Raw genomic sequence first — 105,199 nt, 5'->3', positions numbered from 1 at the left:
AACCGGACAGAAGTTGCGAAATTGTCATTTGTGCAGGAATGAAGCGTTTACCATAATGTCCAGTACTGGACAGGTATAGTGACCATGCACGGACACAGCCAATTTTCTCAGAGGGGGTCCTATCCCCTGCCCCCACCCCCATCCGCCCTGGAAATTTTGCAAATTGGCACTTCATTTTTTGCATTCTTGGACAGTTTTATGGACTAACCTGTTAAATTTGCGAAAATGATAAAATCAAGCTTTCTTGAAGTAAAGTTCTTAGTTTCTTTTAGATAAATAATATGAATTATGTCGGGGTCGTATGAAGCAGCAGCCGCATATACTTTACATGCAGTCCTGATGTTGCCTTTTTCGAAAAACATTTTCTTTCCTTCTTGTCTTCTTTCCTTTTTTAAAGATTTTCCAGAGGGGGTCCGGACCCCCGGTCCCCACCCCCCATCTGGATCCGCGCATGGTGACATATCATGCTTTCTGTTTATGCAGGTAAACTTGTATTTGGTTAAATTTCAACAGAGCACAATTGTCTGAACAGTGTACAAACTCATTACTGTTTTTTCAGGCAAGGGTGGAAAAAAAGTGGTAGACAATGAAAGCAGTAACATTTTTATTAAAAAAAAAAAACAATGAGACAAACATTTCCAACATCTTTGGACGGTTCAAAAATCCCATGTTAAACATACGACAAGTCGAAAGATTTCCTGCGGACAGAAGTTATACCAGGCTAAAAAGAAACTTATGAGTGCTTGTTTTTTTTTTTACCATACCATTACGCTTTACATAGGAAAAATAACTCCATTCTACATGCTACATACAAGTAGACCTATGAAATATATATTTCTTAATTCTGAAAGTTATTGTTTTGAGCAAAAGTAACTATATGTCCCTTTCATGTATGACATAACTTTTAGCTCAACTGGCCACATTCCTTGACTATTGAAATACTTTACTAGAGCTATCACAAATGTGATTCATGCCTTCACCTGGACTTAATTGACATATAGAGCAAAACAAAACAACTCAAGACCATAATCCAAGAAATTAAACAAAGAGGAATCTAAAAAAATCCCTTATGCACAACTAGGTATCAATATTGATCACTGCTGAAAGTTTGAATAAATTATATGAAATAATGAATGAGGAATTCAGGTCACAAGACTTTCTCTATATATATATCATACCGAGTGCCAGCTTTATTGCAATAACGGCGTTCCATAAATCCGATAAGCAAATCACCCAGTCTCAATGTGCTTTACTATTTGTTGCATTCCAATATACCTTCAGGCCGCAGGTAATAAAGCCCGAAACGCGTGAAAATGTTCCGAATGTAAATCGGGTGAAGTAAGCGCTCTATGTAGATTATGTGATGCGTCTAGATTGATTAAACTGGGCGAGTCTACTTACTTATTACTTGAGGATGAAAAAAAACGTGTTTTTTAAATGTTGCTCTTAAACAAGGGTGGCGGTTGAACTACTAAAAGTACAACAACAGTTGATTCACAACAAATCGTACGGTATGTTTTATAATCAGTAGAAGCTAGTCGTATTTACGCTTATGAGACCTGTTTCACCCATAAGTAAAGAATTGACAGGTCCATCATGAAATATTTTCCTCATCGTGCAAATACTTGTCCTATTCAATATGATCGCGGCCTCATCAAATATATATCATTAATAAATATCAATTTAATGGCATTATTTTAAGCTATTTGTAACATGCATACATATAAAGCAAAAGAAGAGAGAGAAAAAAGACACAAAATGTTGCGTTAGATACATAGTAATTTGTCCAGTAACTTTAACAAATACATATTATATAACTATTGATAAGGCTTTAGGATCCAGCCAGGAAGTTTCCCCACCCTACGATCAATGGATTGGTTTCTGTCCACATATACATTTGCAAAGTAGTGGCATCGGAGCGTATATACACATAGTAAATAAAGTCAAGTGTTGTGGTCCAAACGTTTCGTATTTTGTATAAATTTTTAACAGCTGTAGATCTAAATACTTTTTGATTATTTCAAACGTCTAACAAATCACTAAGATTAACATTAAAAAGTCTGTTTCCGAACTAAACATGCTTAGGTACTTGTGGCGCTTTAAACATCTCTTTCATTTTTGATTTGAATATATTTAATGAATTTGAATCGCGAACAGTAATAATAAGTATATTCCATAATTCGGTAGCAGAAATGATTTATTGTATGTCTCTGCACGTCGATTTACTGTTGAGAATAATGTGTCAATGGATTAATATTTATTTTATGTTGATTATTATGCTATTAGATTTATATTGATATGTGTGTGTGTGTTTTTCTTAATACCTAGGCATAGAGATAGTTAGTGAACATGAAATATAGAAAACTTTTCACCAAGTATCCGATTTCCGTCTTTTCTTAATGCGGCGATTTCGCCGGCTAAAATGCTAAAGTTTGACGCCGTTTAAACGTCAAACATGGAAAAAATGACTCAAGATGTTCTTTCTGTTTCAAGCTTGGCCACTTGAAAATGGTATGATGTTAAAATCATTAGATTTAAACGAAATGTAAGAAACTTATAGCCAAGTACTTGATTTCCGCTTTTTCATTAAAAAAATGTGACGATTGTGACGGCCAAAAACGGTTAATTTTGATAGACATTGATATTATAAATACATGTATAGCGTTATTTTCATACTTTTTTTCTACTTACCCCAAGCATAGATGTTCAGAAAAGATAGTATACCAGAATATTTAGATTTAAACAACAAATTAGAAACTTATAGCTATGTAAATGATTTCCGGGATTTCCAAAAGGGGCCATAATTCTTGCAAAAAGCAATGCAGAGTTACGGTACTTGCTGTGCAGTGTCAGCTTTTAATGGCGACTAAATGCTCAAGTTTTAAAGCAATAGCTTTGCACCGCAAAGGAGAAAAATTGACTTAAACGCAACACTTAACCAAGAATTTCTGATATTTTCTAAGTACAAAAGGGGCCATAATTCTTGCAAAAAGCAGGATGGAGTTACGTTTCTCCCTGTACAGAGTCAGCTTTTGATGCTGAACAAATGTTGTAAGTTTCAAAGCAATAGCGTTCATAGTTTAGGAGAAAAGCTGACCTAAACACAAAACTTAACCAAGAAATCTGAGTTTCTAATTCCAAAAGGGGCCATTATTCTTGCAAAAACAGGATGGAGTTATGTTTCTTGCTGTACAGAGTCAGCTTTTGATGATGAACAAGTGTTGCAAGTTTCAAAGCAATAGCTTGAATAGTTTAGGAGAAAAGTTGACCTAAACATAAAACTTAACCAAGAAATCTGATATTTTCTAAGTCCAAAAGGGGCCATAGTTCTTGCAAAAAGCAGAATGGAGTTATGTTTCTTGCTGTACAAAGTCAGCTAATGATGGTGAACAAGTGCTGCAAGTTTGAAAGAAATACTAGTACCTTTGATAGTTTAGGAGAAAAGTTGACCTAAATACAAAACTTAACCAGGCAACGCTGATGCCGACGCCGATCAAGTGATAACAATAACTCATCTTTTTTTTTTTCAAAAAATCAGATGAGCTAAAAAAGGATTATAATATATTGTTAGTTCCTGCAGTTGCTTAGCAGTACTCCCACAAACGCTCCCGGTTCTCCATCGAACTTCCTACTACATTGTATGTCTGATATTGTCTCAACTCTGTAACTCATGATAACTAGTTACTTGAAATTTCAAGATACTAACCCAAAATTTCGAGTTAGTAGGTCGAAATTTCTAGTTCGTAAGTCGAAATTTCGGGACAGTAAGTCGAAATTTCGAGTTAACACTAATGCTCTTCCGTAGAAACGCGGAAGACTCCTAAACAGAAAGTTCTCTAAGCAGACTTGAACTGAACTGCTTCCCCGTTTCGTTAGGGATTCACTAGCCGGGAATAACTTATATTTATGCCGTCCCATAATATTTGGAGGTTGGGTGAAGATCGAAGTTTTGTGCACATTTTTTAGAATTTTTTTTTTGGATGATTGTAGTCGGAGGGGTTAACACAACACAATTTGTCACAATGTGACTTTTGAGCTTTCAATGGTGGAAAAATACTCGAGGTGCTCTTCCAGCACCGACAGGCACCTGGTTAGAATCATTAACATTAAATAATCCAGCTTGATGGTTTCTTCACATATAACAAGTTCTACATCTCACAATTCAAACCCAGAGATAAGGGCAAGGGATTCAATTTACCTTCACAGCTCTGCCGTGGAAGCCTCATTTCTATGTACTAGTTTCTGCCATTATTATAACCTTATGCTGGACACGATTTCAACTTCAACTTCAATGAAGTACTCTCCAACGCCTCTGTGGACATCGACTGGAGATGATGGGTTAAAAAACTGCACATGGCAGTGAGAAACGCATCTTCAACGTGTGCGTTGTTCAAATGACTTATGCAAAACATATATACACTGTACAGTCTATTCTTCATCTTAGCAGAGAATCCGGGGAGTGACTGGACGGAAGACTTGAACGCGTCCAGGCTCGGCGCAGATACAACAGCGGTAGGTAGAGCATTCCAAAGTGGTATGGTGCGTGGGAAAAATGAATGTTGATAATTATACATTCACACGACAGTGAGGTTGCAAGAACTTGTGATCATTACTTTGTCTAGTGGTGCGAATAATTGCTTTAGTAGGTAAATATGAAGCAGGCACTGCAATAAGTGCGTGGACTACACTGTATAGAAGGATGACGTCAAAGCGCTGGCAACGTTGTTGTAATGATGACCAATGAAGGTTTGTGATGACTGAAGAGACGCTATCTGGTTTCAGGGGATTAATTGCTGGGTTACGTTGTACTTGTTCAATTTGTTTTATTTCGGTTTGTTGTTGGGGATTCCATATAGGAGATGAATATTCCAGTTTCGGTCGTACGAGGGTATGATAAGCTCTTTCTTTGACGACTGATGGACATGTTTTGAGGTTCCTTTTGATGAATTCAAGCGTTTGAGATTTATTCTGCCTTTGCGACCAGTGTAGATCATGATCAGCCTGCGCATCCGTGCAGCCTGATCATGACCTGCACTGTTCGCAATTCAGTAAGAACCTTTTTGGTATGCACCCCTTTTAATAGGTAATGGTACTGTCCAAATTGAAAGATGGACAAGTTCATTATAGAAATTTAGCAGGGAAAGGGTTAACAATCTGCAGCTGCAAACACAAACACAACAGTCATGGTCGCTTGTCTAAAGTGAAAACATTGTAAAAACATCTTAGGAAATCATTTGGTTGTTTTATGTACACCCAGAAAATAATGATATAAAACATCTATCCCTGTCTTTAGTATTCGGCAGTTAACAAATACAAAAGGCTATAAGTTCAATACTCATACGGACACACAAGGGAAAAACACAATATAACACATTCTGACCAGATAACAAATGACCATTTATATCTGTATCATCTCTTTGTTATTAAAATAAAGTTTGTTGCCTATCTCCGCTGAAGATGAAATGACTTCATATGCCTACATCTAGTAACATTGTTTACATACAAAAAGTTCTAGTGGTTAGCAATTTCTTTGGCTTAAAAATATAACTGATGCTTAATTTTATTCAATTCTGTGGAAAATTTATACAAGACCACCACAGATCTTTTTGTATAGTGATAACACAGCCACACTGACAGCTGTAATAAAACACTAGTTCTGTCTCCCGCATGTAGTGCGGGGAGACATATTTAGTGCTGTCCGTCAGTATGTCCACGCAATTCCTCCGACACCACTTGGCGGATTTACACCAAACTCATGATCATTACCAAGCCTAGTTGTGCATATCGTATGTTATTGGATGGATTTGCACCAAACCTCACAGGAATGAGCAGTGCAAAGCCTCATTGTGGATATTGACGACAGTTTCTGGTTCGGTGATTTCGGTGGAGATATGGCCCTTGATTTGTTGGGGTTTTTTTACCTTGTTCAGGGAGATATTACACCAAACTTCACAAAAGTTTGCCAAGCCCAGTTGTGCATATCGTCAACATGTCCAGGTTCAGTGTTTTTCAACAGAGTTATGGCCCTTGACTCATCAACTTTTATGATGTTTTAGCTACTTCTTATATAGTAGGACGATTTCCACCAAACCTTAGGTGATCAGTGCAGTTTTATTATGCATATCATCGGCATGTTCCGCTTCAGTGATTTTCAGCAGAGTTACGGCCCTTGATTTGTCATATTTTACAGTGTTTACACTACTTGCTGTATACAATTAGGCTGAATTTACCAAACCTCACAAGTGATTAGGGTGAAGCATAGTTGTGCATGTTATCGTCATGTTATGATTAAATGATTTCAGTGGAGTCATGACACTTGATTTGTCAAATTCTTTGATCTGTACTTTTTTCTCTTATACCACTGGTTGGAATTCCGCCAAACCTCACAGGAGTTATCACTGCTGAGTCTGTCATTAGCTAGTCATAGCTAATGTTGATTCGTTATGCCATACCTACAGTAAATAAAATTTGTATTGTGTGTATTATATTGCCAAACACAGTTCTGTATATCATTGGAATGTTATGGTTCAGTGATTTTCCCTGGAGCAATGGCTCTTAATTTGCGGCATTTTATGATTTTTGCATGGTAAATGGTGGGAGACATACGTTTTTCGTGAAAAAAAACACCTCTAGTCATCTCTGTTTTTGTAAATAATTTATTTTTCCTGTTGTGTTTTATAAATAGTACAATGGACACAACAGGTGTAATTATATATGAACATAATTGCATTAAAACAAATATATAGCCTCACATACAATCTTTTACAATTACATGCAATCTTTAGTAAAAGTAACAACAATATATGCACTATGATGCTGATGAAATTATCATTAAATGTTACTGTCTGAAGAACAGAACTAAAATTTCAGGACATACAAAAGCTGAAAATTGTAACCCTGGTAGCAGGTTGTACGAGTGTTTCACTGTCTCTATGTAAAAGCAATTAAAGCAATAATGTTTTAATAATATTCAATATCTAAAGTTTCTGGAAAGACTTTCTAGATCTTTTATTGTATGCTTATTAAACTCACTTGTTTGAGCTCTATGTAAATACTTGTAAAAATTTAACTGTTTCTCACCATAACCTACAAAGTATAAAGTGAAGTTAAAAAAACTTGTATTCTAAATAAAGAGGTATTAGAACTTTAATAAACATCAAAAAATAATATTTCGCTGCACATTTATTGAGTATTTGTCATTTATTATGTTAGTTTCAGCTAATTTACTTTTAATAGGTCAAATGAGAAGCTTAACCATCTTGTGACTGTCTCTGAAAAAAACATTACCACTGTCCAGTATTAACCTCCGTGTCAAGCTAGAACCCATTACCTCTGGAAATGCGCACCCCCTACCCACTTTTTCCATATGACACAATGGTAATTCATCCAAATATTATCAAATCAGTCAAAGCTAATTCAACTGAAAGAAACCTTAAATCTGGCCAGTAGGAGATGTATAGGGATGTAAGAATAAAAAATCTAAAGTGAGATGCAATTTCATTACCAGTCACAATCTCTTAATAAAGCCTGAATTGCAAATCTGACTTAATGGTTGTTTTATGAGGAATGAACTAAAAAATTTAACTCTGTGTAGGAAATGTTCAACCGAGAAGAAAAAGAGGGCACCTACATATGGGCCTGAAGTATATTGTAAACATGAATAAATATCAGGAGATGCATCTTAGACTAAAATAAGGAAATGTCTTTATCTTTTGAATTCAAACATCATCAGCTTGAAAAGTAACCTGAACAGGATTGTTTACTTCTCATGTTGATAATGTATAACTGCATTATCATAGTTTCAAATTCATGTATACAATCCCACTGGTGCAATAACATTTTTTCTATACGTTTTTACTTAGTTTAACTCTATGTTTTTTTACATGTAACGTTTTAAAATATTACACTAAATCTTGAAGATTACATCTAGTAACTTTTCTGTTTGCCTATCCGTTCACATTGTGTGAACTTATATATTTGAATACCAAGCTCAACCATCAAATTTTCAAGGATGAAAGCAAAAGAAGTCTATCAGCTCTTCGATTTATGTGCACTTTCACATATTTTCTTTTGACATCTAACAATGGTAAATTTCATTCACTGCATCTTTTAACAAAACTACTTCAAACAAATTATCTTAACATAATGGAATGGCTTTGTCTGAAATAAAACAAAAAAAAATCTTGAACAAAACAGTTCACAAACACACACTGACTCTTACCACATTTTCAATGTGAGAGTTAATGATAGGGAATAATATTTGAGCCGCACCATGAGAAAACCAACATAGCGGCTTTGCGACCAGCATGGATCTAGACCAGCCTGCACATCCGCGCAGTCTGGTCAGGATCCATGCTGTTTGCTAACAGTTTCTCTAATGGCAATAGGCTTTGAAAGCGAACAGCATGGATCCTGACCAGACTGCGTGGATGCGCAGGCTGGTCTGGATCCATGCTGGTCGCAAAGCCACTATGTTGGTTTTCTCATGGTGTGGCTCATTTTTTTTTTATACAGGCACACTTGTCAGAATCAATAGCACAAATATTTTAGCAGATTAACAACAATTTTAACAGAATAGTAAAAATGTGGGCATGGAACAATATGGCAGCATACAGAAATATTACTGGTTACACATTGTTTGAAGTTTCAGTTAATATTTTACAGCTGATATTGAAAACAAATTTTGCCACTTTAAAACATTAATCTAAATCTATTTTTGTGACAACAAACCTTCTTACAGCAATGACTATTTAAATGTTCACCTTATTACACAATCCTATACTAACTCTTAACTTTAGGCAAAGAGAATTTCTCTGAAAGCTTCATAGCAGCTGAGTAAGTTACAAGTCAAGTAAATACTGGGTAATAATGTACCAAGGATATCTGTTTCAGTGCAAGACCAAGATATTTGAATCTATATTGAAAACTTTTTTTTTTCACTTGTCTTTTCCATTGCTTCCAGGCAATTTCATCCTTTTGTAGTTATGTATTAGTGGGATACTTTTCTTTATGAAATTCTTTTGTTACATTCAACATTTCACTAAAAAAATATGTAATCAAATATTACTGGGTATATAAGAAATGCTTTTGACACTTGCTACTTGTTTTAACAACTCTACAACGCCAATCAAAGACTTCAGATTCAAAACTAGTTTATCTTTTGGTCACAAAAACACTTAAAAGGTTTTTCCTCCTTCATATGCAGTTTGTTAAATTAGAAAACTGTCTATGCCCTTCAGATCATAACCATTAAATCATAGTTATTAATTAAGCAATTTAATCCATATTTAACACAAATTTTTCATGACTAACTTGTTCTTACATAAACCAATTTGAGCATGACAGATCAGCAAAACAGCATGAATGTCACATTGCCCACATTATGCTTACACTATTTATTTATTGACATAAACAATACAAATGTTAGACAATGAGCGAACCAATTCAACATTAAGTGAATTATACATAATACCATTGATATAGCGACAGAAAGTTATAAACATTTTTAGATTGTTATTACAAAATAAGCCTATCACCATAGTATTTGTCTCTAGTATTACAACTTCTACTTTGTCTAGCATTTGGAAACTAGTTTTTCAACCATCATAATACAATGTATAATCCAATATTCTGCAATGAACATATTTTGTTTTTACCTTATAAAATATTTTGACTCTTAACATCTCTTATTCAACATAATCTATATAATCTACATTACCCAATCTTCAGCAGTTCAGAACCATTGAGAAGTAGGAACTGCAAAAACAGCAAAAACTTCCTACTTGCTATTGTAAAAAAGTATAAGGTCATTTGTTCCCCTTCCCACTCCAAAACAATGGCAGCTCTAAAATATTTAATCTTTTGAAGGAACAAGAACTTCTTGATGACATATGATCCAAGGTCTTTACAGTTTTACATAATCCAAAGAAACATACATAATACTAGTGTCATAATGAATTAATGACAAGCAAAACATAATGAAGTATTCTGGTAATGTACATACATGATGTATTTGAGTCCGGTCACTGAAGCAATGTCTTATGAGAAGGATGTACAAAAACACTGTTAACAATAGTTTTTCAATCAGGATATTTTAAAGAAAACAAGCTGTTTTATACACTATATTCACTAGAATAGCATATCAAGCATTTCAGTATTCTATTTCCCATTTAAAGCACATAAACAGTTAAAATCTTTCATCAAAACTACCATAACATGTCACCCTTTCTCAAGTCTTTGGAAAAACAAGTACTGTTACAAGAACAGTAAGTAAGTCGCCTTCAAGTTCGCTTTTTATCACAGTAACTACATGACAAGTCATCCGTAGTACACCAGTCTCTTACCAGTTTAACTGGCTAAACAGTTAACTTTCACCTGAACAGGAAATCCTACACAGGAAACTGGGCATATCAGTCCATCAAGAGCCATAAAAGCAGTTCATTATGCCCTGGTCAGGACTCTCTTCCAAGTTGAAAACAGGTGTACCAGTCCATCAAAAATATTAACAGGAAAACCAGTCTGTTGTCTCCTGTACAGGAAAGTGGAGATGCTGAAAACAGGCAAACCAGTCCATCAGAATCTTCAACAAGCAACAAGTCCATGTGTAGTCAGTTGTTCTCCTTTGCACAAGTCATGAGCTGGATAAAAGCTGCACACAGCTTCACAACAAGTATTCATAAATTCCATTAAATTCAAGAATAACACATTTTATTTTCTTATATAACTTAAAATATGATCACCGCTATTGCCAAAGTTCTGAAGGGAAATTGTTCACTTCACCCATTTCAGTCACTGAGTTACCATTCTGTGTGTAAGATAGTTTTAGACGCATCCTTATAGATTGCTGAAAAATAAATCAACTGGTTTAGTTGTCAAAAGAAAAATTATCCTCTAAAATTGAAAACACGTAAGCAACACCCATAACAGAGGTAAAATGAAAGCAAATTAGACTTGTACAAATGTTACAATTTTTTTTTAAAGAACTACTTTTTTTAAAAAAAGAATTTCACATGATCAACCTTAACCTGAAATAATTTATCGACTTTTTAAACCAACTCAGTCATATAAGCTAAAACTTGTCACAAAAGTGCAATCCTAAAATGGAATTTTCACTATTTTTTTTTACTGATACCTTACACAATGCAGCATTTGCACCTAGATATTAAAACTTAATGTTAAAGAATTAGCAGTGAATACCTTCTGTGGATTATTTATTTTGATGACTTGTGTTACAGTTCCGCTATTGAGAGGGGGTAAAATATTACCAGACGGAGACTGTAACTGAAGCTGGAATGACTGAAATGTAAAACAAAATATTTTTAATTCCACAATCATATATCTTTTTTATTACTATTGTAACAAGAGCTCGTCGAACACGAAATGCCCTTGATGCATTCAGTAATTGCACATGGAACAGAAATTATATGCTCACTGTAAACAAAAGTTCTACCATTCTGGTTTAATCTGACCTTGACCTTTAACCTATTAACCTAACGAGATTACAGAGTGATCTTGGCACCATCCACTGAGCCATTTTTGAATGTTTCAAATTTCAAGACTAGCTCAAGGTCAAAGTCAATGTCAAATTTCAATTCGGTACAAAACAATGTGTATGTGGTCCAAATTTGAAAGCTGTGGCATGCGGTCCAAATTTGAAGCCTGTAGCTTCAGAAATGTGAAAGTAGGTCACTATGTCAATCTCAAGAGCAAAGTTCATTTCGGTACACAAAACTATGCATGTGGTTCAATTTTGAAGGCTGTAGCTTGAGAAATGTTAAAGTAGGTCACTAGGTCAAAATCAAGGTCAAATTTTATTTCGGAACACAAAACTATGCAAGTGGTCCAAATTTGAAGCCTGTACCTTAAAAATGTGAAAGTAGGTCACTAGGTCAATCTCAAGATCAAAGTTCATTTCAGTACACAAAACTATGCTTGTGGTCCAAATTTGAAGGCTGTAGCTTGAGAAATGTGAAAGTAGGTCACTAGGTCAAAATCAAGGTCAAATTTTATTTTCGAACAAAAAACTATGCATGTGGTCCAAATTTGAAGCCTGTACCTTCAAAAATGTGAAAGTAGGTCACTAGGTCAATAACAAGGTCAAAGTTTTTTTTTCGGTGCACAAACCTATGCAAGTGGTCCAAATTTGAAGGCTGTAGCTACAGAAATGTGAAAGTAGGTCACTAGGTCAAGATCAAGGTCAACTCATGTCAAGGTTCATCTTGCCACTCAAAACTATACATGTGGTCCAAATTTGAATGATGTAAGTTATGGACATGAAGGTTCTAAGTTTTTCCCCTATATAAGTCTATATGAACCTTATGACCCCTGGGATGGGGCCATATCTGACCCTAGAGGGATAATTTGAACAAACTTGGCAGAGAACCACTAAATGATGCTACATTCCAAAATATCAAAGCCATAGTCTTTGTGGTTTGGACAAGAAGACTTTCAAAGTTTTTCCCTATATAAGTCTATGTAAACCATGTGACCCCCAGGGCGGAGCCATATTTGACCCTAGGGGAATAATTTGAATAATCTTAGTAGAGGACCACTAGATGATGTCATATACAAAATATCAAAGCCCTAGGCCCTGTGATTTGGACAAGAGCTTTTTCAAAGTTTTTTCCTATATAAGACTATATATATAAACCATGTGACCCCAGGGGTGGGGCCATATCTGACCCCAGGGAAATAATCTGAACAATCTTGGTAAAGGACCACTAGATTTTGCTACATACCAAATATCAAAGCCCTAGGCCCTATGGTTTTGGACAAGAAGATCAGAAACCGTTTTAACTGTTCCTGGCCAATGTGACCTTGACCTTTGACCTAATGACCTCAAAATCAATAGGGGTCATCTGCTGGTCATGGCCAACCTAACTATCAATTTTCCTGACACTAGGCCCAAGCATTCTAGAGTTATTGCCTGGAAACCATTTTACAGTTCCTGGTCACTGTGACCTTGACCTTTGACATATTGACTCAAAATCAATAGGGGTCATCTGCTGGTCATGACCAACCTCCCTATCAAATTTCCTGACCCTATGCCTAAGCGTTCTTGAGTTACCATCCGGAAACCGTTTTACTGTTCAGGGTCACTTTGACCTTGACCTTTAACATACTGACCTCAATTTCAATAAGGGTCATCTGCTGGTCATTACCAACCTCCCTATCAACTTTCATGATCCTAGGCCCAAGTGTTTTTGAGTTATCATCTGGAAACCGTTTTACTATTCAGGGTCACTGTGACCTTGACCTTTGACATACTGACCTCAAAATCAATAGGGGTAATCTGCTGGTGATGACCAACCTCCCTATCAACTTTCATGATCCTAGGCCCAAGCGTTCTTGAGTTATCATCCGGAAACGGATTGGTCTACATTCCTACCGACCGACCTACCGACCGACATCTGCAAAACAATATACTCCTCCTTCTTCGAAGGGGGGCATAATAAAATAACAAGATGTGTCATCTGAACACTGGTACACCTTACTAACTATAAACTAACAATGGATCCTAACTCCAATAATGGCATTTTTATATATGTGCATGAATAAGGACTTTATTAGACACTATTTCCAGGACAGACTGAACTAGCAAACAAGAGGACCATGATGGTCCTGAATCACTCACCTCTTCCCACATGACCCAGTTGATAAACATTCAGACCAACTTTCATACAGATCCCATGAAAAATATGGCCTCTAGAGAGGTCACAACGTTTTTTCATTATTTGACCTACTGACCTACTTTTTGAAGGCACGTGACCCACTTTCACACTTGACCTAGATATCATCAAGATGAAATTCTGACCAATTTTCATGAAGATCCATTCATAAATATGGCCTCTAGAGATGTCACAAGGTTTTTCTATTTTTAGACCTACTGACCTAGTTTTTGACCGCACATGACCCTGTTTCGAACTTGACCTAGATATCATCAAGATGAACATTCAGACCAACTTTCATACATATCCCATAAAAAATATGGCCTTAGAGAGGTCACAAGGTTTTTCTATTATTTGACCTACTGACCTTGTTTTTGAAGGCACGTGACCCATTTTCTAACATGACCTATATATCATCAAGATGAACATTCAGACCAACTTTCATGAAGAGCCCGTGAAAAATATAGCCTCTAGAGAGGTCACAAGGTTTTTCTATTATTTGACCTACTGACCTAGTTTTTGAAGGCACATGACCCTGTTTCGAACTTGACCTAGATATCATCAAGGTGAACATTCTGACCAATTTTCATGAAGAACTCATGAAATGTATGGCCTCTAGAGAGGTCACAAGGTTTTTCTATTTTTAGACCTACTGACCTAGTTTTTGATGGCACGTGACCCAGTTTCGAACTTGACCTTAATATCATCAAGATGAACAATCAGACAAACTTTCATACAGATCCCATGAAAAATATGGCCTTTAGAGAGGTCACAAGGTTTTTCTATTATCTGACCTACTGACCTAGTTTCTGATGGCATGTGACCCAGTTTCGAACTTGATCTAGATATCATCAAGGTGAACGTTCTGACCAATTTTCATGAAGATCTTGTGAAATATATGGCCTCTAGAGAGGTCACAAGGTTTTTCTATTTTTAGACCTACTGACCTAGTTTTTGACCGCACATGACCCTGTTTCGAACTTGACCTAGATATCATCAAGATGAACATTCAGACCAACTTTCATACAGATCCCATAAAAAATATGGCCTTTAGAGAGGTCACAAGGTTTTTCTATTATTTGACCTACTGACCTAGTTTTTGAAGGCACGTGACCCATTTTCTAACTTGACCTATATATCATCAAGATGAACATTCAGACCAACTTTCATGAAGAGCCCGTGAAAAATATAGCCTCTAGAGAGGTCACAAGGTTTTTCTATTATTTGACCTACTGACCTAGTTTTTGAAGGCACGTGACCCTGTTTCGAACTTGACCTAGATATCATCAAGGTGAACATTCTGACCAATTTTCATGAAGAACTCATGAAATGTATGGCCTCTAGAGAGGTCACAAGGTTTTTCTATTTTTAGACCTACTGACCTAGTTTTTGACGGCACGTGACCCAGTTTCGAACTTGACCTTAATATCATCAAGATGAACAATCAGACAAACTTTCATACAGATCCCATGAAAAATATGGCCTTTTGAGAGGTCACAAGCTTTTTCTATTATCTGACCTACTGACCTAGTTTCTGATGGCATGTGACCCAGTTTCAAACTTGATCTAGATATCATCAAGGTGAACGTTCTGACCAATTTTCATGAAGATCTTGTGAAATATATGGCCTCTAGAGAGGTCACAAGGTTTTTCTATTTTTAGAACTACTGACCTAGTTTTAGATAGCACGTGACCCAGTTTCGAACATGACCTAGATATCATCAAGGTGAACATTCTGACCAATTTTCATGAAGATCTTGTGAAATTTTTGGCCTCTAGAGAGGTCACAAGGTTTTTCTATTTTTAGACCTACTGACCTAGTTTTTGATGACATGTGACCCAGTTTCGAACTTGACCTAGATATCATCAAGATGAACATTCTGACCAACTTTCATAAAGATCCCACAAAAAATGTGACCTCTAGAGATGTCACAAGGAAAAGTTTACGCATGGACGCACACACGCACGGACGACGGACGCTGCGTGATCACAAAAGCTCACCTTGTCACTATGTGACAAGGTGAGCTAATAAGCTATTTATAGTAACGTAAAAGGGAAGTAACTAAACAAGAGGACCATGATGGTCCTGAATCGCTCACCTGTTCCCACATTACCCAGTTTTGAGTATGACGTCGTTTTTTCTATTATTTGACATAGTGACCTAGTTTTTGAGCTCATGTGACCCAGTTTTGAACTTGACCTAGATATTATCAAGATAAAAATTCTGACCAATTTTCATGAAGATCTATTGAAAAATATGGTCTCTAGAGAGGTCACAAGGTTTTTCTATTATTTGAACTACTGACCTAGTTTTCGAAGGTACGTGACCCAGTCTTGAAACTGACCTAGATATCATCAAGGTGAACATTCAGATCAATTTTCATGAAGATCCATTGAAAAATATGGCCTCTAGAGAGGTAAAAAGATTTTTCTAATTTTAGACCTACTGACCTAGTTTTTGACCGCAGCTGACCCAGTTTCAAACCTGCCCTAGATATCAAGATGAACATTCAGACAAACTTTCATACAGATCCCATGAACAGTATGGCCTCTAGAGAGGTCACAAGGTTTTTTTATTATCTGACCTACTGACCTAGTTTTTTAGGCACGTGACCCAGTTTCAAACTTGACCTAGATATCATCAAGGTGAACATTCTAACCAATTTTCATGAAGATCCATTCAAGGGTATGGCCTCTAGAGAGGTCACAAGGTTTTAATATTTTAAGACCTACTGACCTAGTTTTTGATCACAGTTGACCCAGTTTCAAACTTGACCTATATATCATCAAGATAAACATTCAGACCAACTTTCATACAGATCCCATGAAAAATATGGCCTCTAGAGAGGTCACGTTTTTTCATTATTTGACCTACTGACCTACTTTTATAAGACACGTGACCCACTTTCGAACTTAACCTAGATATCATCAAGATGAACATTCTGACCAATTTTTATGGAGATCCATTCACAAGAATGGCCTCTAGAGAGGTCACAAGGTTTTTCTATTTTTAGACCTACTGACCTAGTTTTTGACCGCACATGACCCTGTTTCGAACTTGATCTAGATATCATCAAGATGAACATTCAGACCAACTTTCATACAGATCCTCTGAAAAATATGGCTTCTATAGAGGTGACAAGGTTTTTCTATTATTTGACCTACTGACCTAGTTTTTGAGAGCACGTGACCCACTTTCGAACATAACCTAGATATCATCAAGATGAACATTCAGACCAACATTCATACAGATCCCATGAAAAATATGGCCTCTAGAGAGGTCACAAGGTTTTTCTATTATTTAACCTACTGACCTTGTTTTTGAAGGCACGTGACCCACTTTCGAACTTGACCTAGATATCATCAAGGTGAACATTCTGACCAATTTTCATGAAGATCTCATGAAATATATGGCCTCTAGAGAGTTCATGAGGTTTTTCTATTTTTAGACCTACTGACCTAGTTTTTGACCGCACGTGATCCTGTTTCGAACTTGACCTAGATATCATCAAGCTGAACATTCTGACTAATTTTTATGAAGATCCATTCACAAGTATGGCCTCTAGAGAGGTCACAAGGTTTTTCTATTTTTAGACCTAATGACCTAGTTTTTGACCGCACATGACCCAATTTAAAACTTGACCTAGATATCATCAAGATGAACATTCAGACCAACTTTCATACAGATCCCATGAAAAATATGGCCTTCAGAGAGGTCACAAGGTTTTTCTATTATTTGACCTACTGACCTAGTTTTTGAAGCCACGTGACCCAGTTTCAAATTTGACCTAGATATCATCAAGGTGAACATTCTGACCAACTTTCATGAAGATCTTGTGAAATATATGGCCTCTAGAGAGGTTACAAGGTTTTCTATTTTTAGATCTACTGACCTAGTTTTTGAAGGCACGTGACCCAGTTTCGAACTTGACCTAGATATCATCAAGGGGAACATTCTGACCAATTTTCATAAAGATCCCATGAAAACTGTGACCTCTAGAGTGGTCACAAGCAAAAGTTTACGCACGCAAGGACGGACGGACGCTGCGCGATCACAAAAGCTCACCTTGTCACTTTGTGACAGGTGAGCTAAAAATGATCACTTTTCATGTCAAACTTAACCCTTAGCCTGCTTGCAGCAATTGATTCTGCCTTTGCGACCAGTGCAGACCAAGATCAGCCTGCACGGATCATGGTCTGCATTGTTCGCCATTCAGTCAGTATCTTTTTGGTAAGCACACCTTCTAACAGTTAATAGTACTGTCCAAATTGAAAGATGGACAAGCTCATAATAGAAATTTAGCAGGATAAGAGTTTACTGCTAAGAAACAGCATACTGACTCCAAAGAGTTCTCTTCAATTTTGTTTCTTTTAAGGAAATTCAAACTTCTTTTCTGCAGCAGTAAAAGTGCATACACACCTTTGGAACTGCAGCTTGAAACACAAAGTCAGACATCTGTGTAGGTGACGTGTTAGATGCTTTCACGTTGATAATGCTAACTGTGGGGGAATCATTTTCCCTCTCACACCGGAACTCTATCAATAACCCATTTTTGTTATATGCTACAATAGGAGCTGAAACTGAAAGTATAAACATTTAAAGGTGAGTCATTTGTAGGTACAAGTATAATAAAAGAAAATAAGCCCAAAAAATGTTTGATTCTATTCTACGAATAGGGGAGAACAAATTATTGAATTAACAAAACATGTATTTAAATGCTTTTGCTATTATTTAAAGAATATAAAATGTATATGCATGGAAAATCAAATTATACTATATGTTTTATTATAAACTATATAATTCAAGCAGTAACAATTTTGTCACAAATGAAATTCCCAAATACTATTCAACAGGAGGGGGCCTACATGGCCGAGTGGTTAAAGTCGCTGACTTTAAAATTACTTTCCCTCCACTGATGTAGGTTCAAACCGCAATTGTGGCATAGAATTCTCCATGTGAGGAAGCTGGCAAGCTGGCTAACTGAAGGTCAGTGATTCTACCCTTGAGCCTACCCATTATGAAATAATGCTTGGAGGGGCACCTGAGGAGGGCGTCATCCTCCACCATGAAAAGTTGTCAAGTTGCCATATGACCTATAACTGTTTCGGTGTGACGTTAATCCCAACAAAAAACTATTTAGCAGTAAACTTTCCTGATTACCATTTGAGTTGCCATTCATCAGATTGTTGGATACAGGGGAGCCAAGCATATCACCCATCAGGTTATCTACCCCTGGTGCAGCATTTGTTATTCCTGAAAAAGAACCAAAGATGAAATATTCGGTACATGATTTCATTTTAAAAGATAATGTGAACAAATTGGCTTTATATTCTTCCCAGAGATTTCCCTCAGCTGATTTTTTTTCACTTGTATATAAAATGAAGAATAATTTATACAGATACATTTCATTTTAAAAATTCAAAACAAGACACAAATGTTGTCACTGTCTGCTATTCTAGACAATATACCATGTGTTATTTTCCTGAAATAAAGACATCTTCAAATTTTCCACAAAGAAAATGACTAAGTGAACATCCCAAAATTCAGATAAAAAAACCTTGAAGACTAACAACAAGAAACAATGCCAGTAAACCTAAATCAAGAGCTGTCAGAGGAAACAGCCTGCTAGACTATTTTTATACTTGACAGTGAAACTACAGTATCATTGCTGTGATTAAAACCCCAAATGGGAATGATTATATGGGACAGCAGTTTAAACACAAGTCAAATCTATTTAGCAATAACTGAGATAGCGTAAAAGTTCATCGAAACATTAACCAGAGTTATGGTCCTTTTATCATATGATGCTGATGGTGATGTGGAACAAACATTTAAGACTGAATCAAATCCATTTAGTAATAACAAGGATAAACAACAAGAGCTGTCAGTTGACAGCGTGCTCGACTATTCTCAGTGCTTGATAGTATAATATAAGCTATTAGTAAAACTTTAACATTACAACAAGCATATTCTAAGTCGAAAAGGGGCCATAATTCAGTCAAAATGCTTGATAGAGTTGTCTGCTCCACTTTACAGAATGGGGTTATGATGGTAAACAAGTATGCAAAATATGAAAGCAATATCTCAATGGACTTTGAAAATATTTTGGGTGGTATGCAAACTTTAACATTACAATAAGCATATTCTAAGTTGAAAAGGGGCCATAATTTAGTCAAAATGCTTGATAGAGTTGTCTGCTCCTGTTTACAGAATGGGGTCATGATGGTAAACAAGTATGCAAAATATGAAAGCAATATCTCAATGGACTTTGAAAATATTTGGGGTGGTACGGAAACTAACATCTGTGTGACGTTCATGCTAATGCTCACACTAACGCCGGGGCGAGTAGGATAGCTCCCCTATTCTTCGAATAGTCGAGCTAAAATTGTTTTCATCTTATATGTTTTATAAATACCAAATAAAATGTAGACCATCAATCAAATATATTTCACCACTTACCTGGAGCAGAAGATATTGTAGCTACATCATCTAGTAGTGAGAGTAAATCTACTGGTTCTTGTTTCATTGGCTGTACAGGAGGCTGGGTAGGTATAACGGGACTTGAACCAACATCTAACAAATCTAGTATATTCTGGCTCTGTAATTTACAAACAAAAAATATCTGCATCAGTAATGTGATACAAGTCCCATGCTAAAAGTTCACTTAAGTTGATCTTTGTGAATGTAGAAATGTCTGTAGGCTGAGAAATCGTTTTCACTTAAGGAAAGTATCTGTTTAACTACTTCTACAACAGGTCATGAGCATACATATATTGCCTATTTTGAAAAAAATTCTGAATGTAAGTTCAAAGTACCCAGATTTTGTGATAAAACACACAACAGAGGATGTTCATTGTGCACTGCAATCATCTGGAGTCAACAGAGAAGTATTGCAATCATTTGGTGTCAACAAGCAGGTATTGCAATCATTTGGTGTCAATAGGGGCATATAGCAATCATTTGGTGTCCTAGATTTATTCTATATTATCTGAATAAATGACCATTAACTATTCCTTCCACTTTATCTAACATCAACAACGTACCTCAGTTTGAGTAGAAGTTGGTGCTTTGATATTTTCTATGTTATTCCTTTCTACAGTTGCTGTGTTCAGCAAAGATTCCCCAGATTCTTCACCATCAATTGCATCTTTCGTTCTGTTAATTTCCATTAAAGGCATTTGTTCTAACAAAGCAGATCTGAAATTTTAAATTCATATCTTATCTTTATTTCACACATGACACTCCCTTGGCCTATCACAAATGTCAAACTTTACTGACATTGCCAATATAAATGGAGAAAAGGCTTCATTTTTTTACGTAAAATATATGGTTTCTTTGAAAACTATTAACAACTATTCCATCAGATTATAAAAACCTGAAAAACAAAGCACTAAATCTGATATATCTATTACAAATTTTCTGATAGTTCCCCGACTTACCTCATATGGTCATATTTTCTAAATATAGATGTGTATTCCACAGCTCTCTGTTGCAACTCTACCTGAGTACTGCTGCTATACCGAGATGTTATATCCAGTATTGAACTAGAAACAAAAAGACACCAAAATACAGTTTGTTAAATGACTAGTAAAAGCATAGACATACACACAAAATAAAATTTCAGTTAGCTAAACACTATTTGCAAAAACAAAATAACAATAGTTCACAGAGTAACTCTTGGCATACCAAGCCCCATTTCCCTTTATAAGATTTTCTTCTGAAAAATAAACACTCCATGAAATATTTTCTGAAAACTTAAGATGGAACTAGATGTGGGCTCACTGGACACTGAAGCCCTCACTACTGTCACTGTATGGCTATGTTTTACTTGCTGACAATGCAAGACTTAAGTAAAATATTACGCTAGGCTAGTGGCGTGAGTCATCAGTGGGTAGTGTATGGATCAAATACTAAGAAGTTAAGTCCTTCATAGAACTCCAGGTGCACAACTTCAAAAGATGAACAACTTAGTTTCAAGACTCTAAGTCAAAAACTTTTTCATATACAAGCAGCACTAACTTTAAGGCTCTTTATGCACACTTTTTACTGTCAATGGCCACAACTCTGGTCTAACTTTGAGAAATCCAAAACAAAACCGCAGGTGCATAACTTCACATGCTGAATAACAATCCAATTTGGGTGGACATATGGATAAGATTAAATCTAAGAGGCACAAAATGCTGACAATTTCACCAGGTACTAAAAGCAATATTGACAGGGTAAGGAAGTGTGTCACTTACTCCCTTGTGACTGAGAACCGTGTACTAAGTTTCATCAATGCAGTAATACAGTATTCCTTTGTGACTGAAGTGGAATTGTTGTTCTCTAAACCTTTCTGTAAGACTTTCACTACATCCTCTTCTTTTACCTGTAGAAAATAGAACACAATGTACAGTAATACCAAGAACTATCATAACAAATTGACTTTAAAACAAGAGCTGCTAAAGGGCAGCAATGCTCGACTATTCAAAAGCCTCATCACTAAAACAAAATAAAATTTATATAAGCTTAGACATAAACAAATACAAAGGGGCCAACAAATTTCAGTCATAGAACATTCCCCTCTTTGACGTTTAACGGGAACAACAGTATCAGGTCCTGTCTATCACACAGCATTATCAGGAAGTGTCTACTGAAAACTACTTACAGGCCCTAAGTCATCCTCTTCTGATGGAGGAAGTAACAACTGCTCCCCATATTCACCAACACACCATGATGCGACCTGACACAGAGGTTGCTGAGAGTTGTCCTCCTTCATCAGGAAGAACAGTTGACGAACAGTGTACGAGTGTAACTGGTTTGCGCTAGCTATCAGCTGTATCACTATCGACACAATGTCATTGTGAACATAATTACCAGCCTATAAATACATATATACAAAAGGAAATTATTCATAAATCAAACAACCTCATCATAAATTCAAAATAAATGGTCAATTTACTAAACACAATCATGGAATTATTACATAAACAAAGATTTTTTTGGCAATTAATGTTCATAAGCATGATGGAATTAGTAGAAGTCATTAAGTAATTAATGAAAACATGTATGTACAAGAAACATTCTACATGTATTATGTGAAAGTTTGGTTTTCAAAAATAATTTGCTAAATGATTAATATTGAATTTTATTAACTATTTTCTTTAACAGAGTAAATGAAGCTTAGCACAAACAATCTCCACTTATCACACAGGAGGTCAGCCATTTATAGTGACCCTAGTGGATCAATTTGGTTATAGAAAACTAGTTTTTTATAGAGATCAATGCCAGAAATTAACCATGAAAAAGTAATTGTACCTCAGTGTAAAGTAAATTCTGCAAAGTGAAATGTGGACTAAAGACTTTATACCATAATATGACCAAAATATATAAATTTCTCCAGCAGCTTTTTCTGTTAATTTCTGAAGCAGAATTCAAACACTTACAATTTTCAACACTTTCATAACTGTATCAACATGCCATCTTTTATTTGGGGAATGTCTGAAAACAACAAAAGAAACAATAAAATATCAGATCTTTTTCCATCAATCCGGGAACGCCACCAACACTGTTGGATTAGAAAAATATCATTAAACTGGAAAAATTGAAACTTTATACATAATCTATATATTTGTTGGATATTTCCAGATTGGCATTTTAATTATTGTTCAATAGGAACATTACTGTTGCTTATTTCATCTACATACACCCAAAAGCTTAGAGTAGCAAAATTATTAATTTACATTTATTGTGAAACAGAAAACCCCTAGAAGCCTGCAATTACTTGGGAACTTAGTCCAGAATTGGAAAAAAATTTTTTTGGAGAGATAGGGTGGGGATGGGGGCACATGCAGGATTCTTTTTACCAAAAGAAGCTTTATTGAGGAAAAGAAACAATGACCCTCATATACAGGATTTCATCAAATTTTTTTTGTATATATACTATTTAATATTGTTTGAATTCAAAGAGCAGATGACTTTCTATTGTTCAATAACAAGACAAAAGATAACAACTTCAAATTTTATCATTGGTTTAACAGTTGTTTAGAGGCTATGTAGAAATTCTTACTACAAGTAGATTTAACCACAGAATAAATCTACAGACTACAAATAGCTCACAACTGTTGATGAAGTAATATTCCCCCCAGTTTATCTTATTTTCTCCCAAAAAATGAAAATGGAATTCAAAACAGTAATCTTTATAATTTACCAATTTGAAGTGTAACAATGCTTGGAGAAAACATTCTTAATAATGTGAATAAAGTCTATAAAATCATGAAATAAATGCAACACATAAAATATCCAACACACAGCCACACTAATTCCAATTCTACCCTGACATACTTGTAAATGATGGTACTTAGGTTGGAGGACAATTATGAAACAGAGATTGTTTGAGAGAAAACATTGCTAAATATACTCATGGGTATAAAGAGCTAATTCTTCTGTTTTAAATCAGTTACCTTATTTGTCAGCTTACACCAGAGGCTATAAGTATGTAGGGTTCTACAAAAGATATCTTACTTTTCTGTTGCAGTGACAATATTGGAGCAGACATCAGACTTGAACTCGGGGTCGCAGTTTTCCAGGAATGACAACAACTCTTTCATCATACCTCTGATGTTGTTGTTGTTGACCAGAGCAAATGATAGTTCCATTGCACGTCTGTAACAAAATACATCATTAATTAAAGTACTTATTATAAACTTGATCATTATGATAAAATTCTCCGTTTCCTAAACCTATGATCGTCAATGTAAGTTTTTCTTAAAGACAACAGTTAACAACTTCCTCATTACTTGCCCTACAGTATTTCATGCTACATACCATTAATCAACAGGAGTATGATTAATTGCCAATATTTTACACTTAGATTACGCATGCAAAATTCATGACAAAGGCCTGTCCTGCATTAGTAGCTGGCAAAACATTTTTAAGCCGATCATTTACTTCAGTCTTGAAGTAATCAAAAGTTCAAAAGAATTGTCGGTATACTCATAAAGTAGACTGCAACATCATTACATTTCATTTGCAAAATATTTTCGTTAATCAGCCAAAATGGCAATGGCACGGAAGTGCAAATCTTTTAAGATAATGTTAATAAGAATTTGCTTTTTTGTCAAGATTAAATTTCAAATACTGATACAACTGCCGGATCCACTAAATTAGTCCATGAATAATAAAGATTTTACAACATGGTTCATTCTAAAATGCCACGTTTCCAATATTAAGAAAATTCAAATCTAAATTTACACAAAAAACTTGTAAAGAACATGAAATCATCATCATTTAACAAATTTCCGAATCTGGTATGCTAGCAATCATAAATAAACTGTTTTAACACTTACTTTCTAATTGAGATGTCTGTATCTTTTAAACAGTCTACTATTGTTGTTCTGTGACGCTGCACCGCATTGTAGTCAGCACTCACCACCCGTAACAATGTGTTTAAAGCAACATACCTATACAAAACATCCAATGAAATTAGACACCCGGTAAATCATTAACATCACTGGTGGACTCATTTTAAAATTTTCCACACAAACAAATGTGCTATTTCAGTATTTAGAACAAAACTTGCGGACCACTTTAAACCATTATCAAGTAAATAGAAAAAAACTTGAAATTCTAAAGCTGAATCTGAATTTCCACAATTCCTTTGTAAAATTTAAATTTAATTTTTTTCCCAATATTATGGCGTTCAATATCCATACAAATGATCCTGTTTTCCTGGTTAGTGAATCTGAATGGTAGCAGTTGTAAAAGTAATTCTAACAGTTAATGGTACAGTATAAGCAAACCTTTATCTTGCAAACAGTTATTTCTTACCTAATATTTTTATCATTATTCAGTAGAAATCTTCCTAATATATTCACAGCTAATACCTGTAAAATAATAACAGTGATTTAATCATTGAAGTTTTTTGCTTTTGTTTTTGTTGGGTTTAAAGTCACTATGACACAATTCAGACCATATAGCAATTTTTTTTCTAGAATTTAATGGTGGGGGAAAGCCCCAAATGCCCCTCCCTGCATTGTTTCTGGTAAAGACAGACACCTCACAAGGCACTTTCAATTTAACTATTACATTACTACTGATGAACAGTCTGGACAATATCAAAGATACCTAAACAAACAGAAATATTGCATTTTGCTATAAAATCACCAAACTGTACATACATTACACAGACAAACAAGGCAAATGAATTTTGAAACTGGTAACATTAGAAATAGTTAACTCTAGAATGACTGCTGAAGAAAAATGATTTCAAAATCTCAGTACTGGCTCACAGAACTTTGTTGTTGAGTGTTGTCATCCAAAATTACCATGCCTGTATATGTGCTTTTTCTAAGCTTGTCAAGTATAGAAAATTATAATTATTCATTTTAGAACTACACTTACCCGCAATCCCGATTCTGACTTGATACCCATAATAGTGAGAACAATTTCATACAGAATTGCATGACCCACATTTTTACTGGTATCTGTATTTGTAGCGACCTGAAATATAACATTTAACAAGACTTAAAAACTAGAGTCTTTTGATGTAAAGTAAACATGAAAGAGTATACTAAAGATGTCTCTTTCTAGCCTGTGTACAGTAACTCTGATATAAGACACAAGGCACAATCTAGATAGACCATAATAACTTGTCAATTTGGTCTTTCACCTTCATGACTTTGACCATAGCTAAAAATTGTATTATTATGCAAGATTATTTGAAAATCATTCAAAACGGTAAAAAGATATATCATTACCTTCCAAGGAATTGGGAAGATATAAATATCTAATTCTCACTATATGCCCAGTGACTATAAAATAAGTAATTTTACAACAATTACTCAGGCAGCAGTTATTGAATCAAAATTTTAACGGTGTTTCCAATCCAATAACAAAGTTGGAAACTTCTAATGTAATTCTCAATCCTTATCTACTTACCTGCGCTAAAATGTCATTCATAGTTTCACTTGCTTCAGCATCGTTTTTACCCAGAATTCTCAACAGCCTCAAAATCTTCACCTGAAATGCATTTACGTAGAACTTTCAGTTTCTGTAGGTCTAAATTAACACTAAAAGCCCAGTTTATAAAATAGCTTTTCTTCTAGATTCAGTGACTGAGAAGGACAGAAAATTGCCCTTTCAAACAGGATTTTAGACATAGCCAACCACATGTAAACAAGCAAAACAGTAATAATATCATGACAGAAAAAGAACTGAACTGGCTGCCTTTACTTACCATAACTATTTCTAGCTAAATTATAAAATATAGTAAAAGCCCTGCTAAGCATACAAGAAAGCTAAACTTCTTTATTTCTTCTAGGTACAAAAAAAGAACATCCAGTAATCATTAATGTAACAGTTGTGCTATTATGTTTAAAAACTAGTTACAAATATTGTTCATATTTTGAATGCGATTACCTGTAAGAAAGGATCACTGACACCGGAAACATCATGTTCTGGAGAATACCCAGCCATGATCAGATTCTTCAAGATACGAACCAACTGTGGCACAGTCTGAAACAAAGTCATCATGTCTGTCATAAAATTCAGGAAAGTTCCCTTTTGAAGTATTAAGGGTTTGAAAAGAATTCTGAAAATAATATCTTCTTACAATCATATTACTATTTTTACTATTTTTAATAGCTTATATTTAAATTTAAACATGTACAAAAGTGTAAAATATGTGTACATAAGTAACACATGAGATTTTTATATTCCTATTTGTCAATAAATAAACCCCAAAACTAATAACTGTAACAAAATTTACGTAACATTACACATCAAAATGTTCCTCTTTAATACAAATGTTCATTTCTAACATTTCAAGATTTACAATACTTTCCCTAAAATGATTTTCTTACCTTTCTAAAGTGTGTCAGGGTATCGGGACTTTTCTCACACATTTCTGTGATCAAACATACTGCAGTCAATAGTACACCTGTAATAACAAGAGATCACAGAGTGATCTTGGCGCCCACCAATGTGCCATTTTTGAGTGTTCCAAATTTCCTGACTTACTGACTTGCTCAAGGTCAAATTTCATTTCAGTACACAACACTGTGCATGTGGTCCGAATTCGAAAGCTGTAGCTTGAGAAATGTGAAAGTAGGTCACTAGGTCAATGTCAAGGTAAAAGTTTGTTTAGGTACACAATCTTATGCATGTAGTCTAAATTTGAAGCCTGTAGCTACAGAAATGTGAAAGTAGGTCACTAGGTCAATCTTAAGGTCAAAGTTCATTTCAGTACACAAAGCTATGCAAGTGGTCCAAATTTGAAGGCTGTAGCTTGAGAAATGTAAAAGTAGGTCACTAGGTCAAAATCAATGTCAAATTTTATTTCGGAATACAAAACTTTGCATGTGGTCAACATTTGAAGCCTGTACTTCAAAAATGTGTAAAGTAGGTCACTAGGTCAATGTGAAGGTCTAAGTTTTTTTGGTACACAAAATATGATGTGGTCCAAATTTGAAGGCTGTAGCTTGAGAAATGTGAAAAGTAGGTCACTAGGTCAAAATCAATATCAAATTTCATTTTGAAACACGGAACTATGCATATGGTCCAAATCTGACGCCTGTTCTTCAAAAATGTTGAAAGTAGGTCATAGGTCAAAATCAAGGTCAAAGTTTTTTCAGTGCACAAAACTATGCAGGTGGTCCAAATTTGAGGCTGTAGCTACAGAAATGTGAAGTAGGTCACTAGGTCAAAATCAGGTCAACTCATGTCAAGGTTCATCTTGCCACTCAAAAATATACATGTGGTCCAAATTTGAAGGCTGTAGCTACAGAAATGTGAAAGTAGGTCACTAGGTCAAAATCAAGGTCAACTCATGTCTAGGTTCATCTTGCCACTCAAAAATACATATGTGGTCCAAATTTGAAGGCTGTAGCTTGAAAATGTAAAAGTAGGTCACTAGGTCAAAATCAAGGTCAAATTTTATTTCGGAATACAAAACTTTGCATGTGGTCCAAATTTGAAGCCTGTACCTTCAAAAATGTGAAAGTAGGTCACTAGGTCAATGTGAAGGTCTAAGTTTTTTTTTGGTACACAAAACTATGCATGTGGTCCAAATTTGAAGGCTGTAGCTTGAGAAATGTGAAAAGTAGGTCACTAGGTCAAAATCAATATCAAATTTCATTTTGAAACACGGAACTATGCATATGGTCCAAATCTGACGCCTGTACCTTCAAAAATGTGAAAGTAGGTCACTAGGTCAAAATCAAGGTCAAAGTTTTTTCCAGTGCACAAAACTATGCAGGTGGTCCAAATTTGAAGGCTGTAGCTACAGAAATGTGAAAGTAGGTCACTAGGTCAAAATCAAGGTCAACTCATGTCAAGGTTCATCTTGCCACTCAAAAATATACATGTGGTCCAAATTTGAAGGCTGTAGCTACAGAAATGTGAAAGTAGGTCACTAGGTCAAAATCAAGGTCAACTCATGTCTAGGTTCATCTTGCCACTCAAAAATACATATGTGGTCCAAATTTGAATGTTGTAGTTATTGACAAGAACATTGTAAAAGCTTTTCCCTAAATAAGTCTATAATGAACCATGTGACCCCCGGGGCGGGGCCATTTTTGACCCTAGGGGGATAATTTGAACAAACTTGGTAGAGAACCACTAGATGATGCTACATTACCAGTATCAAAGCCTTAGGCTTTGTGGTTTGGACAAGAAGATTTTCCAAGTTTTTCCCTATATAAGTCTATGTAAACCATATGACCCCCAGGGTGGGGTCATATTTGACCCTAGTGGTATAATTTGAACAATCTTAGTTGAAGACCACTAGATGATGTCACATACAAAATATCAAAGCCCTAGATCCTGTGGTTTTGGACAAGAGGTTATTCAAAGTTTTTCCCTATATAAGTCTATATAAACCATGTGACCCCCAGGGCGGGGCCATATTTGACCCCAGAGAAATAATTTGAATCATCTTGGTAGAGGACCACTAGATGATGCTTCAAACCAAATATCAAAGCCCTAGGCTCTGTGGTTTTGGACAAGAAGGTTTTCAAAGTTTTTCCCTATATAAATCTATGTAAAATATAGAAATAAACAAAGGGCCATAACTCACTCATAAATTTTTGAACCAGTCTGATTTTCAGGGGGACACAACTAGGGTACCAATACATCATTCTGACAAAGTTTGGTCAAAATCCCCCCAGTAGTTTCTGAGGAGATGCGATAATGAGAAATTGTTAACGGACGGATGGACGGACCACGGACGCAGAGTGATTTTAATAGCCCACCATCTGATGATGGTGGGCTAATAATAGACATTAATTAATATTTTGCATCCCTGATGTTCGTAGATGTTTCTAGAAATATTTTAAGTGACATACTTATTTCAGAAGAGGTATTTTCTTCAAACTGACAACTAGAATTAGAAATCTACGCATATATCAGCACTATATATTCCAATCAGATCATTTGCTATTAACTCAGGATTGGTGAAAAACCTTGCCAGACCAGAGTTGTGAGTTTTGAGAGTACGTAACGTATGAAGTTCAAGCCATCATAAGACCCCCAGTGAATTACTGCCTTTCTTTCCTAAAGGGAGGAATATTCTCACCGTGATTTTTCTCATTCAGTAATGCCCGTGTAGATGGAATATACATCTCCATCAAGTCTGGTACCTTTGTGATTATTCTGTATGCACACAATATTGCCTGAAAAAATGGTCACCTTTTTATCAACATTGTTTTACAGAAATTATATCCAGCAAACTGTCTCAGATTCTCATTAAGTCTTTAAAAGTTTAAGCTATATACTGATAACTTAATGTATATTGATACCTGCACTACCTAATTCCTTGCAACTAAGATAAAACTTTCACATATATGAACAGACTGATTCTATATAAATGTTGTAGCAAAATATTAAACCTGACTGGAAATCAGAATTACAATGCTTTGACAGGTAGGTAAGTGCTCTATGTTCTGATTTAAACATGCTAGCTATTTCCAGCCGTACATGAATACTCGTGAGGACAAAATACATAAATACCTTCTTCTTGATGTAAGCATTAGACGATTTGATCATTTTCTCCACTTCCCCAGCCAGATCCCGACTCATTTCAGCTGAGCATATCGAACCAAGTGTACACAGGGCAAGACTTACAATATACTGTGTCTGATGACCCAAGTCACTGTAACAGCAAAATTAACCTCTTTTTATTCTAATAAGAACCAACTGTTTTGCTACTATTTGACTGAAAGTCACACTAACATAGTTCAGGTCTTATGTCAATTGCTTCGCTTAACAATACATTATAATTCAGTAAATGTGGAGGGAGACATATGTGCCCCTCAAGGCATTAAATCAGGCACAGGCTAGCACCTTGGTAGAAACACCATGTGTTCGCAAGCTTGCCGGACGGCTTCTTTATTGATGACATAAGCAGGACCCAACCTCCAGGAAAAGAATGAGGCCCAAACAAGTCAGCAAGCTACCACAACTACTTAGCACGGAACCCCTCCCCTACACCATCAACATTTTGAACATACACTTACCATTTATATGAAACTGAACAATATGGCAAAATTATTAAAATGGCTTCCATCTTGGTAATTATTAGTGAATGTAAAGAAGTAATTTTAGAGCCAAATAGCTGTTTAACTTAGTATTATCATCCATCTGTAAATAATTTCACTACTTTGTTACGTAAAACAAACAGATAAGCTTATCCTGTGCCATTTAAAAAAATTCCCTGACTAATTCAATAAGAAGAATAACAACATTTCCCTGATTTCTTCCAGACTGAATTTGCAAGCACATGTCCAACAGTAAAATATTAAAGAGTATGTCGATAACCAATGACATTAAGCAAAATGTACTATTATTTCTCTTGTAAATGACTTACTTTTTCAGGGAGTTGGTCACAAGAAGATGGATGTCCTGTCTTTCATCCAATAACAACATTGCTCCAAGATAACCTATTCTCTTGTCTGTGAATTTTGGTGATGCTATCAACTTCAAACATTCCAGCTGTGAAAAAAATGGCGTAAATTTCAAAACATAAAGCTTCCTATTAGAAAATAGAATCACTAATCATATGCCAATATTTATATTCATACACTGATTAGAATTTTGGTTTCCTGAAACACATCACGACTGAATAAAAGAACTTTTTATCTTCTAAGCACTCAAATCACAGAGTTCAAAGTAACTGTCTGAAATTCACACTTGCAAATATATGTCTATGACAATTAAAATTTGGTTCCAGTACATATTTTCAACACAGGTACTCAGTGTTAATCTTGTTATGTATTTATTTCCAATAGAGTTAGTATACTCAACAAAAGAGCACTACTCAAGTTTCATAATATACTGACAAGGGGACGTGGATTTCCCCCTGCTGTAATGATTTGAAGCCCTGGCTATTTTATTTTCTCTGTAGTAAGTAAAGTTCTAAATAACAGAAACCCCCTACAGAGTACTCTACTTTGCAAATTCCATTTTCTGCTTCAAAAATTAATGAAACCCCTAACTCCTATAATACTTTATTCAGTATTTAAGTTTTGTTAAGCCACTATAAACATCTTCAAGTGAATGCCTATTGGTCACAAGAGCATTGTAGCTCACGTTGCCAACTGATATGTGATTTTAACCAAATCTTACATTTAATCTTTTTTGTTTATCATATATCATGTGTACATCCACACTTCATTTATAAACTTTTGGGAAGAAGGACTTTTTATCATACGGGTATTTTTTCACAATAAATTTCAATGATTTTATGAAACAGGTATATCAAGTATCACAGGTAAAATTACAATCAGGACAATAAACACGAAATTTTACCTGTCCAAAATGTGCAGGGTATCCCAGCATATGAATGTAAAGCAGCTTGGCAACATTTCTACATCTGTAAGTGTTGTCTGTTTCTCTGAACGAATCTCTTATCTGAGCACATTCCTTCTGTACCACACCCCTTTCGTCTGCCTGAGTCCGCGCTGACCTGATTTCACGAATCAGGTCACGTAGCCGCTTCGGAGTCGGCATGATGGATGACTGAAAAGGAAACACATTTACTGTTTTCAAAATCTGTAACAAAGTGTTTATCTCATTTATTTGTTGTCCAAGTTTACTTTTCATTAAAGATGGTCAATCACATTTAAGCAACATTTTATGACATTTTTCACCTTTAATATAGTCAGTGTTAAGAAATATATTAAAGGAACGAAAATACGCATTTAGAAAGTTAGATCGGATCCTTACTAATAATGTATGATTCACAGATCTTTTAAGACTCTGAAATTACCTTATCTTTAATTTAATATGATTTTTTTTTCAACATAATTTTTAGTTTTACACTCCCATTTGACATTACTGAGATAATTTCAACAATAGCAACCAAAATGCAAAACTTATGACTGTGTTTATTTACCATAAATACCAATCTATAACAAGCACCTTGACAGGGCTCGCGCTGTCAGTCGCCATTATCGCCATTTGCGATTATTTAATTAAATGGCGGATTTTTTTCATTTTGGTGACAGGAACTGGCAATTATTTTATCTAATAGCTGCATAAATAATTATGCGAAGTGAGACAGTAACCCGCAGTTAGCTAGTGTAGAAAAATCGATAAAGCGGACTGTTTATGACCTTGTGACTCGTGTATTTCAAACATGTGTCAACTATGCCAATAACACTGCTTAAGGCCGTAGGATTCAGACGACAACTAAACCGATTATAACCGGAATGCAATCTTACTAATCTAGCATTTAAATCACAATGAACTGGCAGGCTACTTTTTTATAACATTTTTAAACACCAACGCAAATTTTCTTCAACTCTATATTCGGAAGATGACAATTAAACCAATTTGTACCGCTGTTTCCTGATGAAAACCTAAACTGACGTCTATAATTACACAAGGCTTGTGTATAATGCGCATCCCTATTTTGAGCCTAAAATCTTGTGAAGAAATATATTTGGTTATCCCACAAGGAAAAATAAACTGAAAAACATGTAGAAATGTAACTGCTGGTCAAATTTACTTCAGCCAGCTGAAGTCTTGAGGAAGTATTGTAAACTGTTGTGAGTTTACAATGCATTCTGTGCCAAACTGTGCATTATACATGTACATCGGTCTTTATGGTATTTCCAATCTGTATTGGTTGCACAGCACAAAAATACAACTGCTCATGCAAATCTTCAACAAATATAATACAACAGGTGTAATAACTCTACATGTATCTCGGTGGGGAAACCAGAATAGGAAGATCACAAAAGTGAAAACCTTACTTCCATTAACATTAGAAAATGTTACATTATTCTTAAATTAAGTACCAAAATAAAGAAAATTTCCAGTGCTAATTACCAGTACTCTAAAAATTTAATCATGAAACCCTTGAAAAATATTTCGCAGTCTTTTTTTTTGTTAATATGGAAAGTGTCATTAAATAAGTACATGTAGCATGTTTTTAAAATCTAAGCAATTTGGTACTATTTTAAAAAGTTTTTTAACAAGAGGACCATGATGGTCCTGAATCGCTCACCTCTTCCCACATGACTCAGTTTTGAGTACGACGTCATTATTTGACATAGTGACCTAGTTTTTGAGCTCATGTGACCCAGTTTTGAACTTGACCTAGATATTATCAAGATAAAAATTCTGACCAATTTTCATAACGTCCCCTTAATGCAAAAAGGTACCAAGTGCCTTCTTTATTCATATGCTCATGGTACCTTTTTGCATTAAGGGGACGATAAAGATCCATCGAAAAATATGGTCTCTACAGAGGTCACAAAGTTTTACTATTATTTGACCTATTGACCTAGTTTTCGAAGGTATGTGACCCTGTTTTGAACTTTACCTAGATATCATCAAGGTGAACATTCTCACTAATTTTCATGAGAGAGGTCACAAGGTTTTTCTATTTTTATACCTACTGGCCTAGTTTTTGACCGCATGTGACCCAGTTTCGAAACTGACCTAGATATCATCAAGGTGAACATTCAGACCAATTTTCATGAAGATCCATTGAAAAATATGGCCTCTAGAGAGGTCAAAAGATTTTAATAATTTTAGACCTACTGACCTAGTTTTTGACCGCAGTTGACCCAGTTTCAAACTTGATCTAGATATCATCAAGATGAACATTCAGACCAATTTTCATACAGATCCCATGAAAAGTATGGCCTCTAGAGAGGTCACAAGGTTTTTTTATTATTTGACCTACTGACCTAGTTTTTTAAGGCACATGACCCAGTTTCAAACTTGACCTAGATATCATCAAGGTGAACATTCTGACCAATTTTAATGGAGATCCATTCACAAGTATGGCCTCTAGAGAGGTCACAAGGTTATTCTATTTTTAGACCTGCTGACCTAGTTTTTGTCCGCACAAGACCCTGTTTCGAACTTGACCTAGATATCATCAAGATGAACATTCAGAACAATTTTCATACAGATCCCATGAAAAATATGGCCTTTAGAGAGGTCACAAGGTTTTTCTATTATTTGACCTACTGACCTAGTTTTTGACGGCACGTGATCCACTTTCGAACTTGACCTAGATATCATCAAGATAAACATTCAGACCAACTTTCATACAGATCCCATGAAAAATATGGCCTCTAGAGAGGTCACAAGGTTTTTCTATTATTTGACCTACTGACCTAGTTTTTGAAGACACGTGACCCAGTTTCGAACTTGACCTAGATATCATCAAGGTGAACATTCTGACCAATTTTCATGAAGATATCATGAAATATATGGGCTCTAGAGAGGTTACGTTTTTCTATTTTTAGACCTACTGACCTAGTTTTTGACCGCACGTGACCCAGTTTCGACCTTGACCTAGATATCATCAAGAAGAACATTCAGACCAACTTTCATACAGATCCCATGAAAAATATGGCCTTTAGAGAGGTCACAAGGTTTTTCTATTATTTGACCTACTGACCTAGTTTTTGAAGGCACGTGACCCAGTTTCAAACTTGACCTAGATATCATCAAGGTGAACATTCTGACCAATTTTCATGAAGATCTGGTGAAATATATGGCCTCTAGAGAGGTCACAAGGTTTTTCTACTTTTAGACCTACTGACCTAGTTTTTGACCGCACGTGACCCAGTTTTTAACTTGACCTAGATATCATCAAGATGAACATTCAGACCAACTTTCATACAGATCCCATGAAAAATATGGCCTTTAGAGAGGTCACAAGGTTTTTCTATTATTTGACCTTCTGACCTAGTTTTTGATGGCACGTGACCCAGTTTCGAACTTGACCTAGATATCATCAAGTTGAACGTTCTGACCAATTTTCATGAAGATCTTGTGAAATATATGGCCTCTAGAGAGGTCACAAGGTTTTTCTATTTTTGGACCTACTGACCTAGTTTTTGATGGCACGTGACCCAGTTTCGAACTTGATCTAGATATCATCAAGGTGAACATTCTGACCAATTTTCATGAAGATCTTGTGAAATATATGGCCTCTAGAGAGGTCACAAGGTTTTTCTATTTTTAGACCTACTGACCTAGTTTTTGAAGGCACGTGACCCAGTTTCGAATTTGACCTAGATATCATCAAGATGAACATTCTGACTAACTTTCATAAAGATCCAATGAAAAATGTGACCTCTAGAGTGGTCACAAGCAAAAGTTTACGGATGGACGCACGCACGGACGGACGACGGACACCGCGCGATCACAAAAGCTCACCTTGTCACTTTGTGACAGGTGAGCTAAAAATAGGAGTAAGAATTATGTGGAATGAATATTCTAGGTAGAATTTTTCCAATGGTCAAAAGAATATATTTTTAGTTATGCTTTAATAAACACGACATCCTATTAATTATTAATCAAAGGCACAGATCCCTCCCAATTAACCTACATTACTGCCCCATGTAATACTATTAAAGTTCTCCAGTCAAATTTAATCAGACTACAAGTACAGTCAGCAGTCAGGGGTGTAAATGTTTTAAGTTATGTAACCTATTTCAGTTACTTTTTCAAGCATTTTATAACCTGTATTAGTTATAAAATATAGTTAACTCAGGTAAGTTATTCAAAAAGTCTTTTTGCTGTTCTCACAAAGTGACCTTTAAAGTGAAATTAGTAGCAAACAGTGGTTAATCAAATTCTCTTTTAGTCAGAGCATGACCTGATAAGCATAATGGGATATTAAGAGTTTTATAGCTTTAAAACCCTTGCGTAAAACTTTATCAGCCTTGCATCAAATTTTTACTGCATATCTGGAAAGATAAAAGGTCAAGGATTCAGGAAATAAGTGCATTAGTCTCATTCAAAATGAGGTATTGGCACAGGAGGGCTTTGTAATATTTTATGATAACTGAAACAAGTTATGAAAGTTTAAGCAATAACTCAAATGGGTTATAAACTGCGATAACTTGAAACAGTTACACCCCTGACTGGTCAGTATCAGAAACAAATGTCCGAGAAATTTAAACATTTGTTTTAAAAAAATGTCCTTTTTCTGTAATTGACTGTTGTGGGAGATTTGCTTCTAATGTATTATGATATGAGACTATTAGAATGAATGAAATTATGGTAGAACAGGACTTTTTCTACGGTCTTTGGGGAAAAAGGCCCCTGGTCAAATTGGGAATTTTTAATATGGAAAGTTGTCAAAACTGGGAAAAAAATATCAATAAATCAAGCAAACTGTGAATTTTAAACATTAAATCATAAAAGTTTGAAATATTTTATTCAAGTTTTACTTCGACGTTTAAATGAATTACAATTTTACAGTTTCCCTAGTGAAATTTAGGAAATTTTTTCCGTTTTCTCCGTATTTCTTCTCTCTTTGAGTTGATCAAACATTGTACTTGTATAGACTTTCCATACATAAAGACCCACTTATTGTGATGGTTCAAAAAATATAAACCCAACATGACCCCATAGTTATGTTTTAAATGGTTTTTTGTCATTTGGCCTGATTTAAATTTTTGTAAGTTAATAAATTCGTGAAAGTTTTTGAAAAAATCAAAGGGTTAATTTAATCCAAAATTCCTACCCATGTAAGAAAAACAAGAGATCCATGAAGCCCAAGTTAAATCGCTCATCCTTACAAACAAGATTTTGGATAATCCAAATGACCAAAAATTCATCCAAGATATTTACATCTAAAATAATGGGCAAAACTGTGGACCTCTTAAGTGTTAACAACTTTTCCTTTGATCTGACCCGGTGACCTAGTTTTTAACCCCAATGACCCAATATCGAACTTGACCTAAAGATTTATAGAGTAACATTCTGACTCAAGTTTCATGAAGATTGGTCAAAATTGTGCCTCTAGAGTGTTAAAGCTTTTCTTTGATCTGACCAGTGGCCTAGTTTTTGAACCCCTGACCCAATTCTGAACTCATCCAAGATATTGAAACATTCTGGCCAAGTTTCATTAAGATATGGCCAAAAATGTGCATCTAGAGTGTTAACAAGCTTTTCTTTGATTTGAACAGTGTGACCTAGTTTTTGACCCCTCCCCATGAACCCCAGATTATAATGGGACTTTGAAGTTCATCATGTAGTAAATTTACAGTCAAAGTTGTCGATGAAAGACACAGTCCAAAAGCATTGGGTGGCCATCTACAAGGTTCACAAAAAGGGTATTTCGTTGATTGAACTGGGCCATCGGTAGACCTAAGTTTTAATGACCCAAGATGACCCAGATCATCAAATTCACCAAGAATTAATTCAGGGTAACAATCTGACTAGTTCATTAAAATGCGTCAAAAATATGACCCAAGCAGTTTTAACAAGTTTTTAATTCGGGATTTGACCTGCATCTGGTGGACCTAGTTTTTAACCCCGAGAATGATTCCACAATATCGAAGTCTTGGAGACCCAGAAAAAAGATTTTAAAGTAAAGGGGGGATAACAATCTGCCAAGTTTGGCAGTAAGATTGGGTTTAAATTGACCTCTAGAGTGTTAAATCTAAGCTTTTAATTTGATTTTGCACAATCCCAGTTAACCAAGGGGATATTTGGACCTCAGATGGACCCAATATCGAAGACACATCCAACGATTATTTTGAGAAAAGCGAAACATTCCAATTTCCAACAAAAGGGATATTTCCAATGTAAGATATGGGCTACCCAGATTGGTAGACCTCTAAAAAGTGTTAAACAATGCTTTTTTTGTATTTGACGCCTTAACCAATTTTCTAAGTCCCAAAACGGCACCCAATAATCGAAACTCGTCCAATATTTTATAATGAGGGTTAAACATTCTGCAAGTTTTAATAAATTGGTCAAAATTTTTAAGCTAAAAGTGTTAACAGTCAAGTATGGTTGACCATGATTGGAATGATTAGACACAGACACAATGGTTAAATCAACCAAAAGGTACTCACCTTACAAATTTCTAGCCCCAGGTGAGCCTAACAAGAGCTGTCAAGGACATGCTGCTATCGAACTATTTATACGAGCCATGGAAGTTCAAACTGCTGCATATTGGAGGAAAATTACCAAACTGTCCATGCTAACTAAATATGTGTTTGATGACTCCAATTTTTTGATAAAAAAGAATAATTACAACTATATGCCTCATGTCTGATGTCAAAAATAATCAACTTCAAAGTATAGAATAAGTAGAAGTAAAAAATAAAATGTATCAAAACACTTTATAAGTATATCCTAAGCAAAAAGGGGCATAATTCATTAAATATTGGTGCCAGAGTTATGCACCTTGTGCCATATGGTGTGGGTGATGATGTTGAACAACTATTTTAAGTTTGAATCAAATCCATTCAGTAATAACAGAGACAGAGTGAAAGTGCATCAAAACTTTAACCTAAAATTTTAAGTAAAAAGAGGGAATAATTAATGAAAAACTGGTGCCAGAGTTATGCACCTTGCACCATATGGTGTGGGTGATGATGCTGAACAACTATTTTAAGTTTGAATCAAATCCATTCAGTAATAACAGAGACAGAGTGAAAGTGCATCAAAACTTTAACCTAAAATTCTAAGTAAAAAGGGGAAATAATTCATGAAAGATTGGTCCCAGAGTTATGCACCTTATGTTGTATGATAAGGGTAATGATGTTGAACAATGTTTAAGTTTGAATCAGATCCATTCAGTAATAACAGAGATAGAGTGAAAGTGCATAAAACTTTAACCTGAAATTCTAAGTAAAAAGGGGAATAATTCATGAAAAATTGTGCCAGAGTTATGCATCTTGTGTCATATGATGTGGGTGATGATGCTGAACAACTATTATAAGTTTGAATCAAATTCATTCAGTAATAACAGAGGTAGAGTGAAAGTGCACCAAAACTTTAACCTGAAATTCTAAGTAAAAAGGGGGAATAATTCATGAAAAAATGGAGCCAGAGTTATGCACCTTGTGTCATATGATGTGGGTGATGATGTTGAACAACTATTTTAAGTTTGAATCAAGTCCATTCAGTAATAACAGAGATAGAGAGAAAGTGCATCAAAACTTTAACCTGAAAATCTAAGTGAAAAGGTGGGATAATTCATGAAATATTGGTGCCAGAGTTATGGCCCTTATGTCACATGATGTGGATGATGATGAGGAATAAGTATTTTAAGTTTGAATCAAATCCATCAAGTATTTACAGAGGTAAGTTGAAAAAAGAGAAAGTGCACCAAAACTTTAACCAAGGTGGGGACGCGGAAAGACGCCGACGCCGGGGCGAGTAGGATAGCTCTCCTTATACTTCGTAGAGTCGAGCTAAAAATTGATCAAAACATGCAGAACTACCTAAACAAGTTTTCACCACAATTACAACTTAATTGTCAAAACAAGAGGGCCATGAAGGCCCTGTATCGCTCACCTGACCTACTGACCTAAAGATCATCAAGATCAACATTCTGACCAAGTTTCATTAAGATTAGGTCAAAATTGTGACCTCTAGAGTGTTAACAGTCAAATTGTTGACGACGGACGGACACAGGGCGATCATAAAAACCTCACCTTGAGCACTTCGTGCTCAGGTCAGCAAAAAAATAGGATGAGTGGATTTAAAAAAATCTGGTTGCAAAAGTAAGTGACTTTCGATTTTTATGGTGAAAGAAATTTCTGTCAACATGTTTTTGGTAGTTTTATAAATTTATTTTATGAATAATAGAAGATTTCCAGATTATAAAAGCCTGATTAGCTTATCAGCTATGGTTGCTATTTTATTTAATAAAATTTAATGTATCTATGTAATTTGAAAGGTTTTTACTAACAATTTGTAACAAAACATAAAATATTCTGGCAGAATCATATATTTAATTTTTGCCAAGGTGCAGACAGCACACAGCAAGTTACAAAAACCTCAATAGATATTTAGTTTCAATAATATTGGATTTAAAACAAAATCAATACCGGTCAATTGGTCGATCAATAATTTATTTCCTCTGGGAATTTCTGTTTATTCAAAACTTTTAGCTTAATTGCTAACAATGAGACCAACTGTACCAGAATGGTAAACATTAAAAAAGCACTGATAATAAAAAGTTTTTAAAAGTATAGCTGGATGATGCAATACGTATTCAGTTTGCACCTTAATTTGGCAATTGCTAGGGTCCAGTACAGTATCTGACACATCTACATATACATGTACTGTAATACAGTTATAATAATGCTGGTAATACACTTTTAAAAGTATATCCCATAACTGCTTAATTCATTAAAAGTTATTATCCCATAACATGACCCAAACATTGAAATGGACATCTGTGTCAAATATTAAAGTAATTGGCCTACAAGTGCCCTGATCTAGCTATTAGTCAAACTGGTCCGATACTTAATTGCAATAACAATTTTGTTAAGTTTGATGAAGTGGATACAATGTTCAAGCAGAAGCGCAAGAGTAAAATGCATTTTGAATTCAAGCATACTAATAAGTGCTATGAGGCCTGCATCGTTATCGTTGTATATTGGTAAACATGGTTCAATTGGTGAATGTGAGAACTGCTATCAAAAGCACAAATTAAACCACATCATAAAGGTCCAGTCAGACAGCAATTTTATCATAATTAAACTACATGTGTAAAAATAATTAGTTTGTATAAGTGTTATTACAATATTTGAATATTTCATTTATGAAGATACTCTCACAAGGTTCGGCATATTGAATATGAATAGACACAGTAATCAAACCCTGTGACATTACAACTTATGACAATCTAAGAATTTTGTTATTGAAATTAAATTAAAAGACAAAAAATCATCAAGCCCCAAATACTCTAAACATCCATTATTAAATGTTCAATAACTCAGTATTGACTAATGACCGTTTGACCAATCGACCAGTATTGACCGTATGACCACTTCAGGGAGTATTGACCTGGGCGTTTTAAACCGGTTAAAACCGCTGGTTAAAACCGGGGGTGGTTTTAACCACCCAACATTGGACAGCAACGTTACAAAAAAAATAGTAATATTTAGTTTTTCTAATAATATGTGTGATTTCATTAGCTAACAAAACATACTATGCCAGAATTTTCATTGGATAATCAAAAATTTATTTCCACTGGGAACTTTTTCTTCAAATTGAAAATTTTTGCTTCAAATTGGCTAAAAATGGAGCCCAACTGGCACCAGGAATGGGGCTGATATTTGGCAGTGTGAAAAAAGCACTGCAGAAAAAGTTTTAGACCTAGACTGCATGGCATGTATGCTATAACTATCACAGCACACTATAAAATTTAGGAATTGGCTAGGGGTCCAGTAACCAGAACTCTAGACACAGAGTCTAGGTCAATATACATGTACTGTATTACCAGTGTATAACGTAATCGCTGGTAAAAACTAGAGCTACTTTTGAAAAAGTGCATATCTCCCACAACTGCCTAATCATCTGAATAGTTTTGTATCCGAGTCAACCATGCACCAATACATGTATCACTGGCATCTGTGTACAGAGTGATTTAAAGTAATTCAAGGGCCATAATTCTGAAGTGCCGGGGCTGATCTGGCTAGTTATCAAACTTGGCCGAGGACTTATTTGCAAACACATTTTGTTGAAGTTTGATGAAGTTCGGATGAGAACTGTTCAAGTTAGAGAGCGGACAAGAGTAAAAATGCCAATGTTCGGTAATTCAAGGGCTATAATTCTGAAGTGCTTGGGGCGCTTTGGCTCGTTATCGAACTTGGCTATTTGGTAAACACATTTGGTTAAAGTTTGGTGAAGATCGGATGAGAACTGTTCAAGTTAGAGCGCGGACAAGATTTATGACAGACACACACACACACACGCACACAGACAGCAGTTAATCAATATATCTCCCACACCACTATGTGGTGGGAGACATAATTATGATTAGTTGTCATAAGGTTGCCGTTATTACATTATTTTGTAAATATTTTATTTATGATGAACTCTCACTCAGGTTCGGGGCATATTGAATATGAAGTTTTAAGAGCGATTTCTAGAAGTCACCATTATTCATTTACTTAAGCTGTATAACAAATCTAAGAATTTATCCTGTTATTGAAAATGTAAATTTAAAAAGACGAGAAAAATATGAGAGCAAACTTCTGAAATCATCTCCCATTTTAAAAGATAAATATAGTCTGCTCCTTGTACATACCGTTCTCAGTATTCATATTGATTACCAGACCTCTGAACAGCCCCTGAATGGGTTGTATTAAAATTAGAGGTCTGGTAACCGGACCCTTAGCCACTGCCAATAATTTATTAAACTCAAGATCGTGTTTTTCTTGTGATTAAAGGATTATAAATACTACTGCTTCATTAGCTTAAGATACTTCAGCGCTCCCGGTTTATATGATGGATTTGGATGGGAGCGCTGAAGTGTACTTCGTAGGGAAATAGTACCAATAATCGTGCCAGAAATCTGACACGCTCGCGTTCGTACAAATTAAAAGAAATTGGCAGCAGCACTTTCTAATCAGTTAATATATAGTAAAATCTACCATTGTGCCATATTTCACGCATCAAAACCCATAACTGAAGGCAGAAATACCCGACAGTTTCGAACTGGTATGAAACATTTACTCTACACCACCATCTTGCTCCTTTGAAATACGAGACTGACCTTTTCACCTGCGCGAACTGCTAAGAGAGCACTAACAAGTGCCGCATCGTGTTAGAAGTTGCATCAGCATCCAGGTGACAAAAAGAATTGGGAAAATGGTTATTTTTTATTGAAACTGATCTGAATTATTATTTTCATAAATAAATCCTTAAGAAAACTGGTATGTATTAATTATTTTTTTGTTTACACAGTACTCTATATGTATATTTTTAGCGGTTCAAGCGGTGACGTCATGCGAGAATCTCGCTGTAGCTATTCAACAATGGCCGCCGAAATGATGCTGATCTAACAGTGACTTGTAAAAATCGGCGATTTCATTGTAAGATTTGCTTGCAAAATTTGATAAATGGTGTTAACTGATGTAGAAGTAATTACTTTATCAAAATACCTACACGTCTTTGTTCAGAATTTCAGCTGACTACGTTTGCGATGAAAAGTTGGACAACTTTTTATTTTGGTATGGTTTCATAGTAGGCCTGGTCCAAAACTCTAAAGCCGCAACTATGAAAAAACAAAATATGAAAAAGCGGCATTTATAGTTTTGGAAGCCAGGACTACTGCTTCATTTGCGATGGGTTATATATAAATTTATTTAAAACCACGAAAAAACGAGTGCAAATTTTTGAAATCATTACTCGATTTTGATTTTCTCTCATCTGCATGTAGCATTCCAAGTATTCATACTGAATACCAGATCTCTAGACAGGCCTACACTGGTTGTCTAGGGTCTGGTTACTGGACCTCTAGACACTGGGTCTGGGTCTAGAGGTCCGATTACCAGACCCCTAGCCACTGCCTACAATGATTCTGATGCATGTTTTTCAAACCATGTGTAACATTTCTATGACAAGATATTTGATTATATTATACTCAGTAATGGTTTGCTTCTTAGTATATCTATTCTGCCTGTGTAAAAACAAAACAGAAATATTTTCCTTACTGCAGGTGTGGGTGGGGTACTAGTTTGTGACGTGTCTGGTGTCCACTCCCCCTTGCAAAATTTATGCATTTATTAAACATGCAACAAAATTTCTATTTAAAATCATTTCCGTACTAATTTCTATTATTTCTGAATAAGCATGTACCATGGATGATCATTCTACAGCGTTATCTTTCAATGCAAACAGTCAAAATTTGACGGAAGTACAAAACTTGCGAAAAGGTACGGTACGACAGGTAAACAAATCTTTATGTTGAGGTTTGCAACCAAATTTCTCAACTATTCATAAAATTTTTAGTAAGCCACATTTACCAGCATATTCATGATTGCCCTGTGTTATTTAAACCACACTATATAGGCAATTTTTACGACGCCGGCTAGCCAAAATTCACAAAATATTGCTCATTTGTGTTTCAAGATGGCTGCTCATGGGTCGCTTTACTCCTATGCATCATTGAGAAAATAGTTCTAAATTTAATGATTTCAACTATTACTGTTCGTCTGTTTATCGCAGACAGTTTGAGTGAATTAAATGGACTTATACATAAGAGCAATTTTATTTTAGTATTGCATTCTCAACTGTAAACTACGGTAATGCGGACTAATACACTACTGAAACAGGTGGCTGAAACGTCATAACTTAACTTAGATGATATGTCGAATTCTGAAATGATGGGCCTAAAGCGGAAATATGTTTTTTTTCCATAGATATGCCTGAAAACACCGCTCAACATCGAAACATAACAGCGATACAGAATTAGCAAACTTGTAAATATAACATTAAAAGATCTATCAAAGTTCTTCTCACCAACTGCAGATCAACTGTTGAAAATCATTTGTAACATGAATTTAGTTACCGATCTTCCTCAACCAAACCTGCTTTAAAATATCATAATATGCACCCGGAATCTTGGCTAAAATCTAAAGATAACACCAATAAAACTTTTGACCCAGATCAAGATTAATCAATATTTAGAAAAGACCGTGTCACACAGATAGATGCTGGAGTTTTCATCGCAGTTAGAGAGATTGCATTTATTGTTCAAGAAATGCCAAAACTTAAATACAATTGTGAAGATCTTTGGACTTAGGCTGACTTAGTAGGCACCAAACCCCACGAGCTAGACATAGCCAGCTCGACAGAATTTGCACAATCTTTTGATAAAGTAAATAAACGACACTCAAATGTTTGGATGCCTGATGGGGACTTGAATCTATCCGAGATGTGATGGGATACTATGAGCCCATCCTCTGACTGTGAACATCCAACCTATTATAGAGAAATACTCGAGACGCTAAAAGACAAACCTACCTACAATAGACTGAAAAAAAAATATGCCAGTTTTATTTTTCACGACAAATCCAAATTTGGTCAATCTGGTTAACAGCTTACCTGCCATTAGTGTCCAAATGTCGGACAGTGCGATTTGGTAACAGGAGCTTTCAGACAGCAGCGGCGAAGTTATGGAATGCCCTCCCATCTGGCATAAGAGAGTGCAAGACCTTGCAAAGTTTCAAAAAAAGCGCTAAAGACGCATTATTTCATACAATTATTTGGGAACTAATCTCACTAATTACCAATCAATTCTGATCAAGAACTCTAGTGTGACAGAAAAATATGGATGGTGTTTTTTTCTGTGGGATGTATCATGAATGTTCTCCGGACCGTTTGGTTGGGGACTGACCCATGGGATTGATGCATTTCACAGGCACCATACTGGTTAATTCTGTCTGTTCAAAATGTAAGATAACTTCTGTTCTATTCTGCTCTAATCTGTGTCTTTAACAGGTCGGTTTGTGTTTTTGCGATGTTGTATTTTGTTTCATGTTTTGATCTGCTTACCTTAAATTAAAAATGCTAGGTATCTTATTACCGTAATGTAGTTCTAAATTCTTTCTATAATAGTTCAATTACCATTTTTATTGAACATTATATAAATGTTTTTTTTTTATGTAAAGCACTTTTGAACGTATTTTTATATGAAAATAGTGCTATATAAATGTGGTATTATTATTAATAATAATAATAATAATAATAATAATAATAACATTGTTGGGATCAAAGTAAACACTTCCGCCAAAGTTCGTTACCAAAAGCCTCGAAAAATTCCATAGTTGAGAAGGATTTAAACAGTCACTTGATGAGTATCATCGGACAATGTTAAAGGAGGACAAATATTTCTCCATATCAATTGAAAATTTATTGTAGAATTTCTCATCCACTCTAAACAACCTATCAGAAGAATTCATTCCGTCAACCTTCATCAGAAACCACCTTCTCTGGCTAAATCAAATTCTTAAGAGGATAATCAATTGGCGTGATAGGGCCTTCAAAACTGAAATTTCAGAAATTACAGGGCCTTAAACAGACAGTATGAAAGTAAATAACCGTTGAATATATTTTCAATGTAAACCAGCCTGCCTCCACTAAATAAAAATCAAACAGCGAGCAACTTTACTCTCTCCTCCTCAAACATTCCAAACAAGATTCAGCATCCCTGCCATTCTTAAAATACCAAAAGATAAAAAAAACAAGAGCTGTCACTAATGGTGACAAATGCCCCCGCAGCGCCTTGACCTTTGACCTGGTGACCCCAAAGTCAGTAGGGGTCGTATACTCAATAAGTACTATCAGCATGTGAAGTTTGAAGGTCCTGGGTGCAGTGGTTTGCGAGTAAAGTGCCTTCATGCAAAAAGTTAACGTTGTGACGAACGAACGAACGAACTAACGAACTAACGAACGGACGGACAGTTGAAAACTAATATGCCTCCCTTCGGGGGCATAAAAACAAACTCCACTCCGATGAAACCTCTAAATGAGCATTTCCAGTCGGTATTTAGTCCCGGTAAATCTACTTTAAATTTTGCATCCTGATGCAAGATGGAACTCCAAAACATATCTGATCAGAAACAAAACTCACCGCCTGAAGATAGTGAAAACTACCCAATAATGCTAATTTAAGTATCCATGTAATTGCCTATGGCATAGGAAAGCTCTTACAAAATCTTAACACTTATAAGGCACATGGGCCGGAAAAGATCAAGCCAATCATAATAAACACTTTAAAAGGATCTGTCACCAGTCCTTATCTTTCAGAAATACTATGTACTTTGCAAAACCTTGGAGCATAAAGTATCCTCATTAGTTACACAACATTTAACAATCCTTCGTATTTTGTACCATCTTCAATATGGTTTCCGAGAGAAAATATCCTGTGTGACTAAGTTATACTTGTAAATGACCTTGTGAAATCAGCGTACAACAAACAACATGTTGATTTGATCCCATTAGATTTCAGAAAAGAATTTGACAAAGTGACTTTCTCGTGGTTCACTTTGTAATGCGCAAGTACACTTTACGCGGCAAAACCCTAAAATGGATTAAGAGATTTTTTGACAATTGGCATCAATGCGTAATCCTTAACGGTACAAGCTTAGAGCCCATACCTGTCTTTTCTGAAGTTCCGCAGAACTCCAGGCTTGGGGCCACGCTCTTTTCTTAGCATACACAAATGACTTCCTACAAAATATCAAGTCTTAAGTTCGTCTATTTGCAAATGATACTGTAATATACATGTCAGTTGCTTCTGTCAGACAATCAAGGACCCTACAAAATGACATTAAAACATTAGCAAAGTGGCGGTTGGATTCGGATTTCAAGTGTCAAGTTCATCCTATTCCTTTACAATACTATATACTAATACTAGAATCTGTTACCTCAGCAAAATACCTCCGCATGGATATTTCAAACGATAACTCAAATCCTCTTAAGTCTATGTCATAACAGAACCTTGTTAGACCGCAACTGGAATATAGCTGAAAAGTCTTGTCTCCACACACACAAAACCAAACAGACCAAATAGAAGCGGATCAAAGGAACTATGTCCGACCTTGGCCACACTCCCGCTGTCAGTAAAATGCCACACAGTCTAAAATGGCACAGATTCGTGATACCTCCGGTGGATCGACCCCTCTCTCCCCCCCCCCCCCCCCCCCCCCTCGGACTTTCTCTCATGTATAAAATTTGCAATCCCCATTAAAGATGATCTCATCCCCTAACAAGGATATCACGCCATTTCCATCCACTGTCCTACAGGTTACTCTCTGTAGCCACTGACTATTTTTCCTTGGGACTATAGTCCCCCACATAACATTACCTTCCTTTAAAGTTTAAACCCTTGAACAATTCAATGTTGCTGTTAGAATACTTCATCAAAACCTGGCTTTTCACTCCAGTTTTATATCTTTTAATCACTGAACCTTTCCTTTCCCTTTTATTTCGCCCAATTTCCTTTTATTTCCACCAACAATCTTTGACACGCACAAAATTGTCTACGTCCCTGTAAATGGTTGGACAGAATAGGAAGAAAGACATCCGAACCCTAGGCCCTAACAGACCGGCACATGCATATATTATATTCCACGTTCTGGTCAAGCTACGTCTCTGTCCGATGCTGATTATATAAATGCTTATTTGTCTTAATTATGCCTCTAGATATAATTTTGTCTATTTTTATATGTATGGTTTGTTTGTGAAATGCAGTGTTTCATGCATGTGCTTTCTTGATTTAAAGGCGGCTAATCCGACTTTGGTCGAATGATGGATTTATGTGAAACTTTTATATCTGATCATTTACACTTATATGTGTTCACTCACAGGTTGGATTTTAACTATGGGTATTTTTTTAAAATCTGTTTTATTTTTCTATCCTGGTTACCCAACCAAGATTGGGCTATATTAGCACAGGTGTAAATTTGATAAACATACTTTGCCTAAAGATAAAAAGATGACACCTACTGAATTACGTTTGTTAACGATTTATATAAACAAATATATACTTTGTTGAAATTAATTAGAAATGCAAGTTTGAAAAATTAGTATTACCTCCACTATCACGTATCTTGGTTGGACTGGAACTAAATTAAATCAGTAGGCACAGGCAGTATTACAATTTGCCTTAAATATCCCGATATCTATTGAATGCAAATATTACAATGGAATTAAAAAGAAATACTCGGCAATTAATAATTTAAAAAACCTTTCGTATTAAAGGCAGGGGTAACAGATGTTTCTAAAAAGGATCTAACTCTGTGTAACGAATCTTTTTGTAACAAAATATACGACAAGTAAAACTTTAACTTGAAAAATCTTGTTTAAATGTGATGAACCACCTTGAAGGCAGTGAAAGAATTTTGGAAGTCGGCTCCACAATGTAAAAAAAAAATTGAATATTTCACTATTTTATGAAATAACATCCATCCTGGCAACGTGATTTATTTTTTTCCATTTGAAATTTAATTCCACATTTCTGAATATTTTCCTAACAAGAAAGACTACATCTTAAACGAAAGAAACTATAGATGAAAAGATGTGCATATAAGAGTATCCTAAATAAATAAACAATTCAGCAGTGTGAAAATGACGTCATGAATAAACATTAAAGTGGATGTAGGTAATAAATAAATAAATTATAAATTAGGTTTAGTGGTCCGATGATAAAGAAAACTTCAGCGTTATGAATGGCTGGACGGCGGCTATTAATATAGTGTGCCGTTTATACCCCTTCAACAGTTTGCGTTTATACCCTTTAGTACTCAGATATGTTTGAACGAAATAATGATTATTAGTACAAAGCGACACAAAGAAGCATGACTGGCACAGACACGTGCTACCCCCTAACACTGATACAGTGTGACCCACTCACGTGCACCGCCACGGAGCTTAATATCCTTTTATCAAGTGTTGTAGGAGTGCGAGTTTTGGTGAGTGTAAACCTAAATGCGTTGGAAAAGAGTCCGAATATGTATCTCTAACTGATATGAGCCGTGCCATGAGAAAACCAACATAGTGGGTTTGCGACCAGCATGGATCCAGACCAGCCTGCGCATCCGCGCAGTCTGGTCAGGATCCATGCTGTTCGCTAACAGTTTCTCCAATTCCAATAGGCTTCAAAGCGAACAGCATGGAGCCTGACCAGACTGCGCGGATGCGCAGGCTGGTCTGGATCCATGCTGGTCGCAAACCCACTATGTTGGTTTTCTCATGGCACGGCTCATATGTACCTGTTAGATCGTTGCTAGTAAAGATGTTTCGGGAATGAAATATAGAAATAGCAATGTAAGATCATTCTTAACAAACCGTCCTGATAAACAATCTACTCCCCATGAAAGAAAATTTAATCGAATCGAACATTTTCCAGCATTACATTATCATGTAAGTATTGGCATCAACGGAATAAATGTTCTTTGTCTTTACTCGTACTTCTTAACACGTTAAAACAGACGAATATCTACAAGTAATCGACGCGTAGCTCACGTGCTCAAATACTTACATTAGTAAATCCATACCCAATAACGCCACTTATTTCGTCAATCATAGTCCTTTGTTTATGCTCTAATATCAACTATGTCCGAAATATCTTACGATACCATGCACCTTTTGCTGTGTATATCAATTTATCTATCTAATGAGAATGCAAGGTCAGGGACTCCAACGAATGCCTTTATTAATAATTCAAACACTGCACAGGACTACAATTCAGTGTAACTGGTAGATTTTTTTGATCATTTTGTCACGAACAGTTTTCATTTCTTTCAGGGGCGTAGTAAGAAAAAAATCATACATTTAATGTCGGGGGTCAAGGAAACCTATAGATCCACATTGCCAAGGCCCACACAGTAGTGAATTTATTCTCAACAGTGTGTTTACCTGTTTTCCAGACACAGTGTTTGTCATTGGCAGTGTAGTATTCCGGTTCGACTACATAGCCAGGAGACCTGCTGTAACTAGACACTCACCTTACAGCTCATGAAAAAGTGCTCGATGGCATACGAGAGTTTGTTGATCTCCTTAATATGGAAGAAAAATGTGCCATGCCGTTGCCTAGGCGTTTAAGCATGTGTCTCAGTAGTCCAACTGACGTAGTTATCACTTCCATTTTATTTCAGCCTGTGGGCGGGTCGGGCCGTCAGGGGAGAAAACTAGAGCCACTGACTGGGACTGCTGCTTCGGGAAAGTTCGAGTGCAACTGGGATCCGTTCCAGTGTGAACAGTTGGAGAGCGACTGCCTTCCTGCCTGGTGCATGGCATTTAAAGAAATGATTTGGGAGATAGATGTGTAAAAGGCGCATAAGCCAAACTGAGATGCCCTGTTAATAGGGAGTGACAATAACAATATTTTACCATTTACATGTTTTGAATTCTGTCTCCACAGATGATAGAAGGCTTTCAAATACCTGCTAAGTTCTATGTAAGCGGCTTTAAAATAGCGATAAAGTACGTCTGTTGTCATAGAAAGTCACGCATTGAAATATGAAAAGCTTTTCTTTCGGCATGTAAATCAAAAGGACACGACAACATTGGTGAATGATATTGTCTCGCATGTTAAACAACTCTATGCCCAAGAAGTAAAACAAAAAAAAAAAACAAAAAAAAAAACCTACACCTTTCTCCTATCCCAGATTTCGGACAGCTTCCAAGTGTTCAAAAAAAAAAAATGTAATTCGCCTGTGCACAGATGCAACTTTAAAAAAATATGTCGACTAGACTCTACATGCTTGTACACCAGGCACTCTGTTATGATCTTATTCTTGTTTTTATAAGGGGAGGCACCGACGCAATTATTGGTCATATGGGGACTTTTCAGCTTTTAATGGTGGAGGAAGACCCCAGGTGCCCCTCTGTACATTATTCCATCACGAGAAGGCACCTGGGTGGAACCACCGACCTTCTGCAAGCCACCTGGATGGCTTCCTCACATGAAAAATTCAACGCACCGAGCGAGGCTCGAACCCACATCGTTGAGGGACAAGTCTTGGTTATGTAACTGATTATTGATTCAATACATATATCTATGATACAGCAACAGAAAACGCATCCACGACCTTTCCCTTTTAATGTTTACAATTGACCAAGTAATAAAAAAGCAAAAACGAACAAAAAAGCACGGGACATGTTTAGTTATTGGTAGTCATAATCTGTGACTAGTTATCTCCCTTGACTGTCCGTCCACAGAATTGGACTAAAAGTTTAAGTATAGAAACACATGCATGTTACGTGAAATTGCTAGTTTTTTGCTTGTGTTTAAATAGTTCAGTCACATCTTAAAGAAAGTCAAAATATATCTAGCCAAAATATTGTACTGAAAACATTTCTGTGAGCTATCATTAAATCGACACCCACACAGTATTTAGCAGAAGATATCAAATAATGGATCATTAAAATTTAAAGATAAACATTGTGTTCCCAAGATAGTGATACGAGAAATATTCAACCCCTCCATGTATGAATATAGACCTCGACTTACACTACGGTCAATATTCATATTATTAGTGTAATATGTATAAGTTAGATAATACATAAAAGTGTGTTACCGGCTGGTATCATCATGCGCGGGGGAATCTCAGGGAACGTAATTTGGGTAGCAAACGAGCCTCGTAGAGGCGAGTTTGCTATCAAATTACGTTCCCTGAGATTCTCCCAAGCATGATGATACTCGCCGGTAACACACGCGTATGTATTGTCTAACTGATTTATTGCATGATTAAAAACAGTAAACTGAACACATTTTTTAAATATCTTAAATTTAAAATATTTAAAAATATTTCCCCTCTTGAGCCTCCCTTAGAAACATTCCATGGTAAACCCCCAACTACCATATAAAAGCCAGAAGATGGCGCTGGGCAGGTTTTTTTTACATAAATTATGCATGCTTCACATCAGAGATCCCTTTTTCAAAATTTTAAATAAACTACTAAAAAAAAAGGTATAAAAAGTGCATAAATACGCATTGAAACATTCTTTATCAATTGGTGTAATTGTTTTTCAAAACAAAAAGTTGTGAAATAGAGTTTCAAAAATAATTTAAACTTAAACTGCTAAAAATTTTAATCATGAACCCTGGAGAAATAGGGAATGTAAACAAACCCCACGTGGCTAATTTTATCAACAAACGTTTCATGTATCTATGAAATTAACACCTAGAGCATATTGTAAAACTTTGCCAGAAACGTAATTTGAATTTTTAAACTGAATAGAATATCATAATCATTTTTGCAGTTATATTTTTATGTTATTTAAAAAATCAAGTTTTAAATCAAGATGTAGAGAACTAAACTACAGAAATACAGTAATAAATTATTTCAAATAGCTGATCATTTTCATCTGATGGATGAGAATGATCATTTTCAACACATTATCACAGCAACACTTGCTAATTTCTGTGTATTGTTCTACACCCCAGACAGAGAAAACTGTGAGCGATACCTGTGTGCAACGGAATTTAGAGCACGGCTAACCGTGGCGATACCAGAATTTAGAAAACACAAAATTTCAAAGGAAAATGCCGCAGTCATGCAATAAATAGAGGATATTTGTTTGTTTCAGTGAAATATCAATTTTATTTCACAAGTGAGCATCAAAAACTGATATTTTCAGGAGTGGCGTAGCCACGAGTGAAAATGACTTTTTTGGTGCTCACGAGTGAAATAAAATTGATATTTCACTGACACAAACAAATTTTCTTTTTATTTTATGTGTAAAACTCTACATTTGTCACGTTATTTATAAAATGTCGAAAATCGCGTGAAAGATCAACAGAAAGCATAACACAAATGACGTAATTTTAACGACGTCATCGTCATTATTGTCCCCCGTATTCATAACGCTCGGCATGGTCAGCTTTTAACGAGAATTTGCAAGAATTATCTCCCTTAATTATTGACTATGTTAAAGCAATACCCTTCAAATTGGACTGCCTCCCTTACATTAGCTCAAGCCGTGTCATTCATGACCGAAGTCAATAATTCTTTGTCATGGATTTTGCATTGATCTAATATTTTGCTTTAGGTAATACACGGAAATAAGGCTCGCGTGTTACTCCATAAAAAGCAACAAAACAGTTAGCCAGTTTTTGATATAAATCATGTTGTTTTATAGATTTATAGATCTACATAGGATTTTTCATGTAAAGATATAAAACATTTCTGTAAAAAACATTATGTTAGCTTAAGATATTGCGAAATTCGTGCTGTCATGTAACAGAAAATGAAAACATTTAAATAAATTTCTTTTCTTTTGAAACTTTGAATCTCGCCAAACATTGAAATCCGAAAATTATTTCATCAACGAGCTTTCCCACAAACACATGTATACATAATAGTTTTCCTCGAGAAAAACGAAACTTGTGTGAAGATACATTTATTCCCATTTTGACTGATTGTTCTTGTCAATATAACGGTACTTTTGTTTAACTTTCATGTCTAGAAGTTTACCAGTTTTAATAAACTAAACAATACTGTATTTGACAGGCAGTGGCAAAGAAAAACCCGAGCAATTTAACAAACTTAAAAAAACCACACATGTTACTAAAACACGCAAACACATGTTTTATTAACTGGTCTTGATCCAAGGTTTTCCATAGAAATCAAAGAAAGAAAGAATCTATTGAATTATGAATCAAGTTTCTGATTTTTTTCTGATCAGCATTGGTGTATGTGTATCATAGAGATCCTAACTCATTTTTTTAAACAATTAGCTCTGATTCATCCTGTCTACTTGTTTATAGTGTCTAAGTTACTTGATTATACATAAATCAAATATGCCATTCAGATATGTGTTTGTACATACAATACAATTCAATCATGAAATCAAATTTATCGTGTAAACTGAAGTCTTTAGCTGTAAAGGTGACTGTTTTTCATGTTTCCCACGAATAAAACCGTGGCAAAAAATGTAGGTCGTACTAAAGAGATAATCCTACCGTGCAAACTCATGGAAAGCATGCACTTTTTTTTTCAAGCTTAGATTTCATTTCTAAAATAGACACGACATTGCACGTCTGTTAATTTCACCCTGTCTTTGCACATCGTGGAAATCATGTTGTGTCTTTTGTTTAAATAAATGTACACATTCTCTCCCCCCCCCCCCCCCCCCCATCTCACCAGCTTTCAGTGAGCGCCTAACTTGCAAATTACACTATTTCATTAGAAAATTATTTTTTGAAGTAGTTTTTCTCCTGTGGTCGAATGTTTCAATATTCCAAAGATATTTAGCTTTCAGTCGGAAATAATGTAATTTATGTTGATTCGTATTGTTTCCATAAAAAGTTTGGTGAAAAATCAAAGCTCTTTTCTATTCTGTTCTTTTCATTCTTTTCTATTTTTTTTACTAATTAGACAATTATGAACGTTATTATTGTAAAAACTATATTGAATCGTACGTCAGTTGTCGGTATATGCAGTTCCGTAAATTAACACGGTTTAAGTTTCATCAGAACTTTAAGAAATCCACACGTATTTTTTTATTTCTTGGTACACTTTGAAGTAAAATGGAAGCAAGAAGCCTTTACCATATTACACTTAAAATTATATTATTGTATTGTTTATAAAGTCAAGAATACCTACATATGTGATAATAAATTGTCATGCTTTGGAAAATATGGTTTATTTGCCCCTAAAGTAGAAGAAATTGAAAAGTTTACTGTTTTTCACTATATGTTCAATATAAGCGACGGTGATACTTTTAAAACAAAATTGGAAGCAAGAAGATGTTCAGTTAGAATAAATATTTTCACATTAAATTGAAGAGAAGAAATTGAAGTTTTCTGTCATATCTGGTAAAATATTCACAAACCAAAAGACATATTAGAAATTAATCTTTACAAATGAATTTCCTATATAATCTATTGCTCAAAGTAATGTCAATAGGGAAACCAATATTGAGTATCGGATAATTTTCAAGGGGGACAACCTACTATAATAAGCCAGTCAAATATAATAAAAGCTGGGGATGTATACAATTTGACTTCAGTCGCGACGGAGGACCGGAACTAGTTCAGCAAAAACAGTGAAAAATAAAAATGATAATCTACTGTTTCAAAACGGTGGATTATCACTTTTATTTCACTGAGAAAACTCTATAATTCACTGGAAAACATAAAATAATATATACGTGTTACGTTCAAGATGGCGTGGATAATAATTAAAGATAAAATTTACTCGGCTTACATTTGTTATCATTTTTTACTACACTGTATATGTTTATGATATCAAAGCTAGTGTTATAGTACAAAGCAGAATACTTACCATTATTTTGTTTTAAAATTCCGCTTGCTTTTCCTTCGGTTTTCAAACTGAAATTGTTTGTTTTAAGCTATTTTCCATATTAAAAATCAAAACAAATTTTGTTATTTGCGTTATTTTGTATAGTATGTATTCATGTCTATTTATATACCGTAAAATACTAACACAGATGACATGTAAAACCAAAACATTTAAGGTCATTCTACACACATTAGATGAGCCGCGCCATGAGAAAACCATCATTGTGCGTTTGCGACCAGCATGGATCCAGACCAGCATGCGCAGTCTGATCAGGATCCATGCTGTTCGCTTTCAAAGCCTATTGCAATTAGAGAAACTGTTAGCGAACAACATGTATCCATGCTGGTCGCAAACGCACTATGTTGGTTTTCTCATGGCGCAGCTCAGAAGTATTTTGAAATTTAGCAAATATACCATAATCGTTTTGCTTGTCCAAGTAATGTCAGGTAAAAACGCATATTAAAACGGAGAAATGTTGTTTTATAATAGTGCGGTGTTAAAAAGCTTAAATTTCACACAAACGCATGCAAGTACGCACGCACGCACGCACGCACAAAATATTGCATGTATGTTGCATGTATATGATTTCTTTGTATTTCAATTAAATAATAGGCTCCAAACTACAAAGGCGTAATTTCTGTTTATAAAAAGTAATAGTAGAAGCTATGCCTGTGGCGTCCCGTGCAATACATCACTTCACAAGGGGTTGTATAAGAAAACTTAAAGTATGTTTCCAGCAGTTTTGATTCAATAGACATGGCCCCTAGAACATGTTACATCGTAATTAATTAACTTCTTAAGTCAACACCAAAGAATGGGTTGTTTATTTTTATGTCAAACAAACCGATAGCGCTCGGATATGGAACGGAATTAAACAGAGTTTTTATTCTGCTCACGCCGTGCGAAAATATCGTAAAGATTGATTTGTATTGTATAAGAATAATGCATTGAGAGTAAATCAAGGCTGATTAGTTGGAAATTTAATTTCTAGTCATTTCTCATTAATTACAAATCTGACATTTATTGACATTAATTCCAACAGATTCTTATTAGAGCGCCACCGATCATTCTTTCCTAGAATATTTGTACGCGTGCAGAAAGTATCATTGTTGAGAAATACATGTTATGGTTTTCAAACAACTCGACATTGTAAATGAAATAATAAAAAAAATATATTGGCTGTATGTGTGTGTGTGTGTGTGTGTTCGGGTTTAACGTCTTTTTCAACAATTTTTCAGCCATATAAACGACGGTGTCTACTTGTAGCAGTGAGCACAATGTCCAACTTTATAGTGCTGCCTCACTGGAATATCATGCCGTAGACACGTGACATGATACCCCACCAGTCACATTATACTGACACTGAGCTGACTAGTCCTAGCACTAACCTCTTAATGCTGAAAGCCAAGCGAGGAAGCTGCTAGTACCATTTTTTACGTCTTTAGCCGCCATTTAATAGTCATAAACATCGTTTGTTTGGAAACTGATTTTTATCGTGTTTTTAACTTATTCTCCAAATTCTTCAAAAACACAAAAAAGTCAAAACGTTTTATTTTCGGATGGGTGTTAAACAGATGGTAACTGTTAAAAAAACTTGAAGCTCAAAGTCAAAAACGGGGGGTGGTGGTTGGGTGGGGGTGGAATGCTAAAAGAAATTTAACAGACAGGCAGCTTAAATCCAAAACTAACTTTAAATTTAAAGTAATATATACATAAAATTAATAACATCAAAACGGTATTTCATTTTCGATGGTCAAAGAAATATATAGCAGTTGATTATTCAACCCATTTACCTTTTCTCCTGGTTGTTTCAAACTCATTCTGTAGGAAGAATTCCTTAATATAGAATAAAATAGAATCCAAGCACCATTTTCACGACATAAGTATGCTATTTATTTCCCATTTCAACTACACAGCCAGGTTTCAATATCCGTTGTGTAAGTAATAATGTTCACAATTATCATCATTATAAATGACATTTATCAAATGTCATGTGACAAAAAGTTGCTGGAATATTAACATAAACATGTGAATAAATAACAACAAAAGTAACATAGCTATAACAAAAAAACTTCTGTAAAATATATTTTTAGACCATCGCGGTAATAGTTACTTTACTGGTCTGGCCATACGGATTGTAGAAATTCTCATTAAAAATGAAATACAGACGGTCGGATATACAACACGTTAGAAAATTTGAACAATCGCTGCGGGAGAAACTTCCGCTTAGCGAATGTCTGTCAGCTTTGCAATACTGACACAATTAAAGACCAGCAACCAGGTTCAACCCCAATGACACAAGAACCAACCAATACATTTTCTTCTTCTTTCAATGCGAATGAGGCAAAATTTGCTAATCGGAACCACTCGTATTTTAAGCCTATACTACGTGTTTATAGAAGCTTAATTAAAGGTATACTAGGTCCAAATTTCATGTTTGAAAATATGAACAATGACTACATATGGTTTATGTATACATAAAATGTATTAATAGTACTTTGCATAAGGTTAGAAATAGAACACAGTATTAAATGTGTACTACCAATAAAAAAAACTGGAAGATTTTTAAACAATCGATTGTTATTGCATGACATTTAATTATGAATGTAGCTCTACAAACAAAATCAATTAATTATTTATAAAGATTTAATAAAATAAATATATTCAATGGGGATTTTCTACATTTGAAGTAAATATCTAATCATAAAATATTCTAATAAAAGATAGACACTGGATATCTTTAATTACAAAACATGGTTGGCCTTGTAAAAGATTTAAGATGAAATTCGAGATTAACAGAAATATTTCAGGTCTTAGGGTCTTAATTAACTGGCAATTATGTTTATATAAAAACATAACTGTGTAAGGCATAACTGTGTAATATTAGTATTGCTCTGCAATATTAGTATTTAACTAGTGTGTACATACTTGATTTAATTTCACATTAAAATCTTTTATCTTTAAGTACTTCCCTTCACAGATAATTTTATCATTGTTGTACAATTATGTATAATGTTAAAAATGTGGGTCAGTAGCTATACTGTTTATTCTAAGACTTGATACTTTGTAATATTTTCATTAGTTAGATGACATACTGTTCTTTCTGACATGTCAGCTCAGATCACCTGATAATACATATACAATGTTTTAGTTAATAATTCCACAACGAAACCACATGCAAAAGTAAACTCAGTATTTACGAAAAATATGAAATATAAAGGATTTAGTTGAAAAAGTCCACAGGTATGCATAAACATAAACAAGTTAAATTTGAGTAAAATATCAACAATATGAATATAAGTTATAAAAAATATAGTTCATCTACACATTTTATTTGTTTATAGTTTGTACAGAGTTGTCGCTCCTTGAGATATGTAACCACAGTATGGAGACGTCTATAGTCCGTTCCAGAAGATGTCTATAATGCGTTCCAGAAATTTTGATGATGAAATTAACCCTTGAAAGTTCTGATTTTTTTAAAGCACTTGCTACATCCGGTTGAACCTACCGGTCTCTGCACCACAATTTGGGCAGCGGTGTACAACATCTTTCATACCATCCATGCAGAATGGTATCAGGCAGCAACCCAGCGGAAAACTGAAATAATGTTGAGATAGTCTAATAAGTGTACCCTAATGATATTTTATGTGGCCCAAACGACTTTATAATAATAATTTAGGGGGCAGTTTTTTTAAATAAAGATGAAACCAACATAAACATATATAATATACACCATTAAAATATGCGGAATTGAAAAATAAAAGAATTTTAATATTTAATATAAAATGTTTAGTTTCCTACAACCTATATAATAAAATGGAGCACTCCGATAAAACTGACAAGAATAAATCGGACACAGCTGGTAAGTGTCATAAATATTGAAAAGTATCTTGTGTCGCGAATTTTTATTTCATTTTGGTTAAAATTAACATGAGTGTGTCTTACAAGAGAACTATCAAGAAACAAGCCAGCCAAGTAAGTGTTCCAGGCTCATAGTACGTTGACGTGACCACCTCGGCGTGACAAAATGGACACACAATTCTAAGGGAACATTCTCTATACGTCTGTACTACAGTCACAGGCTGGCTGACAATTATATTTGTATCGCTTTGCTGCTGATATGGCGCGTACTGCCCTGTAAAGCAATACAGTTGAATCAGATGAAAACAATATGATGACATGAAAAGGGCGTAATATTCGAGGCATTCCTTAAAGATGGCCAACATGTTATACAGCATAACAAATACTACACCCATAAATGAAAATTTTAACATATTTTTACAACTGTATTTAAGATATCTTAAAGTTAGTTGAGTCGGAAATCTCCACAACTATTTCAAAGCTCTTCTGGAGAAGAAAACCTTACCTTGATTCTGTGTCGGGTAATCAGTTTTCTCGCCTGGGTAAGGAGGAGGTGCATCACTCATGCTGACAGTCTGAAATAAAACAAACATTTGAACTTTAACTGGATATGATATTCAACCTTGATCATGTTAAAACATTTTTAAGTTATTATATTAATATCATTGTATAAGCTTCAATGTTAAGCAGGAATTGCTAAAGGTCAACCATTTGTCTGTTAATTAACTAAAATACATGTTTGTTATGTTCATACAGCCAGTCTCCCATATTCCACAATTCATGCATAAAATTGCTAAATACTGCATTGAAATAATATTTTTAACAATTATTTAGTCAACACGGACTGGGTGTTTTTTCTCTCTCAATATCGGTCCTATGTTTGACAATACAACACCAATAAGTTTAAGTATATGCATTATGCACTAGTATTGATAGAAACAACATGTGTTTCTTTGAAAAATGAATTAAGTTGAATATACTTTAGTACTTCCTATTCCAAATAAAACTATATCACAACTTTTAAACCTATGTTTACAACTGTTGTATGTTTACAATATTAATATCTCATTATGTCAGGCTAGATTATAACAATAGTATGTGTTCAGGTCAACAGTAACACTTCGTGTTGTTTTGTCTTCATTTTTCCGGCTGACACTGCGCGAAAAAAATACGCCAAACAAGTTGTTTTTCCCTATAATCTACATACATGTTTTCCTGAAGGATGGTTAAAGAAGTACAGATAAAGTCAATGGCTTTTAAAACATTTTCTTTATAATCTTTAAGTAAGCCGAGCTGGTTCATTCGCATCTTACAAAATGTGTATTAGATAGAAAAAATAAGCGACTGGAAACCAAACAGCTGTATTAGATTTTACTTCCGCCTTATGTTGTAATGATCATGTGAAAAATCACGTGACGTGGGTTACCGTATAAATAATATATGTACGGAAATCTGTCATAAATAATTGAATTTAAGGTATAAGTTACGACAGTTTTACGTTAAAACCTCGAATTATAGTAGTGAGCCTTTTTTCGTTCTAATGAGACTTACGAGGTATGGTGTCCCGTTAGTACCATCGCCGCATATATATTAAGTATGAATTCGAAACTATAGAAGTACGATACTACTATGTTTAAAGGTCGACATAACGAAATTACGATGGTGAAAAGTCGAAGCCACGTTGATGAAAATTGAAAAGTCGAAGCAACGGAAAGTCAAAATTATTAAGCATCATCGTACTTTCGACTTTTCACCACCGTTTTCTTTCGTCTATTCACCATAGTAGATTCGACTTTTCACCATCGTACTTTCGACGTTTGTCCACCATAGTTTCGAGTTTTTAACATCATAGTATCGCCTTCCTTTTGCCCATGTGCACATGTTACCATTACACGATGTAGAACGTAATCATGGTACTCTTCTCAATTGTTTTGAATCCTTTGAGCATGTGTAACTGGAACGCAATACTACGACGGTGAAAAGTCGAAAGTACGATGGTGAAAACTCGAACGAAACCACGACGGTGAAAAGTCGAAACAACGAAACAACGATAGTGAAAAGTCGAAAGTACATGTATGAAATAATTTCGACTTTTTCATCATCATAACTTCGTTGCTTTGGCTTTTCAAAATCGTAGTTTCATTTTTTTTTTACCATCGTAGTTACGTTATTTCTGCTTTTCATCACTATAGTATTGTTTTCTTCGAGCCCAAAGTATGCGATGATGGCCCTTACTAAACACCGTAGTTAAATGATGCCAAAAGTATTATAGAACCTCCGGAAGCACGGAACAGCGCCGGACATAGTTGACGGGTAACTGTCAAATGCATAATATATGTGTTCACGTATATTCACTAAAATACACCTTGTATATTCACTAAAATACACCTGACATAACATAGGTAATCGTGCTCGTCCATGCTCGCACTTAAAAATCAAGTAATAAATCTAGGCTGGCAACTTACCGACTTGATGCGATCTTTATGTCGAAATCCCTGTAACAGAACAGAAGAAAAAGTTTGTTATTACACCACTTTAATTAAATGAGCAACACAAGTTAAAACGTCATATGTACTATATAAATCAATAAGAGGCAGCTGTTACACGGATAATATATAATTGCAAGGTCAACACTAAATAGATATGAACGCAAAATACAAACAAAAAATCGGAAGTATAACTCCATTAGATGCGAGTTTTTCCTAAAAATATATATTTAGTGTAATTCCGTCTTAAAGTGCGAAGTTACTCTTGTGTGTTTTATACACCTGCGTAGGCAGTCCTATATATATTTATTTCTGATAACTTTAAATTCAACATATATCCCATGTTTGTATAATTTATTACCTCCCTTTGACCATATTTTAATAATATTCAACATCGGTTCGGGGAATCGTTTAAGATGGCAAATGCGAGCATTTCAAATTTGTCTGTTTAAATAATGATATTGAGGAACAGTTTTCAAATTGTTAAGTAGCTTTGCAATTCATTTAGACGACGGTTGTCCGAAGTTTCGGAGGTAAATATCGTTTTAATGAAACATGCATTATGAAAGTAGAATATTACCGTGAAGGTTTCACCTATGTGAGAAAAGACACGACGATCCACGAGCATTCTGTTAAATGATAACACCGGTTAGGCCTGTGTAACATCTTGCAAATTAAAATGGCCAAGAATCGCTAGCGCGATTCATGGATTTGCAAAATGTCTAATGTGGTTGATACCCGTATAAACCTACACAAAACCATATAATTCATACACTCTTCCTCTACTTGATTATGACAGTGTCGTATGGGCTTGTACATCAACCTCTCAGCTTTACAATGATTGTGCTGCCAGGATAACCTTTACGTCTGGCATCATGTAGACTAGCCACTAGACTGATAATAAATATATTTCTACATTTTTCCCTTTTTTGACGAATTCAATTTCATAGAGACAAAAGCCAGTCTATTTTAGAGATTTTCACAGAGGACTGATGTTGAAATTATCATAATATGATATTAGACATAGGGTATAGACTGACTCAGTTCACTACATTTATTCATAAAAATGTAAAAAAGATATATCATAATCTAGGAGCTAGTCTAGGCATCATGATATACTCGGCGTATATGTTGAAGGGCCTATTGTTCACTAAACGAGTGAACCACCATAACTGTGAACTGACTTATACTAATACATGTATATCATATAAAATATGAAAACAAAGCTACGGTAGCAGATTTTTGCCATGCATTAGCTTGGTATTTTATCGGGATAATTTAAATGATATTTTGATATAATATATGTAGCGACGTTTTTAGAAAATATTATCTCAATAGTCGAAAAATTCCCAGTAACATTTGGGGTATGTGTCAGGGTCATCAATAGCAGTTCCTGACCTTACGAATAATGAAACATCCTCACTTTCTAAAATTGAAAGTAAAGAACTTCTTCCGATTACACCACGGAAATACATTTCTCTTGTCCACATCATTCCAAAGCCGATGTTCTGAATAATTTGGCATGTCTGTTATGAAGAAAAATAGCCTTTGCGGATAAATAAATAACCTTAATGAAATTTGAATTCAGGATTGTCACAAACAGTTTTTGTATCTCCTTGATAATATAGTGGTAAGTATCCCCGCCTGCCACGCGGGAGACCGGGGTTCGATTCCCCGTCGGGGAGCTCTCGTTTTACACCACCTCTAGGCGACAGAAAAGTATATTTTTCATACTTAAAACCTGCTCAAACAATACTTAACGCTTAACTTCTGACGATTTGCGAATCTAAGTTAAATCGTGTACTGCACTTCCAAAGTTTCCCGAGAATACCGTAATAATGATTGTAACTAACCATTGGGCAGTCAAATACTAGTATTCTAAAGATTGTTTTGATTGACCAGTTCATTTTTGCTTCTATCCGCTTTCGCTTATCTTTAAAAGTACTGTATATTTGGAATAAAACACTTTCGACATCTGTCCGAATAATAGCATGTTTACCACTGCGATTTTACTGATACGCTTTCACTTGTACACTTGATAATATCTCCTCGATAGTATAGTGGTAAGTATCCCCGCCTGTCACGCGGGAGACCGGGGTTCGATTCCCCGTCGGGGAGCATTCCTTTTAAGGTTCCAAAGCATAATATTTTTGACAAGAATCCGAGATTACTTCAAACATCTATATTAAGGTTCTTGTAAGCTGTTTAAGTTACCCCCATCAATTGAAATTCATTATTGCACTTATTATATGCTGTTCTTGTGTCCGCGACGTGTTTCGTACAGAACATCACACTTCTTTTACAGATAAATGTATTACTGTAGTCACTGCAGCGAAAATGTTAGAGTAGAGAATGTGCGCATTTCAAATGAATCTGAATTTATCAAACTGGAAGTGACCATAGGACAGATAAAATTACTCAATGTTTTCAAACAGCCAACACGTTTATTGCAGTCTGTTATTCATTTTGCTTTGAAAGCATTGTAAGACAAACAGTTATAACAAACTCCAAGAAAGTGAAATCCGTTTGAATTTCTGTACGGTGTAGATCGCGGACTGTAAAGTATATAATATTGAGCCGCGCCATGGGAAAACCAACATAGTGGGTATGCGACCAGCAAGGATCCAGACCAGCCTGCGCATCCGCGCAGTCTGGTCAGGATCAATGCTGTTCGCTTTCAAAGCCTATTACAATTAGAGAAACCGTTTGCGAACAGCATGGATCCTGACCAGACTGCGCGGATGCGCAGGCTGGTCTGGATCCTTGCTGGTCGCATACCCACTATGTTGGTTTTCTCATGGCACGGCTCATATATAAAAATTACGTTATGAAAGGAAATATCTATTTGGCCAAACACAGCAACTTCTCTAGAAAGTTTTACGTAGTTGTTCTGAATAATTTGGTTTGTCTGTTATGAAGAACAATAGCCTTTGAGGATAAATTAATAACCTAAATGCAATTTGAATGGAGGATGGTAACACTACACCTTGATATACTGATCCTTAACAAATGATAATAGAGAATATGTTTCAACAGGACATAATGCTCAAATTTTCCCCAGTTTACTTCCCACTATACTTTCTACCCAAATGCGACAACACTGCGAATATTCAACATGGAAGTGCAAGTCATTTGTAGTCTTATCTCGATGATCAGGGTCGCAGTCCGAATGCGTTCCGCACAGTAAACGCCTGCTTTCATGTTTGTGCAATTTGCCAGCATGCGCTTATGGCCAGATGTTGTTACTGAAACGCGACTTTGTATTGGTTGAAAAACGTGTAGGGAAACCCGTAAGAGTCAATGAGACATAAGTTGATTGGATGAAAATGTAATGTTTACAATCGAAAAATTTGTGTCAAAATCAAGCAATACAATGTTTTCTCTCCGAAAATTGGAATATTTTACAGGAGTCTGGCTGAATGCATAACTTTTCAATTGTCACTTTAGAATAGTAGGTCTCAGTGGGCATTTGACCTCTACACGCCATTCATCGAAGGGGGTAAGAGTGTTTGAAGAGAAATGGTAAAACATGGATCGGGTATGTGACAGAATCATTTCTTATGGCGGAAGCCTGTGGAAAAATCAATAGCAGCGCCTGACCTTACGAATAACGAAACATTCTCATTTATTAAAATTGAAAGTAAGGAACTTCTTTCGATTACACCACGGAAACACATTTCTCTTGTCCGCATTACTCAAAGTATTCCAAAGTCGATGTTTCGCGCACAGTGCGTCGCAGCATACCTAACAACACTCAGTCACTCGTCTGACATGTTGTCTGATAGAATTTGCATACTGTCCAGAAAAGACTTGAATGCAAAAATATATTTCCCAAGCGGGGAATCGAACCCCGGCCGCCGCGGTGAGAGCGCGGAATCCTAACCACTAGACCACTTGGGAAGTACTGTCTCCAACTTCATGATAATATGCATTTATTGATCAATAATCTCTATGCGGTCACGTTGGCTGACTATAATGTTAAGATAAAACTGCAAACAGTTTGTGTATCTCCTCGATAGTATAGTGGTAAGTATCCCCGCCTGTCACGCGGGAGACCGGGGTTCGATTCCCCGTCGGGGAGCTCTCGTTTTACACCACCTCTAGGCGACAGAAAAGTATATTTTTCATACTTAAAACTTGCTCAAACAATACTTAACGCTTAACTTCTGACGATTTGCGAATCTAAGTTAAATCGTGTACTGCACTTCCAAAGTTTCCCGAGAATACCGTAATAATGATTGTAACTAACCATTGGGCAGTCAAATACTAGTATTCTAAAGATTGTTTTGATTGACCAGTTCATTTTTGCTTCTATCCGCTTTCGCTTATCTTTGAAAGTACTGTATATTTGGAATAAAACACATTCGACATCTGTCCGAATAATAGCATGTTTACCACTGCGATTTTACTGATACGCTTTTACTTGTACACTTGACAATATCTCCTCGATAGTATAGTGGTAAGTATCCCCGCCTGTCACGCGGGAGACCGGGGTTCGATTCCCCGTCGGGGAGCATTCCTTTTAAGGTTCCAAAGCATAATATTTTTGACAAGAATCCGAGATTACTTCAAACATCTATATTAAGGTTCTTGTAAGCTGTTTAAGTTACCCCCATCAATTGAAATTCATTATTGCACTTATTATATGCTGTTCTTGTGTCCGCGACGTGTTTCGTACAGAACATCACACTTCTTTTACAGATAAATGTATTACTGTAGTCACTGCAGCGAAAATGTTAGAGTAGAGAATGTGCGCATTTCAAATGAATCTGAATTTATCAAACTGGAAGTGACCATAGGACAGATAAAATTACTCAATGTTTTCAGACAGCAAACACGTTTATTGCAGTCTGTTATTCATTTTGCTTTGAAAGCACTGTAAGACAAACAGTTATAACAAACTCCAAGAAAGTGAAATCCGTTTGAATTTCTGTACGGTGTAGATCGCGGACTGTAAAGTATATATATAAAAATTACGTTATGAAAGGAAATATCTATTTGGCCCAACACAGCAACTTCTCTAGAAAGTTTTACGTAGTTGTTCTGAATAATTTGGTTTGTCTGTTATGAAGAACAATAGCCTTTGAGGATAAATTAATAACCTAAATGCAATTTGAATGGAGGATGGTAACACTACACCTTGATATATTGATCCTTAACAAATGATAATAGAGAATATGTTTCAACAGGACATAATGCTCAAATTTTCCCCAGTTTACTTCCCACTATACTTTCTACCCAAATGCGACAACACTGCGAATATTCAACATGGAAGTGCAAGTCATTTGTAGTCTTATCTCGATGATCAGGGTCGCAGTCCGAATGCGTTCCGCACAGTAAACGCCTGCTTTCATGTTTGTGCAATTTGCCAGCATGCGCTTATGGCCAGATGTTGTTACTGAAACGCGACTTTGTATTGGTTGAAAAACGTGTAGGGAAACCCGTAAGAGTCAATGAGACATAAGTTGATTGGATGAAAATGTAATGTTTACAATCGAAAAATTTGTGTCAAAATCAAGCAATACAATGTTTTCTCTCCGAAAATTGGAATATTTTACAGGAGTCTGGCTGAATGCATAACTTTTCAATTGTCACTTTAGAATAGTAGGTCTCAGTGGGCATTTGACCTCTACACGCCATTCATCGAAGGGGGTAAGAGTGTTTGAAGAGAAATGGTAAAACATGGATCGGGTATGTGACAGAATCATTTCTTATGGCGGAAGCCTGTGGAAAAATCAATAGCAGCGCCTGACCTTACGAATAACGAAACATTCTCATTTATTAAAATTGAAAGTAAGGAACTTCTTTCGATTACACCACGGAAACACATTTCTCTTGTCCGCATTACTCAAAGTATTCCAAAGTCGATGTTTCGCGCACAGTGCGTCGCAGCATACCTAACAACACTCAGTCACTCGTCTGACATGTTGTCTGATAGAATTTGCATACTGTCCAGAAAAGACTTGAATGCAAAAAATATATTTCCCAAGCGGGGAATCGAACCCCGGCCGCCGCGGTGAGAGCGCGGAATCCTAACCACTAGACCACTTGGGAAGTACTGTCTCCAACTTCATGATAATATGCATTTATTGATCAATAATCTCTATGCGGTCACGTTGGCTGACTATAATGTTAAGATAAAACTGCAAACAGTTTGTGTATCTCCTCGATAGTATAGTGGTAAGTATCCCCGCCTGTCACGCGGGAGACCGGGGTTCGATTCCCCGTCGGGGAGCTCTCGTTTTACACCACCTCTAGGCGACAGAAAAGTATATTTTTCATACTTAAAACCTGCTCAAACAATACTTAACGCTTAACTTCTGACGATTTGCGAATCTAAGTTAAATCGTGTACTGCACTTCCAAAGTTTCCCGAGAATACCGTAATAATGATTGTAACTAACCATTGGGCAGTCAAATACTAGTATTCTAAAGATTGTTTTGATTGACCAGTTCATTTTTGCTTCTATCCGCTTTCGCTTATCTTTGAAAGTACTGTATATTTGGAATAAAACACATTCGACATCTGTCCGAATAATAGCATGTTTACCACTGCGATTTTACTGATACGCTTTTACTTGTACACTTGACAATATCTCCTCGATAGTATAGTGGTAAGTATCCCCGCCTGTCACGCGGGAGACCGGGGTTCGATTCCCCGTCGGGGAGCATTCCTTTTAAGGTTCCAAAGCATAATATTTTTGACAAGAATCCGAGATTACTTCAAACATCTATATGTCACAAATTGACATACGGGCCTTATTTTATCTGTATTGTAAATGCAGGTATTGCATCATCTTTTTGTAAATTTTTGAGTTATTGAGGTAAATGTCAGATTTCACGCATGAAATACCTCTCATGTTTTTCTGTATTTCATAACTTAAATTTCCATGTAAATTTCATTAAATTCTGTTCAGTAATAAGAAAGTTGATATTTTATAAACTTCAGTAATTTATGTTTTTATCCCCAAAACCACTATAATGGGCCTCAAATTGTCAATTTAAATTCGCGCCAAAGTAGTTAGATTTCCCGGCTATATCGTGAATCCCGTGAAAATGACAATAGTCATAGCTCACGGCTTAGCCGTGAATCCCATGAAATTTAGTATTTGGCGGGACATTATCCTTTAAATAGACTGGACTAGATATGCCTTGCGCACACCACCTTCCGACATTATAGACGAATCTATGTCTGAATTATTTTCTTGCTAGAAATTTATGCTCGATCGAGGTAAGAAATTTATTCGTTAGATTTTTGTATGATTTTTGCATTACGATTTTTATTTGGTAAATTTTTGTTCATTCTACAGAATTCTGTAACATTTACTTTTCGGCATATGATTTTGGCTAGTTTCGGTATGTCAGGATAATTTATTAAATTTTTCAGACTTTTGTAAATTATTTAGAAAGAGGAGTCTAAATGTTTCATTTATATAAGATGTAAAATTTGTACTGAAATTTGTAACATGATATTTATAAAGTACTTTGTTTCAAAAACTTATGTCAAACATTTCGTTATTATGGAACGCCATTACTGCATTGTATTGTTATGTATAAATTTATATGGCAAGTCTAGTACCATGTATGTAATATATTATTGTAATTTGTAATTGTGTGCCAGTCTATAGCACATCTAATTAATGTCCGTTGTAGTGTATGGCATTAGATATTATGTGGATGCCAACTCTCATATAACGTTTGATTTACATTGAATTTTGTTAATTTGTAGTTGTAAATAATGGCTGCAGTTTATCATGTCCGTATCTATAATGTTTCATCATTAACTTTTCATATCATTTCATACTTTAACTTTAGTCTTTTAAGTAAGTAATCTTTGTAATATGGAAGTAATAAGTGACGTATTTTAATTATGTGACGTTTGAACTTAGTAGCACGTATATTTTGTATAAGTAGCACGTATTATTTATGGGAGCCTACGGAGGTATGGTGTACCCAAAGGAGCAGTTTTATGCCCTGACTTATTTGTTTTGCTATGGTGCTTACCAATATGTTATATATTTTAGCTTCTTCCGCCAGACGATTTTTCCTGGTGATGTCATAACCGGAAGTACAATGCCCGAGGAAACTTTCTAAAAAATTTGGGGAAAATGAACCCCCAAAAAAAAAATTTTTTTTTTTCCCCCCAAATTAAAAGGGTTTTTCCGGACCGTCTTGCCGCATACCCTAAAAACCATCATGTTGACCGGCGGGAAAAAAAAGTCCCGGCTTTAAACAAAAAAATTTTGGGGTAACCCCCCCCCGGGGGGAAAAAACCGGGAAACAATAACCGGGAACGCCCCCCCCAAAAACTTTTTACAAAACCTTGGGTACGTTCTTTTAAACTTTTTTTTAAAAAAAACATTTTGTTTTCCCCCCGATATATTGGGGAAACCCCCTTTTTCCCCCCCGGGGTTGTTCCCCGGGGGGCCCTTTTTAACCCTTGGGAAAAAAATTTTTTAACAAAACCTGCCCCCAAAAATTAATTAAATTTAAAGCCAATAAATTGCTCCCCCCAAATTTTTCCCATAATCCTTAAAGATTCAAATTCAAAACAGTTTTAAAAATTTTTTTAACCTTCATTTTTTTTATTTTGTTTTTTTTAAAAATTATTTTGTAAAAAAAATTGAAACTGGAATTATGCATTTTTTTACTGCGATTTTAATACGCTTTCACTTTTCATTATAAAACTCCTCATGTTAATGAAAAAAACCCCGTGTAGGGGAGCCGGGGGGGCACCCCGGGGGCATTCCTTTTGGTTCCCAAAAATTTTAAAGAAAATTTTCAAAATTAATTAAATTTTAATTTTAAGTTCCCCTAATTTTTTTTTCCCCCTTTTTTTTTTTTTCCGCAGTTTTGGGCCCACCCTTTTTTAAAAATTAACTTTCCTACGAAAATTTAGGTAAAGGCGATTTAAAGAATTGAATTTATAAACGGGGAAAACCAAAAAGGGCAAATAAAAAACCAATTTTTTAAACCAAAAAAAATTATCCGTTATTTTTGCTTTTAAAGCATTGAAAAAAAAAAAAAATTTTAAAAGGGGAAAATTTTTTTTTTCGGTAAAGGGAATTAAAAATTTTTAAAAGGAAAAAATATCTATTTGGCCCAACCAGACTTTCTAGAAATTTTACGTAGTTGTTCTGAATAATTTGGTTTGGGGTTATGAAGACAATGCTTTGAGGATAAATTAATAACCTAAAGCATTTGAAGGAGGGGGTAACAAACCTTGAATACATCCTTAAAAATTAAAAAAATGTTTAAAAAATTGTAAAAATTTTTTTCCCCATTTATTTTCAAAGGCAAACCCCGGTTTTCAAATGGGGAAAAAAAATTTTTTGGGCTTTTTCCTTTTTGGCCATTTAAAAATGTTTCATTTTTTTGGGAATTTTCCCGAAACGCCTGCTTTTGTTTAACCCCTTTTTTGGAAAAATTAGGGGAAAAATAAAGTAATGGAAAATTTTTGGAAAAAAAGTTTTAATGAAAAATTTGTGTAAAAAAGTAATGTTTTCCCCGGGAAAAAAATTTTTCAGGGTTTCGGGAAAAATTTTTTTAATTGTTTAAGTTATTTCATGGGGGTTTTTTATTTCAAGGGTAAAGGGTTTTTTTGTGGAAAAAAGGTGGGGGGGGGGGGGGGGGGGGGGGGGGGGGGGGGGGGGGGGGGGGGGGGGGGGGGGGGGGGGGGGGGGGGGGGGGGGGGGGGGGGGGGGGGGGGGGGGGGGGGGGGGGGGGGGGGGGGGGGGGGGGGGGGGGGGGGGGGGGGGGGGGGGGGGGGGGGGGGGGGGGGGGGGGGGGGGGGGGGGGGGGGGGGGGGGGGGGGGGGGGGGGGGGGGGGGGGGGGGGGGGGGGGGGGGGGGGGGGGGGGGGGGGGGGGGGGGGGGGGGGGGGGGGGGGGGGGGGGGGGGGGGGGGGGGGGGGGGGGGGGGGGGGGGGGGGGGGGGGGGGGGGGGGGGGGGGGGGGGGGGGGGGGGGGGGGGGGGGGGGGGGGGGGGGGGGGGGGGGGGGGGGGGGGGGGGGGGGGGGGGGGGGGGGGGGGGGGGGGGGGGGGGGGGGGGGGGGGGGGGGGGGGGGGGGGGGGGGGGGGGGGGGGGGGGGGGGGGGGGGGGGGGGGGGGGGGGGGGGGGGGGGGGGGGGGGGGGGGGGGGGGGGGGGGGGGGGGGGGGGGGGGGGGGGGGGGGAAAAAAAAAAAAAAAAAAAAAAAAAAAAAAAAAAAAAAAAAAAAAAAAAAAAAAAAAAAAAAAAAAAAAAAAAAAAAAAAAAAAAAAAAAAAAAAAAAAAAAAAAAAAAAAAAAAAAAAAAAAAAAAAAAAAAAAAAAAAAAAAAAAAAAAAAAAAAAAAAAAAAAAAAAAAAAAAAAAAAAAAAAAAAAAAAAAAAAAAAAAAAAAAAAAAAAAAAAAAAAAAAAAAAAAAAAAAAAAAAAAAAAAAAAAAAAAAAAAAAAAAAAAAAAAAAAAAAAAAAAAAAAAAAAAAAAAAAAAAAAAAAAAAAAAAAAAAAAAAAAAAAAAAAAAAAAAAAAAAAAAAAAAAAAAAAAAAAAAAAAAAAAAAAAAAAAAAAAAAAAAAAAAAAAAAAAAAAAAAAAAAAAAAAAAAAAAAAAAAAAAAAAAAAAAAAAAAAAAAAAAAAAAAAAAAAAAAAAAAAAAAAAAAAAAAAAAAAAAAAAAAAAAAAAAAAAAAAAAAAAAAAAAAAAAAAAAAAAAAAAAAAAAAAAAAAAAAAAAAAAAAAAAAAAAAAAAAAAAAAAAAAAAAAAAAAAAAAAAAAAAAAAAAAAAAAAAAAAAAAAAAAAAAAAAAAAAAAAAAAAAAAAAAAAAAAAAAAAAAAAAAAAAAAAAAAAAAAAAAAAAAAAAAAAAAAAAAAAAAAAAAAAAAAAAAAAAAAAAAAAAAAAAAAAAAAAAAAAAAAAAAAAAAAAAAAAAAAAAAAAAAAAAAAAAAAAAAAAAAAAAAAAAAAAAAAAAAAAAAAAAAAAAAAAAAAAAAAAAAAAAAAAAAAAAAAAAAAAAAAAAAAAAAAAAAAAAAAAAAGTTGTTTGAAGAGAAATGGGTTTAAAAAATGGATCGGGTATGTGACAGAATCATTTCTTATGGCGGAAGCCTGTGGGAAAATCAATAGCAGCGCTGACCTTACGAATAACGAAACATTCTCATTTCCTAAAATTGAAAGTAAGGAACTTCTTTCGATTACACCCCGGAAACACATTTCTCTTTTCCGCATTACTCAAGTATTCCAAAGTCGATGTTCGCGCACCGTGCGTGCAGCATACCTAACAAAAACTCAGTCACTCGTTGACTGTTGTCTGATAGATTTGCATACTGTCCAGAAAAAACTTGAAGCAAAAAAAATTTTTTTCCCAAGCGGGGAACGAACCCCGGCCGCCGCGGTGAGAGCGCGGAATCCTAACCACTAGACCACTTTTGGGGAAATACTGTCTCCAACTTCATGATATATGCATTTATTGATCAATAAACTCTATGCGGTCACGTTGGCTGACTATAACGTTAAGATAAAACTGCAAACAGTTTGTGTATCTCCTCGATAGTATAGTGGTAAGTATCCCCGCCTGTCACGCGGGAGAAACCCGGGGGTTTGATTCCCCGTCGGGAGCTCTCGTTTTACACCACTCTAAAGGCGACAGAAAAGATATTTTTCATACTTAAAACCTGCCCAACAATACTTAACGCTTAATTCTGACGATTGCGAATCTAAATTGATCGTGTACTGCACTTCCAAAGTTTCCCGAGATACCGTAATAAGATTGTAACTAACCATTGGGCAGTCAAATCTTAGTATTCTAAAGATTGTTTTGATTGACCAGTTCATTTTTGCTTCTAATCGCTTTTGCTTATCTTTGAAAGTTAAAGTATATTTGGAATAAAACACATTCGACATCTGTCCGAATAATAGCATGTTTACCACTGCGATTTTACTGATACGCTTTCACTTGTACACTTGATAATATCTCCTCGATAGTATAGTGGTAAGTATCCCCGCCTGTCACGCGGGAGACCGGGGTTCGATTCCCCGTCGGGGAGCATTCCTTTTTTAAGGTTCCAAAGCATAATAATTTTTTACAAGAATCCGAATTACTTCAAACATCTATATTAAGGTTCTTGTAAGCTGTTTAATTACCCCCATCAATTGAAATTCATTATTGCACTTATTATATTCTGTTTTGTGTCCGCGACGTGTTTCGTACAGAACATCACACTTCTTTTACAGATAAATGTATTACTGTAGTCACCATGCAGCGAAAATGTTAGAGTAGAGAATGGTGCGCATTTCAAATGAATCTGAATTTATCAAATGGAAAATGACCATAGACAGATAAAATTTACTCAATGTTTTCAAACAGCCAACACGTTTATTGCAGTCTGTTATTCATTTTGCTTTGAAAGCATTGTAAGACAAACAGTTATAACAACTCCAAGAAATGAAATCCGTTTGAATTTCTGTACGGTTGGGAGATCGCGGACTGTAAAGTATATATAAAAATTACGTTATGAAAGGAAATATCATTTGGCCCAACACAGCAATTCTCTAGAAAATTTTACGTAGTTGTTCTGAATAATTTGGTTTGTCTGTTATGAAGAACAATAGCCTTTGAGGATAAATTAATAACCTAAATGCAATTTGAATGGAGGATGGTAACACTACAACCTTGATATACTGATCCTTAACAATGATAATAGAGAATATGTTTTAACAGGACATAATGCTCAAATTTTCCCCAGTTTACTTCCCACTATACTTTCTACCCAAATGCGAACAACAAATGCGAAATTCAACAAAAGGAAGCATTGTGTTTATCTCGATGACAGGTCGCAGTCCGAATGCGTCCGCACAGTAAAGCCTGCTTTATGTTTGTGCAATTTCCAGCATCGCTATGGCAGATGTTGTTACTGAAACGCGACTTTGTATTGGTTGAAAACGGGTAGGGAACCGGGGAGCCCAAAGAGACATAGTTGATGATGAAATGTAATGTTTACAATCGAAAAATTTGTGGCAAAATCAAGCAATACAATGTTTTCTCTCCGAAAATTGGAAATATTTTACGGGTCTGGGTGAATGCATAATTTTCAATTGTCACTTTAGAATGTAGGTCTCAGTGGCATTTACCTCTACAACGCCATTCATCGAAGGGGTAAGAGTGTTTGAAGAAATGGTTAAACATGGATCGGGTATGTGACAGAATCATTTCCTTAGGGCGGAAGCCTGTGGAAAAATCAATAGCAGCCGCCTGACCTTACGAATAACGAAACATTCTCATTTCCTAAAATTGAAAGTAAGGAACTTCTTTCGATTACACCACGGAAACACATTTCTTTGTCCGCATTACTCAGAGTATTCCAAAATCGATGTTTCGCGCACCGTGCGTCGCAGCATACCTAACAACACTCAGTCACTCGTCTGACATGTTGTCTGATAGAATTTGCATACTGTCCAGAAAGACTTGATGCAAAAATATATTTCCCAAGCGGGAATCGAACCCCGGCCGCCGCGGTGAGAGCGCGAATCCTAACCACTAGACCACTTGGGAAGTACTGTCTCCACTTCCATGATAATATTGCATTTATTGATCATAATCTCTATGCGGTCACGTTGCTGACTATAAACGTTAAGATAAAACTGCAAACAGTTTGTGTATCTCCTCGATAGTATAGTGGTAAGTATCCCCGCCTGTCACGCGGGAGACCGGGGTTCGATTCCCCGTCGGGGAGCTCTCGTTTTACACCACCTCTAGGCGACAGAAAAGTATATTTTTCATACTTAAAACCTGCCCAAACAATACTTAACGCTTAACTTCTGACGATTTGCGAATCTAAGTTAGATCGTGTACTGCACTTCCAAAGTTTCCCGAGAATACCGTAATAATGATTGTAACTAACCATTGGGCAGTCAAATACTAGTATTCTAAAGATTGTTTTGATTGACCAGTTCATTTTTGCTTCTATCCGCTTTCGCTTATCTTTGAAAGTACTGTATATTTGGAATAAAACACATTCGACATCTGTCCGAATAATAGCATGTTTACCACTGCGATTTTACTGATACGCTTTCACTTGTACACTTGATAATATCTCCTCGATAGTATAGTGGTAAGTATCCCCGCCTGTCACGCGGGAGACCGGGGTTCGATTCCCCGCCGGGGCGCATTCCTTTTAAGGTTCCAAAGCATAATATTTTTGACAAGAATCCGAGATTACTTCAAACATCTATATTAAGGTTCTTGTAAGCTGTTTAAGTTACCCCCATCAATTGAAATTCATTATTGCACTTATTATATGCTGTTCTTGTGTCCGCGACGTGTTTCGTACAGAACATCACACTTCTTTTACAGATAAATGTATTACTGTAGTCACTGCAGCGAAAATGTTAGAGTAGAGAATGTGCGCATTTCAAATGAATCTGAATTATCAAACTGGAAGTGACCATAGGACAGATAAAATACTCAATGTTTTCAAACAGCCAACACGTTTATTGCAGTCTGTTATTCATTTTGCTTTGAAAGCATTGTAAGACAAACAGTTATAACAAACTCCAAGAAAGTGAAATCCGTTTGAATTTCTGTACGGTGTAGATCTCGGAGTGCGCAGTATAATTAAAAAAATTACGTTATGAAAGGAAATACTATTTGGCCCAACACGCAACTTCTCTAGAAAGTTTTTTCGTAGTTGTTCTGAATAATTTGGTTTGTCTTTTGAAGAACAATAGCCTTTGAGGATAAATTAATAACCTAATGGGAATTGAATGGGGGATGGTAACACTACACCTTGATATACTGATCCTTAACAAATGATAATAGAGAATTGTTTCAACAGGACATAAGCCAAATTTTCCCCAGTTTACTTCCCACTATACTTTCTACCCAAATGCGACAACACTGGGAATATTCAACTGGAAGTGCAAGTCATTTGTAGTCTTATCTCGATGATCAGGGTCGCAGTCCGAATGCGTTTCCGCACAGTAAACCCTGCTTTCATGTTTGTGCAATTTTGCCAGCATGCGCTTATGGCCAGATGTTGTTACTGAAACGCGACTTTGTATTTGGGTTTAAAAACGTGAGGGGAAAACCCCTAAGAGTCAATGGACAAAGTTGATTGGATGAAAATGTAATGTTTACAATCGAAAATTGTGTCAAATCAAGCAATACAATGTTTTCTTTTCCGAAAATTTGGGAAAATTTTACAGGAGTCTGGGCTGAATGCATAACTTTTCAAATTTTCACTTTTGAATAGTAGGTCTCATGGGCATTTGACCCTACACGCCATTCATCGAAGGGGGTAAGAGTGTTTGAAGAGAAATGGTAAAACATGGATCGGTATGTGACAGAATCATTTCTTATGGCGGAAACCTGTTGAAAATCAATAGCACGCCTGACCTTACGAAAAACAAACATTCTCATTTCCTAAAATTGATAGAAGGAACTTCTTTCGATTACAACACGGGAAACACATTTCTCTTGTCCGCCCTTACTCAGAGTATTCCAAAGTCGGGTTCGCGCACCCGTGCGTCGCAGCATACCCAACAAACACTCAGTCATCCGTCTGACATGTTGTCTGATAGAATTTGCATACTGTCCAGAAAAGACTTGAATGCAAAAAATATTTCCCACGGGGATCGACCCCGGCCGCCGCGGTGAGAGCGCGGAATCCTAACCACTAGACCACTTGGGAAGTACTGTCTCCCAAATTCATTAATATGCATTTATTGATCAATAATCTCTATGCGGTCACTTTGGGTGACTATAACGTTAGATAAAACTGCAAACAGTTTGTGTATCTCCTCGATAGTATAGTGGTAATATCCCCGCCTTTCACGCGGAACCGGGGGTTTGATTCCCCGTCGGGGGGCTCTCGTTTACACCACCTCTAGGCGACAAAAAGTATATTTTTCATACTTAAAACCTGCCCAAACATTAAATTAGCTTAACTTCTGACGATTTTGCGAATCTAAGTTAGATTTGGTACTGCCCTTCCAAAGTTTCCCGAGAATACCGGTAATAATGATTGTAACTAACCCCTTGGCAGTCAAATACTAGTATTCTAAAGATTGTTTTGATTGACCAGTTCATTTTGCTTCTATCCGCTTTCGCTTATCTTTGAAAAGTACTGTATATTTGGAATAAAACACATTCGAATCTGTCCGAATATAGCATGTTTACCACTGCGATTTTACTGATACGCTTTCACTTGTACACTTTGTAATATCTCCTCGATAGTATAGTGGTAAGTATCCCCGCCTGTCACGCGGAGACCGGGGTTCGATTCCCCGTCGGGGAGCATCCTTTTAAGGGTTTCCCAAAGCATAATATTTTTGACAAGAATCCGAGATTACTTCAAACATCTATATTAAGGTTCTTGTAAGCTGTTTAAGTTACCACCCATCAATTGAAATTCATTATTGCACTTTTATATGCTGTTCTTGTGTCCGCGACGTGTTTCGTACAGAACATCACACTTCTTTTAGATAAATGTATTACTGTATCACTGCAGCGAAAAGTTAGAGTAAAAATGTGCGCATTTCAAATGAATCTGATTTTTCAAACTGGAAGTGACCATAGGACAGATAAAATTATCAATGTTTTCAACAGCCACACGTTTATTGCAGTCTGTTATTCATTTTGCTTTGAAAGCATTGTAAGACAAACAGTTATAACAAACTCCAAGAAAGTGAAATTTCCCTTTGAATTTTCTGTACGGTGTAGACGCGGACTGTAAAGTATATATATAAAAATTACGTTATGAAAGGAAATCTCTATTTGGCCCAACACAGCAACTTCTCTAGAAAGTTTTACGTATTTGGTTTTTGAATAATTTGGTTTGTCTGTTATGAAAAACAATAGCCTTTGAGGATAAATTAATAACCTAAAAAGCAATTTTAATGGAGGATGGTACACTACACCTTGATATACTTATCCTTAACAATGATAATAGAGAATATGTTTTTAACAGGACATAATGCTCAAATTTTTCCCCAGTTTACTTCCCACTATACTTTCTACCCAATGCGACAACACTGCGAATTCAACATGGAAGTGCAAGTCATTTGTAGTCTTATCTCGATGATCAGGGCGCAGTCCGATGCGTTCCGCACAGTAACGCCTCTTTCATGTTTGTGCAATTTGCCAGCATGCGCTTATGGCCAGATGTTGTTACTGAAACGCGACTTTGTATTGGTTTTAAAAACGTGTAGGGAAACCCGTAAGAGTCAAGGAGACATAAATTGATTGGATGAAAAAGTAATTTTACAATCGAAAAATTTGTGTCAAAATCAAGCAATACAAAGTTTTCTCTCCGAAAATTGGAATATTTTACAGGATCTGGCTGAATGCATAACTTTTCAATTGTCACTTTAGAATAGTAGGTCTCAGTGGGCATTTGACCTCTACACGCCATTCATCGAAGGGGGAGAGTTTTTTGAAGAGAAATGGTAAAACATGGATCGGGTTTTTGTGACAGAATCATTTCTTATGGCGGAAGCCTGTGGAAAAATCAATAGCAGCGCCTGACCTTACGAATAACGAAACATTCTCATTTCCTAAAATTGAAAGTAAGGAACTTCTTTCGATTACACCACGGAAACACATTTTTTCTTGTCCGCATTACTCAGAGTATTCCAAAGTCGATGTTTCGCGCACCCTGCGTTCGCAGCATAACCTAACAACCTCAGTCACCTTTGTCTGACATGTGTCTGATAGAATTTGGCATACTGTCCAGAAAAGACTTGAAATTCAAAAATATATTTCCCAAGCGGGGGAAACGAACCCCGGCCGCCGCGGGGAGAGCGCGGAATCCTAACCACTAGACCACTTGGGAAGTACTGTCTCCAACTTCAGATAATATGCATTTATTGATCAATAATCTCTATGCGGTCACTTTTGGCTGACTATAAGTTAAGATAAAACTGCAAACAGTTTGTGTATCTCCTCGATATTTATGTGGTAAGTATCCCCGCCTGTCACGCGGGAGACCGGGGTTCGATTCCCCGTCGGGGAGCTCTCGTTTTACAACCACCTCTAGGCGACAGAAAAGTATATTTTTTCATACTTAAAAACCTGCCCAAACAATACTTAACGCTTAATTTCTGACGATTTGCGAATCTAAGTAAATCGTGTACTGCACTTCCAAAGTTTCCCGAGAATACCGTAATAATGATTGTAACTAACCATTGGGCAGTCAAATACTAGAAATTCTAAAGATTGTTTTGATTGACCAGTTCATTTTTGCTTCTATCCGCTTTCGCTTATCTTTGAAAGTACTGTATATTTGGAATAAAACACATTCGACATCTGTCCGAATAATAGCATGTTTACCACTGCGATTTTAATGATAACGCTTTTACTGTACACTTGAAATATCTTCCTCGATAGTATAGTGGTAAGTATCCCCGCCTGTCACGCGGGAGACCGGGTTCGATTCCCCGTCGGGTGAGCATTCCTTTTAAGGTTCCAAAGCATAATATTTTGACAAGAATCCGAGTTACTTCAAACATCTATATTAAGGTTCTTGTAAGCTGTTTAAGTTACCCCCAATCAATTGAAATTCATTATTGCACTTATTATATGCTGTTCTTGTGTCCGGGGACGTGTTTCGTACAGAACATCACACTTCTTTACAGATAAATGTATTACTGTAGTCACTGCAGCGAAATGTTAGAGTAGAGAATGTGCGCATTTCAAATGAATCTGAATTTAAATCAAACTGGAAGTGACCATAGGACAGATAAAATTATTTCAATGTTTTCAACAGCCAACCGTTTATTGCAGTCTGTTTTTCATTTGCTTTAAAAGCATTGTAAGACAAAACATTTATAACAAACTCCAAAAAAGTGAAACCGTTTGAATTTCTGTACGGTGTAGATCGCGGACTGTAAAGTATATATATAAAAAATTACGTTTATGAAAGGAAATATCTTTTTGGGCCCCAAACACAGCAACTTCTCTAGAAAGTTTTACGTAGTTTTCTGAATAATTTGGTTTGTCTTATGAAGAACAATAGCCTTTGGGGATAAATTAATAACCTAAATGCAATTTGAATGGAGGATGGTAACACTACACCTTGATATTGATCCTTAACAAATGATAATAGAGAATATGTTTCAACAGGACATAATGCTCAAATTTTCCCCAGTTTACTTCCCACTATACTTTCTCCCAAATGCGACAAACACTGCGAATATTCAACATGGAAGTGCAAGTCATTTGAAAGTCTTATCTGGGTGATCAGGGTCGCAGTCCGAATGCGTTCCGCACAGTAAACGCCTGCTTTATGTTTGTGCAATTTGCCAGCATGCGCTTATGGCCAGATGTTGTTACTGAAACGCGACTTTGTATTGGTTTTGAAAAACGTGTAGGGAAACCCTTTAAGAGTCAATGAGACATAATTTTGTTTGGGATGAAATGTAATGTTTACAATCGAAAAATTTGTGTCAAAATCAAGCAATACAATGTTTCTCTCCGAAAATTGAATATTTTACAGGAGTCTGGCTGAATGCATAACTTTCAATTGTCACTTTAGAATAGGTAGGTCTCAGTGGGCTTTTGACTCTACACGCCATTCATCGAAGGGTGGTAAGAGTGTTTGAAGAGAAATGGTAAAACATGGATCGGGTATGTGACAGAATCATTTCTTATGGCGGAAGCCTGTGGAAAAATCAATAGCAGCGCCTGACCTTACGAATAACGAAACATTCTCATTTCCTAAAATTGAAAGTAAGGAACTTCTTTCGATTACACCACGGAAACACATTTCTCTTGTCCGCATTACTCAGAGTATTCCAAAGTCGATGTTTCGCGCACCGTGCGTCGCAGCATACCTAACAACACTCAGTCACTCGTCTGACATGTTGTCTGATAGAATTTGCATACTGTCCAGAAAAGACTTGAATGCAAAAAATATATTTCCCAAGCGGGGAATCGAACCCCGGCCGCCGCGGTGAGAGCGCGGAATCCTAACCACTAGACCACTTGGGAAGTACTGTCTCCAACTTCATGATAATATGCATTTATTGATCAATAATCTCTATGCGGTCACGTTGGCTGACTATAACGTTAAGATAAAACTGCAAACAGTTTGTGTATCTCCTCGATAGTATAGTGGTAAGTATCCCCGCCTGTCACGCGGGAGACCGGGGTTCGATTCCCCGTCGGGGAGCTCTCGTTTTACACCACCTCTAGGCGACAGAAAAGTATATTTTTCATACTTAAAACCTGCCCAAACAATACTTAACGCTTAACTTCTGACGATTTGCGAATCTAAGTTAGATCGTGTACTGCACTTCCAAAGTTTCCCGAGAATACCGTAATAATGATTGTAACTAACCATTGGGCAGTCAAATACTAGTATTCTAAAGATTGTTTTGATTGACACATTCATTTTTGCTTCTATCCGCTTTCGCTTATCTTGAAAAGTACTGTATATTTGGAATAAAACACATTCGACATCTGTCGAATAATAGCATGTTTACCACTGCGATTTTATGATACGCTTTCCTTGTACACTTGATAATATCTTCTCGATAGTATAGTGGTAAGTATCCCCGCTGTCACGCGGGAGACGGGTTCGATTCCCGTCGGGAGCATTCCTTTTAAGGTTCCAAAGCATAATATTTTTGACAAGAATCCGAGATACTTCAAAATCTATATTAAGGTTCTGTAAGCTGTTTAAGTTACCCCCATCAATTGAAATTCATTATTGCACTTATTATACTTCCTTTACAACTGCTTTTCATAAAATGAACAAATATAAAAAAAAAACGTGCTGTTCTGTTCTTGTGTCTGCGACGTGTTTCGTACAGAGCATCACACTTCTTTTACAGATATGTGTATTACTGTGTATAATAAAACTTCCCACGTAGTCGCTGCAGCGAAAGTGTTAGAGTAGAGAATGTGCGCATTTCAAATGAATCTGAATTTATCAAACTGGAAGTGACCACAGGACAGATAAAATTACTCAATGTTTTCAAACAGCATAAACGTTTATCGCAGTCTATTATTCATTTTACTTTGAAAGCATTGGAAGACAAACAGTTATAACAAACTCCAAGAAAGTGAAATCCGTAGGTCGCGGACAGTAAAGTATACATATATGTGCTATGAAAGGAAATATCTATTTGGCCAAACACAGCAATTTCTCTAGAAAGTTTTACGTAGTTGTTCTGAATGATTTGGTTTGTCTGTTATGAAGAAAATATTTCCCTCTCAGATTTGAAGGATGTTGCTTTGACCAGCTGTAACTAAGCGTTCTTAAATATCTGGTTTAAAATAGCTTGTAGAAAACAGAAGCCACTAACCTGAAATTAATGTTGATAATTTACCTGTGAGATTTGTCGACCAGAACAGACATAATATTATCGTGTTTTTTTAAAATATATATCAACAATAAACCTGTTAAAATCAATAACATTTTAAGGTGTTTGAAGTTTATTTAGGTTTTTATGAAAACTGTGAACAGATTAAATGAACACTTATTTAATCACATGGACATGCTACAAAGTAAAAATGTCAGTTCGTTTTTCTCTCCGAATTTTTGATTTGGACATGTAATGGTGCTCGGCAGCTTCCGTACTTGAACTCTGTATCCTGCTCAGGTCTTCTTCAACTGCTAATGTTGAATATATAAGAAAATTGTTTTGTTTTTTCAAAATAAAGAAGAAAAGATTGTATAGTCGGTAGCCAGACTAGGGTCCGTTACATTATCTTATCTGGTTGATATACCTTGTAGTCGAACTGAGACCACTGATTTCATAGACCGCCATCTAACCACTCTATCACATTATCTCCAGGTCATAGACCGCCATCTAACCACTCTATCACATCGTCTACCGGTGATGGAGAACCCAGTCTTAAGGACAAGCACACTTGAATATAACCAGCTTTCGAAAGGAAGAACGTTATGCCGTGTGGTAGAGTTCTACTGTTGAGCTATATGTCGACTTGAAGCATAAATATGGGAAATATTATAACCAATCAAAGAGCATTCCTAACTTCAAGAATAGAACAGTCTGGCGCACGTGTCTTCACATTGCAAGACCAGTGCTTGTTACTACTGACTTTCATTGGGGTTTAATTTCAAAAATATTTCACCACTAACACGAGATGAAAGCGAGGCACAGGAATCAAATGGACATAAACCTAGCATGGAAAGCTGTAAAATATTATGTTAGATAGCAATAAAAATCTTGTTCTTTCTATTTATATGTTTGACCATTAAGAATAAAACTTGACAGAACATTATACGATCTGAGGAAAACTATTCCAGACAGTATTTATGTAGCCAGAAAACCGCTTTGAATATTTCGAAACGTATTCACTTTGTTAATTCTAAATGGTATGATAAAATTAAAGTAACTAAAATATAAGAGGTTACAGCTATTGAATGATAGTCATGGCCATGTAAAATGTCGCACATGTACTAGTTAATTCTAGTATGTACGAGACGCCAATGTGCCTGCTTTATACTTCTGGTCAAAGTCAAATTGATATGCAGATGCCCCTGGTCCTCTAACTAAAGTTACTAATACTAACCGCTCAGATGCCCCTGGTCCTCCAACTAAAGTTACTAATACTAACCGATCAGATGCCCCTGGTCCTCCAACTAAAGTTACTAATACTAACCGATCAGATGCCCCTGGTCCTCCAACTAATGTTACTAATACTAACCGATCAGATGAGAGGCCCGTATACGTGTACCTTACACATATAGTACAAAGAACCATAAGCGCTTCTGGAAATGGCACAACTTCTTTATCTCACATGCGTGATGTATCTCGCATTATCGCTAACATACTTCTGGAAAAGTGTACCTCGCACTTTCGCTAAAATTCTCCTGGAAGAGTGTGTCTTGCACTATCGTTCATTTTCTTCTTGAGGAGTGTATCTCGCGCTATTGCTAACATTCTTCTGTGGGGAGTGTATATCGCACTATTGCTAACATTCTTCTGTGTGAAGTGTATCTCGCACTATCGTTAACATTCTTCTGTTGGGAGTGTATCTCGCACTATCGCTAATATTCTTCTGTGTGAAGTGTATCTCGCACTATCGCTAATATTCTTCTAGGGGGAGTGTATATTGCACTATCGCTAACATTCTTCTGTGGGGAGTGTATCTCGCACTATCGCTAACAGTCTTCCGTGGGGACTGTATCTCGCACTATTACTAACATTCTTCTGTGGGGAGTGTATCTCGAACTATCCCTAACATTTCTTTTGAGCAGTGTATCACGCATTATCGCTCTTATTCCTCAGGAAGAGTATCTCGCACTATTACTAATATTCTTCTGGAAAAGTGTATCTCGAACTAACGCTAACATTCTTTTTGGGAAGTGTATCTCGAACTATCGCTAACATTCTTCTGGAGGTGTGTATCTCGCACTATCGCTAACATTCTTCTTGAGGTGTGTATCTCGCACTATCGCTAACATTCTTCTTGAGGAGTGTGTCTCGCACTATCGCTAACATTCTTCTTGAGGAGTGTGCCTCGAACTGTCGCTAACATTCTTCTGGAGGAGTGTATCTCGCACTATCGCTAACATTCTTCTTGAGGAGTGTGCCTCGCACTATCGCTAACATTCTTCTTGGGGAGTGTGCCTCGCACTGTCGCTAACATTCTTCCGGAGAAATGTATCTCAAACTATCGCTAATATTCTTCTTGAGGAGTGTATCCCGCGCTATCGCTAACATTCTTGTTGAGGAGTGTATCTCGCACTATCGCTCACATTCTTCTGGAGGAGTGTATCTTGCACTATCGCTAACATTCTTCTGAATGAGTTTATCTCACACTACCGCTAAAACTTCTTGGGAGTGTATCTTGCACTTTTGATAACATACTTCTGGATGAGTGAATCTCACACTATCGCTAAAACTTCTTGGGAGTGTATCTCGCACTATTGCTAACAACATACTTCTGGATGAGTGAATCTCACACTATCACTAACATTTTTTTGGAGGAGAGTATCTCGCACTTACGCTAACATTCTTTTAGAGGAGTGTATCTTGCACTTTCGCTAACATTCATCTGGGGTGTGTATCTTGCACCATCGCTAACATTCTTCTAGGGAGTGTATCTTGCACTTTTGCTAACATTCTTATTGTGAGTGTATCTTGCACCACCGCTAACATACTTCTGGATGAGAGTATCTAGCATTACCGCTACATTCTTTTGAGGGAGTCGCCCATGTGGGTAACCCCCACCCCCGCCCCTAAACACATATGTTATAAATTTGTGTATGTTTTTTTTTAATTCGGACAGAATCCTCTTGTTGTTTTTTTTTCTATTTCTGTAATATTTTTCATAAAAGAAAGCGCCTTCCTATAGAAAACTTATCGTCGGAGATCGAAATGATACTGTCGACCAGTGATAAATGGGAGAAGGATTTTTCCAGAAAGTTTTGCTGCATAGATCAGTCCGATTTTCGCATTTGGCGTATAAATTTGCATGATAAGATTAATGGTTTAGAAATTAAGATTTACGGTGTGTTTTATTACTTACACGATTTCATCTGTGTTGTTGTGCCGATGAAAATTACAGGAACGCGATGGTGCTTGGAGTAAATGTGTGTAAATATTGCTGTTCCTGGCAACGGTAACAAGCATCAATCATATTGTTGGTACCACACATGGGGTTCTACATAGCCAAACTTGAGTGTTTCATTCTGTACACTTAGAGAACTGGTCTCATGTACCCAATTTGAAATATATTCAGTCATGGTTTCAAAAGTGACTAATTTATATTTAAACAATTCATATCGTCTCAGTGCCGAAATATGCGGCCATTTGCAAATGGAGCCGTTGACCGCAAATGTGTTTTGCATTTCGGCGGCACAGAAAGTTTCTTTTATAATATCACAATCAATAAAGGCTTGCATCCACAGAACAAACGTCCGAGTGACAGAAATGCCATGTTCTGTTACATCGGATACTATCGGCTATCTAGGTTGTACATCTAATGACCGTGAATATGCCTTATGTCTGACACAGCGTATAAATTCTTCAAGGTATGCTGTTCTTCATACGAAATCCCTGTAGACATATGTAGACATTAATTATGGTATCAACTCGTTTGATGTAAACAAGATCTGATTGTATCAAATACAAGATTGTTGATAGACATATGGTATTGTTCCGCACCACAGGAGTTGTGAGGTCGATCACAAATTCCACCATTCCATTTAAATAACCAATAAAATATTTCGAGATCGTATAGTAGCGAAAAAATGTTACTCTTAGAAAAACGGTTAAGGAATGAATATAATATAAAATAAAGCACTGCCTCAATCGGGAATCGATCCGACTTCAACTCATCCAATAAGATTTGAAAAGAACTGTCTAGACAGCATCGTTTCCGTATCATTATAAAGGTATATTCTGGAATAAAAAGAACACTACCCATATTTGTACTGAAATGCAAGACGTTGCGGTTCGGACAAGTTATGTGGACGCTTATCAGGCACAAGGAAAAAGCGTATTCTTTCAAAAAATCTAAAGTCAGACGCTCTGTGCACGTGCCGGAAGGACGCATTTTTAATACGATAGTATATATCTCATTCGGTATATCGCATGTTACCGCAGAGGGACCGATCCCCTAATATATGAGCTTTTTGTAGATATGACCTTGGCATACATAGTGTCGTTATAACGGCTCTTTTGCTTAATACCATGTACGATGTGACCTTTTTCTACATGCCTCTATCAGTAAACAAAGCCCATGTCTTTTATCACTCTAAATTGTCCAATTAGTTTATATACATGTTGTAATTAATTCAGATTTATTTAATCATTTGTATCCATATACCCCACAAGATACTTGTTATAAAAGCTTCATTACATTCAAAATAATCTTCTTTACTTTTGTAGAGCAGATTTATTTACGTTTATACTTAATTGGATTTTATTATTTTTAATTCTTATGCAAAATGCGTTCACACAGAATATAAGCTGGTGCCATTTCTGGACCAAAGAATACTGTGCTCACTTTAAAGTAACATTGTGAAACTTTTTTCTTGGAACAAATGCCAAGAATACAAATTTTTGATATATCACTACTGGTCTGGTTGGTTGGTGTCTTACTAACTTTGCTAACTTATTCTCTTCACATATCTAAATTGTACACGTAACTGCTCGTTTTGTTAATGACTTGATATATTTAAGGTGAAATAGCACTTTGCAATTTTTTTTCAACCCACATATGATTTTGATCGTGACCGTGAGCAGGGCATACGTGCAATATTAACTGAGAAGGTCGGGAAAAGTGCTAGAGTAACTAACAGGCCAAAAATAATAAACTCATTGTCATCATAATATTATTTTGACCAGTTATGAAATGAAAATGCACATTAGCAAGTGCAATTTTGCACACGTTTCAGCACTGCAGTAAGTTCACGCATACAAGTAGCATTTCATTTCTAAATTTCATATTTATTTAAACGTCCGAGCTGTCCAAATGCAGAATATGATAGTTTGTAAAATTTCATTGTACACGCTAACAATGGACTTGTATAACACAAATCTGATAAGTTATACTTGTAGCTATGAGTAGCGAACAAAAAGATGGAATTTATTTGTAAAATGTAAGCAAGTATTTTTAACATACATAGAAGTTTATTATTGCGCGTATGTGTATCAGTACTGGATGTCGCATCACACAACGCAAATGCAATAATATGAGCCATGCCACGGGAAAACCAACATAGTGGGTTTGCGACCAGCATGGATCCAGACCAGCCTGCGCATCCGCGCAGTCTGGTCAGGATCCATGCTGTTCGCTAACAGTTTCTCCAATTCCAATAGGCTTTAAAAGCGAACAGCATGGAGCCTGACCAGACTGCGCGGATGCGCAGGCTGGTCTGGATCCATGCTGGTCGCAAACCCACTATGTTGGTTTTCCCATGGCACGGCTCATATCCTTTTGCCAGTTGCTATGAAAATAAGTTCAGCAGATACATTTTGTGTTCTTTTCATTTTATAAATAGCAGTAGACATTGCTAAATTGTTCTAAAAACAACAGTTGTTTTATGGAAGACATTTTTTCATATTTATTCATTTGTTAATTCCACTTACATAACGATTATTTCAGTAAAGATGTTCTGTTTCTATAGAAAATTATTTAGAGATAGATACTTTGGTATTTCTGTCATATGCAAATAACAAACCAACAGCGAATAACCTATTGTGCATGTTTATCCATATTATTCCATTGACGCAACGTTTAATTGAATAGATTTGATGCGTTATATATTTTAACGTCACTTTTTAATGACGGGTACATTAACAAACCATTAATTATAAAAAATACTGGGTGGTAAAAGGTTTTGATTTTTTTTGATATTCTGTTAAACATAAGTTTATCTTCAAATTATAAAAAAATAGCAAAAAAATTTCGAGCCGTTTCTCCGTTATTAAGACCAAAGAAGTATAAAATATTTATAGCTCTTTGTTAAGACGAATGCGTAATTGTTTTAAAAAAATGAAAATTTGAAAATGTCGTTTTTCTTCATTTTTTCCATCTTTTTTAAATTAAAAGTGATAAAACTATCTAGCATTGTAGACCTTTACAAACCGCACATGAAGATGTAAGTTTCATTGCTGTAAGTTAAAAAACAAACAAATGAGAGAAAATAAACCGATTTTTATCGCCTTTTAAAGTAGCGCCAAAACAGACGTGCATGGTAATGTTTGCGACGTCACAACTAAAAAGTTTCACTTATAACCAAGAAAACAGTTACACATTCATGCCAGGGGCAATTTCTACTTTAATATGATATCAAAATCATATGCGGGTTGAAAAAAAATTACAAAGACTTTGTAATTTTTTTTCAAGTGTTCCAGCTAGCTATTTACAGCAGGGCGCATCGCCCGTTCCGAAATTCGTTCCGCCCTGTTGCCCCGCCAGGCACCCTGCCCGTTTTACAACCATTCATTTCTTTTTTTAGCCAAACTTCCCTTTTTTGCCTCAGTGATTATAATACACTGTTTTATTGCCCCCTTTTTATCGAGTGATACACGCCAGGGGGCATTGACATAATTAGCAAACAATTAAACAATTACCTGCTGTAATCGTGCCCGAGGCAGACCATGATATTTTAGACTGCTCCACTAGCATTAAAATCATTGAACCTTCGTGTTAAAACAGTTTGCAAATCAGTCTGAAATCATTATCATTTCGCGCCACCTGTCAAAGTGTACTTTCGTTTTCGGTAATATAGTCGTAAATACCCCTTTATACACAACTGAAACTTAAGTCCAGACAACAGACATTTATATGTAATTAATAAAAATCGATCACAATCAAGTTTAAATAGGAAAATATTTTGATTTTATCGTTTTACAAGTTTTTGAAATCGAAAGTAAGTTGTCGTCTGCTTTGTGAAATTGCCGTTTTTTCATGAAGATTTCTTTGAAATTAGTTTACTAAGATGTAATGACAGGGTACACTTTAATGTCAGATACTGTGAAATGCTGTTAAACTGTCTATGCATCATAATATTTTTTCAAAAATATTGTTTAAACTGGACATTCGACGACTTTTAGAAAAAAGTGTAACCATATCCGGATATAAAATTGTGGATACCCGGAATATGTCTATTACAAGAGCTAAACTTGCTTTTAGACTGTTGTAAGTTAAAAACTTTGCCTGATTTCATTTATTTAAGTGGAAGTTTAAACTTTATTTGCTGTATATAATATGTTTCAGGTATAAATTTATAAATATCAAGTAGCCTACAAGGAGAAGATGTGTACTGAAATTGTAACAAGTAAAATAGGCCTAAACACATAGATATTGTTATTCAGTATGTAATTACAAAGAAATGTTACAAGTTGAAAATCAATGCCAAGTAAAATACAAACAGCAGAATTTTTAGTTAATAAATAGGTGCATTAGAGATGACAGACATAGCCTATTAAATGACCATACCTAAAGTGTGCCAAAAAACATGCCTAAATTATGCCAGATTCCATGCCTAAAGTATGTTAAAATGCACTGTATGCATGGACCAGTTATATTTTTTTCCGGGGGAACACGGTCCAGGACCGACCACCACCCCAGAAGTGCCCTTTTCAGTGCCAGCACCCTGCCCTTTTTTAATCCTAGCTGGAGCACTGTTTAAGTGCTATTCCACCTTAAGTTCGATTTTTTTGTTGGATTCAACGTCATGCTTAAACAATTTAGGACATATGGCCACTTTCCAACTTCCCTTGCTGGATGAAGACCTTAGGTCCCTCTCCAAGCATTATTTTAGGCACGGAGGGCATCTTGATAGAACCACAAACGTTCTGCATGCGAGATGGACGGCTTCCTCATGTGAAAGAGTTCTACACACTGAACGAGGTTTCGAGCCCAAAGCGGTACGGGGACGTAAGTTCGTGGTTTTATTAACAGTATTGACAAGAATAAACATAAGAGTGTCACACTCGCAATAAGGCATGTACTGTATGCGTTTCGATTCTTTCAAGAATAAAAAAAAACATTACTGTATGTTGATAAGGATTATATTTTCTCCTGGACATTATAAAGCGAGAGGAAATAAATACCTTATTATATGTTGTCAATCAAAGACACATTTTACATCATTCTGTAAATCTACCTTAGCGGCCATGTTTGAACAAGCTATCCTTGTAAACCAATATGTAACCCCCATGTTTAAGTTGTCAACAGGAATAAAGTACAGGTGTCACCGGGGTGAAAATCTTGCACCAACACCGGTAATACAATATCCGGCAAATAAGACAACAAACTTTCTCCCTCACGCCATCTGACGGCTGATGATTGATTAAACCGGCAAGACAGATCAGCCGTCTCAGTCGCTTTAAGCCTTATAATATTGTGGCAGCGATAATGAATGTCAAAGAAACACGATTAAAGCCTCAAATTGTGAAAAAGAGATTTCAAGACAGAGTTTGGATGACAGTTAATGATAAAGAAAGCGAAACTATAATTGAATTGGAAGAAATAAGCTAATTTGTGTGAAAATACAGTTAACTATATTCTCAGAGAATGTTTTGTTGATAAAGTCTCGATGCATTTGTTTTTGCGCCTGTGATTTATCAAAATATGTTGTTTGAATTATGCACTGATCACTGGATCGAGTTCTTTTGAAATGTTTTGTTTATATTGACATTCAATCTGTCTTTCTTTACATAAAAATAAATAAATAAATAAATAAATAAATAAAATGCTGATATGTGTGGTATTAAATCGTAAATGTGCATTACATTGTCTATGGTTTAAGTATTTGAATTTTGTAAAACAAATTCTATCTTTGAATGTATGACATTGTATAGAATTATATAAAGTACAAATACATTTATATATTTTCAGTTGTCATTCTCATTTTCTTAACTAATATAATATGTCGCTTAAATACCAGAATGCCAGCCTTTTCTCACAACTAAGTTCATTTTACTGTATGTTCTCATTCTATAATTTGTTTCTCCTCTAACAAATGTTATATTTCCTTGAATATCTTATATAGATCTAGCAGGATGTTACATGAAATGTTACAACTCCTTTATTGGACTGTTAACGGCTGAATGAACTTGTAACCGACTTCAGACGGCTCTCATACAAAACCCTTTACCATGTTAACATACATTTTTCTGCGGCTTAATTTGTTTGCACACGTGTAATACTTGGACGTCTCGCTGGATCTTGTTCAAGGGGCTTAACTCTTCACTCGATGACCGCAAAGAGGTATCCAAATGTGCATTACAATAGCAGCGCAAATAAAGTTAATGTAAATTTTATGATCAAAAGGCGGGAGAAAATGGGGGTTATGACCTGATCTTTTGAAAGAGAATATTATAGGAATGTTACCTTAATAAAAGATAATCGCTCCCGAAAGTATCAAAGGTAATATTTCATATGCATTTTATGTGCGCCCGTAACGGGAAAAGACAACGTGATTGCGGGTGAGACAACTGAGAACTTAAAACATGCATTTTCTATGTTCTACAATTTTATTTTATTATTACGAGGATATTTCTTTGTTTATTACTACAATACATAAAAAGAACAGAGATTTTATCACCTACACATTATATGTAAAAATATTCCGCGGTCTATACTAAAATGTTACAGAAAATTCTTGGAAATGCTTAAATTCTAATTACGTGTTATGTCCTACCTACACGGTAAAATGCCATTACATGTATAATAAACTGATGCGGCGGCTTATGACTTGGATTATGCTGAGATCCAGCCTAACTGCATGTGCAATCCGTTTCCCCAAATTAGAATCTAAGAATGCCCACAAGTTTGTCCTCTAAATAAGATAAAAATGTGATATTTATTTTAACGTTGACAAAACAAATACGAGATATTTTATTTACTTAAGGAAAATTTATAACACTTGAACATTAATTTAGGTCGTGTCGGTTTATTATTCCTGGTCGAGATGACTTCTTCTAGGTGAACGAGTGGGCAGAGACTTAAAAAGTTTTTTTGTTTTTGGGGTTGGCGAACTCCACAAAATCGCAGTTCTGAAACAGTTATTTTTTCGGGACAAAAGCAGAAGATGAATTTAAGAGGTCGGTAGTTAGTTCAACGGCAAAATACAATATAAAGCAGAATAATAAGATTCGGCATAAATGCACATTTTTTACCACAGAAAACGTCAGAAGTTATTCACCTTCCATTTTTAATTTGTATTTGGAAATTGAGGATAATTTAGTGCTAGATTATTGGACAGCTCATAACAGCAGTTTTATACGGCATATCTGAAACTTATTAGAAATGAAATGCGGGGCACAATGAAATCGACTCACCGGATAGTCCAACCGCCCTAAATGTTATGAACAAAAATATCCAGCGTACATATAGTTACAGGTATTTGACAGATTCGAACTGACTTTTAATCAAATGGATTTAAGATCAACCTGATGGCAAACCTAACATTTTCATTATGTAATAATTAGTCAAATTTATATAACTGTTACAGTAAGGTTAACATTGATTTATCAACTGATTTAAGGCCTTTTTATAGAGTAAAAGTTGACTATCGGAAGTTACTGAAGAAAAATAATAAATATTGCCTTAAAAAAGTCAGAAGACTTTATCGTCGTAGTCTTATAGTCCTTTATCAACTGGCAATTGTTTTAAAACAGAAATTTAAAACACACACACACACACACACACACACACACAAACACACACAGGCGGGTGTAGATATAACTACTTCATTTTTTAAAATTCTCATAGGCAAACGAAGAACTAGGTTCATGGTTTCTCAACATTTTTTTAATATCTGAAGGATATATTTTTGTCCTTATAAATATCAAACGCTTGTGACAGACTTCACAATATCTAATCCTATTTTAATAGAAAACTCACAGACACCATGTTTTTTATTCTCAGATTATTTTCTGTAAAGCCCCTACTGACCCTTGGTCATCGAGCGGTCCTAAAAATGTTTGATGTAAGATCAGCGCCTGCAGGAAATCGAGGATTTGGGCCCCTAATTTAGATATTGGCCCATTGTGGTTACATTATAATGTCACTGTGGACCCATGATTAATATCTCCAAAAGGGGATTATTACCCTGGCGGGGTCAAGATTCTCCCAATTGGTCAGCTGCGCCGGCAAATTGAATTTCATTGAACTGAATGTTACAAGATGTTTCCTTTAGAAAATGTTGATTTGAGCAGAATTTAAATAACCAAACATCAAATGTATTCATGAGCAGTGTGTAAATAAAGAGAAGACTTACAAAAATGTGATTTTGATTTTGTAATTGCAAATTAATAGCCTTTTATATTGTAGAAAAACTGACATATGACTGTTTTCAATAAAAACGTTGATGCTGTTAATTGGAATTTAGCAAACGTTTGAAACCTAAAATATTGCAAAGGTGCAAAGGTTTTCACAAATCGGTCAGAGGTTTTGAAATTCAAAATGAAATGCGCTGTTATGTGGAAAGCTCTAATTGAAAAGAAGATCAGAGCTTGAAATTACTGTTTCTGATATTAAAAATGTCAGACTTTTTCAAATTCAAATGTTTCTTTTCCTATATTATATGTAAGAGTCGCCACTTGCGTCATTAAAATTTCTCAACAATTCATTGATGTTATGTTGTTGTTGTTGTTGTTGTTACTATATGTGTATGTTTTCATACATTATTTTGCACTAACTGTAGATATTTTAGCAATTCGTACATGGTTAAAGGCGATTAACTGCTTTACTAACATCCTTTACTTTAGTGACACAAAAATCTGATTTTTGTGACAGTTTCTAAAAAAAGGTGGTGAGAAAAATAATATAAAATGATGAAAATAAGTAACAAACTCATTCTTTTACTTCATATAGATACTAAATAGTATTTTAACGTGTTTGGTCGATGATTTCTTTTTCAGTGTCATAGTAGGTGATATTTGTATATATAAGATACATTTTTTGCACTGGTGTGTATTTGAAACCTGTATGCTATAGATCATTTATTTGTTCATTCATGACTTTATATATTAATACAGAATTTTTTGCCCGGTAGAATTTATTATCCCTCTGAAGGCAATATATAATGTTCAATTAATTTATTTACCGAACCTGTTTGTCTGTCAAGTCACAAATAATGTACACGTTATATCTAAAGATCTTTTTCCTATTTCTGATTAATTACTGTAAAGAAACCATTTGTCAGGTTCTCGTATTGAACGTTCATTAAAGAAATGTTTTTATTTGTTTTAAGCAATTGTCATAATCGTGTTTAGATGTTCCTATCATTTGGTTGACAGCTAGCGTAATATACTGCCTGTCCACGGTATTGTAGAACAATATATCAAAGACAATTAACAAGTAATGACCCCACAATTGATCTGTATAGCTTTTTGCACGTTCTCTTAACGAACCTAATTAAGAAAATATACTGTTCTTAATGCATTTTTTCCTAATGCATTAGCTGTTAGTTAAAGAGCAAATACTCACTGCTTCATTCGTTTGAAAAATATTGAAGAATTTCTGTTTTCAATAAAGCCTTTGAAAATAACATTTCTTAAGACTATTTTGCTCGCTAAAGGGTGAAGGAAATTCAGTTTTGCCGATCGTTTATCTTTTTTATTTTTTTGGCTTTGATCAACAACGGAAGTCATCTTTGGACATTGTATAACATATATCATAATTTCAGTGTTGTGTGTTTTTTCTAAAGGTCATTTTCATTAGAAAAAGGTTATCTATGAGACATAGCCGTGAGTCAGTGTAGGATCATTCATTCTTGTTGTTCATTTTTGTAAATTATACATTCGATGACTTCCTCATTGCAAAGGAAATGAGCTAAGGTTTTGTGTATGGCTTTTTGCCGTGTGAATTCCTTGTCCATTGTGATCAAATAAAAATCCGTATTCATTCATAAACCGTCAGTTTGATGAACTTGTGGTTGATATCACTATCAGTAAGGTGCTTGAAAATATTACTTATACTAAATGAATAACTTTATAATAAATGGTACAGGAACTGTTTTTTTTTACCTATACATGTTCTTATTATAAATTTCCATATATAGTCTGTGAAACTGTAAATGTATATTGTGGTCATCATTTATGATGATGAGCCGTAAATGCTTAAGTCGAAATAAAGTTTCTGTTCTGTAAAACAGGCACATAGGTAAATAGATAAATAAATAAATAAATAAAGTAAAGGTCCATAATGCCTTTGTTTAAAATGTGGCTGCCACATGTTTTGTAACGCACATAATATTCATTATTTTCTTGTTAAGTCCTATTTTCATTACATTGTAATTGTTTTGTCTAATATTTGACATATTTTGAATATCTAATTAACATATGAGAAAGTCTTAAACATCAAAGACATTTTTACACTAGCTAAGAGTTGGAAATAACACATAATACCGAAATTTCATTGATTAGATGATAATTGCACTCTAATTTGTAGAAGAGTTTCCCCTAAATTCTTTTTTTCTACCTTCTCAGATACATGATAAGGAAATCTTACGAAATAAGATATGTACATACATCAAATTTCACGTGCATACTGACTGTAAACATGCACATGTATACGTTATGTGTGGCCTCTTATCTCGATCCCACTCATCAAATTCAATTGAACACTTCACCTTGTCATGACCGTAACCCTTAAAGCAGACTCTATCACCAGTCTGTCTGCGCCTAGATCCTCGGAACAGCAGTATAGATTACATCTTTGAAAATACATATTTGAACTTACACTGAAACAAATAAATATCATTGTTCCAATAGTTAAATTAATACCGACTGGTGGTAAAACTTCTTTTATGATTTATCCGCAATATCTGAAACTTGCAGAATGAGACTGACTGTATAATAGTGTAGCACAAAGTCTCTTTTTCTGTTTAGAAAAGTAACCTCAAATTGACAAAATAATACTAAAGAATCACTGAAAAACGCATTTATTAAGAAACCTATTTTTCATGTTTTGCACCATAGAATGAATCGTAGTTTTAAGTCTATGATATGGTAAAACTGCTTCTGTATTCCACTGTCTGTTAGCTGACAGAAACCTATTCTGGACAGAAAACTATTCATTTCAATTCCGACAATATCTTTGTTTGAGACAATTCATATTTGTAACATTTGAAATATCATATCTGGCCTGCGTGTTTACTTCTTGTTTAACACTTGTAAAACAGCGTAAACATACAAATGTTCCACTGGGTATGATTATCGTAATTTCTCGTAGAACATGCTCATAACTCAAAACAACAAGTGTACCAAGATAGCCGAGAAGCTCCGGATAGATACGGTCAAATGATACAAAATTACCGTCCAATTATCTCAACTAGATGTTCCATGTATTGACTTAGCATCCCACTCCACTAATTAAAACTGAGAGATTAATATCGCTAGTTCTAATTATCACCAATCATAGATTCATGTCTACGATAAGTTATTCAGTATCCTCGAATTGCTGAAAGGCTGTGGCTTATCAGAGAGGTAGGCGAACAGAAGGCGGCCGTGTTTGAAGTTACCGATGACCGACGTTCGTACACTGCCCGAGATTTACGTGCTGATTAAACAGTGATAAATACCGACATGAGTTCTGTATTTCTCTGCTCACTAGTGTCCTTATTCAAACCCAAACTTTCTTAAATGTCTTTTATTCTTGCAAATTGCCTTTTATGATGTTTTATATGCGAATGGATGCGTCCTGTGTGATGCTTACAACGTATCATAGGTGAAAAAGATTAAAGCAGAAATATCAGTTTGATTGCAACCTCTAGTTGTACGGCCTTTGCAGACAAAGATGTTTCTAAAACGGACAGCTGTCTCTCATTTTTGTCGTCAAATGGTATGTAATAAAAAGTGTAAAAGTAATATCATATTGTTGTCAGAATAACTAAATGAGCCGTGCCATGAGAAAACCAATATAATGGCTTTGCGACCAGCATGGATCCAGACCAGCCTGCGCATCCGCGCAGTCTGGTCAGGATCCATGCTGTTCGCTAACAGTTTCTCCAATTCCAATAGGCTTTAAAAAAGAACAGCATGGAGACTGACCAGACTGCGCGGATGCGCAGGCTGGTCTGGATCCATGCTGGTCGCAAACCCACTATGCTGGTTTTCTCATGGCACGGCTCATATACAATTGAGCAAAGAAATTGGCCATTTAGAGCCTTTATCAATTATTCAGGATTCTGTATAAAATGTAAAATATCTGAGGCGCGCTTCAAATGTTTTATTCGAAGTTCAATCTTTAATACGGGTTTTAACTCCCTTTTCTTAAGATTTTACATATTTCAGAAGTTTATCTTAAACACAGTAGTTTTTCTTTTAAAATAATGGTATAGATTTTACATAATTTAGTAGTTATTAGTAATGCAATACTGTCTTACTTAATTATTTGTTTTATAAGAGTGCATTCAGGCTGTGCTAATCAGTTCATTTTAGGCCTGGTCTAAAATGATAAAAGTCTTAAGACGTTTCTTAATATGGCAATAGTCTTCTTTTTTTTTTCAACTCAGTGTTTTAATGTACTGTACTTTTTATGGCAGTTTTTAACCAGGAAACCAATGGTAGGATTAACACAGCTTGCCTGACTTTTAATAATGTAAGATCACTGATCTTATAGTGTTGCAACGTGGGACGGGGTTTTGAGGTGTGTTGCCATGGGGTTATGCTTCTGTTGATGGAAGGGCATAGCAAAAACAGTTGCTGTGCGCTTTCATCGATAGTCGCTGGACTGTTTGGTCGGGTGTCATTGGGGGTTGCTTGACGTTGCAACGTATTAAGATACTCTGCCAGTGCTATTGTTGTATAGTTAAAATGTGATATGATATTTGTATAGTCTCTTATAATTCATTTATATGAACGGCCATTTACATGTAGTTTTACTGTTTTTTTATATGTATATTTACGTAAATGTAAATGGAAGAGACTCGAATAAACTAATAAACTCAAATTCAGTATTTGAACAGAAAGTTCACAAGTCCTAGCACCTCTTATAATACTTAAACAAACCCATTTAAGATAAAAACTAGTATTTGAAAACATCTTGCTCTTAGGTTTAACCCTGGTCCTAAGTATGCTTCGTGAAAACCCTAGACCAGTCTCACTTCTTGCGCAGCTCTGTCAGGCTATCAACTATTATGTACTAGACGGTGTAATCTTGTTTTCCTCTGTTTCCAGTTTTGCCGTACAAATCCCGTACAAGCTGGTTACCAGCCACATATTCTTATGACGCTCGTTTCTCTGCAGCAGCCGTTTGGAGGATTTGTGTCCTTAATCCGCAACTTAATCTTTCTTAGACTGAAAGAACAGTATAATACAACACGTTTTCTTAATCCATCAATGCGCTAACATAGCTGATTACATTGATATTCCGCCAGATTATTTGGTTAATTACAACACTTGGTCCATGTTTGATGACAGCAATAAAATTTTATTGTTTATTCCTGGATTTCAGACAATCGTTGCGCCAGGGAGAGAGCTAATTTTGTTGACAAGAACTGCGATGTTGACAAAATGATTTTTGTTTTGTTTATTTTATATGGAATTAAGTTTGGTAGTTTACAACAAGCATTAAGCTGACCGGAGTGAGTAAAACATATTGCAACTTCAGTTTGGTGATGGGTTTAATATGTCATATATCCGGGTGCATACCAAACAGAAGAAATGTACGCATGCGCAATTTGTTGTTTTTTTTATCTGAAGACGATATTCTTTAGAAAAAAAAATGAAAAAATAATGAAAATCAAATGGGGGAAAGCTTATCATTTTAGTGATCATCGTTTGATTATTACGATGAACCAGACCATCATTAAAACGGCCGACAGCATCATAGCAATCCACATCCTCCTCCTCCTCCTCGTCATCATCAAGTCATCACCGTCATCATTAATTTTCGTCTTTTACTTTTCTTTATCATAACCATCATCATTGTCATCGTCATCGTCGTCGAAATTGACGAGATCCTGTTCATGAATGACAGTACTTTTCATTTTCGGAATGATGATGATGGTGTTGATAATGACTGAAACGATTATGATGATCAAAGAGATGACGATTAAAAATACTTCTAGGTGGTGATAACAAAGAGGATTATAATGTTGTTGTTATTGTTGTTGATGATGATGTTGATGATGATGATGATGATGATGATGATGATGATGATGAGACAGATGGTTATGATAAATGCGATGACGGTGATAATGATAATACTTATGATGATGATGCATAACACTCTTGACGGTCTTGAAGTCGATGAAGAAGAAGAAGTTGTTGTTGATGGTGGTGGTGATGATGATGATGATGATGATGGTGGTGGTGGTGACGATGATGACTTCGACAATGAACTAAATGAGTTCCATTCTACAGACATAGTACTAGAGATCAATCAATGACACAAATAATAATCCTTCACTGCATTAACCTGTACACCGGTATGACACCAGTTAATAGGAAGGACGAAGTAACTGTATGGTTAAAAACTTAGTGATAAGTCATTTCATTGTAATTTCAAATTTCATGGTAAATGCTAAAGAGTTGTTTTCTTGTTGTTTTTTTTTATATATAAGATGTGTGATATGGTAGAAATAACATTAAATTTCAGCTTAAATATTGGATCTGAATTTATTGTATTAGACTTACTGTAAAGCATTTTCTGATGTCATACAATACTCATGTATTTGACAACTTTTTCGCATCAAGATAAGTTCTTCCCGCAATAATCCAGATATAATTGGGGATTAAATATTGATCAATGACTTGATGTGTAGAACTATCTGCAAGAGGGAATACATGGAAATTAAATAAAAAGTTTAATAAATTCTTAAACAACATTCTTCAAAATGATCAGATCAACACTTATGTATTATCTTTCGTCTTAAATGTTATGTTTAAACAACCAAAGTTACTTTTTTTAATTGCTTTTCATAATTTAAAATTTTACTTACTATGTCTACATTCAACTATCTTATGCACGCTTGCAACAGATTTGTCACATTTTACCCCAATTTTCATGACTGTAAAGTGCATTCTTGGGATACTTGGGCTACGAATCCAAGTTAATGCCGATGATATGGGTGAATACCTTCTTCTAACGAAAGGCATGCCAACTTTTACCCATGTAGTAGTTGCGACAGCGTGTCGGAGAAAGAGAGTAATGACACATACATCAAAGTAATAACACCGTTATATATTTCTAATGTGTGCGGGGAGGGAGGGGAAATGACAATATTTTGTTAACAAATGAATAACGCATCAAACTACAAAGTCTTTTTAATGAAATACATTGTGTCACTGACTGAACGTCTGCAACTGTATAAGACATTTTTTTTATTAAAAAGGGACATGAAACATTGGGAGAAATTTAAAATATAATTTAAACTTGTTTCTAGAAGTTACTTCAAAGAAGCTGACAGCCATCACAGTATCTAAAGTGGCAAACTTTTTTCTCAATTTTCTTTTTTTCTCTTATTCTAAATAAGACCGGAAATTCCTACATGGTATTCAGAATCCCCATACTGACTTCAGTATCTCTTTCATCCAAACTGCCTGTAGAAAACTCTTTTTGCCTGTTTCGAGGCGGTGTGAGAGACAATTCTAGATTTGATAAGGCTCTTGTCCATGTAACGATCTCCGGTCAGTTTACAAGAGCTGGCATTTCGACAGTTCATTATTGCCAAACGGTAATTCCATTACCGTGCCATTCTGATTAAAACGTCTGATAACACAGTTTCATTAATTTCTGATGATTGTTTCGAAAATTAAATGAAAATGCAGACGACAGTTTTTCTGTCTACTTTCCGATGAGATTTATTTCAGATATTAGATATTCTCTTTTTCTAAGTGAACTTGCAATGTATCCTGAAGTGTTGATACAATGATATGAAGCTAATTGTTAATACAATGGGTTCAAAAGGCGCTTTTCACGATATGTATTGAAGCTTGATCTATTATGTGTTCGTTTACAAGGAGTAGCTTCCGTATTTACATTAAACATGTGTGGCCGAGGCGCATTTACAGTTCATATGTGTGGCCGAGGCGCATTTACATTTCATATATGTAGTAGAGGTAAATTTACATTTCACATGTGTGGTCGATGTGCATTTACATTTCACATGTGTAGTCGAGCTGCATTAAAATTTCACATGTGTGGTCGAGGTTCATTCACATTTCACATGTGTGATCGAAGTACAGTCTAGCTGCTTTAAAATTTCACATGTGTGGCCGAGGTGCATGTTCATTTCACACATATGGTCGAGGTTCTTTCTAATTTCACGTTGAGGTGCATTTACATTTTACATGTGTGCTCGAGCTGCATTAAAATTTCACGTATGTGGTCGAGGTGCATTTACATTTCACATGTGTTGTTGAGGTGCATTTACATTTTACATGTGTGGTCGACCTGCATTAAAATTTCACATATGTGGTCAAGGCGCATTAAAATTCAACATAATTGGTCGATGTGCATTTACATTCCACATGTGTTGTTGAGGTGTATTTACATTTTACATGTGTGATCAAGCTGCATTAAAATTCCACATGTGTGGTCGAGGTGCATTTACATTTCACATGTGTTGTTCAGGTGAATTTACATTTTACATGTGTGATTGAGCTGCATTAAAATTTCACATATGTGGTCAATGTGCATTAAAATTCCACATATGTGGTCGATGTGCATTTACGTTCCACATGTGTTGTCGAGGTGCATTTACATTTTACATGTGTGGTCGAGCTGCATTAAATTTCACATATGTGGTCGATGTGCATTAAAATTTCACATGTGTGGTCGATGTGCATTTACATTCCACATGTGGTGTCGAGGTGTATTTACATTTTATATGTGTGGTCGAGGTGTATTAAAATTACACATATGTAGTCGAGGTGTATTAAAATTACACATATGTGGTCGAGATGCATTAAAATTTCACATGTGTGGTCGATGTGCATTTACATTCCACATGTGGGGTCGAAGTGCATTCACATTCCTCATGTGTGGTCGACCTGCATTAAAATTTCACATGTGTGATCGAGTTGCATTACAATTCCACATTTGTGGTCGAGCTGCATTAAAATTTCACATGTGTGGTCAAGCTGCACTAAAATTTCACATGTGTAGTCAAACTGCATTAAAATTACACATGTATGGTCGAGCTGCGCATTTACATTTCATATGTGTGATCGAGGGGCATTAACATTTCACATATGTGGTCAAGGTGCATTAAAATTTTACATGTGTGGTCGAGGTGCATTAACATTTTACATATGTGGTCAAGGTGCATTAAAATTTTACATGTGTGGTCGAGGTGCATTAACATTTTACATATGTGGTCAAGGTGCATTAAATTTTACATGTGTGGTCGAGCTGCATTAAAATTTAACATATGTGGTCGAGGTGTATTTACATTTAACATGTACGGTCGAAGTGCTTTCACGTTTCACTGCATTAAAATTACACATGTATGGTCGAGCTGCGCATTTACATTTCACATGTGTGATCGAATTGCATTACAATTCCACATTTGTGGTCGAGCTACATTAAAATTTCACATGTGTGGTCGAGCTGCATTAAAATTTCACATGTGTAGTCGAGGTACATTTACATTTCACATATATGATCGGAGCAATTGCATTTCATACGTATGGTCGAGATGCATTTTCATTTCATATGTGTGGTCAATGTACATTTACATTTCATATGTGTGGTCGAGGTGCATTTATTTTACATGTGTGGTTTAAGTGCATTTACATTTAACAATGT

The 105,199-nt window shown here is 35.6% G+C and overlaps 2 protein-coding genes and 14 non-coding genes across 23 annotated transcripts; 11 read left to right on the top strand and 5 right to left on the bottom strand.

The window, feature by feature from the left end:
• Positions 1 to 6,638: 6,638 nt before the first annotated feature.
• LOC123549419 (AP-1 complex subunit gamma-1-like) lies at positions 6,639 to 58,620 on the bottom strand. 8 transcript variants are annotated; one of them, XM_053545389.1, is made up of 22 exons: positions 58,481 to 58,620; positions 32,452 to 32,661; positions 31,511 to 31,635; positions 30,655 to 30,796; positions 30,221 to 30,317; positions 27,510 to 27,586; positions 27,067 to 27,162; positions 26,587 to 26,667; positions 26,050 to 26,148; positions 25,477 to 25,532; positions 24,996 to 25,109; positions 24,172 to 24,312; positions 23,094 to 23,148; positions 22,316 to 22,528; positions 21,909 to 22,036; positions 21,108 to 21,212; positions 20,712 to 20,865; positions 20,128 to 20,266; positions 18,829 to 18,921; positions 18,088 to 18,248; positions 11,197 to 11,295; positions 6,639 to 10,843 (listed from the first exon to the last, which is right to left on the bottom strand). In XM_053545389.1, the coding sequence occupies exons 1-22, from the start codon at positions 58,505 to 58,507 to the stop codon at positions 10,742 to 10,744; spliced, it is 2,514 nt and encodes an 837-aa protein (XP_053401364.1). In that variant the 5' UTR covers positions 58,508 to 58,620; the 3' UTR covers positions 6,639 to 10,741. The 8 variants fall into 8 exon arrangements, with proteins under 8 accessions (XP_053401364.1, XP_053401366.1, XP_053401362.1 ...); XM_053545391.1 differs by lacking the exon at positions 58,481 to 58,620 and adding an exon at positions 56,670 to 57,330; XM_053545387.1 differs by lacking the exon at positions 58,481 to 58,620 and adding an exon at positions 50,918 to 50,977.
• On the bottom strand, positions 58,553 to 101,435 carry LOC123549421 (lipopolysaccharide-induced tumor necrosis factor-alpha factor homolog). The gene is made up of 6 exons (XM_053546706.1): positions 101,350 to 101,435; positions 63,871 to 63,928; positions 63,014 to 63,043; positions 61,054 to 61,123; positions 60,633 to 60,822; positions 58,553 to 60,284 (listed from the first exon to the last, which is right to left on the bottom strand). Exons 1-6 carry the CDS (start codon positions 101,433 to 101,435, stop codon positions 60,176 to 60,178), a joined length of 543 nt encoding a protein of 180 aa, XP_053402681.1. The 3' UTR covers positions 58,553 to 60,175.
• Positions 64,648 to 64,719, top strand: Trnag-gcc (transfer RNA glycine (anticodon GCC)). The gene has a single exon. It is a non-coding gene; the product is annotated as a tRNA-Gly (tRNA).
• Positions 65,081 to 65,152, top strand: Trnad-guc (transfer RNA aspartic acid (anticodon GUC)). Its single transcript has one exon. It is a non-coding gene; the product is annotated as a tRNA-Asp (tRNA).
• On the bottom strand, positions 66,863 to 66,934 carry Trnae-cuc (transfer RNA glutamic acid (anticodon CUC)). The gene has a single exon. It is a non-coding gene; the product is annotated as a tRNA-Glu (tRNA).
• On the top strand, positions 67,044 to 67,115 carry Trnad-guc (transfer RNA aspartic acid (anticodon GUC)). Its single transcript has one exon. It is a non-coding gene; the product is annotated as a tRNA-Asp (tRNA).
• Trnad-guc (transfer RNA aspartic acid (anticodon GUC)) lies at positions 67,477 to 67,548 on the top strand. The gene has a single exon. It is a non-coding gene; the product is annotated as a tRNA-Asp (tRNA).
• Positions 69,017 to 69,088, bottom strand: Trnae-cuc (transfer RNA glutamic acid (anticodon CUC)). Its single transcript has one exon. It is a non-coding gene; the product is annotated as a tRNA-Glu (tRNA).
• Trnad-guc (transfer RNA aspartic acid (anticodon GUC)) lies at positions 69,198 to 69,269 on the top strand. The gene has a single exon. It is a non-coding gene; the product is annotated as a tRNA-Asp (tRNA).
• Trnad-guc (transfer RNA aspartic acid (anticodon GUC)) lies at positions 69,631 to 69,702 on the top strand. The gene has a single exon. It is a non-coding gene; the product is annotated as a tRNA-Asp (tRNA).
• On the top strand, positions 74,982 to 75,053 carry Trnad-guc (transfer RNA aspartic acid (anticodon GUC)). The gene has a single exon. It is a non-coding gene; the product is annotated as a tRNA-Asp (tRNA).
• Positions 76,668 to 76,739, top strand: Trnad-guc (transfer RNA aspartic acid (anticodon GUC)). The gene has a single exon. It is a non-coding gene; the product is annotated as a tRNA-Asp (tRNA).
• On the top strand, positions 77,101 to 77,172 carry Trnad-guc (transfer RNA aspartic acid (anticodon GUC)). Its single transcript has one exon. It is a non-coding gene; the product is annotated as a tRNA-Asp (tRNA).
• Positions 79,231 to 79,301, top strand: Trnad-guc (transfer RNA aspartic acid (anticodon GUC)). The gene has a single exon. It is a non-coding gene; the product is annotated as a tRNA-Asp (tRNA).
• Positions 82,922 to 82,993, bottom strand: Trnae-cuc (transfer RNA glutamic acid (anticodon CUC)). The gene has a single exon. It is a non-coding gene; the product is annotated as a tRNA-Glu (tRNA).
• Positions 83,103 to 83,174, top strand: Trnad-guc (transfer RNA aspartic acid (anticodon GUC)). The gene has a single exon. It is a non-coding gene; the product is annotated as a tRNA-Asp (tRNA).
• Positions 101,436 to 105,199: the final 3,764 nt, after the last annotated feature.

The sequence above is a fragment of the Mercenaria mercenaria genome, chromosome 6 (assembly GCF_021730395.1).
Source record: "Mercenaria mercenaria strain notata chromosome 6, MADL_Memer_1, whole genome shotgun sequence".
Taxonomy (NCBI): domain Eukaryota; kingdom Metazoa; phylum Mollusca; class Bivalvia; order Venerida; family Veneridae; genus Mercenaria; species Mercenaria mercenaria.
Note: the sequence above shows the minus strand (reverse complement) of the source record. Positions and strands in the feature narration are given on the sequence as shown.

What these genes read in the sequence shown, in the direction of transcription:
- LOC123549419 (XM_053545387.1), bottom strand. Translation starts at nt 50,962, where the DNA reads ATGATTGACGAAATAAGTGGCGTTATTGGGTATGGATTTACTAAT. An exon ending in TCAGTGATCCTTTCTTACAG is followed by an intron (nt 26,668 to 27,066) that starts GTAATCGCATTC and finishes AATGCATTTCAG; the next exon opens with GTGAAGATTTTGAGGCTGTT. An exon ending in TACAATATCTTCTGCTCCAG is followed by an intron (nt 18,922 to 20,127) that starts GTAAGTGGTGAA and finishes GTTCTTTTTCAG; the next exon opens with GAATAACAAATGCTGCACCA.
- LOC123549421 (XM_053546706.1), bottom strand. Translation starts at nt 101,435, where the DNA reads ATGAAAAGTACTGTCATTCATGAACAGGATCTCGTCAATTTCGACGAC. An exon ending in ATAAAGATCGCATCAAGTCG is followed by an intron (nt 61,124 to 63,013) that starts GTAAGTTGCCAG and finishes GTTTTATTTCAG; the next exon opens with ACTGTCAGCATGAGTGATGC. An exon ending in TTACCCGACACAGAATCAAG is followed by an intron (nt 60,823 to 61,053) that starts GTAAGGTTTTCT and finishes ATTGCTTTACAG; the next exon opens with GGCAGTACGCGCCATATCAG.